This window comes from Lepus europaeus, chromosome 6 (assembly GCF_033115175.1).
Source record: "Lepus europaeus isolate LE1 chromosome 6, mLepTim1.pri, whole genome shotgun sequence".
NCBI lineage: Eukaryota > Metazoa > Chordata > Mammalia > Lagomorpha > Leporidae > Lepus > Lepus europaeus.
The window spans coordinates 113,621,350-113,765,528 of record NC_084832.1 but is presented as its reverse complement, the minus strand read 5'-3'; the positions used below and the strand labels follow the sequence as shown (position 1 = coordinate 113,765,528).

Here is a 144,179-nt window from a genome sequence, read left to right as displayed (position 1 = left end):
CTGGTCCATGGTTTCATTCTCCCAAGATGGAAATGGCTAGAGACAGACAAAGTGGGTCCTGAGATGGGCAAGAAACTTTCATTATGGGGGAAGGAGCTCACAGGAAAACTCAGACACAGAAATGGGCCAAAAATAGGCATTCAGAATTCTAAGCCTAGGGACTGAGTGTGGAAGAAGCCCCCTGTGGCACTCCCCTGAGCAGACCGTTGGAGAGAATGCTGGGTCCTCGGGGGATGCCCCTCAAACCAAGAACAAAATAAAGCAAAAATAGATTAAGTATTTGTTTTGTATGGCCTAAAGACCCGATTCATGAATCCTCAGTCTTTTGGCCCAAGTTAGGCTCACAGGAAGATTGGACTTATCAGGCTCTATGTTTCTAAAAGATGCTAAGAGGTTAATTTTGTAATTAAGAGCTGGCCTGCGACCATGAAGAAATTACAAAAGATTGATGGGTGGAATGCAAAATAAATTGAGGAACTATTAAGGGAAGCACAGAAAGTTTTCGTGAGAAGGAAGAGTAAAAACAAATAGCAAAAAGCATGATTTTCGCTGTAGAAGTGGTTAAAAAGAGATTTGGTGAAAATCTCCCTTGCAAAAATGGGGAAAGCCCAAATTTCAACAAATGGCTAGGAGGGAAATACAGAGGGGAGTTCCTAAAACTGTAAGTGGATGTTACAGGTGTGGAAATATAGAATATTTCAAGAGAGAAGGCCCCCAGCGGAAGAATATACCCAAGGCAGGAACTAATGTCCTGGTTCGAAACCCGATTGTGAGATTACATTTAGGATTAGGAGTAGGCTGGCACCATGGCTCACTAGGCTAATCCTCCGCCTGCGGCGCCGTCACCCCAGGTTCTAGTCCCGGTCGGGGCGCCGGATTCTGTCCCGGTCACTCCTCTTCCAGTCCAGCTCTCTGCTGTAACCCGGGAAGGCAGTGGAGGATGGGCCAAGTCCTTGGGCCCTGCACCACATGGGAGACCAGGAGAAGCACCTGGCTCCTGGCTTTGGATCGGCGTAGTACACCAGCCGTAGCAGCCATTGGGGGGTGAACCAACAGAAGGAAGACCTTTCTCTCTCTCTCTCTCACTGTCTAACTCTGCCTGTCCAAAAAAGAGAACTGCATTCCCAGGGCACGGTTCAGAAGTCTGCAGGGGAATCCTACAAAAGGAAGAGCGACACCATGGAGCAGAGGAGTCAGTGCAACCACACAGCAGCATGCCAGCTACTGCTATAACCCCTGCCGCTGGTGCCAGGAGGGGATGCCATCTTTTTTGGAGCAAGGCATCTGGCAACAAGCAGGGAAGAAACTCTATCTTAATAAGGCATGTAGAGACTGCTGCAGCCCTGCGTGACCAGGGGGTTTGATTGGAGGGGTAAATCTGCAGTCCTCACTGATTTTGAATCCAACCTGGAGGGTTGGTGTGGGGCAGGGAACATAGGCTCTTGAAGCACTCCTCTCCCCTCACTCTATCAGGCCACCCAGACTCCACTTGTCAAGGCAGACCACCAGCCAACCTGTGTTAGTTAGGCAGATGGCTCTGGGAACACCATGGCTCTGTCCATGGACGGGGGAGGCTTGTGAAGCTGAGAATAGATCCCCTGCCCCCTGTGACTATGGGAAACCTGTACCCTGCGTCTGTGGGAATTCTGTGACTATGAAATAGGGCATGCAATAGGGTGTGTCTGGGTCTTCGGGCAATCACTGTCTGTGGCTTTGGAGGCTCAGGATCCCATGCTCACACTGAGAAGTGCACAGTTCCTTTGTGCCATTTATACACCTGCATGGGTGAGGTGCCCAGGCACTGTGGGCTCACCCTGGGTGGTTCACCCTGGCAGAGAGGAGCTAAGGCTGGGAACACACCAATCAATGTGATCATATCCTCCACACTGCTGATGATAGAGAAAATCTACCATGCTCCACAGGGGTGTCACTCTGGACATTTGTCCCACCCTCAAGCACTGGTAAGAACTCCGTGGTCCCACCCAGCATACACCTGTGGATATCCATAGAAGGAACAGACACTCCACTAAGCCACAGAGGCATATTTCAAAGATAAAAGCCAACAGAAGAAAAACCCGAGGAGTGTTTCCACAAATGCCTAAAAATAAACATAGAAATAGAAGAAACATGGACAAGGAAAACAACACTTCCCCAAAAGGAACACAACACTTCAATATTAGAATGTGGAGATGAAGAGGTTGATGAGATGCCTGAAAAAGAATTCAATAGAATGATAATGAAATTAATCAAAAACACAGAAAAACAAATACATGAGTTAAAGAGATCCATACTCAGGGCCTGCATCGTGGTATAATAGGTAAAGCTACTGCCTGCCATTCTGGCAGCACCAGCCCTTATGAGCACCAGCTCATATCCTAGCTGCTCCATTTCCAATCCAGTTCCCTAGAAAAGGCCTGGAAAACCAGCAGAAGATGTCCCAGGTACTTGGGCCCCTGCTACCCATATGGGAGACCCAGAAGCAGCTCTAGGCTCCTGGCTTCAGCCTGGCGCAGCCCTGCTTGCTGTAGTCATCTGCACAGTAAACCAGGAGATGGAAGATATGTCTATGTCTTTCCATCTCTGTATAACTCTAACTTTCAAATAAGTACAAAATAAACAAACAAATCTTTCAGAATATAAAGAGGCCGGCACCGCGGCTCAATAGGCTAATCCTCCGCCTTGTGGCGCCGGCACACCAGGTTCTAGTCCTGGGCGGGGCGCCGGATTCTGTCTCGGTTGCTCCTCTTCCAGGCCAGCTCTCTGCTATGGCCCGGGAGTTCAGTGGAGCATGGCCCAAGTGCTTGGGCCCTGCACCCCATGGGAGACCAGGAGAAGCACCTGGCTCTTGCCATCGGATCAGCGCAGTGCGCCAGCCGCAGCGCGCCAGCCACAGCGCGCCAGCCACAGCGGCCATTGGAGGGTGAACCAACGGCAAAGGAAGACCTTTCTCTCTCTCACTGTCCACTCTGCCTGTCAAAAAAAAAAAAAAAGAATATAAAAAAATCCACACAAGACATGGATGAAAAATTCCACTGGGAGATACTGAAGACAAATCAAACCAAAATATTAGAAATGAAAAATTCAACGTGTCAAATAAAAAATTCAGTGGAAAGCCTTAACAACAACCTTGGTGAAGCAGAAGAAAGAATATCTGAGTTAGAAGACAAATCTTTGGAAATATCTCAGACAAAAAAATAAAAAAATAGAAAAACCAAAAATAGTGTTTGAGATTCATAGGATACTAGCAAAAAACCAAAGATATGTCTGTTAGGAGTCCTTGAAGATGTGGAAATAGAGAATGGAAGATCTATTCAGTGAAATAATGGCAGAAAAGTTCCCTAATTTGGAGAAACATACGGACATCCTAGAACAGGAAGCACAAGAACTCCTAATAGACATGACCAGAAAAGATCTTCACTATAACACATTGTAGTCCAACCCTTAAAAGTAAAAAAACATAAAGAAAAGATTCTAAAATGTGCGTGGGAGAAACCCCAGATTAACTTCGAAGGATCTCTAATTAAACTGGCAGATGATATATCATCAAAAACCCTACAGGCTCAGAGAGAATAAAGACATAGTCCAAGTCCTAAAAGAAAAAAATTCAACCCAGAATGCTGTATTTCATTTATAAATGAAGGTGAAATAAACACCTTCCAAAACAAACAGAAATTGAAAGAATTTCTCGCTACTCATCCAGCCTTGTACATGATACTTAAGGAAGTGCAACACAGAGAAACGGAGAGATAGTATCATGAAAGAATGTGTGGCTATCATTCATGTAAATGGTCATCAAAGGGGAAATTCTATGGAAGTTACAGGAAACAGACTTGCAGACGTAGCTGCTAAGCAGCCTCCCTAGAAGAAAGAATTAAATTATTCTGTCTAATTTCACATATCCTTAGAGCAAGGTCCTGAGGTCCCAGTTTATTAAAGAGGAAAGAGAGGAACTACAAATAGGAGCCACTCAAACTGAAGATGGATAATGGGTGTTCCCCTGATGGGAGAGAAATGAGAAGCAAATCCATGAATATGGAATTAATATTCATATTATATAAAGGGAGCCACCCCAAGGTAGGTTTGATGCAACACTTGGAGACTATGAGTATGTGGGAATCTATACCATTGCTAAGCAGGTATGTGGAGGTTGTATAACATGTCAGAGGACAAATGAAGTTACTGGAAAACAAACTACAGGAGAATAGACCTCCTGGGTTAAGGCCATTTCAAGGTATTCAGGTAGACTTTACAGAAATGCCTAAGGTGGGTAGACTAGACTACTTGCTAATGACAGTGGATCATATTTCCAGCTGATGGAAGTTTTCTCTTTTACAACGGCCATTACTGGAAATGTCATCAAAATAATATTAGAACAAATTGCACCTAGATTTGGCCATGTAGAGAAAACTGATTCAAACAACAGGAGTTATTTTATATCAACCATACTGAAGGAGTTATGGAAAGCTTCGGTATCAAATGGGACTACCACACTCCCTGACACCTCACCTTTCAGGAAACTTAGAAAGGATGAATTCAACCCTTCAAAAGCAGATCACTAAATTAATCTTGGAGACTAAACTGTCTTGGACCAAACACCTCTAGGAGCACTCTTTTTATTTTTATTTATTTTTTATTTTATAGAAAGCTTTTATTTAATAAATATAAATTCCATAGGTACAACTTTTGGATTATAGCAGTTCTTCCCCCCATACCTGCCCTCCCACCCCCAAACCATCCTTTCTCCTACTCCCTCTCCCATCCCACTCTTCATTAAGATTCATTTTTAATTATCTTTAGATACAGAAGATTAACTCTATACTAAGTAAATATTTCAACAGTTTGCACCCACACAGACACACAATATATAAAATACTGTTTGAAAACTAGTTTTACTATTAATTCTCATAGTACAACTCATTAAGGACAGAGGCCCTACATGGGGAGCAAGTACACAGTGACTCCTGTTATTGATTTAACAATTAACACTCTTTATTTATGTCAGTGATCACCCGAGGCTCTTGCCATGAGCAGCCAAGGCTATGGAAGCCCCTTGAGTCCACAAATGACATTATTTAGACAAGGCCATTATCAAAAGTGGAAGTCCTCTCCTCCCTTCAGAGAAAGCTACCTCCTTCTTTGATGGCTCGTTCTTTCCACCGGGATCTCACTCACAGAGATCTTTCATGTAGGTCATTTTTTTGCCACAGTGTCTTGGCTTTCCATGCCTGAAACAGGAGCACTCTTGGGATTAGAACAGCTCCGAGTAGGGAGGTGGGATTGTCCCTCTATGAACTGCTACGTGGGCTCCCTTACTTCAGCAGACTACAGACCTCCCTACTGCGGAAACCCAAGATCGGTTTCTAAGGAACTATGTGTCAGCCATTTCCTCTACTTTATCATCCCTAAGATTTAAAGGATTCCTTGCCCAGACTCTGCCTCTCAGTTCATCACGTTCAACCTGGTGACTTAGTGTTGAATGCGATCCGAAGGGAAGAGAGGCTCCAAGCATGCTGGGAGGGCCCATACAAAGTGCTCCGGACTACTCAGACAGTCGTACAAACAGCAGAGGAAGCATGGACTCACTATACTCTGGTTAAAGGACTGGTCAGCAAGACCCAAAGATGGGTAAAAGACCAGCAGGGAGTGTATAGATCAACTGAAGAGCCCTTAAATGTGACTCTGAGAAAAGTTTAACTTTGGTTGGCTACATTAAGTAAAGAACTGTGGGAGGGAGGAGAGCAGCTGGGACATCTGTACTATAAGCACAGAGATAGGATGGGTCAAGTTTTCAGTACAAGCCCTTGCCTCAGGCACAGGTAGCTCCATTTCCCCTAAGACGGATACTGATGCTGATATGTGCTGGCTCCAGGTCAGGACGAGGAGACAAGGGGAAACAAGACTTGCAAGAGCCTGTTGTTGGTTCTCCCGGCACTGCCAAGGTCAGATTCCAGGACATTGCCCTCTTTCTCCATAGGGAATGTCAACTATTCCTCTTGCCCCTCTAGGCAGGGCACTGAGTTCAAGAAACCCCTGGGAGGACTGTCAACTTGTACATGCATCTTGAATGCTGCCGGTGAGCCTGACAGTGCTAATTACCCAGCCCTCCTTGTACCTTGTGGTGGTATTGTGGAAAGAGGACCCTCCACATCCTGTTACTGTCCAGGACTTGTGCTTTAGTTCAATTGGCCACTCCCTTCACCCTGGCATTCCACAAAACACCTGAAGGTAAACAAAGGTCATGAAATAAAAATGAAAATGAGGCCAAATTTTTTAAAAGAAAAAAAACAAGGGATTGTGAGAAGTACACATTTGGTTCATTTTCAAAGTAAGATGTGTAGCTGTGAGTAGACAACTAGCTAGCATAACAATTAGGTACATGCACCTGAAAGTTTGTAGGCAATTCTTATGCCATGCAGAAGAAGACCCTGGAACAAAACAGCAGGAGACACTATCGTGTAGCTGCTGGAGGTGTCACACCACTCCAGACAGCCTTCTCACCCTGCACACGTGCAGACCCTGCAGCCTATGGTGCCCTGGAACCAATAAGAGGAGCCTTTCCATTCCTGGGGTTAAGATTTCAGGAATTTTAGGCCAAGGACTATTAGCCCTTTCTTGCAGTTATATTACTGGGTGAGATAGTTTTGCTTCTCTCGGATCTTTTTATTTGCTTGGCTAGTTAGCTAAGGAAGCAGGAAGTAGGACTCAAATCTGCCTCCCTGATGTGGGGACTGGAGAAAGTGCTGTAGATCAAGCAGGAAAAGATGAGGAGGCAGGTTCCGGCTGGAGGAGCCTGGAATCAGGCCATCCATGGCGAAGTCTAGTAGAGTGGATGTCAGTGCCCGATTTCCTCATTCAACGGACCTCTCCTTTCTGAAACCCTCCGACATCTAAGCTCTGTGTGCGCTCCTGTCTCTTTAGTTCTGCAGGTAGGTTTTCCCTTCTGCCTTCTGCATGCGCTGGGTTGTATGACTTGCAGTTTCCAGCTCTGTGACCCCTCTGAGTCCGCGTGACTAAGGCTTAAACGGTTCTCCTCAGAAACCCTGGACTGTCAAATATATGATCATTGTCATGGTTGAAACCTAATGTGAAAGCACAGGGTGGGGTAGAAACAAAACAGCAGAGGATTTGCGCTTGGCAGGGAGGGAAGGGGTGGGGGACAGGGCAAGAGGAAACTTGATTAAGGGGCAGTCGGGTGTGTTATAAGGCATATCCTGCACGCACTTTATCTAACTTCAGCTGCGCAACAATCCACAGCTATTGTCATATCTATTTTAAAGATGACAAAGTGCACATTATGTGCTCACCAAGACACAGCATGTACAGCGGAAGCCCGGATTCAAAGCCAAGTGCTCTGAATGACAGCACTCTCTTGTGGTCCTCACTCTTACTGCCTCCTGTATTTGCTTATCACCATGACCAAAACGCTTGGCATTGAACTCTGTGTGCCTTCTTAAAGGGGTGGGGTCAAGGAGGAAGACCAGGGAGCCAGAGGTAAGCTGTGGGACTCCTGATAAGTTTGGAGCAGTCTTCAGAATGTGTACTTTGCAAACTGTATCAAAGTCACTTGAAAATTTGGGGCTGGTGCTGTGGCACAGCATGCCATGCCACTGCTGGCGTCTTGGCTTCCAATCCAGTACCATGTTAATGCACCCTGGAAAGGAGCTGAAGATGGCCCAATTGTTTGGGGCCCCACCAGGCTCCTGGATTCAGTCCGACCCAGCCCTGGGGTTTGCAGCCATTTGCAAACAAGCAGATGGAAGATTGTGTATGTGTATATGTGTGTATGTGTGTATGTGTGTATGTGAGTGTGTTCGTCTCTTCTCTCTGTTACTCTAAATTTCATATAAATAAAATAAATCTTAAAAAAGAAAATGTATGTAAAAATATGCAGATGCTCCAACTGTACCCCAATACCCACTGAATCATAATCTTTCTCTGTAGAATGTTTGAAGAATATTGGTTTTCAAGAGTGACACTAATACTTACAGCATTTAAAATATTCCAGCACTATTTTCTAAAATATTGACTGCAGTATGGTTTAAAAGTAAATTCCAAATCTTCCAAATGCCACTAACTACACAATACCATGAATGTCGGCTTGCATCTCACCATTCTGAAGTACACACTTTTTTTTCTTTTTTTAAAATTTTTTGACAGGCAGAGTGGACAGTGAGAGAGAGAGACAGAGAGAAAGGTCTTCCTTTTGCCGTTGGTTCACCCTTCAATGGCCGCAGTGACTGGCAGGCTGCGGCCGGCGCACCGCGCTGTTCCGAAGCCAGGAGCCAGGTGCTTCTCCTAGTCTCCCATGGGGTGCAGGGCCCAAGGACTTGGGCCATCCTCCACTGCACTCCCTGGCCACAGCAGAGAGCTGGCCTGGAAGAGGGGCAACCGGGACAGGATCGGTGCCCCGACCGGGACTAGAACCTGGTGTGCCGGCGCCGCTAGGCGGAGGATTAGCCTGTTGAGCCACGGTGCCAGCGAACACACTTATTTTTTTTTTTAAGATTTATTTATTAATTTGAAAGGCAGAGTTACAGAGAGGCAAAGAGAGATCGTCCATCTGCTGGATCACTCCCCAGTTGTCTGCAATGGCCAGAGCTGGGCTGATCCAAAGCCAGGAGCCAGGAGCTTCTTTCGGGTCTCCCACGTGGGTGCAGGGGCCCAAAGACTTGGACCATCTTTCACTGCTTTCCCAGACCATAGCAGAGAGCTGGATGGGAAGTAGAGCACCTGGGACTCGAACTGGTCCCATATGGGATGCCAGCACTGCCGGTGGTGGCTTTACCCACTGTACCACAGCATTGGCTCCTGAAGTACACACTTTAATTGAAGAATGGGAAATGGAGATGCATCCTCGATGCTCAATTATGAAAAGAGGATCTGGGATAGGGTTAAAGAATACAGACATAAAAAAACAGAAAGCAAACTGGTTATTCCAAAGTTAAATTTTCCTTGTAAGGTAGGAACAAGGAAACAGAGCAATAGAAAAAGAACTAATTAGTTAACATCAGGCTACTTCAGGTTATGTTAAAAAAAAAAAAAAAACACAAGATTTATTTATTTATTTGAAAGTCAGAGAGAGAGAGAGTCTTCCATCCGATGGTTCACTTCCATCCAATGGTTCACTACTGGCCGCAACGGCTGGAGCTGCACCGACCTGAAGCCAGGAGCCAGGAGCTTCTTCCAGGTCTGGCCCAAGGACTTAGGCCATCTTCCACTGCTTTCCTTGGCCACAGCAGAGATCTGGTTGGGAAGTGGAGCAGCTGGATCTCGAACCAATGCCCATATGGGATGCCGACACTTCAGGCCAGGGTGTTAACCCACTGCACCACAGTGGCAGCCCCTCGGGTTATCTTTTACTATAAGCATCAAAGTGAAGGGAACTTTATTATCATGCTAGTTGAAGCTGATCTGTTTGAGAAACTTGTTTGTTATCTCTTTAATCTTGATTTCTCAGAAGGTCAAATAACAACTCACTTTAGGTTTGGTAATGTGGAGATAAAAGAACCCAGTCCAAAAACAATGGCTTCCTATAATTTTTATTTGATAGGCACCACAAAATGAGGGTACTTCAAAAAGTTCTTGGGAAGGGGCTGGTACTATGGCATAGTGGGTGAGTCCCAGCGTCGCCACTTTGGATCCAGCTCCCTGCTAACGTGCCTGAGAAAGCAGTGGAGGACAGCCCAAATGCTTGGGCCCTACAGTCATGTGGGAGACCCAGGAGAAGCTTCCAGCTCCTGGCTTTAGATAGACCCACATACGGCCATTGTGGCTGTTTGCGGAGTGAACCAGCAGATGAAAAATCTCTCTGTCTCTCTCAAATAAGTTAATGAATCTTAAAAAAAAAAAAAAATACACTTTCCATGAACTCTTTGAAGGCTTTTCATAGAATAAATGAGACCAGACTTGACAAAGTAAACAACTAGAAAACTAAATAAGATAGAACAACAGCTTTTAGACATTGGAAAACAGAAACAAGACTGTGATCCTTGAATTGTGGGACAGAAGAGCCTCAGAGTTCACTTGATTTGGGATAGGCATTTGGCATAGCAGGTAAATCATCACTTGGGTACCCACATCCCGTACTGGTGTGCCTGGGTTCAAGTCCTGGCTGTGTTCCTGATTCTAGCTCCATGCTAAGGTGCCAGAGAGGCAGCAGGTGATGGCTCAAGTACCTGGGTCCCTGCCACCCATGTGGGAGACTCAGACAGAGTTCCTGGTTCCTGGCTGCATCCTGGCCTACTCTCAGCTGTTGCAGGCATTTGGGGGAGTGAATCAACAGACTGGAAGATCTCCCTCCATCTTTCTCTTCCTCCCTCCCTCCCTCCCTCTCTGTCTCTCTCTCTCTCTCTCTCTCCATTTAAAATAAATAAAATAATTGCCTTTCTTCCTGGAAGCACCTGTTGAGGCATGTTGCAGGTGTGAGCTCAGGCAGAGCAATCCAGTCTGAGTGACTGAGTTAGAAGTTTAGAGTGGAGTGCAGGCAAATTCAGGCAGCTGGAATGTGTGGGTTGCACATAAAATATGAGGAGCTGTAAAATGAATGATTTTCAGAACTCAGATTGCATTTGGAGATATTCGGATTGCATCAGCCAATGTGTAGAAATCTGTTAAAGACCCGGGGCTTCAGTAAATACCCTGGCAATGTAACACTGCGGTAATAGGCGGAAACTAGTTAGAGAGTAAGACCACGCTAACCTGCTCTAGCAGCTGAATGTCAAGCTTCATTAGGATCAGGTTGATCTACAAGCAACTCGAATGCTTGCCAAGCAAAATTCAACACTACGGAATGCAGCAACACCCGGATACTTCACATTCAGAAAACATATACATATATTTTCCCACCTCACTTTATAGGACCAGCATTAGCCTGATAGAAAAAAATCACCAGAGGCAGGTGCCGTGGTTCAACAGGCTAATCCTCCGCCTAGCGGCGCCGGCACACCAGGTTCTAGTCCTGGTCGGGGTGCCGGATTCTGTCCCGGTTGCCCCTCTTGCAGACCAGCTCTCTGCTATGGCTCGGGAGTGCAGTGGAGGATGGCCCAAGTGCTTGGGCCCTGCACCCCATGGGAGACCAGGAGAAGCACCTGGCTCCTGGCTTCAGATCAGCGCGGTGCGCCGGCCACAGCGTGCCGGCCACAGCGGCCATTGGAGGGTGAACCAACGGCAAAGGAAGACCTTTCTCTCGCTCTCTCTCTCACTGTCCACTCTGCCTGTCAAAAATTAAAAAAAAAAAAAAATCACCAGAGAAGGTACAAGAAAACTATAGACAAACATGTTAAAGACCTAACATGCAAAAATTCTCAACAAAATGTTAACAAATGAAATTTAACAATAGAGTAAAAAGATACTGCCACATGACCAAGAATTTATCCCAAGAATGCAAAGTTATTTTAATCGTGGAAGATAAATCAATGTAATAAAGGATAATCATCTTAACATGTGCAGATAAAACATTTCCCAAATTCAAGGTGGGTGTTTGGTGCAGTAGTTCAGGAGCTGGTGGGGACTTTTACATCTCCTATCAGAGTGCCCAGCTTTGAGTCCCAGCTACTCCACTTCTAAAACAGTTTCCTGCTAATGCACATCCTACAGGCAGCAGGTGATGGGTCAAGAATGCCAATTCAAGTCCCAGCTGCTCCACTTCCTATCCAGCTCCCTGCTAATGGCCTGGAAAAAGCAGTGGCAGATGTCCCAATGACTTGAGCTTCTGGATGAAGCTTCTGGCTCCTGGCTTTGACCTGGAGCCATCTGGGGAGTGAATCAGTAGATGAAAGGTCTCTCTCTGCCCCTCTGTTTCTTCCTCTCTCTGAATTTCAAATAAATTAATTAATCTCTTTTTAAAAAAAACTTAGTGCTTTCCCTCTAAAATTGGAAACAAGAGATAGAAGTCTACTTTCCTTACTTATGCTCAATAAAATGACAGAACAACAAAACAAAACACATGTTTAAAAGGCATTAAAACAAGTCAGATTTTTGAAGTTACACCTGGAGTCACATAGGACTATATGACGGTACAAGTGAAAAATGGACTTGGGCTCCAAAGAGCAAGTCCAGATCCACATAGGTGGGGGAAAGGTGAGAGATTTCCGTCAACCCCCAAGAGACTACATCTCCATGTGCAACTGTCCTCTTGTGATGGCTAATTTCAGGTGTCAAGTTGATGAGATTAAAGAATACCTAGAAATGTGGCAGAGCATTAGGTCGTGTGTCCGAGAGTCTGAGTGGACCAGGTGGGGAGGCCTGCTCTCAGTGTGGGTGCACCATTCAATCAGCCGGGGCCAGGAGAGAACAAAACAGAGAGAAAGCAAGTGGTTTCTATTTATCCCCCGGAACTAAGATACACCCTTCCTCTCCTGTCCCTGGACAGCAGAACCCTAGGCTGCCTGGCTTTGTACTCCAAGGCTTACACCTTTGGCCTGAGACTAAGAGTTACATCATCAGTTTTTGGGCCCTGAGGCTTTAGAACTTGCACTGAGCCACATTCCTGGCATCTGGGGATCTCCAGCTTGCAGATGGCCTGTTATACTCTCCTTAATCAGGTGAACCCATTCCCCTAATAAATCCTCTCTCTCTCTCTCTCTCTCTCACACACACACATACACACACACATCCTAGTGGCTCTGTCTTTGGAGAATTCTGTGTAATACACCTCTAAAAACAACTGAGAGGCTGGCGCCGTGGCTCACTTGGCTAATCCTCCACCTGCAGCGCCAGCACTCTGGGTTCTAGTCCCGGTCGGGGTGCCGGATTCTGTCCCGGTTGCTCCTCTTCCAGTCCAGCTCTCTGCTGTGGCCCGGGACAGCAGTGAAGGATGGCCCAAGTGCTCGGGCCCCTGCACTTGCATGGGAGACCAGGAGGAAGCACCCGGCTCCTAGCTTCAGACCAGCACAGCGCCGGCCGTAGCGTTCATTAAGGGAGTGAACAAACGGAAGGAAGACTTTTCTCTGTCTCTCTCTCACTCTCTATAACTCTCTCTCTATCTCTCTCTCTCGCACTGTCTAACTCTGCCTATCATAAAATAAAAAATAAAAATAAAATTTAAAAAATAAAAACAACTGAGAGAGGGAAGGGTGACTGGCCTAGCAGCTGAGACACCATGTTCCACATGCCCTAGGTTCAGATCCCAGTTCCGCGTCCTGAGGCCATCTTCCTGCTAAGGCAGACCCTGGGAGACAGTGGGAATAGCTCAGGAGTGGGGTTTCTGCCACTCACATGAGAGACCTGGGTGGAGTTCCCTGCTCCTGGATTCAGCTCCAGCATAGCCCTGCTCATTGCAGATATTTGGGGAGAGAACAACTGAATGGGAGCTTCTATCTCTCTGCCTCTTAAATAATTACATAAAAAATTTCAAGAAAAAAATTTAATGGGACTGGAAATAAGGACCTCTGAGGACCAGCTTAGACGGGGGAGGAGCAGAACAATACCATTTGATGCTGGCTCTGGGGCTCTTTGTCTTTTAATTAAATTTGTTTCTGACAGGATTCAAGGTTGGTAGATGCCTCCCCAAGGTCAGAAGAGAAAGGGAGGCATCCGCCCTGGGAGTGAAACGTGGCTGTTGTCTGCTTGCCTGTGAATGCTTCAGCTGTAGTTACTATCTGCTTCTGCATAACCACTTCAGGTTCTGCTTGCTAGTACGGAGCAGTGGTGTTAACCCTTGACAGACAGCTTACAGCTCAGTACGTGCATGGAAAAAAAAAAATCATCAGTAACTATGTACGCATGCCCAGTATTGGATCAATTCCTCTGGCCACCATGTAACATTAGACTATACAATCAAAAGTATACATGTAGCCAAACAAAGGAGACAAAGAAGCTCTATCTGTCAAAAAAATTAAAAATAAATAAATTAATTAATTTAAAAAAAGAAGCTAAAGCCATACATAAGGGGACAAAAAGCTCAGGCTTTGGGATAAGAAATTCCATGCAGGCCTTATGCCGGGGTAAGTAACAAAAGACTACTTCCTGTTAAAAGGCCTGGGTGTCTCTGTACACGAATTCCGCTACCCAACAGAGGGGCTTGCACCTTGCAGCACAGCGCGGCTGTCATGCGGACTATCCACGTTTCCTGTAAAGCAAGTAGCCCAAGAAGAGCCAGCTCGGCCCAGGGGAAGACAGGACCCACGAAGGAATGAAGCCGTGGCCTGCAGTCCTGTCACCAGGAGACACTGAGCAGCAGCCAGGACAGACTCGCAGCGGGCTGTGGACCTCACCCAGCGGCTGCCCGCATCGCCGACATGTCTCTACGGAGCTGATGGCTATTGACACTGAGCCTTGAACGGCACCGTGACTTCAGAAGCTAATGAAAGCTGAAACTTTCCAGCCACCGGATATAATTCCTCACGGTCCACTTACAGATACCAAAGAGACAAAAGAGGGTTTTCTCTTCTGCTGTTTTCTTGGCAAAAGACAGCAGAATGGGAAAGGAAACAACTAGGAAAGTTATGAAACAAAATTCAACTTTATTAGTTAAGATTAACAATAAAGTAGATTTTTTAAAAATACGAGGTAGAAATCCCTTAGTCCTGGGAGCAAGACTGATTTCTAGGTTCTTGCCAGTTTGTGTGTCTGTGTGTGTTGACCATATCCTTTCAGTGACAACCCATTACCTTCTGTATAGCACGGTGGTTAAGAGTTCTGCTTCTGACCGGCGCCGTGGCTTAACAGGCTAATCCTCTGCCTTGCAGCGCTGGCACACTGGGTTCTAGTCCCGGTCGGGGCGCCGGATTCTGTCCCGGATGCCCCTCTTCCAGGCCAGGTCTCTGCTATGGCCCGGGAAGGCAGTGGAGGATGGCCCAAGTCCTTGGGGCCTGCACCCGCATGGGAGACCAGGAGAAGCACCTGGCTCTTGGCTTCAGATCAGCTTCCTTTTTGCCGCTGGTTCACCCTCCAATGGCCGCTGCGGCCGGCGCATCTCGCTGATCCGAAGCCAGGAGCCAGGTGCTTCTCCTGGTCTCCCATGGGGTGCAGGGCCCAAGCACTTGGGCCATCCTCCACTGCCTTCCCGGGCCACAGCAGAGAGCTGGCCTGGAAGAGGGGCAACCGGGACAGAATCCGGCGCCCCAACCGGGACTAGAACGCGGTGTGCCGGCGCTGCAAGGGGGAGGATTAGCCTCTTAAGCCACGGCGCTGCCTAGAAAATATAATTTGATGAAAGCAAAACAATGGGCCGGCGCCGCGGCTCACTAGGCTAATCCTCCGCCTTGCAGCGCCAGCACACCGGGTTCTAGTCCCGGTCGGGGCACTGATCCTGTCCCGGTTGCCCCTCTTCCAGGGCAGCTCTCTGCTGTGGCCAGGGAGTGCAGTGGAGGATGGCCCAAGTGCTTGGGCCCTGTACCCCATGGGAGACCAGGAGAAGCACCTGGCTCCTAGCTTCAGATCAGCGTGGTATGCCAGCCGCAGCGGCCATTGGAGGGTGAACCAACAGCAAAGGAAGACCTTTCTCTCTGTCTCTCTCTCTCACTGTCCACTCTGCCTGTCAAAAATTTAAAAAAAAGAAAGAAAGAAAGCAAAACAATGATTAGTTGTTTATATTAATCATAAGTAATTTACCTCTAAAGAAGGATTTATTAAGATCTTATTGTTCAGCTACAAAAAGTCACCTATATCATTTAAGATATTGGAGACAGAACACACATTAAAATGTGAATGATGGGGCTGATGTGGTGCAGCCACTACCTGCAATGCTCGATCCCAAATGAGTCCCAGCTGCTCCATTTCTGACTCAGCACCTGAGAAAGAAAGGGAAGATGGCCTGTGTGCTTGGGCCCCAGCCACCCACTTGAGAGATACAGATGAAGTTCTGTCTCCATAACTCTGCTTTTCAAATAAATAAATAAATCTAAAAATGTGAATGGTGGGGTAGACACTTGGCAAAGTGGTTAAGATGTGGCTTAGAACAACATTATCCCATATTGGAGTGCTTGGGTTCAGCTCCTGGGTCTGCTCCCCATTCCAGTTTCCTGTTGCTGTGTACCCTAGGAGTCAGTGTGTGGTAGCTTAAGTAGCTGAGTCCTTGCCACACACTCAGGAGATGCAGATTGAATTCCTGACTTCTTACCCTGTCGTGGCTATTGCAAGCGTTTGGAGAGGGAGCTAGGTGATGGGAGCCCTTGATCTTTCAAATAAAAATAAATAATGTTAATGGCAATTACCTCTAGGAAACAGGACTGAGGTATAGGGAAATCAAAGATTCGACTTTTATACATTTCCGTATCTTTTCAATTATTTTTTTTAATTTATTTTTTATATATATATATTTTTGACAGGCAGAGTGGACAGTGAGAGAGAGACAGAGAGAAAGGTCTTCCTTTTGCCGTTGGTTCACCCTCCAATGGCCGCCGCGGTAGGTGCGCTGCGGCCGGCACACCGCGCTGATCCGATGGCAGGAGCCAGGTGCTTCTCCTGGTCTCCCATGGGGTGCAGGGCCCAAGCACTTGGGCCATCCTCCACTGCACTCCCTGGCCACAGCAGAGAGCTGGCCTGGAAGAGGGGCAACCGGGACAGGATCGGTGCCCCGACCGGGACTAGAACCCAGTGTGCCGGCGCCGCAAGGCGGAGGATTAGCCTAGTGAGCCACAGCGCCGGCCCTATCTTTTCAATTATTTATAAAAATCATGGATTAGACTATTTATAGAATAACATTAAGAGAGTTAAAAGGAAATGACAAGACAGTACCATTTCATTAGCCAGAAATTGGTTCATGTTGTCTTCTGCCTCTGGTTTTACAATGCTTCTGTGACCTCATTAGGTTGTCACCTTTAGTCCTTAAACATTGCTAGATGACCGACTCAAGGTCAACAGCATGAGTACAATATTGACTGTGCAGCCAAGATTATAGTGAGTTATCTAAAGTACCTGGCATGGGACCTCGCACATAGCAGTTGTCAATGAATGCTAGCTTCTTCAGGCCTACTCCACGGGGGCACCCACTTTTCATTTAATGAGCACCCTCAGGATTCTGGATAGTGGGTGTTTCTTTCAGTTCACATCTATGTTTTTCTAGCAGATTTATTTTCTCGGTTTACTTTTATTTCTTTGTTTAATTTTGCTATTGGCTAAGATCAGAAAAAACCAAAGGAGGCACTCATGGAAGGGCTTGTTTAGGTTTAAATGTAGGTGCCTACAGTACTGCTGATGGCTTTGCTCAGGAAGTATTGATGGGCCTTTGGAGAGCAGAGTAAACACAGCTGGCAGAAATTGGCTCTTAGCAACTGGTTAAGCTGTCTGATGGCTACCACGGGTGATGGCAGCAGGAAATGCCTTTGTGGCGCATAAGAACGCTGCCAAAGTTACATTTTAACTGTCCTAAACAAGGAGCAAGACACAATGAGGAACTGAAACACAGCACACAACCCACCACCAACGCGCGAGCCTGAGGCAAATGTTCTCTGCACGGAAAGTCCGCAGACACTGTCTAAAAACCTGGGCAGTGCTTGACACAGTTTTTAAGTATTTTTCATATTTTCTAAGTGAACAAATAATTTGTACACAGTTTCTTCAATACGAGGAAATATGTATTTTTAAAAACCACACAACTGTATATAAAAACTGGTGAAATCCAATAAGGTCCTTAGGTTATCTTAGTTGTGTTCCAAGGTCAACTTTCTGATAGCAGTAAGCACAGAACCCAAGTTGTTCCTCTTGAGGGAAGCTGGGTGGTGTGTACATGGGAATTCTCCAAATAACATTTGCAACTTATAGAGTCTGAAATTTTTGTAAGAATTTTTAAATTTCCCTTACCTTTATAATTTAGGTCTGCTGAAACAATAATGAGATAATAATTAAAATATAGGCAAAAGAACACATCATCCAGGGCCCCTTCTGTGGTCAGTGATTTGCTTACGTGAAAAAGCCCAGAAATGAGGCTGGCTCAGGTTTGTCTGGGTGCAGGGGCTCAAAGGCCATCACCCTGCTTCTCTCTTACTGTCTCTTGATTCTTATCTCCTGTGGTTGGCTCCAGTTTCAGACAGCTTTTTCCCTCAAGAAGTTCCAATGCACTTAAGAAGAGGAAAGGGTGAGAGACAAAGAGAAGAATTCATGGCTTTCAGAAAGAAGACCAGTGGTCACTAAGTAAAGAAAACATTGTACACCCTATTAGGTGAGCAGCAAAGGACAAGTCTCAAAAAAAAAAAAAAAAAAGATAAGAAAAGCAAATGTAAAGGTATCTTAAGTAGACATTACCAGTACACAAAATTTAGAACAAAATACCAACTTCAACTGACAAATTCACAAGAATAAAACATTAATGGGACCCAGCATTGTGGCACAGCAAATTAAGTCCCCACTTGCAACACCAGTATCCCATATCAGAATGCCAGAGGCTAAGTCACCACTCACAATGCCAGTATCCCATATCACAGAGCCAACTTGAGCTCTGGCTTCTCTACTTCTGATCCAGCTTCCTGCTCAGACACCCTGGGAGGCAGAAGATGATGACTCAAGTGCTTGGGCCCCTGCTACCCATATTGGAGACTTTGATGCCATTCCTTGCTCCTGGCTTCAACTAGGCCCAGCCTTGGCTATTGCAGCCATTTGGAAAGAGTTCATGGATGGAAGATTGCCCTCTGTCTCTCTGACTTTCAAGCAAATAAATATGTACATCCTAAAAAAACTTTAAAAGTACTCAATATGATGAGAATGTAGTAAGACAGATGTGGCCAGGGAAGCATAAGAGATGATTCTAGAAAATGTACTCATAGCTTTTGACTCATGTTTCTGTGAACATGAAATAGATGGTATCAGAGGACTCCACACAATGGAGACCTTTGCAATGCCCAGAAAGCATGTGACATGGACACTGCTGTTCCCAGAAGCAGTACCTGGGCCACGTCAGCACAGCTGCTCACGTAGCAGTGGTTCTGCCTTCCAAGTGGCTCGGCTGAGCTCACCTGTCTGGAAGTTCAGTTTCACACTGGAACTAGGAACTAGTATAATTCACTCTGTAGGAATGTTTTCTTCCTGGGAGGGTGCACCCTGACTATGCCAATGCTGCCTGAAGTGCGCGGTGACTGTTCCTCGCCACCGCCGGAGAATTAGGCAGGCTGCCTGCAGCTTGCCTTGACGGAGGAGGGGAAGTGCGCCACCCACCACCCCAAACCCGGGGGACAATCAGGTGCTGTGCGGAGCCCAGTCGAAGCAGGGTCTCACTTTATTGTAAAAGGGAGGTGTATATATAGCTGAGGTACATTAGCTGATGAGTGAATGCGGGCAAGGGGTGGGGTGTTGTGATGCAAAAGGGTCTTAGCCACTCCTGTTATACCACCTTAATGATCCTTAGGCAGAAGCGCCCTGGGGCTGGGGTGTTTGCCACCAGGGATTTGAAACTTAAAGACAGGTTTTCAAATTCAAGGCAGGCTCAGGAAGTTTCCTCTAGGCCTCTCTGGATTCAGCCTCCCCCACAGAAGTGTATTTAATTAATTTACTGTTTCACTTATTTCAAAGATAGAGACTTTCCATATGATGGTTAATTCCTCAAATGCCTGCGATAGCCAGTGCTTGGCCAACCCAAAGCTAGGAGTTTAGAACTCAATCCAGGTCTCCTAAGTGGCTGGCAGGAACCCAAGTACTTGAGCCATTCCCTGCTGCATCCAAGGGTGCACATTAGCAAGAAGCTGGATGGGGAGTGGAGGCAAGACTCGAACTCAGGCACTCTTATATGGAATGTGGGTATCCCAAGGGGAGCCTCAACCATGGCTCCAAATGCCCAATCCTGGGGTGTGTTTTAAAGACTCATCATCTTCCCCAAAAAGAGACAGTAAGAAGACATTGTTTTTCCCATGGGAAATACTTGGGGGAATATTTATCCACTCATGTTTTCTCAGACAGTCCTAAAACCACCTTATAAGAACAAAAGCAATAAAAATCCATGCACATTAATTGCATTAAGCCCAAGAATCTGTTGCCAACAACATAACTTGTACAGGTCTCTGATTTGTGCACATCAGGGGCTTGATGCTGCTTAGCACAGACTAGCCTGTATCCAATAAGACATCACTGTGAGCAAATCCAAAAATACTACATGTGCCCATAGATGGCACTCCGTATCACAACTATCCAATGAATAACTAGACAACCAAAATCCAATTATTTTGCTTTTTTGATTTATCACGTCTTTCACTCTCACCTTTCCTCACTGGTACTGGTGTATTATTTGTTTTCTGATACCAAAACAAAATACCTGAGGCTGGATAAGGTATAAACAAAAGGGGTTTGTTTATCTCAAAGCTGTGGAAGCTGAGAGTTCACCCAGCATGGTGCTGACTTTTGCTTGACTATATCACATCACAGCAGATACCATCAAAGTAGAGGTGTGTGAAAGACAGAGAGATCACAGGGTGAGTCCAGAAGTCAGAAAGAGACAGGTATCCCAGGAGAACTGCATCAATCCCTTCTGAAGGTGCCCCGCCCATGGAGTTAAAGATCTCCTGCTAGTACCCCTTACCTCTTAAATGTACCCCCACCTGTTAGTACCATGTTAGTTAATACATGAGCTCTTGGCAGACACACTGAGAGAACAGGCAAACCATAGCATTTGGTTTCTCTCCCTGGCCCCCATTTCTCCCTATATTTAGAGAAACCCACCAAGGTTCTTCAATCACAAGCATCTATTGCTGTTACAGTAACACCTCACTTAGCTACAACTCAGTTTCCAGGAAGCCAACTCTCCCAAATAGTCCCAAGTACTGGAAATAAGGAAACTAGCAAAGAGAAATGGTATAAAAGAAGCTATGAACCAATAGATGTTTCTCAAATCCTAGAGAGGGTTCATTTGCTCATGCTGGGTCTCAAGAGTTAATAAGTATCTACTGGGAGACACAAAAATAACTTCTCAGTGATACAATGTTACTTGAAGAAGGAGGTTGAATAAAATCCCTTCAAGGAATTTGTAGTTCTGATTACATTGGCTGCTCCGCCTGTTTGTCCACAGATGGTTAAAAGCAACAAAATAGAAAGAGGAAAACAATCCCTCACACACAGAGAGATCAAAGCTATCTTTGGTTCCCTTCCTAACTCATGGAGTAACCTGAGGCCAGCCATTGAGTATTCATTTGGATTAGGTTATCTGCAAAGGCCTCACTCCCTTCTGCAATTCAGTGACTGGTCCTCCAACAGCAAGACCCAACATTTCTGAGGGCACCAGAGGTGAACAGAACACAGCACACAGCAGTCATTCACCATGGAAGCCAACCAGTGCACCCCTGCAGTAGACTATACAAAAGCACATCTTAACTACAGTTCACGGACACAGTAATTATATGTTATTACCCTTACCTTCCTCATCCTGTCGTTTTTGGCTCATTAGTTTGCTTACTATCTATAATCCTCTGCTACAATGTGTACTCCACATTGACAGGATCCCTCAAACTGTGCCTGTCACACAGGAAAGTTCTCAAATATTTTTAAGAGAAATATCTTGATAAATATTGATATTTGCATTTAGTTTTATATCTAATCTCCTGGGAGTTATTTGCTTTCTCTTAAAGTTTACTGGTTCAACCCTCACAGCCTGAAATTTTCTAGCATAAATTTCCTTTTAATTGGATTCATCATATTCTTTCTTTTTCAATGAGTTGGGACATGGCTTCCTAACGATTTCTTAAAGACTGGAGTCATATGGGAAGTATACTGTCTGAATCACTGTATATATAAAATTGACTTTCATATTTGAAAGATAAATTGCCTGGTGTATACCTCTCAAAAATGCTTGGAGGCAGGGCTGGTACTGGCGCAGCAGTTACGTCCCCCGCATTCCATACTGAACCCCTCGGATTCCCACCTGCCTCTCGTTCCTGTGAGAGACCCAGATGGAGTTCTCTGCTCCTGGCTTCTGCCTAGCCCAGCCTAGCCCGAGATGTGAGCATATGGGGCCTGAACCATAGGATGGAAGATTTCTCTCTCTCTCTCTGCCTATCAGATAAAATCAGCGCTGTATTCAGGTAGCAGGCACTGGGCTGGGAGGTGAAGACACAGAGTTGAATGACATCATCATCCGCTCTGGAAATAACAGAGAAACCGCATCTCACTTTGTGGCCCCATCATGTCCCCTTGAGGGCAAGGCTTGACCTTGAGCCCATGGTGATTTCTAGAGGAACTTGAATGAGCAGGAACAAACCTCCCTGGATTTACCAGGCAACTAAATAATAATAATAATAATCTGTCATTAATTGAATTAAGGTTAAAAAAAAAAAAACCTAGTCATTGCTTCATCACGTGAACTTTAGAACGGAGGTGACCAAAATCCAGTTGCCTTTTAAAGAACCGTTCAGAAGCATCCGGCACCGCTCCATGGAAACAGGCACTTCAGCAACATCACAGCTGAGAAGGGCGGCCCTGCACCGGAAACCGGGATGCAAAACAGAAACGCACTCCTATCCAGACATCGCTGAACGCCCCAAGAGCCGGCGACGGGCCAGGTCTCAGAAATACCCGGGCCTCGGCGGCGTCGGAGAAGCGAGCAGAGCGGGGACGCAGGCAGAAGGTGACTCCGCGGGGAGCGGGGGAGGGCAGGGCGCGCACACTGGAGCCCTTGTCCTTGAAGGCGATTGAGCGAGCCGGGGGGAGGGACTCGCGTTTCCAATCACAATAGAGAAACCTAAGAGGCTGCGGGCCGCGCGGCCCCGCCTCCGCCTCCCTGGCTGCGGCTCTGCGCCCGGGACGCACGCCGCAGACATTGTCTCCTCCGCCCGACCGTGCGCGCCTCGCAGCTCCCGCGCCCGCCCGCCCGCCCGGTAGGTTTCAGCTCTGCACCCGGAGCCCCGGCGCCCCCCAGGCCAGCCGAGTAGGGATCTCGGGGAGTCACGGAGTGGCAGCCTGGGGGATAGGACCGAGAAGCACATCCGCCCTCTGGGGCCTTAGCCGCGAGCATCCGGCCCCGGTTCTGGCTCGGCCTCGCCGTCTCTAGGGGAGTGGGGCGCCCCAGGTCGCCGGGCCGGGAGCCCCTGGCTGCCTCCACGCCGCCGCAGGGCCCCAGGCCGGGTCCTACCAGGGCAGGGACTTGTTGCATGTGCCCCCAGAGCTGCGCTCCGCGTGCCCTGGATGGCTTCGTGGCTGCCACATCTCCCTCCCCGGCGCTGCAGGCGGGAGCTGGGACACGTGCCCGGGGAGTTAGGGGAGGGAGAAGGCACCGGGGCCCTGAGAAGACCGGAAAGTCTTGAACCTGGGTGTCGCGGCGCTGGTTAGAGGTGCCCCTGTGTCCCCCGGGACGAGGGCTTTGGGAGCCCGGGCCACTCCCGGGAGTTCCGCGCCGCTGCTCGCCGGCCTCTCTTCTTGACTGATGCTCATGTGCTTTGCTTACTGTGCCAGCTTTGGGTGTTGGGAGTAGAGCAAGGGCCAGGCGTGCCCTTAGAGCCCAGGTCCGCGGAGATCTGCGGCGCTGGCGCCCGGAGGAAGAGGTGGCTGTGGGCGGCCATGCGGGCCCGGGTAGTGGGGGAGGGGGAGCTGGCCCCAGCTATGGGCTATGGGGCGGAACTGGGGGCAAACCTGGATTTTTAGAAGGTTCATCTCTCTCCTAGAGCCACAGGGTTGGGGCCCGCTTTTACCCCGTTTGTGGTTTTGCTTGGCCCAGGGCTGCCTATGAAGCAAACCATTTTCTTCTCATTGCTTACGTAACTCCAATAAGTGAAAGAAAAAGTCCTTTTCTTATGAAAGATCTGAGAGAAATCTACAGTGGTTGGAGCCTCTCCACTGAAGTTTTTTAAACTCCCAAAAATAAAACTTAAGGCCCATCAGAGCCTTATACAGCAGCTGTACCAGGAATTCTGCTGGGACCCCTAGGTCCCTAAGGAATCTTTAGACGAGCTAAGAAAAGTAAGCTTAAAATGGAGGAAAACAGTGTGTGTGTGTCTGAGCTCATCAAGGTAGCAGCATTCCTGTGATGCCGCTCCAGCCCGGGACATGCCCCAATCTCGTGTTATGGAGGCATTTGCAAACCCTGCACCTGCCTTTGCTCTTTAGCACCCGCTGGGAATCTGTACATGTGGTCGCTAAAGGCAGAACCGTCCCTCCGTTTAATTCTTTCATCTTAGGGGGAATAGTTTTTGTTTTAGGAAACCTTGACCATTTTGCTTAAATATGGACTAATACTAGATCCAAGCTTAGTTGACATAGCTAGACCTAAGTTCTTTATAGGTGCAATGGAAACACATCAGCTAGCTTGGGACTTTTACCTAGCAAATGAACAGTTAACACAATGGTTAAAACTTGTGAAGTACTCAGATCAAGAAAAGAATCCTGATTCCGGTGGGCTTCATGGAGTTCTTGCCTGGTTAAATCCTCCATTAAGGGATCACAGGACTTTTGAAGAATATGTTCTGTGCTCTAGGACATCATTGGGTTGGTTTTAAATTGTGTTTCTGTTCAAAATTGCAACAGTGACACGTTAAGGATGGCTGCCCTCATTTTCCACGTGTGACCGTATGTATGTGTGGATTTTTTCCTTGCAGTGCACAATGGCAACCCTTAAGGAGAAACTCATTGCGCCAGTCGCAGACAACGAGGCAGCAGTCCCCAACAATAAGATCACTGTAGTGGGTGTTGGACAAGTCGGGATGGCCTGCGCTATTAGCATTCTGGGAAAGGTATGTTTTAAGAACAACAGACGTGATAGACAATTTCAGGGGTGAGCATTTCGGGCAACAGTTACAACATCACTTCATACACGCGCATACCATAGAGTGTCCACTGTGCTTCCAGTCCAGCCTCCTGCTACCACCCTGGGTGGCAGCAGATGGAGTTCCGGGTTCCTGCCATGCAGGCATCTTTAAAAGACTTTTTTTTCCCCCTAAACAATTTGAAGTAAGTTGCAGACATCATGACACTTGAGCTGGCATCTCCCATGAGAATTATAATCTCCCTGGGTGACCACAGCAGAACCACTATGAGTAGGGAACCTAACGTTGTTGTTGTACTGTTCTATAATATATAGTGTGTATACTGAAAATTCTCCACGTGGTCAATGAGTGCCTTTTGATGGCTGTTTTCACTGCTAAGATCATAGAGTGTGTGCACCTGGCCTATCTCCTTACTCATCTTTAATCTGGAGCTGTTACTCAACTTTTCCTTGTCTCTCATATTACTGATATTTTTGCAGTTTCTAGGTCAGTGTGGTTGGCTGTCCCTCACTTCACATGTGTCAGCTGTTTCTGTGTAATTAAGCTGAGGTTGAATTTTTGGGGGTGGGTCAGGACTGGGTCCTTGGTGCATCTCGCCAGGAGGTCTGGGATGTTCAGTTTGCCTGGTTACTGAGGGTGCTGAATGTAACCCCCTGACTACAGTGGTGACTGCAGGAGTTGTGTACTGCCATGGTCCCAGGGCCCCTTTCCTTTTAATAACTATTGTGGGCAGTGCTTTTTGAGATTGTAGTATCTTATTATCCATCTTGAACCTTCATCCAGTAGTTTCATTTTGAAATAATTTCAAACTCTGAGACAATTTGCAAGATTAGTAAAAAAAAAAAAAAATTTGAATTTCATATACAAGGGTAGTTCAGAAAGTTTGTTTAAAAATGGAATTAAAAGAGATGTTTACTTTGCTGCCAAAACTTTTTTTGAAATCCATGCCTGGCTTTTTCATAGTATACATTTTGCACAAACTTTTTAAAGACCTTATATGTGAGGATTTCAAAAATTTCTTGCACCAAAATATACCCATCTTTTAATTCTAATTCCAAGAACCTTCTGAGATACTCTTGTATACTCCTCCCAGATTTGGCAGTTTGCAACATTTTGTTATACTCTCCCATCCCTACATACGTATGACTTTTCTGAACCATCCGAGAAGCTGCAGACAGACTGCTTTTCACTCTGCGCTCTTCAGAGTACATTCTCTGCATGTAAGCCATCTTCCTAAAAGATCAGTGCAGTTATCAGCTCAGGAGCCATGACACCTGATACCACACACGGTCAGTTTTGACTGATTGCCCTGGGTGGCTCTGCGCACTTCTGCCTTGCCTCGCACCATCTCCTTGTAGTTCACGCTTAGTTAGCTGACCCTAGTTCCCAAGGACTTTTGAGGAAAGAAGCCCTTCTCCTGTTTACCTTAATGAGTCAGTCCCTTGCAACACATGGTCTCCTTATATTCTGGCTAAAAGCTGTCTGAAGAACTCCTGGACAAGCATAGTTCTGTTCGTAATGCAAAGACTTCTCAGCCTTTATGGAGAAAGTTATCAAAGAAAGCAATTAAGTGTGCACATCAGTGAAAATGTTACTCTTTTGCATTTTTTCCCGGCGCCGCAAGGCGGAGGATTAGCCTAGTGAGCCGCGGCGCCGGCCCATTTTTTCAAGATAGTTTTAATAGTGGTTTAGGAGAGCTGCTTCCCCAGTGATAGGAAATTTATTTTATTTTATTTTTTTGTTCATTATTTAGAGAATACTTTATTAGTTCTGTAATCAAACCCACGTAGATAAGACCTTACATATTTAATATACAGTGCGTTACCCCTGTACAAATGGAAAAAAAAAATTAAGTTTAACGTTTCTAGACCAATATGGCTGTTAATTTCTGTACAATGCCAACTCAACACGGTAAACTGGGATACTTTTCTCAAAGTTGACAGCACAGCTAAAGTTTCCAAAAATTCAATTATATATATATGTGTATATATATATATTTATATAAAAAGACCAGTAATAGCAGTATGTTATGTGTGATAGGAAATTTAATCACAGTGTAGTGTTCACTGTTTCTGCCATAAAAGCAAAAGTATTGCAGCTTAATGTTTCTTTTTTAAAAAATACATATTAAGTACCATATTAAGTAAAATGCTTCATTTTAGACAACCATAAAAACTACCGGGCTGGACATTCAGCCTGGTGAAAGATGCCTACATCCCACTTCAGAGTGTGAAGTTCAACACCTTGCTGCAGCTCCCGCCTCCAGCTTCCTGCTAATGCAGACCGCTGGGCTCCTGCCACCCATACGGGAGACCTGGACTATGTGCCCAGCTTCCAGCTTTGATGGGGGCCAGTCCTGCCACTGTGTGCATGTGGGGAGTCCACTGAGAAAGGGGAGCACTCTCTGGATTCCTCTCCCTCCCTGCCTCCCTGTCTCTCTGCTCTCAAAGTTTTTAGAAAAGAGACAGATGGAAATTATTCATGTCTGTTTTTAAACAGGGTAACTGAGGCTAGAGAGATTAAGGAGCTATACATGTATTAATGAAATATTGGAGATTTTTCTCCTGTTTATTCCAACATTTGGACTTTTTAAGAAACTGAATTTGCACTGCCGTGAATCTGCAAAAATATCTTGATGGTTGTTTTAATCATGATTAAAATGATCTTCAGTGTCCTATACAGCACTCTGGCCTCAGAATCATCCCTTAAGGCATTCAGATCTGTCTAAAAAGCCCGTGAGAGTTTCGCAGGCAGGGAAAGCCAAGACACTATGGCAAAAAAAAAAAAAAAAAATTTCCTAAATGAAAGATCTCTGTGAGCAAGATCCCAGCGGAAAGAACAGGCCATCAAAGAAGGAGGTACCTTTCTCTGAAGGGAGGAGAAAACTTCCACTTTGTGGTCTTGTTGACTGTGGTCTTGTCTAAATAAGATTGGAGTTGGTGAACTCAAGAGGCTTCCATAGCCTTGGCAGCTCATGACAAGAGCCTTGGATGATTACTGATGTCATAAATAAGAGTGTCAATTGTTAAATAAACGACAGGAGTCACTGTGCACTTACTCCCCATGTAGGATCTCAGTCCTTAATGTGTTGTACTATGTGAATTAACAGTAAAACTACTACTCAAACAGTACTCTATACATTGTGTGTCTGTGTGGGTGTAGTCTATTGAAATCTTAGTATATACTAAGTGGATCTTCTGTATATAATTGAAAATGAATCTTGATGAAGAATGAGATGGGAGAGGGAGTGGGAGATGGGATGGTTGTGGGTGGGAGGGAGGTTATGGGGGGGAAAAGCCGCTATAATCCCAAAGTTGTACTTTGGAAATTTATATTTATCAAATAAAAGTTGAAAAAAAAGAAAAAGAAAAAAAATGATCTTCAGGAATAATTTAATTAGGACTGTCTGGAGTTACATAAGACCTTAGATGAACTCGGCTGCTTGAGAGAGGCCTCTGCTGCTGACGCAGGTGGAATCTTCCTCTCTAGCTGCCATGATTCTATTTTTTGATCAAATGTTCCTTTCTCTCTATCTTTTACCAAGTAGAATGCAGTGTTCCAGAAATATTTTGGAGATTGTTTAAATAGTTTTGAGCTTTTGTTTTTTGCTTGCTTGTTTTTCTTCCTTTTTTTTTTTTTTTTTTTTTTTTTTTGACAGGCAGAGTGGACAGTGAGAGAGAGAGAGAAAGGTCTTCCCTTTGCCGTTGGTTCACCCTCCAATGGCCATTGTGGTAGGCGTGCTGCGGCCGGCGCACCGTGCTAATCCGATGGCAGGAGCCAGGTGCTTCTCCTGGTCTTCCATGGGGTGCAGGGCCCAAGCACTTGGGCCATCCTCCACTGCACTCCCTGGCCACAGCAGAGAGCTGGCCTGGAAGAGGGGCAACCGGGACTAACTAGAACCTGGTGTGCCGGCACCGCAAGGCGGAGGATTAGCCTAGTGAGCTGTGGCACTGGCCTTGTTTTTCAATTTATTTGAGAAGCAGTGAGAGACAGACACAGACAGACAGAGCTCCTGTCTGGTGGTCCATTCCCCAGGTGCCTGCTTCAGACAGGGTTGGGCCTGGGGACAGAGCCAGGAGCCCGGAACCCAACTCAGGTCTCCCGGCTGGGTGGCAGGAAGGAGCCGAGTTTTGAGCCTTCACTTGTTGCCTCCCAGTGTCTGCGTTAGTAGGAAGCTGGACTCAGGAAGCAGGGCTGGGATCAAACCCAGATCTTCTCTGTGGGATGTGGGCATCTTAACTGGCTTCCTAACTGCTTGGCCAAATGCCCTTCTGAAGAATATTTTTGGAAGTGTAAATACAGAGTAAGAAAGACTGCCTGCTGAAAGAACATTTACTAATTTGAAAGGGTTACAGTCTTAACGTTTATGGGCAAACACTAAATGATTCCCAAAGTCTTAGTGTTTGGCAAGGATTAGAAAACCCAGTAGTTTTGCAGACCTAGGCACATATTGTGCCCTCTCTGTCATTCATCCCTCCCCCAAACCTGCTGGGACACTGTCATCTATATAGCACCCCGGGGCAGGGCGGGTGGGACTCCTAACAGCCATGCAGCTTGGTTCTGAGCCAGAGCTGCTGCATTTTACACAGGTCTTGCCCCCCGGAGGGGCGTGAAATGACAGCATCAGAGCCGGAGGGGGCTGGGGATGTGCACTGCTTTGCCACACTCAGGAAGGCAACTGAGGCTCCGCAGGACAACCCCCATGGTGCTGACAGCTCAGTGTCCTCTGCCCTGCCCACTCTGCCCACCCCCGCTGCCTACAGTGGCCAGCGTTCATTAAAGCGGTGCCTCTCCCACCTACAACTTCCCAGTGTTCTCACAGCGCACATACACTGGACGCATTTAAGGGCGCTTCACAGAGTGTGTGGGACAAGCTTATTTGGGTACAAAACAGTCCGAAGTGGAGCAGTGAGGACTTGCGTCCAGCAGTATCATAGGGATACAGACTTCCCAAGTGGTGTCTTAACTGCTGCACCACAAGCCTGCCTTGCAAATAGTGTTTCATAGTAGGGTAGAAGTGCTCCCCTACTTTTAAAAGTATATTCTATTTATTTACTTGAAAGGCAGAGTGACAGAAAGGGACAGAGAGAGAGAGAGAAAGACTCTGGTTCACTCCTTAAATGGCCACAACAGCCAGGTCTGGGCCAGGATAAAGCCAGGAGCCTTGAACTGCATCTAGGTCTGCCACATGGCTGGCTTGGACCCAAGTACTAGAGCCATGACATGCTGCCTCCCAAGGTGCACATCAGCAGGAATCTGGATCAGAAGCAGAGCAGCCAGGGCTTGAACTGACACCGTTGAAATGGGATACTGGTGTTGCAAGCAGTGACTTAACCTGCTGTGCCGCATACGGACCTCAGAAGTGGCACATTAGAGGGTGGAAAAAAGCAAATTATTAAATAAGTAGTGTTTGGCCATTTGTTAATTAGTTGGAAACTTGTTACACCTTTTCCTCCCCCAAATTGCACCTATCAAATATTAAGGTGTTGGCAACAGTGGTTTGCTGGCTAAGAGGAACAAAAGGGAGAACATGTGGTTGCAGTTGGTCCACGTAAGGCTTTCAGTTGAAAGACATTTTTGTGATGTATTCAACAAGATTGCACCAGTGGCATTCTTGGCTTCTAGCTGACCTTCCTCCTAAATGACATCACCGTTGTTACTGTTATTCTAAACCTTGCTGTTTCAAACTACTTTAAATCTACTTACAGCTGAAGTCGAATACAGAGATGGTCAATTGATAAGGTAATAAAGAATGTAAATACAGAGGGAGATTTTTTTTTTAAGTAAACAACAGTATTGCTTAGTCACATGACTGCTGTTTGCCTGCCTCTCACCTTGGAGTACATTCAGTTGTGCAGATCCAGCTAAATTCAGCACCACAATTATTTTGTGGTAAGCGTTGGATCTCTTCCTTCCTCATCAGCTGGGTATGCACATCTCAGCCACTTCCCTACGCCCACCGAAACAGAGACAGGATCTGAGACCCTGTGACATCCGCTTCTATTTAAGCGCTAAATTGTTTCACCCCGTTGACTTCAGAGGCACACATGTGAGGTTACTAAAATAAGAACGCTGTTCCTCGTGGCCAGTGCCTTGACGGAATGATGCAGCTATTATTAAGGGATACTGTGTTCCTTGAGGACTTACGAATGAGGATTTTGTGTGGTTTGTCAGAGGCCACAGTGAACAAAATAGTTTCAAAAGTATTGAAACATGTTGAACTAAAACTGGATAAAAATTAATGCTAGTATTTGATGTAATAATTTGGTACCCATAGAGCATTCGTTTCAGGATTCCTGCAGATACCAACATCCACAGATGCTCAAGCTTATATAGCATTGCGTGGTATTAGCATATGACCTACACAGTCCTCTCCTATAGTGTTCTTTTTTTTTTTTTTTTTTTTTTTTTTGGACAGGCAGAGTGGATAGTGAGAGAGAGAGACAGAGAGAAAGGTCTTCCTTTTTGCCGTTGGTTCACCCTCCAATGGCCACTGCGGCCGGCTCATTGCGCTGATCCGAAGCCAGGAGCCAGGTGCTTCTCCTGGTCTCCCATGCGGGTGCAGGGCCCAAGCACTTGGGCCATCCTCCACTGCACTCCCGGGCCATAGCAGAGAGTTGGCCTGGAAGAGGGGCAACCAGGACAGAATCCAGTGCCCCAACCGGGACTAGAACCCGGTGTGCCAGCGCCGCTAGGTGGAGGATTAGCCTGTTAAGCCACGGCGCCGGCTTCCTATAGTGTACTTAAAGAAAAAAAAAAAAAAAAAAAGGTCATCTGAGAGAGAGAAAAGCACTCATCTGATTCATGCCCCAAATGCCTGCAATGGCCAGGACTGGGCTCGTGCTCCATCCTGGAACTGGGAATTCAATCCAGGTCTCCCACGTAGGCGGCAGGAACACAACAAAGTCATCACCTGCTGCCTCCCAGGTTGATGAGGAGCATAGCCAGACTCTAATGCAGGCAACGTGTATGCTGTAGATCATCTCTAGATTACAATGTCAATGCTATGTAAGTTGTTGTGCCATATCGTTTAGGGAAGAATGACAGCATAAGCAGTATTTTTTGCTTGAGTATTTTTTTTATCTGAGATTATTTGTATTCATGGATGTGGAACACAAAGTTCCGAAAGACTTACTGTACCTGGGAATGAGAAAATATTTTCTAAGTAATCCCCCAACTCACAATGTGGACACTTCACAAGTTTGCAAGTGTTGTATGTAATTCGGTTGCTTGGAACTACGAACACCTTGCATCATAAAGAGGCTTCAGTCCAGAGACCCTCACAGGCAAGCCTGGGTAACCCATTTCTTGAGGCCAGCCAGCTGCTCAGATCCTAAGAGCAGGGGCCAGGCTCATTCACAGTCCTACAGCGGGCGGGCTGCTTTCTCTTCAAGCTAAGTAGGTCAAGTTTTTCTTATTAGCTGTCTCACCTCCCAGCTGCTTCTCCCTCTGCTGGCCTGTTCCTTCTGTACCTTAAACATTGAACTGTTTCCTGAACCCCAAGTACCTACCTCTTCCCCATCAACACCTGTGCAACTGAGCAGATATTTGTATCTTTGAAAGGGATTGATACATCCATTTCAGCTGATTATTGTGCTAAAACCAGTAAAGGTTCATGACCACATAAATAGTTTATGAGTTAGGAGTTCCCCTAACATATGGAATTTCAAGCTAAAAGACTGTTTAGACGCCTCTAGAATGACTGCTCCCTGCCTCGATTTTACAAGATCAAGAACTCAATAATGAATATACATGATTACTGAAAGGGCAAATCTTTCCTTTTTTCACTTGTTTTTTTCTTCCCATTATTTATGTAGAGATTCAGAGAAAATATAATTATAATACCAGATCAAGATTAAATACAAGGCTACTTCAAAAGGTTCATGGACAATGTGCTTTTATCTTTTCATTTCCTCACGAACTTCAAAGTACCCTCACGGCATATTGATTGATTTAGAGTTTGTTTTGGATGAGGGGGCGGAGAGTGACAGTTGAAACAGAAAACAATAGAATGCTGAGACTGGGCACTTCGGAAGTGCAAGTTCAGCTTGATCATTCATAGGAAAATCTACCAAACCGGAGCTTCCTCCCACGAGACCCTCTTCCTTTCCTCACCAAGACATCGGAGTTGAGCAGAGCTTACCTGAGGACTCCAAGTTTCAACCAGGTCTTCAGGTCTAAAGTGCACTTGCATTCTTGGAGATCTAAACCAAATCTGCTCTCCCAAATCCCCTCCCGATTGGGAGTAACCTCAGGGGTGGCCACACTGCCCAGGGTTGTCTCTGGGTCTCGGGCAGCTCTTTGGCCACCCCCAGCCCTTCATGTGAAGACTTGTGTGCTCTGGGGCCTATCCTTGAGCTATGAGAGTTTCTAAGGGATCTTCAAATCTGCATCTTATTACAGCAGAGATTATTATTATTATAGGTTTATTTTTTTGAAAGGCATAGTGACAGATCAATTTTCCATTCACTGGTTCAGTCCCCAAATGGTCACAACAGCCACAGCTGGGCCAGACCAATTGCAGGAGCCTGGAACTCCAGCCAGGTCTCCCATGTGGCTGGCGGGGACCCCAGTACATGTGCCATCTTCCACTGAGACGCAGTAGCAGGGAGTGGGATTGAAAGTGGAGCAGCTGGGACTCGAAAGGGTGTTCATAAGGGAAGCTGGCATCGCAAGTGGTAGCATATCCTGCTGAGTCACAACTTGAAGGCCCCTTAAAGCACCATCTGGGCGGTGCTAACTGCATCCTAGGTGAGTGTCTAATCCATAGTAACGTTCGTGAGTTCTTTAGACTCTGGTGTGTGGCTGTTTAAATGATCTGTTTAGGTTTGATGGTGAGCTAAGACGTGCCAGGTTGGCTTCGGGTGCTAATCTCTGGGTTTTTTTTTTCCTGTTTGTAGTCTCTGGCTGATGAGCTTGCTCTTGTGGATGTCCTGGAAGATAAACTCAAAGGAGAGATGATGGATCTGCAGCATGGGAGTCTGTTTCTCCAGACACCCAAAATTGTTGCAGATAAAGGTACTGGATCTCATACCCCAAGGGAGCTAATAATCAGTTGATTTGTGTTTTCATGGCAAAAAAACAAAACTCTCCATTTCAAATGCTCCTTATAGTATAATAGATTTATCTTTTAATTAGGCAAAGTTGAAGTCTTAGAATGGTTACTATAGTAATTGTTAATAAAATATTCGTGATTTGGTTCTGAGTTTTTTTTTTCAAATACTGCAGAGTTTTCATCTAGTTGTAAAAAAAAAAATTTCCCTTTTCTCTTTGTTAATGTTGCATTCCCTTGCTAATGGACAGTCAAAAGGAGAGGATAATCACTGATACATCATGAAGAGAAAAGAGCAAGTTGTATTTACAGCTTGTTTGCCTAGTTGTACCACTTTTCTCCTGTGAGAATTTCTTGACACAGATTTTCAGATCATTCTGCTGAGATATGCGCCCAGAAATTGACATTTTCTCTCTGGCAGTAAATGTAGGACATGAGCAGGTATTCCATGCTCCCCACTGCCATGTTAGTTATCTTAATTCTTAAATTGTTCTTTGAATGAAAGTTTGAATATATTCCTATCTTTAAAAGATTTCTGTTTATACACCTTGGCCTGTGTGCCAGGCCTACACAGATCACAGTTCAAACCTGGCCTCCGTTTCCGGCCATCAAGATTTCCTCCACTGCTTCATTCCTTGAAGTGAAACCAGTCCTCCCATCCTGGTGCATCTCCTGTGCCCCCAGTACATCTTTAGGACAAACTCAGTTGCCACTTCCCTTAACTTTTTCCCACCCACCTACCCGTAGCTGATTCATAATAACTTTTTAGGATATTGTATCATATTACCTTGTTCCTGTGTGTCTGAGAATACAACTGTTTCAGACAGCCCCCTATGTTTTCTACAAAGTAACTTCAGTGCCTTAAAGAAGCTACTAGACATTGCTTACTAAATTAGCAGTATTCCAGGTACAGTGGGAAGCATTTTCCTTGTAGGATCTCATCTTCATTTCCACATCAACCCTAAAATATGCAAGTACTTTTATTACTTCCACCATCTGGGAGAGGAGCATGACGAAGTGTTCATTACTGTGAGAGGCACGTTTCAACACAGTTGGATTATGTGGCTCATCCACAGCTGCTGAGTCTAATGGTCACCTCCAGATTGTAGCTTCTAAATGTTTTCAAAAAGATTACACTTTGAAAAACAAATGAACATCTCTAGAGAAAGTTGCACTGCTTAAGCGTGAATAAGGCTCTTAAAAATATCAAATATTGGGCATCCAAGTGTTAATTTCTAGCCCAAAACACACACTTTGGTGCCTCCCTTCCCTGTCATAGATTTCGTTAACATGAAATGCCTCAGAGCAACTTCTGGTTGGTTTGATGTTGTTGGGAGTCCACCTGTTGAACTTTGGGCTCACTGTTCCTGCTTCATGTTGTTAATGACAGCCCATGGAGCTTGTTAGTCTGAAACATAAGTCAGGATAGCCTTTATGTCCTTGGTGGACTTTACCATTGAATTGCTCCAGTGTAGCTCCAGGAGGAAAAAAGGAGCCACAGAAACACTGTACTTCCAAACCACATGATACCAAATTCTCGTTCTCATGTGAGTGCGCAAAGGTTCTGTGGGGCCAGGCTCCAGAGCAGGCCGTATGGGCATCCTAGTGAAAGCACCTGTTCCCCACGCTGCCTCTCTTTCCAGACTACTCCGTGACGGCCAATTCTAAGATTGTGGTGGTGACCGCGGGAGTCCGACAGCAGGAGGGGGAGAGCCGTCTCAACCTGGTGCAGAGAAACGTGAATGTCTTCAAGTTCATTATTCCCCAGATTGTCAAGTACAGTCCCGACTGCATCATCATCGTGGTTTCCAACCCAGGTACCATCCTGTTTTGTCTCAGTTCCAAGTTCAATGTTTTGGAGTTTCTGTTGCTCTGGACTTGAAATCTGTTCTGGTATTCACTAACAGAAGCAGTTTGTGTGTCTTCTGTTGTTAGCTTCAACAGGGTGCTGTTTGCAAAACAAGTGGCACCGTCCCAGACCAAATGTTCAAAAATGTGAGAAGCGTTTTATATGGTGCAATTTCTTCTCTTGTGCTTTATCTGGGTTTGTCATGGAGTCGAAAGTCTTTTGAAGTTTTTTAAAAAGATTATTCTAGAAAAGAAGGACATGAAGGCAATGAAATGTTTCCAGGTTGTTTCAGTGTGTAAGAAACATTTGAATCTATCTGACCTTGTATTTTCTGGGGGTCTTTTCTGGTGTCATCTCCAGATTCTTCAGGATTAAATCAGATTGAATGTGAAGAGTTTAAGGAAAAAAAAAAAAAAAAAAAAAAACAGAAATGTTCTTAACTTGTTAAGTCCCAAGTTTTCAATTCTGTGACTACTTTAATGATTTAATATTTCAAAATTACCGTACGTGATATGTTTATTGCGCAATTTAAATTTCACAGGTGTCTTAGCCTGATGCGACATAATGGGTTAGATCAGTTCTGCTGTGAAGATCAACTGTATTAATGGACAAGTACTTGTTAGCACCAAATATTGTGACTTAAAAACTGCTTTTCTTGTAAAATAAACATCAGAACTTCTAACTAGAAATAATGCTACTGTTTTAGCCTTTTTAAATAAAAACTGGGGTGGGCACTGCAGGTTAAGCCCAGCTGGGACCCCACATCCCGATTCAGAGTGCTACTCTGCTTTGGATCCAGCTTCCTGCTAATGACCTGGAAAGCAGCTACTGATGGCCAGAGTACTTGAGTCCCTGCTACCCACTTGGAAGATGCAGGTGAAATTCCTGGCTCATGGCTTCTGCCTGGACTAGACCTGGCAACTGAAGCTATTTGGGAAGTGAAACAGTGGATAAAATCTTCTTGTCACTCTGCCTTTCAAATTAATAATTATTTTTTTAAAAATAAAAATATGAGGTCGTTGCTTTGAACTAACCTGCATGGAGGTTAATAGTCACAGTGAAGGCTAGTAGGCACAGTGAAGTCACTCCTGCTAATGTTTACATCACCCCAAAACTGAGTTCTGACCTTCAGAGAAGTCAGGATTAGAGAGATAACAGCCAATTTCCCAAACAGGCCAGTTTCCAGTTTCCCTCTGCTTTAATCCTTACACAAAAGAAGTCACCTGATGTTCCTCAGTTTTCTGTTGTTTTTTTCCCACTTGTAAGGGAAGGAACTTGGAAATCGCCAGTCTCATTTTGTTCTTTTGTTTCTGCTTCCTTCAGCTTTTCTCCGTGTAGGAAGCCAGCATTTTCAGCTCAGCGCATTAGAACGTTTATTCTATTTTTTTCTACTGTTTTCTGAATTTTCAATGTTTGAAAAGCAGACACACAGATGCACACAGTTTTCCATCTGCTGATATCACTCCTCAGATGCCCTCAAAGCCAGTGCTGAGCCAGGCCAGAGCCAGGAGCCCAAAGCCCAAAATGAGTCTTCCACTTGGGTGGCAGAGACCCGACCGCTTGAGCCGCCACTGCTGCCTCCCAGGGTACACGCTAGCAAGAAGCTGGAATCAGGGGCAGAGCCAGTAGTTGAAATCAGACACCCTAAGCGGGATGTGGGCATCCAGATGGCCTCTTTACATCTAGCTTTTATGCCCTTCTCCACTGATTCTATTAGATGGAATAAACTGTTGCTTGCTTGGTTCTAGAATCGAAAATACAGCCAATTTGGATCTCATAATTTCATAGTGTTCTCCTTTGACTGCCTAAACAGTTAAAATTCACTCTGTCCCACATTGCTTTTGACTTATATTTTGTCATCAAACTTAGTGCATGTTGGTGAGCATGGTATGTCTGTGGATAAAATAAGAAAATCGGTTCTCATACTGCATGGACAGCCTGTGACTAGGAGCCAGGCGAATCCTGCCAGCTCTGAGTATTGACAGTTCAGAGCAGGAAGGAAGAAATTATTTCAGTCAAATTCCTGATGAACCTAGACTGGTGTGTCCTAAATACTCCAATCTCCTATATGAAGCTTCTCCCATCTGTTGCAGGTAGATCTAGGACAGGATTACCACCTAGTATGCACAAGGGTGCTGCATCGGTTCCTCAGGCACTTATCACTAACGATACAGCTTTCTTGATATAGCATCAAAGTCTAACTCTCCAGCAAGTCTTCTTCTACTGAATCCAAAACATTCTGAAAATACCACAGAGAATGTGCAGGTGGAGGCTGCCGGATTTCCTCCCGCTCCTGTTCTTCCTTGTCTGCCCCTTTTCCTGCTTTTTACAGCTTAGCCGGTACTGGCTGTGCTCCTGTCTGAACCCGCACAAGTTTTGCCTCTGTGAGGTTTTGATGCTGTTTTACACAGGAACAAAGGTTCCGTTATGGATGCCCTTTGATTAAATAGAGCATTTTAAAGCCAGCTGTTAATCATTATTTTGGGATCATTTCTTATGCCCAGGGAAGCCCATCAGTAGCCTTTTGGTTTACGACAACTTTCATTAGAATCATGGGATATTAGGTTTGGTAGAATCTTAAAAGATGGTGTGATTTAACCTCTTTTTCTATGAATGTCAAGTTAATGAATCTGTAAGGTTCATATGTATTCTTTCAAGTAACAATGTAAATATAAATGAGGATTCATGGTATATTTCATGTTTTACATTCTCTGTATACCTAAGGCTTAAAAGCTTGTTCTTTTCTCACACTTGTCACCTCTATGAAAAATGGAAGTATTTACATCTTTTTGGAGTTATCTCATTAGTGGAATGGGGAAGTATGATAAGGGGAAGCCAGGGTGCCCACCCTGTTAATTGGTATGGCAGTTGAAGTCAGCTTTGGTTTACTCACTTCCGTTTTTCCTTTAAAATGTTTAGTGGACATTCTTACATACGTGACCTGGAAACTAAGTGGACTGCCCAAGCACCGTGTGATTGGAAGTGGGTGCAATCTGGATTCTGCTAGATTTCGCTATCTCATGGCTGAAAAACTTGGCATTCATCCCAGCAGCTGCCATGGATGGATTCTGGGAGAACACGGAGACTCAAGTGGTAAGAAACATAGAACCTACTGTGGAGTGTGGCATTGGTCTTGCCAGTACAATATACTTGGATATACTTCCAAAAAGTTACAGTAATAGTATAGTTAGTTCTCATATTGTATTCCCATTTGCTCTCTTTCTCTTATCTGTCATCTAACTTCATCCTGATACATTAAGCAGAAATCATAGTCATCTTGCCCATTTTCTCCATTTAGTGTGTATTTCCTAAAAAACAAAGTTTTTTGGTGTAGCCACAGCACAGTTACCACTAAGTCAGGGACTAACCCTGATACCATATTAGCTAATCCAGAGTCCATAGGCACAGATCTCCCTCATGTCATGTCCTCTGAAGCTTTTCCTGATTCAGGATCCATTATGGAACTATGTATCACTTCCGGTTGTATCTCCTGTAGTCTACAACAGCTCCTCAGGCCTGTTGTCATTTCTGTAATCAGCTGAGTGACATGGTAGACTGGCCATTAGTTTGGATTTGTCTGGGTACTTCCCAGCGATCAGTTTGAGACAATACACATTTAGAACACGTGCCACAGATGGAACTCTTGTGGCATTGAATCAGGAGACGCATCACAGCCCAACTCCTACCCAGCGATTACTTTCTCCTTCCTGTACTCTTTTCCCTACAACATCTGCATTTTTTTCTGTTCCCATATTGAGCTGGGCTATCTATGCAGATTTCACGGTTTGCATCAAAGACTTGGCAGGAGTTGTGGCCTAAACAGGGGTCCTCTTTGGCCATGAACAGCTTTGCCTTTCAGAAGTGTTTTAGTCACACTGCACTTTGTCCCTGCTCTTGCTTACATTTCCTGAGTCTGTAATGCTCTCTAAAAGTCCATAAAACACACATAACTTAGGCGTCAAGGTCTAGCTCAAATGACTGTTGTTTGTTGCTCTTTCTCATGTTCTTTATTACATTTGTCAGACTGTATTTGGGTATAATTATAGCATGTTCGGGCCTTATTCCAGGATTTGACTTTTTCTTCATTATAGAAAAAAGGTCTTATGTTACAAACAATGATCAGAGGCCAGTGTTGTGGTGCAGTGCCTTAAGACACTTCCTGCAATACATATCAGAGTGCCAATTCATGTCCCAGGTGCTCTGCTTCCAATTCAGCTCCCTGTTACTGTACTTGGGAAAGCAGTGGACGATGGCCCAAGTGCATGGGCCCCAGCCACCCACATGAGAGACCAGGATGGAATTTCTGGCTCCCAGGTTCAGCCTGGCCCAGCCCTGGCTGTTTCGGGCATTCAAAGCAAATGTTTAGGATAGTCCCAAAGTAACCCCTTGTGATTTCACAAACCTAGAGAGAAGTAAAGAATTCTCAGTAACTATGTCTCAACACTTCTGTTTTGCACTAAAATTGTTGGGAGTGAAGAGGTCAGATGTATCGCTCTTTGAAGGCAATGTCAGCCTTTTGGGAACTCTCTGGAAGTTACCAGTCATTGGAGTGGTTCCAGTTTGTATTCAGTAACTTGTGTCTGATATGAAATCTGAACAGAGAGATTGATTTTTTTAAGGAGTAGTTTTAGAAATATCTAGTATGTTTGTCATTTTTTTTTTTTCCAGTGGCTGTCTGGAGTGGAGTGAATGTGGCAGGTGTTTCTCTCCAGGAACTGAATCCAGAGATGGGAACGGACAACGATAGTGAAAACTGGAAGGAGGTGCACAAGATGGTGGTGGAAAGGTGAGTGGGCTCAGATGATCAGTCCATCTCTCCTTAGATCAGCATCATAAGTGGTTTCCATTGCTGCCTGCTGTTATCTTTGGAGACGGGAAGGACTCATTCAGACTAGTCAAACCCGCCGTGCCAGTCCTCCCGGGGAAAGCAAATGTTTTCTCTCTAGAGCAAGTCTAGGGTAAAGGTAACGGGAGCAAAACATGAAGTGAACAAATGAGAAGGACCTTCACACTGGGCCCTAAACAAATAAAGTGGAGTCTCTCGGAAAGGTAAACCCAGACCCTGGTAAATACGTCCTTGCTGACCTGCTGCTCACAGTGTTTGGGCTGCTCTGTAATGACCTTTCCACAGTCAACTGAGAATGTCTCTCTTCCCCTCCCTGTCAGTTTTTTGAAACTGTCTGGTCACCAGCTATTGTCTCCTATGACCTTCGTGTTTATCTGAGTGAAATGTCATTTTGGACTGGAGTAAAGAAAATGGATTTGGATTCAGATGATGCTCCTGCGTCGTCTTCGACAAGTCATGTAACCCTTAAGATGAATCTCAGTTTTCTTCTCTGTATAGTATTATGGCCCTAAACTTAGATTAAAGCCTGCACACATCACACATGTATCACTGATAAGCATTTAGTAAGTGTTAGAACACTTTTGTAGGCAGGCACCGTGGCTCAACAGGCTAATCCTCCGCCTAGCGGTGCCGGCACACCGGGTTCTAGTCCCGGTTGGGACACTGGATTCTATCCCGGTTGCCCCTCTTCCAGGCCAGCTCTCTGCTGTGGCCTGGGAGTGCAGTGGAGGATGGCCCAAGTCCTTGGGCCCTGCACCCCATGGGAGACCAGGAGAAGCACCTGGCTCCTGGCTTCGGATCAGCGCAGTGCGCCGGCCGCACGCGTGCCGGCTGTGGTGGCCATTGCAGGGTGAACCAACAGCAAAGGAAGACCTTTCTTTCTGTCTCTCTCTCTCACTGTCCACTCTTCCTGTCAAAAAAAATAAAATAAAAAAGAACACTTTTGTAGTAAGACAGGTGTCTTAAATATGGAACTATTTTGTCTCTTCAACTTTCTTGATTTTTTTCAGGATTTGACCTTTGTGTGTATGTGTGTGTGTGTGTGTGTGTAATTTGAAAGAGCAACAGAGACAGATCTTCCCACCACTAGTTCACTCTCCAAATGGCCACAGCTGCTAGGTCTGGACCAGGCCAAACAAAGCCAGGAGCCAGGAACTTCATCTTGATTGATGAACAATCCTGCTGGAACACAACACCAGCCCCAAGAAAAAGCAGCTTTAAAAATTGAAAGAGGGGCCAGCATTGTGGTACAATGGGCTCAGCCACCACCTGCAATACCTTTCTGGGCACCAGTTCGAGTCCTTGCTGCTCCACTCCCTGCTAATACGTCTTGGAAAGCAGCGGAAGGTGGCTTAAATGCTTAGGCTTGGCCCATCCCCAGCTGTTGGGGCCATCTGAGGAGTGAACTAATGGATGGAAGATCTCTTTTTTTTTTTTTTTTATGCATTTCAAAGGTAAACAAGAAAAGTTTAAAGTATCCTTAGAGTTTCAGTTAACATTATCCCTGTGCTCACCCAGACTATTCCTTGCCCATAGTCTTCTGGTCAATGCTATAGGGTATTAATTCCTCATTATTTCCTGGTACTCAGTGAGTTATTCAAGCTACTTCTCAAGTACCAGTGCCTCTCTGGGGTTTCAGGTATACAATTTGTGCCCAGAAAACCACCAGTATTGTCATCACCACTGTTAAATTAATTGATATTTTAGGTGACAATGGCAAGTGAGACTTCACAATCAAGGTGTGTTTTGTTATTTGTTGACTTTGTAATATCAGTACGGCTACAAATAAATCATGTTTTATGATTAAGTTGCATTGATGGGAAAATGTGCGTTTTTAGCAGTCTACCTTTATAAATATTCATTTCTAGAATAAGGTATTTATTTACCTTATCAAACATTTATCAAAACATTTAGCTAAGACTGATGTCAGTGATCTGTTATGACTGTTTTTTTCCTCAGTGCCTATGAAGTCATCAAGCTAAAAGGGTACACTAACTGGGCTATTGGATTAAGTGTGGCTGATCTCATTGAATCCATGCTGAAAAATCTCTCCAGGATTCACCCAGTGTCCACAATGGTGAAGGTAAGACAAACTAGCACAAAATAGAAGTTGATTTCTTGCAGATTAATGGAAAAGGATAAGACAGGGTCCCAGTCCAAAGTTATTTGTGTATTTCAGAGTTTTATGTAAGCGTTTTTCCTTTTCCTCAGAAATCTAGCACAGTAAGAGCATAAAACCTGTAGACGCTAAGACATCTAATAATTTTTTACAATTCTCCCTTGCTTGATATGGCAAATTTAATTCTAGCTCTGAATCTTTGAGCACATTTTAAAAATCTGTGCCCATTTGAATAAATACAAGACTTTCATTTAAAACTGATGTATTAAACTATAGATTGCCTTTCACATAGCACTTGCTGCCTAAGCATATTTAATTAAAAGATATGGAGCCCACACACAAAATATTTAAATAGAAATTATTTTTAAGCAAAAAAATCTTATTAAAGCCCTGCGTAAGACAGCTGACTCATTTTTTTAAAGTCAATGTCAGGGGAGAAGAAGTAAGTGGGAAAAGAAACATGTGGATATATTTAGGAAGTATTGGGAGATAAAAGAAGGTACAGATATTTGTATTAGAATATTGTAAAAAAATCTAGAAGTATGGCAAAAATTAAGTAATTGCTGAGTTTTAAGGTACATATTCAGGAATTTATTTTATTTATGTATGAACAAAAATTTTCAGAGTTGACAAGTTTTAAATATATTAAATATGTTATGCAGTGGATTAATTTGCTGCTTGCAACACTGTAACTCCTATCAGAGTGCCAATATAAAAGGAACTTGCGAGGCCAGTGCTGTGGTACATCAGGTTAAGCCGCCATCTGCAGTGTCAGCATCCCATATTGCCACTAGTTCATGTCCTGGAAGGACCACTTTGAATCCAGCTCCCTGCTAATGTGCCTGGGATAGCAGCAGAAGGTGGCCCAAGTCCTTTGCCCCCTGCACCCATATGGAAGACACAGTGGAAGTTCGTGGCTTTGGCCTGGCCCAGCCCCAGCTGTTGCAGCCATTTGGGGAGAGAACTAGCACATGGAAGATCTCTATCTCTCATTCTCTCTGTAGCTAGCTCTGCCTTTCAAATAAATAAGTCTTTTTTTTTTTTTTAAGTAACTTGCTTAATGTAATGAAGTAATCTGACTGACTATATATTTAAAATAACTGGGAATAAGTTATGCTATACAAACCAGTCAAGTATCTTTGAGATTATACTATTTTTTCAGCAACACAGGTGTTGTAGGAATCTTACCCCCAGTATCTGGAACTTTGTAGGTTAGCTACCACCTGAAGTTTTTTCCTTAACTTAAAAATCTCTAAGAAACTTTGGGTTTTGTGAAAAGTAGTCCATTGAGAGCCACAACTGAAGGCAATTTAATATGAAGACATGAGTTTATGAGGTTTTATTAAAGTATCTAAGACAAGAGCAATGTTCAGTAAAACACACTGAATCAAATTCAGTAGTGTACTTCTCACTTCCTTCTAAGTATCTAGTATTGTCATGTGTGCTTACATAGTTTATGTATTAAATCAACACATAAATAGTGGGAAAATGTGGACCTTATAAATTCTGAAAGTTAGAGAATGAGTTAGTGTGTATCAGATATGCTATGCTCCGTTCACAGGGAGGACCTTCGATGGTTCTTGTCTGGGGATTAGTGTCTAACGCTCTGTGTTTGCTGCTCCTGCAGGGCATGTACGGCATTGAGAACGAAGTCTTCCTGAGCCTTCCGTGCATCCTCAATGCCCGGGGATTAACCAGCGTCATCAACCAGAAGCTCAAGGACGACGAGGTTGCCCAGCTCAAGAAAAGTGCAGACACCTTGTGGGACATCCAGAAGGACCTCAAAGACCTGTGACTCGCGGGTGCTAAGCTGTAGAAACCAAAGCTCTAATGGGATTAGTCCTGAGCCCATAGCTCTCATCCCCGGGTGTGGGGCACAGTTTGCTTTTCCTCCTCCTTACTAGGTGAATTTTGGGCTCAGACTCCAAGCACAGCCTCGCTTAATGCTTGCAAAAATGAGCTCTTGAACAAATAAAATTAACTATTGTAGTGTGCCTCTATTTCACTAGAGATTTCATCATTTTCCTCCTTGCGTATCATGAAGCATCACTAATTGCCACACCAGCCACATTCCACCTTCTGGACGCCTCCCTCAAGGCCGTTCATGTCACTGTTGTAACCTGTGCTGTGATTTTGTTGTCCCAAGATGACAACTGCAGAACTTGTAATCAATGTCAACGTGTATGACGAGGAGGTCCATTTTAATTCTCTAAAAGGAAGAGCTTTTGATAGAGCTTTCTAAAATTGAGATTAACTTTGTAAAACTTAGTTCTACTTCATAGTGAAAGGTAAAAAGTAAGTGTAGGCTGAATTATCCAGACCTAAACTACTAGGAGTCAGTGTAATATAGGAATCTGGAGGAGGGCTTAAGGCAGACATCCTTTAATGCACAATTTCCAATGTACATGTAGTATCTAGCAGTTAATTTATGAAGTGTTAAAAACATGGATATTGGTGTCTCACAAGCCTGGGTTTGAGATCTTCTCTATTATCCATCACCCAACTGTGTTTTTGTCAAATAGCGACTTAACCACTCCTAAGCTTCAATTTCCTCACCTGCCAATGGTACCTCATATATATGGGTTAAGTAAATGAGGAAGTTACATAAGACACTTAGCACAAAGTTCAAGCATACTAGTCGTGAACATTTAAGTAGTCTTACTCTTCCAAATGCTCAAGTAATCTCAACTAGACCATAAAGTAGTATTGCTTAACCTTGGCAGCTTTGACACTTTGGACCAGATGATTCTGTGTTGGGGATTGCACTGTGCACCACATATTGTGTCATAACCTCTGTGACACCAACACAATAGATGGCTGTCACACACCCCTCCCAAGTGTGATATCAAAAAATGCCTGCAGGGCCAGCACCGTGGCTCACTAGGCTAATCCTTCGCCTGTGGCGCCGGCACACTGGGTTCTAGTCCCAGTCGCTCCTCTTCCAGTCTAGCTCTCTGCTGTGGCCTGGGAGTGCAGTGGAGGATGACCCAAGTGCTTGGGCCCTGCACCCGCGTGGGAGACCAGGAGAAGCACCTGGCTCCTGGCTTTGAATCAGCTCAGTGCACTGGCCGCAGCGTGCCAGCAGCAGAGGCCATTGGGGGTTGAGCGAACAGGAAAGGAAGACCTTTCTCTGTCAAAAAAAAAAAAAATAAAATAAAAATAAAAAATGCCTGCAGATATTTCTGTAGGTCCCCTGGGAAGTAAAATCCACCCAGACTGAGAACCACTGCCCCAAGTATTTGAATCCTTATCTCACAGATGTGGAGACAGACCTAAGAGATGCCTAACGGTCACAGGCACTAATAACCCAAGCACGGCAGCTTCTAAAACCTCGCTCTTCAGCACAGGGCACAAAATTGCAGCAAACGTTAGTGACTGCCACACTTCCATAGCTTTTTTGCAAGTAACATCAACTGTTCATTAAATGCAAATCTAGAGTCTTTATAGATCAGACTTATTAATTAGATGGCAGGAAAAAAAAAAAAAACTTTCTTGCCTGGAAAAAGTCAGAAGACCTAACAAACTGGTGGTAAAATATAAACTTGTATATCAAGTGCCAATCTCTATCAGATTCTGTGAAGAATGGTATATAAGAACAGCAAAGCATTGCTATAGAAATACATGTTATAGTACACTGGGCACATTCAAAGAGGATGAGCTAGGGGGATGAAGATCCTCTTATTGTGAAACAATCATTGGCCTTGATCATTTATAACCTGAAAGACATTAGACTGAGGTTGAACAAATGTCTTTATTCAAACACTGCATAAGGGTACAATGGCCCCTGCAAGGTTGTGGTTCCGGCACAGTGGCTGTCAGGCAATCCAGCAGGAAAAGCCTTCCGTCAACCTTGCAGTGTTATTTTTGGTTGGGATTGACGCAATGACTCTATTTTGATTCTGCTTTCACATTCCCTTCATGCAAATGATGAATGTTCCTGCTTCATGAGGAATTCTTAGAAATTGCTTTTGAAAATGCCATAGAAAATACAATCAAAGAGAGATAGTTTATGAAAGCAAAGCAGATTGAGACAAGCATTGTTAAGCTGCCACACTGAGATGCCTGCATCCCCTATTAGGGTGCAAATCTCACCTCTGCACCCAATTCAGCTTCCTGCTAATGTGCACCCTTGGGGGCAGCAGATGATGACTCAAGCACTTGAGTCCTTTTCCGGCATCTGGGTTTGACCTGGCCCAGCCCTGGCTGTCACAGGCATTTCTGGAATGATTCAGCAACTGAAAGAGCTCTCATTCAAGAAAATAAACAAAATCAAAGCAAGTTGCTATTAAATATGTGAAAAAATCATAAGAAAGGCAAATTCAAAATATACAACTATACCATCTTTAATTCAGGACAATGTTTGAAAATCCAAATGTTTGATAATACATTCTATTAACTGCAATTATTAACTGAATTAGCATAACTCTTATGAACAGAAGTTTTGCAGTATCTGTCAAATTGCAAAGACATAAGCCTCTTGACTCGGAAGTTCCATTTGTGGGAAGGATGTTTCACTTTAGTCAGGCCATGTGGCCTATCACAGCAAAAGATAGTGCAGAGCTGAAATGTCTGTCAATAGGACAGTGTTACATAGAGCATCTCTACACATTCAATGGAATACTGTTCCATTGTGTAACAAGAGTAAGCAGGCTCTCTACCTAATGATACAGAAAACTATCAGTGAAAACAGTGTAGGAGTATGAAGGAAGAAAAGGCCATTTTCTATGTGCTTACATGCCCGGGGAGAAACTAGAGGCTACACAGCAGCCCATGTAGATGTCAGGGTCAGTGGACGGTGGTTCAAGGAAAGGACAATGCGGAGGTTAAGTGGGTGAAAGGAAGCACGTTAAGGTCTAATTTCTGTGTTTTATGGCTTTGAAACAGGTGGACAGATTACTAAATTGCTGCATAAATGTTTCAAATTCCTCTCAAAGCATGAGGGCAATGACATTCAAATTGTCTGAAATTCTAATATTGCCTTTTTGTTTCATGTTTTTTTAGCTTCCTTTGCTTTAAAAAAAAAAAAAAAATGACATTCTGGGGCCGTCGCTGTGGTGCACTAGGTTAATCCTTCGCCTGCGGCACCCGTATCCTATATAGGTGCCGGGTTCTAGTTCTGGTTGCTCCTCTTCCAGTCCAGCTCTCTGCTGTGACCCAGGAGTGCAGTGGAGGATGGCCCAAGTGCTTGGGCCCTGCACCCGCATGGGAGACCGGGAGGAAGCACCTGGCTCCTGGCTTCAGATCGGCACAGCGCCGGCTATAGTGGCCATTTGGGGGGTGAACCAATGGAAGGAAGACCTTTCTCTCTGTCTCTCTCACTGTCTGTAACTCTACCTGTCAAATAAAGAAATTAAATATTTTTTTAAAAAAGACATTCTTTTATGAAGTGTACCTCCCATTGTGGATGATCTAGTGCTGAGTTTTTCCTCCCAGTATTCCTGTTCATATCACAAAGTGAAGTAATCTGTACCGATCTAGCTAACCAGGATTAATCAGCTCCAGGTTGCCAAGGAGAATGCAAGGAACTGGGAACTCAAGAGGCAGAATCTGGGCAAGGCGTTCTTTTAGCTGGAGGGATGATCAGCCTTCCCACACTAGGCATCTACACAACCTCCACACCCCCTGAGTGATGAGACAGATTCCCACACACCCGTAGTCCCTAAGGATTGCATCCCACATCACTTGGGGGCCCCAATGGCTCACTTATATGCACATTAATAATCAGTGCAACATAAATTTGGCATCATTTTCAAAATATACGAAACCTTTATCTAGGGTAGTTACAAACATGGAAAAAATGTACATTGGCATGTGATAGCAGCAACATGGAACAAAGAGGTGAACAGTCAGGTAATCCTGCTATGTGGACTTTGAAGATGCAACCTAATCTCACACAGCCTTGAACTTCCACAGACCTTCTATGACATTCCTTCAGTTTCTCTTTGCATCTTCACCTTTTTCACCAAGAACACAATCATGCGCTTATAGCTTTCTTACTAAAAAGTTTAAATCCTACAAGTATCAGCATAACCTTTAAGCACGGAAGACAAAGCATTTAAGTATCCCCTTTAGTAAACGGGCCTTCAAGCTACTTTCCTCTACTGTTTAGAAGGCTCCTCTCTGTCCAGATTTTGTTAATTTTGAAGCTGGATTGACAGCATACAATCCACAGGTTTATCAATTGCTAGGAAATCTTCCGCCTTCACATTAGAATCCAGCAACGCATTTCCTCGATCACTGGTTATAAACACTTTTCCCCTTACCTTTATTTGCTCCTTTTCTACTCCTAATCCTAAACCTAATCTCATAATCAGATCCCAGCCCAGGAGATTAACTCTTACTGCAGGTGCCTATAAAAATGACCCCTCAATCTGTCCTGGTTCTAGTCTGATTAGCGTTTTGTTTTTTAAATATTCTACTCCTAACACGGTCCATTTTTTCCCTGGAGAATTCTATACCTTTTAGTTACTGTGTCAGGGAAGAATGGGCCACTCCAAGTATCAGCCAAAAAGGTTATCTGTTCCTCTTCAGAACCCAAGAATTGGGCTGATTGGCCAAACCCAGCGAGAATTCCAGAGGTAGCTTCATTTTAAATTTTGACTTCAGTACTTAAAAGGGGAACATTGCCAAAGCCAGTTTCTCCCTGCCACCTTGGCACTTTGTGAAGCAGGTATACACACAACAGGGAAGCTCTCTAAATCCCTTTTCTTGGTAGTTTTGCATGTAAACTTGCAAGTGCTGTGGGGTCAGCCCCTCTGCATTCTTTAGGCCCCGACTCCTCTTTCCAGGCCCCTTCCTGATGCATTTAAAGTAGAGGCAGTCACCATCATTTTCCTCCACTTTTAAGAAACTGGGAGTGGGAGTCAACAGGATGGGACTTTGGGTTTTTCAGCTGGTGGAGAGAATCGTCTCTGGGAAGATAAGGCTCCACCATGTACAACTCCACCTGCCATCCCCAGTCCTCATCTGAGCCAGACGTAGGCCAGAACACTGAGGGCTTTAAAATTGGATGTTTGGAGGCCGCCTCCTATAATGCCGGCATCCCATAAGGGTACCAGTTTGAGTCCTGGCTGCTCTACTTCCCATCTAGCTCTCTGCTATGGCCTGGGAAAGCAGTAGAGATGGCACAAGTTCTTGGGCCCCTGTACCCACGTGGGAGACCTGAAGAAGCTCCTGGCTTCAGATTGGTGAAGCTCTGGCCATTGCGGCCACCTGGGAAGTGAACCAGCAGGTGGAAGATCTCTCTCTTTCTCTCTGCCTCTGCCTCTCTGTAACTCTGCCTTTCAAATAAATAAAACAAAATTGGATGTTTTGGGCCACATGAAATACACACTTCATACAGAAAAACACAAACATGTATGCAACCCTGACACAGGCAAACCAATATAACACCCAGACACAGACATATGCACATGCCAACATCATGGGGTGCCCCCCCGAACCCCAGCATTCTCCCCCAAAGGACTTTCCAGGGGCAGAGAGTGTTTTTTTTCTTTTAATACTTGAAAGGCAGAGTTACACAAAGATCTTCCTTCTGCTAGTTCACTCCCCAATGTCTGCAACAACTGGGGCAGGACCAGGCAGAAGCCAGGAGCCTCATCTGGTTTTCCCACATGGGTGTAGGGGCCCAAGCACTTGGGCCATCTTCCACAGCTTTTCCCAGGCTATCAGCAGGGAATTGGATCAGATGTGGAGCAGCTGGGACTTGAACCTGCACCCTTAAGGGATGCCGTCACTGCAGGCTGCAGCTTTAACCCACTGTGCCACAGTGTAGCCTACACAGAGGGCTTTTTGAGCTTCCTCCTCCCTAGGCCTAGAAATTTCCCATTTTCAGCTACACACACTCAACCATCCTAATGTTGATTTGCCGGAGGACAGAAGTATGGATTGAGACTGTGCATGCTTTGTAGCATGGCTACTTCTCAGCCACACACATTTTGACCCCTGAAAACACCCACCACCAAGGCAGTACTTCTACTCCAGTTGTTTCCTACCTTGGCTCATGTATGAGGCTGCCAGGTTGCCACAATCCCTGCTTTTTCTTTTCTCTGTCGCTTCTGCTGTCTTCCACATAACAGTCTTGGCTTTTCTGTGGCTTCTGCAGTGAGAGGAGGCACCCAGAGAGAGCAGGGCTGAAACTGGGTGGTATGCATCTCCCCTCGACCTGAGCTCCCACTCCACACAGGCACGAAGATCCCAGATGAGCTTCCAAGTGGTGAAAAACAGCCTCACTTGACCACCTAAAGATGGAGTGCAGCAAAAATGAGACTCTATTCACGGTCTTGCAAGATCTGTGCCTGGGGGGCCAGCACACCTGGGGCAGCTTGCAGCAAAGTGTTTATTTCCTAGCACACAGATTCCTCACTCACTGAGTAACTACCAGTTTACAGTCTTCCCAGCATTTGCTTCAGCTGGGTTTTTTTTTTTTTTTTTTTTTTTTTTTTTTTTTTTTTTTTTAAGGATTTGTTTGAAAGGCAGAGTTACAGGAAGGCAGAGGCAAAGAGAGACAGAGAGAGAGAGGTCTTCCATCCACTGGTTCCCTCCCCAGATGGCCGCAATGGCTGCAGCTGCGCTGATCCGAAGCCAGCTGTCAGCAGTTTCTTCTGGGTCTCCCATGTGGGTTCAGGGGCCCAATGCGTTGTGCCGTCCTCTGCTGCTTTCCCAGGCCATAGCAGAGAGCTGGATTGGAATTGGAGCAGCCAGGACTGGAACCGGCGCCCATATGGGATGCTGGCTCTGCAGGTGGCGGCTTTACCTGCTACGTACAGAGTTGGCTGCGGCTTCAGCTGTTTTGGCTGCTGACTTGCTGTTTGCCTAAGAACTTTCAGGTGCATTTAGCCTGCTAGCTAGTTGTCTACTCACAGCAACACATCTTTGAAGATGAATCTAATGTTTACTTCCCAGAGCTGGAATATGACTTAGGTCTAACAATTCTGTTTCCCTTTTCAAGCCGGTGGAACAGCATCTGAATAGACACTGTGTGTGTTTCAGGGAAATGTGAGTCTAGCTTTGAGACCTGCATTTTTTAAGGTTTTATTTTTATTTATTTGAAAGGCAGTATGACAGAGAGAAGAGAAAAAGAGAAAAACATCTTCCTCTGCTAGTTCACCCCACAATGGGCACAATGGCAGAGGTTGGACCAGGCTAAAGCAGGAGCCTGGAACTCCAAGGGCTCCCTGCATGGGTTGCAGAGGCCCAAGTATTTGAATCGTCCTCTGCTACCTTCCCAGGTGCATTAGCAACAGGCTGGATCCGAAGTGGAGCAGCCAGGACGCCAAGTAGCATTCTGATATGGGATGCCGGCATCACAGGCAGCAGCTTAGCTCACTGTGCCACAACACTGGCCCCAACCTATGTTGGCTTATTTCAAGATTATTACTTGAAGTTAGTGATGGAAGAACCATCATTATTCTCTTTAAGTATCCTGCATGAATTTATCAGTGCTCAGATAACAGCAGACAGACGTTACAAACTCAAAACTGATAGATTTAGCTGCAAGTCCTATGGAGGAAAAATGAACTCTTGCATCCCTAGAAGACATCCTCTCAAGTGATACGGAGGCAAAACACATCCTTTAGTCAATCTTATTTTGAGAAAACTAAGACATTGAAATACTAGGCATTAGAGAAGAATAGACATATAGATGAAGTGGGTAAAAAGAACTAGATAGGAAATGTAGGAATCCTGAAGCTCAAAAGGGTTAACTAATACAGGAAGTTTTTCTCCCAAGGGAAGCAGAAATAGTCAGAAGGTGATGACAACCAAATTCCCAAGGCAGCTCTTGTTTGCTCTACTGGCATAGTATCTGGTCGCCCACATTACAATACTCTAACGCTTGCCAGGCTCATCCTCCCAGCAGTGAGGAAGCCGAGCGAGCGCCTGGGAGCTGTCACTCCCACCTGACACCAGGCAGCTGGTGCTTTCAATTCACACTGAACTCTTGAAGGTTCATTGCTAATCAGCTACCTAACTCTAGGAACAATGCATTGGGTATTTTTAACAGCAGACAAAAATAACACACATACAAGGGTATTTCAAAAAGTTTGTGGAAAAACAGAACTAAAGGATAACTTTGGGGTGTACATTTGGTGCAGCAGTTAAGCCAACATTTGGGATGCCTACCTGTCTCATCAGAGTGCCTGGGTTCGAGTCCTGATTCCAGCTTCTTGTGACTGCTGCCCTGGGAGGCAACAGATAATGGCTCAAGTACTTGGGTTCCTGCCACCCGTGAGGGAGATCTAGGTTAAGATTCCAGCCTTTAGCTTCAGCCTGGCCCAGCTATGGCTGTTAGCTCGCTCGCTCGCTCTCTCTCTCCCTCTCTCTCCCTCTCTGTCTCCCTCTCTCTCTCTCTCATTCTGCCATTTAAATAAAAATAGAAGTAGGGAACTGAAAGAAAGGCAGATAACATAAAGAAAGGCTGTGGCAGCAAACAACCCTGTGTTCTGCAGATCCTCTAAATCAGGTGAAAGGTTTTAGGCTTAGGATTTTCAGCCTAGGAGAGTTTGGAGGCAGCTGAGTATTTTAAACACCTGAGTCGGATGGAATCGCAAGTACATGTTTCTGGCAGCACTCTTGTCCTCAAGTGGCAAGAGGGGAACCATGGAACCCTTGCCAGGGTCAGGCAAGTAACCATGACTCAGACCAGCTGCTTTCTGGAGATCCAAGGTTAACTTAATGAGACCTGAGTGAACTAAGAAGTGATTAGGCTACAGTGGTTACAAGTGTTTTCAAATGTGGCTGAAGTTAGCTTAGAATGACTCGTAAGGGCATCCACTTGTCACGCTGCAGGATGGTGACAGTCAGCAGGAAGGGACTGTGTTCTCGCCCAGTGGGAAAAGCGTTTCTCAGGTCAGACCTCAGTGAGAAAATCACTCCCACTCCAAAAAATTATTAAAAACAAAAGAATACCAAATTCTGCAAAACACCAAAGGGCAAAATCCCATGTAGCCACTCACACACCACAGAGCGCTACTTTTTAAAATTGTTTCACTGATTATTTGAGAGAGAGGGACAGAGTGAGAGAGTGCTCTCATTGTGTGGCTCACTTCTCAAATGTCTGCAACAGCTGGAACCAAAGCCAGGAACTCCATCCAGGTCTCCCACGTGGGTGCAGGAACCCGATTACTGAGCCATCACTGCTGCCTCCTGGAGTCTGCATTGGCAGGAAACAGGAGTCAGCAGCCAGAGCTGGGAATTGAACCCAGGCACTCTGATGTGGGAATGCAAGCCTCAAAAACACCAGGCCAACTGCCCACTAAGCACCAATTTTTTTTTTTTTTTTTTTGACAGGCAGAGTGGATAGTGAGAGAGAGAGAGACAGAGAGAAAGGTCTTCCTTTTTGCCATTGGTTCACCCTCCAATGGCCGCTGCGGCCGGCGCATCATGCTGATCCGAAGCCAGGAGCCAGGTGCTTCTCCTGGTCTCCCATACGGGTGCAGGGTCCAAGCACTTGGGCCATCCTCCACTGCCCTCCCGGGCCACAGCAGAGAGCTGGCCTGGAAGAGGGGCAACCGGGACAGAATCCAGCGCCCCAACCGGGACTAGAACCCGGTGTGCCGGCGCCGCAAGGCGGAGGATTAGCTTGTTAAGCCACGGCACCGGCCTAAGCACCAATATTAAAGCACCATATGAACCTACCTGTGAACAGCACGAAATTGTCAACAACCCTTTTGGGATGCTATTGAGACACACTCATTCATCCATTCTTTCAGCAGATATTTGTGGATTGCTGATCATTTGTCAATTTTCTAGGTGGAGGGATACCAGGTGACCAAGACAGCTAGAATTCCTACTCCCTGGGGCCAATGCTGTGGCTCAGTAGGTTAAAGCTTCAGCCTGATGTGCTGGCATTCCATATGGACACTGGTTCGAGTCCTGGATGCTCCACTTCCTATCCAGCTCCCTGCTAATGCTCCTAGGAAAGCAGTGGAGGATGACCCAAGTTCTTAGGCCCCTGCCACCCATATAGGAGATCCAGAAGAAGCTCCTGGCTTTGTCTTGGCCCATTCCTGGCTATTGCCAGCAGTTAGAAGATCTCTCTTTCTCTCTCTCTCCCTTCCTCCCTTCCTCCCTCCCTCCCCCTGTCTCTTTTTTCTGTTTCAACTTCTTTCTCCCTCTATAATCCTGCCTTTCAAATAAATAAACAAATCTTTTTTAAAAAAGAATTCCTACCTCCTAAGTATTCATATGGAAGATTGATGTTTAAAAGGAAAGGGGAAAAAGAGGAAACCTTGGACAGGTATTGGTTCAGGAGCTGAAGTCACTACTTTATGCCTGGCATCTCGTATTGGCACGCCTAGTGTGAGTCCCTGGTCCTCAGCTTCCTATTCAGTTTCCTGCTAATGCACATCCCAGGAGGCAGCAAGTGACGGCTCAAGTACCCAGGTGGAGTTCCCAGTTCCTGGCTTGCTTCCTGGCCCAGTCCTGGCTGTATAGGGCGTTTGGAGAGTGGACCATTGGGTAGAAGGTCTCTCTCTCTCTCTCTTCTCTCTCTCTCTCTTTCTTTTTCTCTTTTTTCTATCTTTCAAGTTAAATGAAAAAGAAAAAGAAAAAGAAAACCCAAGGAAATATTTAAGAAAATATTTTACATCTGAAATTAACACATTGTAAGAATAAAAATAATTACTGGAATAACAAATAAGAGAAAAGTAAGAAAAACTACCAGACATGATAATGGGTAAATTTCAGAGGCCAATGGCCTGTATTAAATATAAGAATATTTATACTAAAGATAGTCCCGTTAATGTCAGAGAAATTATGATGTTCCTCTTTATTATTTGGCAATGTTTGCCACACTCTGGTTATGCAATCAAACAAAAATAAAATGTACTATAAGCACCAAGAAAAAGTTACTATTTTGAGATGATGACCTACCTACAAATCCAAGAAATGCCATTAAAAATCTATCAGTATTAGAGAGACTGAAACAGCTTTCCATTTACAGTGAGAACCTCAAAACTGAAAGATAAAACCATCTCATTTCTGTGGGGCATGAGCGCGGCCAGGCCAGGCCAGGCCCAGGGGCTCCGCATGCGCAGCTGCTCCAGGGTGCCCCTGCCCGAGCTGCGCGGAACGAAGCCACACGGAGCCAAGTAAGATGGCGCCCAGAGGAAGTAAGATGGGTGGAATCCAAAGTTGTTTACCACTAAAACTAATTGGCTGCGCAACATCAGGGGAGGTAACAAAACTAGTAACAAGTGTATAGACATAGAGCTAGTCCTATAGAAATCCCCCCGTAAGGTGATTTTTTTAAGTGATTGGTTGGCCCTTAGCCCTGCCCCAATGACTCTGCAGTTTTGTGTTATAAAAGGTACTATTATGCAAAAGGTGACTGAGTCCTTGCTAGACTTGGCTCCCCGCTGCTGCGTCTGATTGTCTCCGGGACCGGGAGGCTGGGGAACGGGCGAGCGGCGCACTTACCTTTCCTTGGACCCAGTCCATCCTTGTACGGGTGGACTAAGACCCAGCACATTTCATGTAAAACATTAATGGAAAAGACTCTGAAATGTGTATAATAAAATAGGAAAGATAAGGAAGTTGTGGGCTGGTGTTGTGGCTCCCATATAGGAGCACTGGTTTGAGCCCAGGCTGCTCTGCTTCTGATCTAGCTCCCTGCTAATGTACCTGGGAAAGCAGTGGGAAAGGCCCAAGTACTTGGGTCCCTGCACCCATGTGAGAGACTCGGATGGAGTTCCAGATCCCTATCTTCTGCCTGGCCCAACACCTCCTGTTGGAGCCATTGGGGAGTGAACAAGCAGATGGAAGATCTCTTTCTGTCTCTGATTCTTCCTGCTGAATGTCACTCGTTCAAATAAATAAATCCTTTATTAGAAAAAAGTTAAGTGAAATATGAAGAAAACAAATATTTTGTATTCTTATATAAAGCATAGATGGTTTATATTGGGCATTACTTATATGTATACTTGAGTTGCATAGCAGGGTCTGAAAAATTGATGTTTGATTTATGTTTTTGTGGGGTGGGAGGACTGCTTGTTCTGGTGGTGCTGAATGTTTCCAAGTACAGCAGAATAGATGAGGCGCTACGTACAATAGCAACATCATCAGTTTTCTCTTAAAATGACTACTGTGGCAGGTGGGTGGAAAATGAATGGTGTATTGTGTGTATGCGTGTATGTGTGTGGGTGGGCAAAGAGAGTGCGGGAAGGCTACTGAGGAGAGGTAAGAAGTCCATGCTGATATGTCACAGGTGACCTCAGAGGTGATGGTGGCTTGGACCACAGCGGTGGCAGAGGGGAAATGGGGTCCTTTAAGATATATGAAAACTTAAGAAAAAAAGTGATAAAACTGAGGGCTTGTGGTAAACTCTGACCATTTCCAGATGCAGAATAGAAAATTGGGAGGTACTAGTAAAAGTCTGTGACACGAGTTAACTGTGCCCAGGAGGGTGTGGCACGAGACAGGTTGCCCGAAAAGCCTTGGGAAAAGCATCAATAAAACCTTGGCATCTCATAAACAGGGGTGATTTTTTTTTTTTTGACAGGCAGAGTGGACAGTGAGAGAGAGAGAGAGAGAGAGAGAGAGACAGGTCTTCCTTTTCCGTCGGTTCATTCCTCAATGGCTGCCGTGGCCGGTGCACCGCGCTGATCCAAAGCCGGGAGCCAGGTGCTTCTCCTGGTCTACCATGCAGGTGCAGGGCCCAAGGACTTGGGCCATCCTCCACTGCCTTCCCAGGCCACAGCAGAGAGCTGGACAGGAAGAGGAGCAACCGGGACAGAATCCTGCGCCCTGACTGGGGCTAGAACCCTGGGTGCCAGCGCCGCAGGCAGAGGATTAGCCTATTGAGCCGCAGTGCCTGCCAACAAGGGTGATCTTGCAATCATGAGAGGGAAGATTTTCTCCCTGTCCTTTCTCAGTAAGGGCTTTCAGCAGTTCCTTGTAAAGAAGAACCTAAAAATTAACAATGGAACCATCACTTGTGCTTTGCTGCGTGGATTATGCCCCAGTTGGCTATTGAGAGACTTTCATGTTATTCATGGTGCAATGTGAATTCAGTCATTCTTCCCTAACCAGTCTTCCCCCACTGACCTTGCTGTGTTGAGAAAGTCTTAAATTAATGAGCCTTCCAGAGCTGACCACACATCCAACATCTCAACAGGGCTCTGAGGGACGTGTTGACAAGAGTCACTCCCTTCCTACCTGAGTGCCCAGGCAGGCTTAAGGAGGCCAGTTCTCCACAAGGATGCTTCCCACACATGTCACTTTGACAAACAATTACCATCGCCAAGAAGAGTAAATGTCTGGCTATTGCAACCTTCTGAAACTCTCCCCAACACCCAAGAAGAAAGAGAAAGGCACAGATGTTTAGAACAGATAATAACTTCCCCTTCCTGTTATTTTGCAAACTGCCAAAGGAGGTGAAAATTTTGCTTTGGGTGATGTTATTTGAGTGAAAGTGAGTTTCTAGTATTTTACACAAATAAAACAGAATTCCTAGCGCCATGCACATTTTCACAAACTGGCACACACACCACTGTGTGCCTATGAGGCACACAGTGTGAGGAATTGTGATAGGTCTTCAACTACTACGTTTTAAAAACCCAAAAAGCTATTCTTTGTTATTTGTAGCACTCACCCCATTTCCAACTAGGTTTTCTCTCTCTCTCTCTCTCTCTCTTTTTTTTTTTTTGGACAGGCAGAGTGGACAGTGAGAGAGAGAGGGAGACAGAGAGAAAGGTCTTCCTTTTTGCCGTTGGTTCACCTCCAATGGCTTCCGCGGCCGGCGCACTGAGGCCAGTGCACCATGCTGATCCTAAGGCAGGAGCCAGGTGCTTCTCCTAGTCTCCCATGAGGGTGCAGGGCCCAAGCACCTGGGCCATCCTCCACTGCACTCCCTGGCCACAGCAGAGAGCTGGACTGGAAGAGCGGCAACCAGGACAGAATCCAGCACCCCAACCGGGACTAGAACCCGGTGTGCCAGCGCCGCAGGTGGGAGGATTAGCCTATTGAGAGTATCTGGATATTGAAAAAATTCTTAACTAAAGTAGTTTGAGATCAAGTAAACATGAAAAACTACATGGGAGGCCTTACGTTTTTCCACAAGTGATCTTGCAGACCTGGATAGTCACTTCCTCAACCAAGGCCTGATTAGAACCAAAGCAAAACTGATAGCAGGACTGCCTTGCAGACACTCCGTATCCTTGGACTTGAATCTGGAATTTAAAGACTCACGCATCAGTTTTAATGGTGCAGCTCTAACCTTCTGTCTTGGTGTGTTCACTCGTCTTTCCCCTGAAGGCGAGAACTTCCAGGCCAATTGCTCCAGACTCATTTTTTGTTGTTTAACTTGTGCATCTTATCTATGCTTATATCCAAGTCTGTATCTATATATTCAATGGTTACATTGATTTTCTTAACAATTTACTGGAAAATTGGAGAGACTTACGTTGACATCACAGAACCAAATAAGTATCAAGGAAACCCAAAATGTGGTTGTCTTCAGCTGGATGGCTTGCTCCCTCTAGGCAGATACCATTCCTCTGCCTTCTATCTTCCCCAAAATCTCATTCTTTCACCTCTTTACTCACAGTCTTGTATACTCTACTTAGCAAAAGAAGAATTTAAAATAAAACCAAAGCTGCTCATGAAAAAAAAAAAAGTCTATTCCAAAAAGCAAGTTCTGAGTGTCCGAGTGAGATTCAACTGATGTTGTCACTAAAATAATCTGCTCAAGTCAAACCCCCTCTCAACGTTCTCACGATAATCGGTGGGCATCCTCAGCTTGGGGTGCGGGTGTCACGGAAGATTCACTCTTCTGCCTTTGGCCACTTCCTGATCAGCAACTCCCGTGAAAACAAAACAAACACCAGGATCCTGAGAGCCCTGCGTTTCTAGAGATCTGGCAGTGACGGCAAATGAAGTCTCTCCGTGAAGACTGGGAGGGCTGCGGTGAAATCCAAAGGACAGATGTCACCCGGTTCTGCTGTTGGTTGCCCGGAAGGCACACAAATGCAATCTAAAGTGGCCAGATCTTCGGGTTTCTCAAGAAAAAATAGAAATCTAAAGTTCCATGTGATATTTCACTTCTGTGCAAAACAATTACACCTTTTGTGGCAGCACTGTGAATACCAAGCAAAACACAGGGCACCAAATCATAGTGTCCATCTTTTTTTTTTTTTTTTTTTTTTTAAAGGTACAGGGAATTCTGGGCCTGGACTTTTTTTTTTTTTTTTTTTTTTTTTTGACAGGCAGAGTGGATAGTGAGAGAGAGAGAGAGACAGAGAGAAAGGTCTTCCTTTTTGCCGTTGGTTCACCCTCCAATGGCCACTGCGGCCAGTGCATCGCGCTGATCTGAAGCCAGGAGCCAGGTGCTTCTCCTGATCTCCCATACGGGTGCAGGGCCCAAGCACTTGGGCCATCCTCCACTGTCTTCCCGGCCATAGCAGAGAGCTGGCCTGGAAGAGGGGCAACTGGGACAGAATCCGGCGCCCCAACCGGGACTAGAACGTGGTGTGCCGGTGCCGCAGGTGGAGGATTAGCCTGTTAAGCCACGGCGCCGGCCATAGTGTCCATCTTGAAGGCTGAACTCTCTGAAGCTCTGCTTCATGTTGTCTACCCTACATACCTTCATTACTCTTCCTGAAATCTCTTCCCTTCCATGCCTTCTGTTTCTGACCAGGTCCCAGATCTCTTGCCCGAGGTTCTGAGTAGGCAGGACATGTAACTTCCTACTGGGCTATAGCTGATACCTCAGATTCACCATGTCTAAAACTGAGATCATTATCTAATCTCTCAAACAAATCCATCCTGGCTCCAGTATGCACAGCAAGACCACCACTTAGTACACTCTGTGGCTATCCACTTAGTACATTACATGGCTACTGCTCAGTGCACGGCATGCCCATCTACTCTGTATATTGTTTGGTCATCTACTCCATTATCCAAACTAGAAACCTGGACATTCACCCTGACTTCTCCATGACCAGTCAAGTGCACATCCTGTCAACACTTGAATCTATCCCATTACCCACTTCTCTCTACTCCCATTGTCACCATCTCTGACTTAGACACATGGGAGTCATTTTTCCTGTTGCTGGGCCCTATAGACAACAGCCAAGGCAGAAATTCTTGCACAAATGTACGTGCCAACCCTTGAACACATCAAGCCCAGTGAGGAGTCACACTCTGAGAGCAACTGTAGGCAAGTAAGACTTCTAGCTCCTCCTCCTTCTGGGCCATCCTTTCTCCTCATTAAGCAGATTAATCTTGGGCTGTGCAAGTTCTCTTTCAGTCTTTTTTCTTTTTGTCTCACAGATAAAATCCACTTTTCAGAAGTTAAAAATTTATATAACATCTCCAAAGAGTTACCAATGCACCATCTTACATTTCATCCCTCCCTAATTCACTCTCTACGGCTCGGTGAGACAGGTCTTCAGAGAAACACCAATCCTTAGAATGAGTCACCGTTTGAAATATAGCACATCACATAATGAACTCTCTGAAAGACCTTTTTGAACAATTCAGTCCGGTATGGGTAGTTCCAGATTTTTTCTGTCACACAACGGTGTCTATTTTGTAGTTATTCACTGGCTTATCATTTCTGCAGTTTGCATGTGCCACGTGAGCATTAAGGCATGTAAAAATAACATAATGCAAATATTATCATGACTTACCCTTGTTATTAGGATAAATTTAAGTTCAAACATCACTTATCACTTCCATGTCTCTGGATCTCAGCATACAAATCTTTCAAACCACTGACTTTGCCACATGTCCATCAGCTTTGCATGAGCTAGTTTCTCTGCCTTCACTCCTTTATGCTCCTCCCTTATTTTTATCTTTGATATCAATTTCAGTATCCTTGTTTCAGAGAGGTTGTTGTGAGCATTCTAGATTGGGTTAATTCTATTGCCACACAGTGTGTATCTCATGCATCCTTTCAAAGCTCTTTCATTACCTGTTGGACACCTGCTTTCATGTTAGAATGTAAACTTCATGAGGACAAGGGTCCTGACCACAGAACCTGACATATTGCATTTAATTCTCCACTTTAATACAGTTTCTGTAGTCACAACGACACATAAATAATAAACCAGAAGCAATGTTGGCAGGTGAGAACAGATTAATGAAATATAAAGGTACTTTTAAAAGTTTGTGGAAAAAATGAAATTGAGGTAAGTTGGTTTGGCACAAAATTTTTTTGAAAACTATCCATCCTTTTTTCATAATACACATTTTACATTAACTTTTTGAGGACCTCTTGTATGGATGGATTTCAAAGAATTTTGGCACCAAAATCAACATTTTTTTTTTTTTGGACAGGCAGAGTGGACAGTAGAGGGAGACAGAGAGAAAGGTCTTCCTTTTTGCCGTTGGGTCACCCTCCAATGGCCGCCGAGGTAGGCGCACTGCGGCCGGCGCACCGCGCTGATCCGAAGCCAGGAGCCAGGTGCTTCTCCTGGTCTCCCATGGGGTGCAGGGCCCAAACACTTGGGCCATCCTCCTCTGCACTCCTGGGTCACAGCAGAGAGCTGGCCTGGAAGAGGGGCAACCGGGACAGGATTGGTGCCCCGACCGGGACTAGAACCCGGTGTGTCGGCGCTGCAAGGCGGAGGATTAGCCTAGTGAGCCGCGGCGCCGGCTTCAAAATCAACATTTTAAAATTCAATTTTCCATGAACGTTTTTGAAGTACCCTCATGTTTAAGGATGCCGCATTGGGAAGCAAAGGAATTCTCCCTAACCTTGACAAGAAAAGGCTGAATGTTGAATAACTCACTTTCATTCCTGCTTCTACAACATTGAGAAGAAAACAGGCTATCCACATAAGAGAAAAAGTTTTCTTTTTCTTTCTTTTTTTTTTTTTTTAACAGGCAGAGTGGATAGTGAGAGATAGAGACAGAGAGAAAGGTCTTCCTTTTTGCCGTTGATTCACCCTCCAATGGCCGCTACGGCCGGCACATCTTGCTGATCCGAAGCCAGGAGCCAGGTGCTTCTCCTGGTCTCCCATGCGGGTGCAGGGCCCAAGGACCTGGGCCATCCTCCACTGCCTTCCCGGGCCATAGCAGAGAGCTGGCCTGGAGAGGGGCAACCGGGATAGAATCCGGTGCCCCAACCAGGACTAGAACCCGGGGTGCCGGCGCTGCAAGGCGGAGGATTAGCCTGTTAAGCCACGGCGCTGGCCTAGAGAAAAAGTTTTCTATGCTAGAATGTGCAACTGAGATGCAGGCTCTATCACCATAGTTTCCAAGCTTCCTCTCTTGCCTTTGTAATATTTCATTTTTGTAGAGCTAACTCCCTTGCTTCTTCCAGTGACTTTCATTATAATCAAAATGAAATTCAAATTCTCAACCAAATTCTCTGCAGGCTGTTCCCTGACTTCCTCTAACCTCATTCCCCAAGATGTGCCCTCATTCATTGTCCTCAGAGCTCCTGGCACATTGGTCTTCTTTCCGACCCTGTAAGGATCAGAGGTTTTGCTCTAGCTTCTCCCAGACTTTACCATGTTACCACTTTCTCATTACGGATGTCTAAATTAGCATGTTATTTCATCAAAGGTTTTTTTTTTTTTTTTTTTTTGAGAGGCAGAGAGGGAAAGGTCTTCCTTTTGTTGGTTCACTCCCCAAATGGCTGCTACGGCTGGCGTGCTGTGCCGATCCAAAGCCAGCAGCCAAGTGTTTCCTCCTGGTCTCCCACGGGGGTGCAGGGCCCAAGCACTTGGACCATCCTCCACTGCACTCCCTCCCGGGCCACAGCAGAGAGCTGGACTGGAAGAGGAGCAACCAGGACAGAACCGGCGCCCCAACTGGGACTAGAACTCCGGGTGCTGGCGCCACAGGCGGAGGATTAGTCTAGTGAGCCACAGCGCCAGCCTGGAGTTTTGTTTTTTTTTTAAGATTTATTTTACTTATTTTGAAAGGCAGAGCGAGAAAGAGAGAGCAAGAGCGAGAGCGAGAGAGAGAGAGAGATATGCACAGAGAGGTCTTCTATTCACTGGTTCACTCCCCAAATGGTGGCAATGGGCCAGGCCACAGCCTGGAGCTGGGATTCAGGGGCCCCAACACTTGGGCCATCTTCTGTGGCCTTCTCAGGCACATTAGCAGAGAGCTGGATTAAAGTGGAGCAGCTGGGACTCGAACTGGTGCCTATATGGGATGCTGGCACTGCAGGTGGCCATTCAACCTGCTATGTTAGAGTGCGGCCCCAATAGGGGGTCTTTATTGACCTCCCCAGCCAAAACACTCTCTTCTTCTTCTCCTCCTCCTTCTTCTCCTTCTTCTTCTTCTTTTTTTTTTTTTTTTTTTGGACAGGCAGTTAGACAGTGAGAGAGAGAGAGATAGAGAGAAAGGTCTTCCTTTTTCCGTTGGTTCACCCCCGCAATGGCCGCCACGGCTCTTGCGCTACACCGAGGAGCCAGGAGCCAGGTGCTTCCTCCTGGTCTCCCATGCAGGTGCAGGGCCCAAGCACTTGGGCCATCCTCCACTGCCTTCCCAGGCCACAGCAGAGAGCTGGACTGGAAGAGGAGCAACCGGGACAGAACCGGCGCCCCAACCAGGACTAGAATCTGGTGTGCCAGCGCCACAGGCGGAGGATTAGCCTAGTGAGCCATGGTGCCAGCCCCAAACACTCACTTCTATCTCATGACACTCTAATCTTTCTTAAAGACTTCCAAGAAGATTCCAAATGCCACAGTGAATGTGTGATATTCTAAATGTATCTAGTGACCTCTGCTGGAATATTTACTAAGGAAATCAAACACAAGTCTTCATTCTGTTTAATTACATTCTCATCTCTGTTCATTCAATGACATAATATTAGTGTGAGTCTGAAGTTAGGGGCCAGAGACTTTTGAGAGCGTCTCTCTCACCTTGAAGAAACCCCGAACTCTGGATGGCTACCCCCTTTCTGCTCCCAGCTCTTCGATTTATGCTTATCAGTGGAACGAAAGAGTACTTCAGTAAGTCTGTGGGGAACTGAAATTAAGAGCTGAGTTTAACACAAATGTAAGAGGGGGGAATTTAGAGATTTCAGAAGCAGAGAAGTGCTCCTGACCTTTCTCTAAATCTTGTTGTGCAAATGACTGCTTTTCTCTGTATATCTATCTGAGAGGAGGGAATAACCTGGATGGATGGCGATGCATTCCATGAACATACTTCATATAGTTCCATTTATTTCACTTCTCTTGACTCAAGGAGCAATTTTGAAAATGACCTTCGCCACTAAAAGGCAAATATTGGCCAATAATGTCCTCATGTTGAGAATGAAGGGATCAAGAGTTACCACTGCCTGCTACATGGTGCCACCAGGAGGTTCTGGGCTGCACTGGGAGTGCTGGCTCTTGATACACAAACACCAAATGGGAACCAAAGACAAGGCATTTATTTCACAGAAATCAAAATAGGGGCTGGCATCATGGTGTAGCTGGCAAAGCTGCCTCCTGCAACCCCATCCCATATGGGCACTGGTTTGTGTCCCGGCTGCTCCATTATTTTTAAAAGATTTTATTTACTTGAAATGAAGAGTTACAGAGGAAGAGAGGTGGGAGGGAAGGGGAGGGAAGGGGAGGAGAGGAGAGGGGAGGGGAGGGGAGGGGGGGAGGGGAGGGGAGGAGAGGAGAGGGATCTTCCAATTTTCCATCCTCTGGTTCACTATCCAAATGTTTGCAATGGCTGGGGCTGGGCCAGGACAAAGCCAGGAGCCAGGAGCTTCATCTGGGTCTCCCATGTGTGTGCAGGAGCTCAATCACTTTGGCCACCTTCTGCTGCTTTCTTGGGTGCCTTAGGACTTGAATTGGTGCCCATAAGGGTTTCAGATGGCGGCTTAACCCCTTAAGCCACAACACCAGTCCTGCTGCTCCACTTACGATACAGCTACTTGCTAATGACCAGGGAAAAGCAGCCAAGGATGGCCCAAGACTCTGGAGCCTTGCACCTAAGTGTTGGCCTGGCTCAACCCTGACCATTGTGGCCATTTGGGCAGTTAAACAGAGGATGAAGAGCTCTCTCTGGCTCTCCCTCTCTCTTTGTAACTCTTTTAAATAAATCTTTAAAAAAATCAAATAACAAGAATGGGAATGTGTGAGACAATCATGTTGTAAACTGCTTCACTCAGCTTTAAGGTTGCACAGCTGTCTACTGACCACTTGGACTTAACTCACCACCACATACTTGGTACCTGGCACATAGTGTACATGAGTAAATCCGCATTAGAGTGTAAGTCGAGTAACGAGAATCACCTGTTATGTGGCCTCCTGTTCAGCACTGGAAGAATAGATCTCAGGGTTGGTGATACTGCACGCTGCGAATCTTCAAAGCTCTGTCATCTTCCTGTCATCCCACTCTCACTTCTTGTCAACATGTCCTTCTGTTTTGTTTCATTGGAATTTGTGTTTGCAGGACCTGCCAAGGTTATGTCAACAAGCAAATAATTTTGTAAAGGCATTGAGATTCGTCACTCTGCTACTTTAGTACTTGTTTTTATTTTTGATTAACTATATCACTTTTTCCTCACAACTCAAATGAAGGAATAATAAACTGGGTACTTAAATTTATGTTTTAGACATAGAAAAGAATCATACATGTCAGTGAATCAGGGAAGATATGTTTAGTGTATTTAATTCACATAGATTTATTAATATAACATAATTAATTATTATTTTATCTGTCTTAAGTAATTAAGATAGGCTCAAGTCGATAGCACCAGCCATATAGAAAATAGCTCACGATGAAATAAAAGGTTCTGAAAGAGTATTAACAAGTAACAAACCATTCCATGACAATTCTGCTTATAACTATAATGTGAAGAACATTTTGTGTGTTTCAATTCTGTTGCTATATAGTACACTAATGTAAAAATATTGGTTGTTGGCTAAATCTGCATAGTAAGATGGTTCAAAATTAAGCATGTTTGTGAATGTCCTTACTCCTCTTAGGAATAATATTGTGTGTGTGTTTGTGTGTGTGTGCGTGTGTGCGTAAATACATTGGTGAATTTTATGGTACTTCCAAAAGTTTATGGAAAGTGGAATTAAAAGCTAAGTTTATTTTGGTGCAAAAATAATTCAGTCCATTCGTAAAAGCAGTCCTCAGAAAGTTCATGAAAAGTGTGTATTATAACAAAACTACAATGGATTTCAATTCGTTTTCACCAAAATAAACTTACCTCTTTTTTCACATTGTGTTTTTATTTACTTGGAAGGCAGAGTGACAGAGAGAAGGAGAGGTCTTCCATCCACTGGTTCACTCTCCAAATGGCCGCAATGGCTGGGACAGGGACAGGCTAAATCCAAGAGCCAGGAACTCTAAGTCTCTCAGGTGGCTGGCAGAGACCCAAGTATTTGAATTATGCTCAGCTGATTTCCCAGGTGCATTAGCAAGCGAGCCTGATGGAAAACAGCGCAGCTGCTGTCAGGTTCTCCCATATGGAATGCTGGCATTACAGGCGGCAGCTCAACGCACTGTACCACACTACCAGCCCCAATAAATTTATCTTTTAATTCTATTTTTTCCATGAACTCTTTGAAGAACCCTTTCACATAATTGCCTACATACAAATGCATGGAAAAGCAAATCTAGGTTTCATTTATTGTTCATATGATCCTGGTGATCTTTCAGAACCTAATTTCTGTTGTCAATTTCTTCCCATATTTGAACTCTTTCACATCCGTTGAATTATTCTTTATCAAGTTGATCATATTGGAGGTCAATGTGTAAACATGACTAAAAAGACAGTAAGAGTTATGCTTTTTCAGTGGGGAAAACTTAGAAAAGTAATTGAAAGAAGAGAACTCGATATCCACAGCTATCATCAAAATTCAATTTCAAATTTAGGAAAGTAAATAGGATTTCTTTTTAAGCTCTAACATGGGGAATCAAAAGGAAGAAAAGAAATCTAAATGGATTTAAAACTAGAGAGGTAGCCCAGGCAATTGTACACGTGAGTCTAATCTGGAGTAGCGTGCAGCCTTTATGAGGGGAATTGCTAATTCTGGATCACTTTGGAAATGATGAAATAAGCGCTGGTGCGTCTGGGAGTTTGGTCGGAAGGACAAGGGCTAAAGGGCTGAACTCATATCACGCTTAGTCCACCCTGGAGGCTGTAGGTTTGTGCTCATGCAAGGTTGCTCAGGAGCAGTCATCAAGTGTATTGTGCCCACCTGTGCTGAGCCACCGCCAAGCAGAGCCGAGAATTCCTCTTCTGTCTTCGAGTTCCCCAGGAAGCACAGCAGATTTCATTCTGCTGGTTTATCTCTACAAGAAGCTGCCAAAGCCTGATCCTGCCAGCTCTGATCCTCTGCTAGGATTGCAATTCACCGACACAGAGATTGAAGCAAGTTCCCAAGAACAGGAGGAAAAATGCTCCGGGGCCGCTCCCTCTCTGTGACGTCCCTGGGTGGGCTGCCTCAGTGGGAAGTTGAAGAACTGCCCGTGGACGATTTACTGCTCTTTGAAGTTTCTTGGGAGGTGACCAATAAAGGTTTGTACTGCGCCTGAAGGTGACCCTTTGCCAACTGCTGAAGCCATAGACTAGGATTTCACAGGTGAACGCATAGGAATGTGGAATTTCCAGGGAGAGAGGAGAGCCTTCAGGTGTTTCGATTGCACTTAGCTTTGTTTGTTTTCACAGGCAATGCAAACTCAGACTTGAGGATCTATGGTAGAGGGAGCAAGTTGAAAATATGAGTTATTGCCAGGCAATGTGAGTTTGAATTAAAATTTAAATCTATGTTACAGCGAAGTAAAAATAAAAGATTAATATTTACTTCTGTATTTTATTATTTTTCTCAGTTAAAAAAGGCATGATTAACTGCTTTATTTTTTCTTGTCAAAAGATCAGGGCCAGTTATAAACCTAAATTCTATATACATTAGTGATTATATGAAATATTGAATAATGTTTCTAATAATTCAAGAGTAGCTTGGAATTAAAATTTTTTTTTTGGAATCTGCTCAGAATAGATAGTATTGCTCCTTTCTCTTTCTTCAATGCCAGATATAGAAAGATACTATAAGAAGGGAAATCAAATCAGTCAAGTTGAAATAATTTCTTAATTATTTCCATTATAAGGATAAAAGCTCATATGCGCTGGATTGGAAAGAGCCAAGTAGGGAACTGTAAACTAAATGTCTGTAAATGCATAAAACAGTTCCTGTGGACTGGCATTCTCTAGCTTAAGTGTCATGACTGATGAGGGAATTTTAACCAAGAAAAAGACCATGAAGGACCAGGCCAAGAAATTATGGGTAAATGGCTGTGATCGCCTGTGAGATGTGATAGCATGAATGTGAGGCATCACTTCTTTTTGGAAGCAGAAACTGAATGGTAGAGAAATTGTTTGGCATCCGTTCTGATATTCACCCGTGCCAGCTGCTCCAGGTTCTCGGTTGTATGCATTCATAAAATTCGTACTGAAAATCCACTGTGCCTTTTTGGATGTGCACAGAAGCATGTCTTCTCTGTAGTTGAGGAAGAAGAAGCAATGAGGAAAGAAATGTTAGTGTAGAGAGAAGTATTTTGCAAGTAGCTGTTCTGAATGGCCTTTTTCCAGTCACACATTTTTCCAATGTAAAAATGTGCCCAGAGTTCGTGGGATTAGAACCACCTCAGCCATAGTGTGCCTTGAAAGCAAGGCTTTCTCTACAGAGCGGGCAGGAACGCAAGGACAGGGCTTATTGGTGGAACAACTTGGGGTGGGGACATCTCTTTAGTACTGGGCGTCCGTCTAGAAGGCATCTGCATGGGTTCCCCAACTTGGGCAGAGCCCCTTCTCCCTGCCTTTCTCTCCACTTAGCAAACACTGATGAGTATTGTCTGCTGGGAGTTGAGAATACACTCATGAAAACAGAAATGCCCTACAGACTTTATATCCCAGTGATGTGTGCACTGAGCCCAGGGCCTGGAACAGGGCCAATGCCAGTGCCAGGCACGCATACATGCTCAATCATTTTCTTTCCTAAGGAAGCAATAAACACATTTATTTTTCAATCTCTGAGCCACCATTGACACTTATTTTCTATTATTTACCTTGCAAAGGACGGGAATTTCTTTTTAAAATATTTATTTATTTATTTTAGTAGAGCGGGGAAGAGTGTGTGTGTGTGTGTGTGTATGTAGAGGTCTCCCATTTGCTGGTTCCCTCCCCCCAAAACCTGCAAAAGCCAGTCGTGTGGACCTCAGTACTGGTCTCCCACATGAGTGGCAGGGACTCAGCCACCTCCCACAGTCTGTATTAGCAGGGAGTTGGGGACAGCAGCTGGAGCCAGGACTGGAGCCCAGGCACTCAGACGTATGACAAAGGTTTATCTAGCTTAAATGCCAGCCCCGGGCATTTCTTTTGTGGAGAGGAATCTACACCATGATTTACCCAAGTTGACATCATCTGCAATGTATCTTGATTTTAATAATGGCCTCAGTCCAATTTTGTTAGAGAGTTTTATGTAGATGGGCAATTAGTGTACTCAGCCCCGTAATACGTTTCCACTGCAGTTTCTTTTTCAGATTTCTTTTGAACTCATCCTTCTCTGTAGTTCATTGCAGTGTTAGGAGGCACCTTAGTGACCATGAAGGGAACTTCCCTGTTTTATAGATAAAATAGACATGTAAAGGCATTAAAAAACCCAGCACACGTCACTGAGGATTAGGACTGGTTCTCCAAGTCCAATTCTCGTTTCTACTAAATTATAAGAATTATATGTTAGAACTTTCATTGTCTCAGAAAATGTCCTATGGATGGAAGAACTTTAACTTGGAATGAAATATCAGGGATTTCTGAAACTATGAGGAAAAACCCCTTAAACTATTTGGATATCAGTTCCCTCCTGGTGTTTGTGACAAACAAGGAAATGTATTCATATCCTAGAAAACAATATTTCTTAGAGAAAAAAAAATCCCTCACTACCAGAATGTGCCAATTAATAATGGAAATATGTAAAATTTTAATAAATGGGGGAGCCACAGTGAAATTATTATGTTCATTGTCATACCTCAAAATCATCTTTTCCAGGGTTCATATTAACTTTGAAATCTATTTCTTCTAATCATTCATCCATTTCTTATTCAATAGATTCATTAAGTGACTCTAAGGTGCCAGGCCCTGGGAGACAAGGGAGATAGAGTTTAACTCTATGTTTCTGATTTCTAGTCTTCAAGAGCATACAGACTGGCAGAAAGACAGATGGTGGGCGTGCAAGTACTGTCAAATTGCTTTCTTCACTGTCTTGTTTGTTTCCTTTTTTGTGCAGAAGCGTTTTATCTTGGTGTTATCCCATTTGTCTATTTTTGCTTTTGTTTTTTTAAATTTTATCCATCTTGTCCAGTTCAACGTCATGAAGTGATTTGCTTATGTTTCCTTCTAGTAGGTTCACAGTTTTATGGTCTTACATTTAAGTCTAATCCATTTTGAGTTGATTTTTGTATGACAGAAAGGTGGTTAGTTTCATTCTCTTGCTTGTGGATATTCAAATTTCCCAAAGCCATTTATTGAAGAAACTGTCCTTTCTCTAAAGTTTATGGCCCCTTTGTCAAAAAGTAATCGGCTACAGGTCCATGAGACTGTTTCTGAGCTCTTTGCTCTGCGCCACTCGTCTGTACGTTCGTTTTTATGCCAGTACCATGCTTTTGCATTACTGTAGCTTTGTAGTATATTTTGACATCAAGAAATGTAATGTCTCCTGCCTCATTCTTTTTTGTTCAAGATTGCTTTGTTTGTTCAGGGTTTGGGTGTGTGTTGAGGGGGGACATATAAATTTTAGCTGTGTCTTCTCTAGTTCTACGAAGAATGTCATTGCTATTTTGATAAGGATTTCATTGAATCTGTTTACCAGCTTCTGTAGCATGAATATTTTTTAAAAATCTTTTTTATTTTTTTATTTTTGACAGGCAGAGTGGATAGTGAGAGAGAGAGAGAGACAGAAAGAAAGGTCTTCCTTTGCCGTTGGTTCACCCTCCAATGGCCACCGTGGCTGGCGCACTGCGGCCAGTGCACCATGCTGATCCGAAGCCAGGAGCCAGGTGCTTCTCCTGGTCTCCCATGGGGTGCAGGGCCCAAGGACTTGGGCCATCCTCCACTGCACTCCCGGGCCATAGCAGAGAGCTGGCCTGGAAGAGGGGCAACCGGGACAGAATCCGGTGCCCCGACCGGGACTAGAACCCGGTGTGCCGGCGCCGCAAGGCGGAGGATTAGCCTGTTGAGCCACGGTGCCGGCCTGTAGCATGAATATTTTAACAATATTGATACTTCCAATCCTTAAGCTTGGGATATTTTCCTTTCTATTTCTTTGTTCCCTGTTCAGTTTGTTTCATTGAGATTTTACAGTTTTCATTGTAGAGAGCTTTCACTTCTTTGATTAAATTTATTCCTAGGTATTTGGGCTTTTTGTAGCTGTTAATGGAATTGCTTTCTTTCTTTATTTTTCTGAAAATTAGCTATTTGTGCGTAGAAACACTGCTGTTTTTCATGTAGTTTTTTTTTTTTTTTTACCCTGCAACTACTGAACTTACTAACTCCAATAGATTTTTTGTAGAGTCTTTAGAGTTTTCTGTATGAGAGGTCTTCAAAAGTTTCTGGAAAATGTATATAATGAAAAAAACTAGGTGTAGATTCCAAATTCTTTTCACTAAAATAAACATTTTAATCTCATTTTTCCACTTGAAGTATCCTTGTATATAAGATAATACTGTCTACAAGTGGTAGCAATGTGATTTCATTCTTTCCAATTTGGATCCCTTTTATTTTTTTGTCTCACCTGGCTAGGACTTCCAGGACTGTGTTGAGTAAAAGTGCTGAAAGTGGGCACCGTTTCCTTGCTCCAGATCTTAGAGAGAAAGTCTTCAACTTCTCTCCCTTTAGTATGATGTTATCTGTGGTCATGCTGGTGTTGATTTGGACCCTATGCAATGAATATATATATTGAACATTGCATGATACCTCATAAATATGTACATATTTGTGTGGCTATTAAAACATTTCAAAATGAAAAATGAAGAACCTGATTCTAAAGGTCACTAAGCCACTGAGTTCCTTTGTCAACCCAGAGGTATCTAGAACCAAATAAAAAAAAAGCTATTTTTCTAGATTTCCATTTGTTTTCCCAATGGTTTTTGGGGATTCCACCCTCTCCAAGACCTAATGATGCTTATCTTTTTTATGTTACTGCTCATTTTCACGCTCCTTCCCTTTCACTCACCACTTTTAAAAATCCATCCATTTGTTGCTCCCGCCACATGTTTTCTTGAAATCTTGCTGTTGATAGCGTGAGGTTTCTAGGGTTAGACTGCCTGAGCTGGGATCCCGATCCCACCCTTATCTGTGTGACCTGTTTTCCCACCTATAAAATAATGATGATGCTTTCATCCACCTGTAATGGTGCCATGAAAATGAACAGAAATACAGCTATAAATCACTCAAGTACTGCTTCCCATCTAACAGTGATTCTATAGGTATTGGCTTATGATTTCTTCATAAATTTTATCATAAAATGAAGAAGTTGGGTCATCTATTATCATACTAAGTTTCACTTTGATTCTATGATATTTATTTTTTTTAAACACAAGAGCAGAAAGAGGGAAAAAGATCTAGATCAAGGTTACTTCATTCCTGGAGACACAGTGATTAAGGCTTGACATTTTTCTCTCTGGGGTGGTTATGCAGTGGCCATGTCCATGGCATCCAAAGCCACACCGCATGAAGCACGCACTCTATAGAAATCGGACACGGCACACACATAGATGGACAAACGCTAGTCTCCCCCATTGCTGTTCACCCAGGTTGCCATGTCTCTCATAGAGAATGCTTGGAGCTGTCATTTGTAGGTATTATCAGAGTGGGTGGTTTGTGATTTTGCTCAACATCTGAGGATCACCTCCTACTGTAGTGCTTTGATTCGAACCACAAACCAAGTGAAGTTCTAAGAATACGAATATTTATTGACCATTGTCACAAATGGCAATTAGAATCTCTTTCCGCCAGACCTGCTGCCGCCATGTAATGATGATCTCCATTCCTGAAACCCTGTCTCTGGACAGAGGGCAAGATGAGTAACCATCCTTCCTGAAATGGCCAAAGACTCTGAAAGTCTCTAACTTTTAAGCATTTAGAAAATTATAAAGCTTCCCTCAATTTTATTAACATTAATATACATGTATATACTAAGGCCTTTCAAAGAGTTCATGGAAAATGCATGTTATGAAAAAAACTATGCATGGATTTCAATTTCTTTTATCTCCAAACAAGCTTAACTTCTTTCATCCCATTTCCCATGAACTTTTTGAAATAACTGTGTGTGTGTGTGAGTGTGTGTGTGTATGTGTTGAGGGAGTGTGTTAGGGAAATTTTGCAGTGTGTCCATTCTGTACTGCTTTGGAACTTTGGAATAGTGATTTTGGTAAAATTAGAAGTATTTCTAGATGACAGCTTTAGGCTTTTACCATTTAATTGCTATATAATCCACAGAAGCTCATCTGTTCTTTTCTATAAAAGACCTGATACTTTGTCCTCACTCTAACGATAGCTCCCATGTTGTTGCGGGAAAATGTAGATCAATAAAATACAAAGTACTTGTTTGAAAGTGAAGGTTAAGTTCAAATTCAATGACCTACCCTTTGTAAAACACTAAATTCATTAATGATATTGAGTGTGTGTGTTTTTTAAATATAAGAATAAACTTGTATTTATTGGTGATTAAAATACATGTGTTGTCGAACCTCCAAATTTGAGCATAGAAATGAAGCTGTCTCTATTTTATTGAACTCAATTATATGCTACCCTGCTAAGTGAGAAGTCTGGGGCAAAGTATCAAAAGCAGAGTGAAAATCAGGGGAATGTAATTGGCCAATAAATATGGGAGGAGATGGAAGGGTTAATATGATGCTTGAGTCAGTGAAACAGGGGCAAGGAGGACCTCCCAGCAGAGCTACCGTTCAGGGAAGCAGATGTCTGGGAGGAGATTTATTTTCAGTCAGGTCTGAACTGATGAGCGATAGACTGTTTTTTTTTCATTTTAGTTCATGTTTTTATTCCACCTTTTATGTCTAATTCTCAAACGGCAATTTTCCAGAATATACTAGTGTATGTGGAGTAGCTCAGACTTAGAAAAAAATACATAGTTGGCAACTCTACACTTTGGACATTAGTTGTGACTGCTGGTAAGATTTATTTCTTAAAGCCTATGTTGCTGAAATGAGAAATTTGAGATGTGCAGTAGGTATAAAAACCTATATTTTGATGACTCGGAATACCTTTAGAAATATAGCACTAAAAAACTGAGAAGAAACTGTTGTTGTTTTGTTTTTTTAGTATGGAACCACAGGTAATCATCCTTTGCAATTGAGCTGGAAATTGGCACCAGCATCACATTAGTTCCAGGATTTTACAGAGGATTTCCCTTTTTTAAACATTTATTTTATTTATTTGAAAATCAGAGTTATGGAAAGACAGACAGATTTTCCATCCTCTGGTTCACTCTCCAAATGGTCACAACAGCCCGGGCTAGGCCAGTCCAAAGCAAGAAAGCAGGAGCTTCATCTGGGTCTCCCATGTGGGTGCAGGGGCCCAAGTACCTGGGCCATCTTTTGATACTCTCCCAGGTGCATTAGCAGGAAGCTAAATAGGAAATGGAGCAGCTGGGACTCAAACTGGCACCCATAGGCAATGCTGGTGTTGCTCGCAGTGGCTTAACTCATAGCTCTACAATTCTGTCCCTGAGGATTTCTTCAGTTATTTTTTGTTTAAAGCTCATGGAAAAATTATTGTTCAAGAAATCGACCCACTGTTTTCATAATCTCATACATGATTACTGCTTAGGACTCGTACAGAGCACTTCCTACCTAAGCGAAATGGAGGTCTTCTTCCCTTTCCCCGCCCATGCCTACCACGTAGTTCTTGGACCTCAAATCCTCCTTTTCTTTTTTTTAAAATTTTTTTAATTTTTAAAAATTTTTTGACAGGCAGAGTAGACAGTGAGAGAGAGAGATAGAGAGAAAGGTCTTCCATTTAAATCCTCCTTTTCAATGCCCAGTATGCTCCCCTTGCTCACTCTGCTCTCAAGTTATAGCCTTAACGCTAACCATCACCTCTGCTTAAAAATTCTCCCCCACAATAATTTCTTCACTCGTTTAAATGACTATTTAGTTGATAGTTCACTTGCTCAAATATCTTTTCATTGAAGTCTTATTTCTAGTACTGCTGCCTCAACCTAAATTTTCCTCCAAGCTGAATACTATTTTATCTCTAGTTAATGGATGAGCTAATTTAACCTTATATCAGTTAGTGAGTTCACTAGTTGGATCCAAATTGTTTCCAGTATTTTTTTTTTTTTTGCAATTATCGTCCTTCAATGCATGTCCTCGTATACATGTCTTTGTGCACTCTTTATTTTTCCCTCAGGACAATTTTCTAGGGGTGAATGTGTTGGGTCCAAGTGTGTGCATGGTTCCTGGCTCTGTGTTTTAATAGTGGTTTCAGCAATGCCAGAGGACAAGAGGAAACAGTGACTCAGGAAGGCAGATGGGGCTTATGAGTGTGGAAATTTGCAATAGGGTTGGGCAGAGCATCTTCCATCAAATCCTATCAGCTGTTTTCCTTTGTTAAAAGGTACTTGCTTGATGCTTTAAAGGGTGAGTTTCTCTTTAGTTTGGAAGATTTGCTTGCAATTGCAAGCAAAGGAGGTGTTCTTGGAATCCCCTTAGCCCTATTTGTGGACCACTGTAGGAGAGGAGGGAAAAGGTGATTACTGCTGCAGGGGGCACATGTCGTGACAAAGGCTATATGGATGCCCTTTGACACTTTAATGTACAGGGAGCTATAAGCTTTACCTCAATCCTTTCTTCAAAGTACCTTGAGATGTTGGAACCTCCCTGCTGCTCCCAGACAGCTGCTCTCTCACATGCACCCAGAAGAGACTTTAAAATATTCCCATGGCTGAGGCAGCAGATGATGGCCCAAGTACTTGGGCCCCTGCCACCCAGGTGGGAGACCCAGATGGAGTACCTGGCTCCTGGCATCAGCCTGGACCAGCCCTGGCTATTGTGGCCATTTGGGGAGTAACCCTCTCTCTCCCTCCTCATCCCTGTCACTCTGCCTTTCAAATAAGTAAATAAACTTTAAAAGAAAGTACCCAGAATTGAGTCAAATAGTAACTATGTCTTCGTGTCCTTCATCAACAAGTTAAACACTACCTTTTGTTAGAAAGTTAACCAGACCCTTAGACTTGGTAGATGGTAAATAGCAACCGAAAAATTAGAATTTCCATTCCTTCATCACTTAAAATGAATTATTAACCCAAATGATAATAGCACTTGTGTTTTTTTTTTTTCCTTTTTAACAGTTGGAGGCATCTGTACTGTGATTCAGACAAAGGCAAAAATAACAGCAAATGAATGGGGAGACAATTATTTTCTGATAGGCCCGTATTTTGAGCACAACATGAAGACTCAGGTGGAACAGTGTGAGCCTACAAACGATGCTGTGAGAAGAGCAGTGGACACAATGAATAAGCATGGCTGCCAGGTAAAGGATGTTGACTGACACTTCACCTGCATCTCTCATTCAGCTGTGTGGGAAAACAGACCACAAGGTACAGGAGCTCACAAGACAAGACTCCACCTACTTAGGGAAGAAGAGCAGGTTTGTGAGACAGATGACAAACTTTTTTTTTTTTTAAGATTTATTTTATTTATTTGAAAGACAGAGTTACAGAGCAGAGAGAGGTAGAAAGAGAGAGAGAGTTCTTTCTTCTGCTGATTCATTCCCCAGATGGCTGCAACAGCCAGAGCTGTGCTGACCTGAAGCCAGGAATGAGGAACTTCTTCCAGGTCTCCCACATGGGTGCAGGGGCCCAAGGACTTGGGCCATCTTCTACTGCTTTCCCAGGTCACAGCAGAGAACTGGATTGGAAGAGGAGCAGCCGGGACTAGAACTGGCGCCCATATGGGATGCCGGCGCTTTAGGCCAAGACTTTAACTCACTGCGCCAAAGTGCCAGCCCCTAAACTTGGTTTTTAGTAGATGAGATTTGAGACATGTTGTGAAAGCCAGGGGAAAATGTCTGGGGGGCTAACGAGTTTAGAGCTCAACAGAAGGTTTAGGATGGAGATGTTTTGAGAGTCATTTGCCTTTAAATTGTAGTTGAAGTCATGCGTATTGATAACGTTTCCAATATTGATACCAATTTATAGACTAAGAGCAAAAGCTTTGAGCTGCCCTTTGGGAAATGTCACCATGTCAGAGCATCTACATTAGAAGGAGCCAAAGGTCACAACTTTAGAAGCAAAGCTAGTGATGCAGAACCGAAGACATCCAAGTCCTGATCCCCATGTTACTTAGGAATAGCAACAGGAGATTTGTAGTTGTGATTAAGGATTTTGAGATAGGAAGATAACCCTGAATCATCTGGATAGAGGCAATGTGAACACAAGAACTCACCCAGGAGGGAGGCAGTGGAATAAGAATGTGAGAGGAGTGACAGTGGAAGTGGAGGTTGGAATGATGTCCTTTGAAGACAGAGGAAGAAGCCACAAGAAATGCAGGTGGCATCTAGAAGAAGGAAAAAGTGATAAAACAGATAATTGTTGAGACATCATGGATGGGATACAGCTCTGCCAAGATGTAAATTTTAGCTTGCGAGTCCATTTTGAATGACTGAGTTCCATATCTGTAAGGTAATAAATTTATGTAGTTTTAAGTCACCAGATTTGTGCCAATTTGTTTCAAGAATAGATGAAAGATTAAGTCATCAAAGGACTGAACTGGGCTCAGTGGGTTTGATAATATTAAGGCTATTTGCAACAATACTAAGTGGAGTTTCAGAAGAGAAACAGAGGTTAAATCAGGTTGCAGTGGATTAAGAAATGGATGAGTGATGAGCGAAAGGGTGCAAAATTTGTGGCATGAGATTTTTTCATGAAGAGGAGAACAACGTAGCTACATAGAAATATGATTTTAAGAATGGGGGCCTTAAATATGGGTAAGACCTGAACATATTTATATACCAAGAGCAAATACAATAGTACCCCCTTATCTATCATTTTTTTTTTCCTGTGCTTTCAATTACATGTAGTCAACTGAAAATATCAAATGGAGGCCGGCGCCGTGGCTCAGTAGGCTAATCCTCTGCCTTGCGGCGCCGGCACACCGGGTTCTAGTCCCAGTCGGGGCACCGATCCTGTCCCGGTTGCCCCTCTTCCAGGCCAGCTCTCTGCTGTGGCCAGGGAGTGCAGTGGAGGATGGCCCAAGTGCTTGGGCCCTGCACCCCATGGGAGACCAGGAGAAGCACCTGGCTCCTGCCATCGGATCAGCGCAGTGCGCCGGCCGCAGCGCACCAGCCGTGGCAGCCATTGGAGGGTGACCCAACGGCAAAAAGGAAGACCTTTCTCTCTGTCTCCCTCTACTGTCCACTCTGCCTGTCAAAAAAAAAAAAAAAAAAGAAAGAAAGAAAATAGCAAATGGGAAATTCCAGAGGCAAACAATTCATAAGTTTTAAATTGTAAATCATTCTGAGTAGCATGATGGAATATCAAACCATCATTTAAATAATCTGTCCAGATGTCCATGCTGTATATACTACCTGTTCGTTGGTCAGTTAGTAGTCTTGTAGGTTATCAGCTGGACAGTCTCATTATTAAAGGAACTGTGTTCTAGTATCCCTTACATAGTAGTCTAATACTATGTTAAGATGTCTATATCATTAACCTCACTTCATCTCATCTCCTAGGCATTGTATCATCTCACACCATCACAAGAAGGAAGAGTACAGTACAATGATATATTTTGAGAGACTACATTCATATAATATTGTTACATTTTATTATTGTTGTTGTTAATTTCTTATTTATACATCTAGCTTTATCATAGGTTTGCATGCATAGGAAAAAATAGTATATGTAGGATCTGGTTTATGTAGTATATCTGGTATATGTAGGATCCGGTTTCAGGCATCTGCTGGGGTCTTATCTCATAGATAAGGGGAAAATGACTGTATCTAGCAGACAGGAAGAAGTTGAAGGTTCAAAATAGGTTGATAATTAAAGAAGATAAAGTCAGTGAGAGTGAGGAAAGCAACACAATCTAACATAATATTAAAACAATCACTCTTCACCCCTTTCCCTCAAACAGGACATAAAAGAATGGATGAAAACATCTGACAATAAATTTAGGATGGTCTCATTTTCTGACGTTTTTGAAGATTGTACTACAGTAGTACTCAAAGATCATCTCCTAAGAGTTAGGAGGCAAGTGCAGAAATAGAGAATTTGAAGAAAGCTTCTGAGAAAGTGCTCAGAGAATATGCAGAAGTATTTCTGGGCATCAGGACTTTTTAGTGGGACAAATATTTACAACTGTGACTCTCAGCATCTATCAGCAGTCTGAGGAAACATGTAGGAAGCTGACTAGACAGAGATCCAGCATTGTTTAATTTCCACATTGGTACAATTGAGCAAGGTGCCACAAGGACGGGAGGTAATATAGAGGGTGTTTGAAATAATGATGGAATGGATGAACCACTGGGTTTAAAATGGATTGCCTGATAGGAAGTAATAATGTAGGAGAACATGGGGCTTCAGGAACTGGAGTTCTTAGAGAGGAAAAAGAGAGTACAAACATGTGTTGTGAGAAATGCATTCTTGGGGGATTTCATCATTGTCCCAATATCACAAAGTATATTTACACAAACCTAGATAGTATAGGTCAGTCACTCAATGTGCCTTTTGGTGCAGTCAAGAGACAGTAAACATGAGAAGTCTGAGGCCATGGCCAGTGCAGACTTACCTACTGTTTCACTGGCTCCTTTTTTGTAGGTAGAAGGAGTACACGTTAAAAAATATAGAAAATGTGGGGTAGTAAACACATAAGCCATAACATGGTTATTTATTATCATTCTCAAGTATTATATGTAATGGTGTATGCCATACTTCACACAAGCAGCGCTGCAGTAAGTTTGTTTACACCGGTATCACCACCAACATGTGAGGAATGTGTCGTGCTATGACATTATCACAGCTGTGATGTCACTAAGCCTTAAGACTTTTCAACTCCGTTTTAATCATAGGGGACCACTGTATGTACATGGCTTGTCATTGATTGGAACATCATTATGTACTAGACAATGGCACAAGTACATATACTGGGAGAAAACAGTGAAATAACTGGAAGTATAGACTTTGTGATCAGGTAACGGAACTCTTTTTTTTTTTTTGAAAGATAGAGTTAGACAATGAGAGAGACAGAGAAAGGTCTTCCTTCTGTTGGTTCACCCCTGAAGTGGCTGCTACGGCCGGAGCTGCACCGATCTGAAGCCAGGAGCCATGTGCTTCCTCCTGGTCTCCCATGCAGGTGCAGGCGCCCAAGCACTTGGGCCATCCTCCACTGCCCTCCCGGGCCACAGCAGAGAGCTGGCCTGGAAGAGGAGCAACCGGGACTAGAACCTGGTGCCCATACGGGATGCTGGCTCCACAGGCAGAGGATTAACCAAGTGAGCCATGGCACCGGAATTCTAAAGTGGCATATTTCAGAGTTGGAACAATTTGGGTTTTGACAAGGTGAAGAATGCAACCATGAGCTTGGAGCAGCTGAAATCTGGTGGACATGAAACTCACTGATGTCAATAAGGTCAAAGAACTGTTAGATAAGTGTGTAGAATAAAATATCTGGACTTCTATTTGCCTAGTATGGGGTCCAAAAATAACCAGGTGACTGAGTAGAATAAGGAGAGGTAATGCATTTAGACACCATAGATTTCAAATATGTCTTAATTCATGAATAGAGAGCAAGACTTTAAAAGTTCCTATGGAAATTTATCAAGGAGTAACTTTCCCTTGCGCTCACTGAGAACAGGAGATACCTCATTGGGATATCTGTGTGAGTAGTGGTGTCCAGAGGGAGCAAGCAAGGCTGATGGAGCAGGACATGTCACAGAGAGCACCAGGGAAACCTTTCATAGTGAAGACAGCATAGAGATTGTTAGGAGAGTGACAGATGGGTGCATGTTGTACCATTGGGTTGGAAGTACCTGAGATGTTAGGAGGGGCTTGTATTTAAAGATTCCAGGTGCTGCTAAACTCTTTGTGCTTGTCCAACCTGCTGCCTTTGTTCTTAGTGGCCTCCAAGAAATTAGGGTGTCATTCGTGTTCTTGTCTTAAGAGAAGCGGGCTAGAAGCCAGTCTCTTGGAATGCAGCTGGAGGGGCTGGGATGTCACATGCATGTTCCGGTTTCTTTTCTTGGATTTCTAGTGGAAGGATGTTTCCATAACACAGGCAGGAAAGGACCGGAAGTCAAGACAAGGTAGCTTATGTTCCTAGTTTGTAGTGTCAACACTTCTCTAGCATCCCAGCTTGCTGTAACATATATCATATAGTGGGCATCCAGTGGCATTTGTTGAATAAATTCATTTGTTGAATTCATTTATTTGTTGAATAAATTCATGAATCAATGAATATCCCAAAGAGAGAATTATTGGCAACTTACCTGAAGCTCAGGAAAATTCAATCTGAAAAGGAAAGCCCAGCAAGATGAGGACTAAATAATGCTGGCAGCAGCTGACTTGCAATGGTTTCAGGGTTGGCCAAGGCCTGGGAAGGGGAAGGACATCACCACAAGTGCTTGAGTCCCAGGGAGGAAGCGATGATTCAGTTGAGATTTCAAGCTATGCAAAATTCAGCCTTGGGTTGGGTCATAAGGGTCAAGATTCAAGCCATGTAGACATCGTTTTCCAGAGAAGCCTGGAAACACAATGAGAGAGATTCAGCCCCTGCTGAATTCCAGAGAGGTGTCGAAGTAGTTAATGAGGTTGCATATATCACAGGGGGATAAACACAACATAGAAAGACAAATGAACAAGTAAATTCCACAGAAATACAGACAAAAGGGGAATTTAAAACAAATACACAGGTGATTATATAATTAAGATTTTTATATAGAATTTAGATTAAAAAAATTGAGGTAGACAATGCATGAAAATTTGTAAATGGTAAAATATTTAACAATCAAAGATGTCAATTTGAGTAATATAATAGGATTACTTTTTGAAAAAATATTTATTTTGAATGTCAGAGTTATATGTATATATAGAGAGAGACAGATAGAGAGGTCTCTTCCATCTACTGGTTCACTCCCCAAATAGCCACAATGGCCAGTGCTGGGCCAGGCCAAAGCCAGGAGCCAGGAGCTTCCTCTGGGTCTCCTATATAGGTGGCAGAGGCCTAAGCACTTGGGCCATCTTCTGCTTTTCCCAAGCCATTAGCAGGGAGGTAGATCAGAGGTAGAACAGTTAGGATGTGAACCAGTGCCCATATGAGATGATGGCGTCTCAGGTGGTGGCTTTACCCACTATGCCACAACACCAGCCCCAGGATTTTTTCAAAAAATTTTTTTTGAAAAAAATTATTTATTTATTTGAAAGACAGAGAGACAGAAGAAGAGACAGAGAGAGAGATCTTCCATCTGCTGGTTCACTCACCAAATGGCTACAATGGCTAGAGCTGGGCCAGGCCCATGCCAGGAGCCAGGAGCTTCATCCAGGTACTTGGGCCATCTTCTGCCAATTTCCTAGGCACATTAGCAGGGAGGTGGATCAGAAGAGGAGCATGCAGGACATGAACCAGCATCCATATCAGATGCTAGCATTGCAGGTGGTAGCTTAATACACTGTGTCACATGCTGGCCCCTTGTAATAGCATTAGACTTGGAGCTGCTGGATTAAAGGGATAATGTATTATGGGCAACACACTGGGAAATATATTGTGTTACATTTTTATGGGAATAGTAACATAAATCATGCACGTTTGCCTCCTGAAACAGCCTCTTCTCTAGCAGAAAATGTTGTCAAGTCCTATTGCATAAAGAAAAGTGACTCCATAGATACTATACCTACCTACAGATCACCAAAGATACAAAGCATTTAATCTTAGGAGTTTATCTTAACAGCATAGACTGTAATGTTAATCTCCATCTCCGTAAGCTCAGGTTCACAGTGGAGTACCAAGGGACAGAAGAGATTCCATGATCTCAATGTATTGTCATTGAGGACCAAATTTAATGAAGAGCAGTAACTACACAAATGGATGCAAGTCCATTCCAGCTTCCAGATCAAACATTAGTTGTTTTGTGTTCTCACTACCCTTGGTAGGTAGTTTGCTTAATCTGCTGTTGGTTTCTGATTAAAGCTCATATCCTCTGGGTCTAGATACATTTTTGTCTCTGGCAATACTGGTGATTACCCTATGGTTTGTGTTCTCTGTATGACAGGTGCATTTTGGGCGATGGCTGATCGAAGGGAGTCCTTATGTGGTGCTCTTTGACATAGGCTACTCAGCCTGGAACCTGGACAGGTGGAAGGGTGACTTCTGGGAAGCGTGCAGCGTTGGCATTCCGTATGATGACCGAGAAGCCAATGATATGCTGATATTTGGATCTTTAACTGCCTGGTTCCTAAAAGAGGTACTGTCTACTGTAAATTAATACAACAGAGGAGCGGTACAAATGAATTCAGTACCCCCGATATCTCTGTCTCTGTTTCTGTTTGCCTTTAAAATTCTAATCAGTCCATCAATAGATAGGTCATTTTTTTAAAAAAATAATGACATCATCTAAAATTTGCTTCACCTAAAGTTTGTGGGTCATTTTTTTTCCTGAGGGTGGTCTCAGGAAAGTCCCATGTATGTCAGGAGTGTGGTCCCTTAAACAGTCTTTCTTACTGGTGACGTCATAATTCAAGAGCCTCCATGGGTTGTCTTGAAGAGAAGGGGAAGATGGACAGCAGTCCTCATTGCTTTCTATTTGAGACAGAACAAGGCAAGAAAGTGAGACCATTGGCAGAACTGGCCTAGTGGCAGATACAGAGCTGTTTACCACCTGTGGAGCTAACCCTTCTTCATTGAGCATGGCTCCGAGGCTGAGGCCAACCACCACACTGTGTGAGTGTGTGTCCTGCCGTCCTCCTTTCTGTGAGTGGGAGATACAGGGGGAGAAGCAAGAAATGAGTGCCCAAGTTTTCTCTGAAATAAAACAGTTCCAGAAATGATTTTCTTTGCTTTAATGAATGGGGATGTTAGAAAGAAATCCAAGTGCTCATCTCTCCATTATTAAAGTTGCCACCTTATAAAGGGAGTGGAGTGGGAAGGTTAACTTTTCCTAAGAGTGCAACAAGGTAGCTATTAGAGACAGGTGCCCCACCCCCTCACCACTCCAGCTGGATGGAGTGGAACTAAACCTGGGTCCTCAGTGTGTTACCAATGCTATGTGATTCTATGCAAGTGATTAACCTCTTTCTCCTCAGTTCCCCATTCCTAAAATAATTGTATATCAGTTAAACTGCTCCTGGCTCGAAGGAACAGAAAGCCCAAATAGAATGCTCATAAAACATGAAGTCATTTGTGAAGTATTTTAAAAGAAGCTTATAAGGGGTAGTCTCAGTTGATTAAACTGTTTAGTGATATCTTCAAGAGTGTTATTATCACCATAATCCATTCATACAATCAATGAATATTCATTGAGTGCCAACTGTGCATTCATTCCATTTACTTATTGATGTTTACTATGAATATTAGTATTTATTCTTCCATGGATACAAAAATTGTGACCCATCATGGAAAGGATGGATGAAGGCGTCAAATACATGCATTTTAGGAATGTGCCATTGAAACCCATGAAAGCCGGCTCCACGGCTCAACAGGCTAATCCTCCACCTGCAGCGCCGGCACACCGAGTTCTAGTCCCGGTCGGGGCCCCGGATTCTGTCCCGGTTGCCCCTCTTCCAGGCCAGCTCTCTGCTGTGGCCCGGGAGGGCAGTGGAGGATGGCCCAAGTGCTTGGGCCCTGCACCCTGGGAGACCAGGAGAAGCACCTGCCTCCTGCCTTTGGTTCAGCATGATGTGCCGGCCGCAGCGGCCATTGGAGGGTGAACCAACGACAAAAGGAAGACCTGACCTTTCTCTCTGTCTCTCTCTCACACTGTCCACTCAGCCTGTCAAAAAAAAAAAAAAAAAAAAAACCCATGGAAGATTTATTGTTGCCAAATCTGCGTGCTTCCTGTGCAGACCCCTTTAGGTTGTGACGGACAAGATCTGGCTTCACCAACAGCTTTTCTGAACACTGTTCTCTGACACAGGTGACAGATCACGCAGCCGGTAAGCATGTCATTGCCCACTTCCACGAATGGCAGGCAGGGACCGGACTGATCCTTTCTCGAGCCCGCAAACTTCCCATTGCCACGATGTTTACCACGCACGCCACATTGCTTGGTCGCTATCTCTGTGCAGCAAATATTGATTTCTACAACCAGCTTGATAAGGTAACTAGTCTTTCTTCCTTCCCTGACCCACCCCTTTTTTCAGATGGCGGAAGATGGAGGGGGAGAAGTATTGATCTTGACATTTCATCTGCCAACCAGACAGCAGAAATGCCCTTTTAGGTGATCAATATTCAGGACAGAGCATGCCCCAGGGTGGCCGACAGCTCACACAGTCTCATGCTGTGCAGAGTGCAGTACCATGTAGTGGTGCGGGGCCTGGTTTCTGTCCAACTTTGGAACAGTAGATCCAGAGGAGCATGATGGGAGTCAGGCACTGTGTGGGCAAAAGGTTGGGCTCTAGTTCTGCCCTGCAGTTTGGGACAAGATGGGAAGATCCTGGATCCACACATAGCCCCGGGTGGCAGGCAGTAAGCAGGGATTCTAGGTGTACAAAGCTGCTTTATCTACTCCATCCTCCAAGTGAATGATCACTTACAGATCATGAGGGCAGATTTTTCCTCTGGCTCTCAATGCATAGGGGGAGTTTTCACAGGCTCCAGTGAAACAGAAATTATTGAAAAGAGGTGATTATTTAGTTTGGTGGTTTCTGGAGAAAACCTGACTCTGACCCAACATCATTCAGGTTTAAATTCTTTACCTCTTTTCTATCAGTAAAATGGGATTAATAACAGTATATCTCTTGTCATCAGGGTAAAAATAGTAAAACATATGAGTATCAGAAATTCAGGGGTTCTTCAGATCTGTCATCTATAGTACCAATCAAGTTTATTCAGTATTTTAGAATTCAATTTCACTATCAGGAGAATTAGGAAGTTGTAAAGTTGATATCTAAAGACTTTGCCAGTTTAAAAAAAAAGTTTGTGTATGTGGTTGGGGGGGGAGAGAAAGAGAGATGTATGAATAATACTCAGACAATAGTACTGGAAAGCTACATTACCATCTCAAAGACATTCTGAGTGCCCCAAGGTTCTTTTTGAAGAATTTTAGCGTTTGTAAAGCAATATTCCTGTCCTAATTAGAGCTTTCCTATTAAAGGTTAGCCTACCCTAAAGGTCAAATTATAGACATAAGATCTACATTTAAAATGAAGTCACCAAGGGATTTAGAACCCCAGGAGATGAGGGAAATTTCCTCCTGGTGTATGACAGTAGAGTAATAAGGGCAAACCAGTGATCTGTGATAAAGTCAACAACCATGCCTCCCATCATTTTCACAAAAGACTGGCACATTGGGTGTGAATGCTGAAGAATATTGTATGGTAACAGATAATAAAAGATAAGTGCCCAAGCATATTGGATATTTATATATATTTATAAGGAATAAGTGTGTTATCATATTTAAATATTATGACTTTATTCTTTCTATGTTTATTTGTACTGTCTTCAAATACAATTCTGCATCTCCCCAGTGTACAGACCCTCACTGATTCAGATGTATAAGCTTAGTTACCGCTTGCTCATCTTTCTAGCAAATTGTCTTAGCCAGCAACTAATAGACAACAGGCAGTCAAGAACTATGTTTTGAATTTAATTTGTAATATTTTTTTTACAGTAGAAACCCCCCCCCCCCCACTGTTCATACTAGTTTTAGAATTTGGGTGGTATATAAGAACACCATATCATAGGTATGAAAGGTTCTTGAAGTTCAACATAAGGAATGAATCATAATTTAGTGCCCAGGATAAAAAACATGAGAACAAGAATGGAATAATCTAAATTTTGTAAAAGCAGGAATATTAGAACTAGTGTACTCAAATAATACTGCTAACTGAAAGCATTTTTCTGTTAATACCAAATCCACAAGCATTCTGATGCTGGCTTCAGTTTTTTAGTATCATTCATTAGCAAAAATGTAACTTCAACCATTTTCCAGTCAGCTTATGGATTTTCAGAGAACCTCCAAGATGTTTCCAAACAACCAATGGTCAATTAACCCCTTGACTATATGGCCAAATAATTGTTTTTTAAAAGCCTTTAGCCTTCTTATACCTTGGCCTTTTTTCTTTTCTTAATAGCAGTACAATTTCCTGCCTGGAAATCTGAGAATAGCGCCACCTAGGAACAGAAAACAGAGGAGGGTTAGAACTAGACCTCACAGCAGAGCCAACTTGGTCTCCGAGTATCTGCACTCAATGCCCACCTGCAGCTCCCCACTCACACTTCCTGCCTATGCAGATCCTGGGAGGCAGTCTTAATGGTTCAAGTAATTGGGTTCCTGACACTTACATGTGGGATCTGGATTCAACCTGTAGATAATTGTTTTAACTCCTCTGAATCAGTTTTGAGCTGGTCAGCTTCACTTACAGGGTTCCTCTCCCCTGTTTCTGGACTGTGTTTTATAGACTACTATAAGACAGTATGTTCAGGAGTTCATGGGAAGATAGAATTAGCAGTTGATTCTTCAGCAAAAAAAAAAAAAAAATCTAAATCCATGCAGTTTTTTTAAATACTGCACATTTGCATGAGCTTTTTGAAGATTCTATGTATGCCTAGATTTTAATTATTTTTTGCAGTAAAATAGGCATTTCTCATCCCATTTTCCATGAACTTTTTTGAAGTCCCCTCGTATACTTTGCCTCTTTTTTGTTTTTTATATACATGATGCAAAATCGATAAAAAGTTAGGCGACATGAAAATATAAGTAACATCTATTGTCAACAAAACCATTCCAGACTGTGTGCTACATGTTGGAATTTTCAGAGATGCTTTTAAAATTATTTATTTATTTATATTTATTTGAAAACAAAGAGGCAGAGACAGAGAAGTCCCTTTCTCTGGTTCATTCCCCAGATGGCTGCACTAGCTAGGGCTGGCCAAGCTAAAGCCAGGAGCCAGGAATGCTCTCTGGGTCATGGGTGGCCAAGTACTGGTGTCATCACCTTCTGTCCCTTTCCCCAGCATATGCAATATCATTGGCCCAGGTGGAGAATTTAATCATTATCATAAATATGTGGAAAAGTGGACAACATGGTTAAAGAGATAAGGGTTCTGTGAAGCAACAAGCACCACAGACCTCAAAGAAGAGTCCCCTGGGGGCAGGAAGGCAGAAGCTGTCAATGTTCCTGACATCACAGATGTTTCTCATGAACACCAGGCTGTCCTGCTGTCCTGTTTCTGTATATTCGAATTACTCATTTAGAAAACTTGTCTTCCAACCTTTGAAGGTTCAAGTGTTAAATACTAGTTCATCTGTGAAATAGTGTTTATAACAACAACAATTAGAAATAATAACACTTTCTGTGTGCTGATCTTTCTAAATACAAGGGTATATCAAGCAGTTCATAGGAAATGGATTTAAAAGATAAGTTTATTTTGGTGCAAAAACTTTCAAGTATTCTTTTTAAGTGTTTTTTTATTTGTTTTCTTCTACTTGGAAGTCAGAATGAGAGCAATAGCGAGAGATTGTTTTCATTAGTTGGTTCACTCCCCAAATGCCTGCAGCAGCCAGGGCTGGGCCAGGTTGAAGCCAGGAACCCAGAACCTCAACTAGGTCTCCCATGTGGGTGGCAAGAGTCCCAATACTTGAGTCATAATCTGCTGCCTCCCAGGATGCATTAACAGGAAGATGGATCAGAAGTGGAGTAGCCAAGACTTGAAACTGGCTCTCCAATAGGGGATGTAGGTGTCCCAAATGGCAGCTTAACTTGTTGTGCCACAACACTTGCCCCTGGTACAAAAAAAATTGAAATCCATGCCTATGAGGAAGTTCATGGAAAATGTATATTATTAAAAAAAAACTATGGATTTCAAGATTTTTATTTTTCTCAAAATTTTTATATCCTACTGGCCTTTTACATGCTACACCCAAGGTTATAATCATATCAGATATTCTGCTATTTTTTTCTTTTTCTTTTTTGACAGGCACAGTGGACAGTGAGAGAGAGAGACAGAGAGAAAGGTCTTCCTTTACCGTTGGTTCACCCTCCAATGGGTACTGCAGCTGGTGCGCTGCGGCCAGCACACTGTGCTGATCTGAAGCCAGGAGCCAGGTGCTTCTCCTGGTCTCCCATGTGGGTGCAGGGCCCAAGCCCTTGGGCCATCCTCCACTGCCCTCCCGGGCCACAGCAGAGAGCTGGACAGGAAGAGGGGCTACCAGGACAGAATCCGGTGCCCCGACCGGGACTAGAACCCGGTGTGCCGGCACCGCAGGCAGAGGATTAGCCTATTGAGCCACGGCGCTGGTCGTTTTGTTTTGTTTTGTTTTTATGTTCTGCTATTTTATGCCAATGCCTTCATACTTTTTGTTCTTGTCCTTTGGGAAGCTAGTTTTTCAACCCAAAATAACTTCCCCCAATTTTAACTTTCATGTCCCAGTTCAAAAGCCATTTTATTCATGAAGCCAATTTGGAGATACAAAGATGAATAACTTTTGGCCCCTGCTCTTGCAAATCTTTCATTCCCGAGGTGATCCTGACAGTATGAACACTAACTACGTAGCATGAGGCATGTTCCTCCAGACCCAACCAGAGCGAGCCAACCCTGCTCTGATCCTACACCTTACTCAGGCATGTATTCATTTCTGCTTGATTTTTGCCTGTTTGCTCATCAATTTATAAATTCCTTGAAAGCAACAGATGCACAAAGATTACTTAACAAATGTTTGGGTGATAGATTTTGTTGCTGGAATGGGCCTTATACAGCTTTTATGAATCTTCTGCTAAGCATACAGTAGGAATCCTCGATTCAAATATTTTCAGAGATGGTTGCAAATGGCCATGAAAGAATGTCCTACTGTTTTCCTTGTCTAATTGTTAGAATCATCAAATGAGTCTTCTTTTTAGTACTTTCCTCTCTGTGAGGTAGTAGTTGTTGGAATTGACTCATTGATAGAGCAGGAGTCTATATGATATAAAAGCAGGCCAGAGTGCACGCTTTGGAGTCAGATTGGTGATCAATTTAGGGTTCTGCTGGAATACATATGTAATAGGAATTTGACTATGGTCCAGTTTCTTGTGTGCTAAATGGTTCACTTTCCCCCTCTGTGGAAAAAAAAAAAATCACGTCTCAGTAGCTTATGAGGATCAAGTAGGGTATCCTGCTAAGAAGAGCCCCTGACATGGCGTGATGAAAAACTACTATAGTCTTCTTTAAGAATAACACCCTGCTGGGACTGGCATTGTGGTGAAGTGGTGTAAGCTACTGTGTGCAATACAGGCAACCCCTATGGGGACCAGCTGCCCTACTTCCAATCCTGCTCCCTGTTAATGTGCCTGGGAAAGCAGCCAAAGATGACCCAAGTAGTTGGACCCCTGCACTCATGTGGGAGACCTGGGTGTAGCTCCTGGCTCCTGGCTTCTGCCTGGCCCAGCGCTTGTGGTTAAGGCCATCTGGGGAGTAAACAAGTGGATGGAAGATCTCTCTGTCTCTTCCTCTCTCTGTAACTTTGCCTTTCAAATAAATAGATCTTAGAGAGAGAAAAGCACCCTGCCTATACAGCACCAGCGACTTTATCTACTCTTTTCTTTTAGACGTCACTACTTTCTTTTTTTTTTTTTATTTTTTTTAACTTTTATTTAATGAATATAAATTTCCAGTGTACAGCTTATGGATTACAATGGATTCCCCTTCCCATAACTTCCTTCCCACCCGCAACCCTCCCCCCTCCCGCTCCCTCTCCACTTCCATTTGCATCAAGATTCATTTTCAATTCTCTTTATATACAGAAGATCAATTTAGTATAAAGATTTCAACAGTTTGCACCCACATAGAAACACAAAGTGAAACATACTGTTTGAGTACTAGTTATAGCATTAAATCACAATGTACAGCACATTAAGGACAGAGATCCCACATGAGGAGCAAGTGCACAGTGACTCCTGTTGTTGACCCAACAAATTGACACTCTAGTTTATGGCGCCAGTAACCATCCTAGGCTGTCGTCATGAGTTGCCAAGGCTATGGAAGCCTTCCAAGTTTGCCGACTCTGATCATATTTAGACAAGGTCATAAAAGACAGAGTGAGGATAGTAACCAATGATCCTAAGAGTGGCATTTACCAGGTTTGAACAATTATACAGCATTAAGTGGGGAAGAGGACCATCAGTACACCCAGGTTGGGAGTAGAGCCATTGGTGGTAGAGTAGAGGTTATGATTACAAAGGAATGAGGCCCAAGTGTGCTAGACAGGGTCTAGAACAAAGGACAGAGTCATTATTAGAGGAGCTAAGAAAGGTGCTGTCTAAGCTACAAGTAATGTTTCTGATTGAGAGGCAAATAGAACCTGATAGAAGGGGCTTGATAATAATCTGTTGGGCTTTAGGCCTTGTAAGTGAAGAGGCCCAGGCCTACCTATCTCTTCACATGGGGTATATCCTAAGGGAGGTGTGAACCTCCTAGGGGAAGGCACTCTGTTGACTTTCATTACTTGGCTGGGCTGGGAGGAGAGCTGGCCAGGTAAAGGCAGGTGGCATCTCTAACAAGAAATTTACAGTTCTGCCTGCAATGTTGCTGACCCTACTTGACCATCCCCTCAGCTGCAGTGGTCCCTTTGGAAGTTGGGCTGAGTGAAGGGCTTTTCAGCTTAGAGCCAATAAGATCTGTGGCTCTGACCTGGGCATCCTTCGACTCCAGGGCAGGTCCATTTCCAGTGATCCAACTCTTGGCAGAGCTGCCAGGGCTCTTCACAAGCTGACTTCTGCTGAAGCCCAGGCTTACCACATTGAAAGCCACTGCAGTGGATTGGCCTGTTGGGTCTCCTTGAGGGCAGATCACTGTACAGATCAGCCATTAACAGGCCTGCCACCCATTGCTTCTGATGCCGAGCTTTCTTTTCCTCCTGGTTTGTGTTAAAGCAGACCAGAGGATGCAAGTCAAGGGAGTGCCCGTTTCCCATCTCTAATCTTCGGTGGCCTGAACTACAAGTCTATAGTCACAGGCATGTTCTGTAGTAGTTTTTCTAAGGTAGACAATGCCCATGAGGAAAATTATATTCTCACTTTAAAACTTTCTTTCCCTTTGGTCTGAAAGGGAGGTTTTTTCTACTTACTGTATACTTCACTGATGGCGAAGTGAATCTAGCTATGAGATTATTATTTGAGTTCTTATTTTGGCTATGCTATTGCAGAAAAATGTTAGCCATCTCTTTTATAAGGTCTAAAGATTAAATTGTGCATCCTACAGATTCCTTCATAATAGAATTAGTTTCCTACCTTGAAGAGAATAGAGAAATGAAAGAACAAGTTGGGCTTAGAATAGAGAAATGAGGGAGTAAGTCCTAGATCGCTTGCTGACAATAGCAATATCACATGAATACTTAGCAAACCGTTTCAATCATTAGATAACAACTTAAGAAGACATTTACCAGAAGGTCCAATGCCTTCTATAAATTTTAAGAATCATGTATTTGAAAACACCTCTTAAATATCTAACATGGTGTAGTTTGTTTAGCCAGTAAACTTAAGCACAACCATCTAAAATGTTTTTAGTTTCTTTCTACCAACAAGTCTAAAACATATGATACACAGATTCAGGTCCCACAAATTAAAATGTATCTTTGGTTGATTTTAGCAGCTTAAATTTATGGACAATCTTATCTATAAGCCATTTAAAATAAAACTCTTAATAAAATTTCCCCATGTGGACATACAATATGTACACACATATAATATAGCATAATAGACCAATATATCAATTTTAATAATAGCTTTTAAAATCTTTAACTCTTTTTGTAGATTGCCAATTGATTTGAATTGCTTTTTCTTTTTAGTAACCTCAGTTAACCATACTTTCTCTCAGTTGGTACTGTTAATACATTATTGGCTTCATCTGTTTACAGAGCCATCCCAAAGTACTGAATACAATAAAAGTGGCTGGAAAAAGTCCATAGGAACCTATAGGAGGACAGCTAAACACAGAACCAACAACGCTTTAGTTTTATGAGCAGCAGATCATATATAACTGTGGATGACAAAAGACTTTAAGTCGCCATGTTTAAAATTATAAACTCATCAACCAACAAGAGGCACTTGCTTACTTCACAGTATTTTTGAAAGCACCTGTAGGATTTTACAAGTATTTAACCCTTTAAGCCTCTGGGGCTTTCTCATTAAGATAACTATCATGTCTAGTAACACAAGATCATTAGACTTTTTAATTCTCAAACATTTGTATTAATAGCATTTTCCATTATAGAAAGTTGAAGTCTGGTACCACATCACATCTTGACAGTACTTCTAATATACTCCAAATAGACTGATTAGTTGGTGTCTCTATAAGATGAGAGACATAGGTCCTTCGATTCTTTCAGTTGGGCCCAAACTGGAAAAACCAAAGTCCAGGATTTACTGGAAATTTTAGAGACCAGATTGTTTGAAACTTTGATTTTTTGAATGCCTGTCAAGAATGTCAAGAAGGCTCAAAATCCAAAATATCTGGTTGAAATAAGATTTCTTAAAATCATGACATAACATAGACCAAATTTGATCATTGTTACAAGGTGATTATTCAAATTTTTGAAAAAAGCACATATTTAAATAACCCATAGCTCTTAATAAAAATTCAGCTGTTTTTGAACAATTAGAATTTAACAGATATCAAGAGAACATAATAGATTACTTTAACACATTGCTTTAACAGAGCATCAGAGTTTAATTCTATGTCAAAGAGAAATTGAGCTTCCTGTGATCTTTTGCTGTGAGGTTTCCTTCCTTTACCTTCTTTCATATTGGTGACCATGTTTCTGTGTTTCTGTGTGTAACACATCTTTAAGCATCTTTTGCAGGGCAGGATGAGTGGCAACAAATTCTTTCAGTTTCTGTTTGCTATGAAAAGTCTTAATTTCACCTTCATTCACAAATGAGAGCTTTGCAGGATATAGTATTCTGGGCTGGCAGTTTTTCTCTCTTAGTACCTGGGCTATGTCTCGCCATTCCCTTCTAGCTTGTAGGGTTTCTGATGAGAAGTCTGCTGTGAGTCTAATTGGAGATCCCCTAAGAGTGATCTGACGTTTCTCTCTTGCACCTTTTAGGATCTTTTCTTTATGTTTCACTGTGGTGAGTTTGATTACAACATGTCGTGGTGAGGATCTCTTTTGGTCATGTTTATTAGGGGTTCTATAAGCTTCCTGTACTAAGATGCCTCTGTCCTTCTCCAAACCTGGGAAATTTTCTGCTAGTATCTCACTGAAAATGCCTTCTAATCCTTTCTCCCTCTCCATGCCTTCAGGAACTCCTAGAACCCGAATGTTGGGTTTTTTAATAGTATCCTGTAGATTCCCGACAATATTTTTTAGATTTCTAATTTCTTCTTCTTTTTTTTGGTTTGCCTGTTTCCTTTCCTGTTCTCTGTCTTCTAAGTCTGATATTCTCTCTTCTGCTTCGCCCATTCTGTTTTTAAGGCTCTCTAATGTGTTTGTCATTTGATCTATTGAACTCTTCATTTCATTATGATTTCTAGTCACTATCAGAGTTTCTTGTTCCACTAGTTGTTTCATTTCATTTTGATTCCTCCTTAATATTTCACTTTCACGAGAGAGATTTTCTATCTTGTCCATGAAGGATTTCTGTAGTTCAAGAATTTGTTTTTGAGAACTTCTTAATGTTCTTATCAATTTTTTGAGATCCGCTTCTTGCATTTCTTCGATCTCATCATCTTCATAGTCTTGAATTGGGGTGTCTTTTTCATTTGGGGGCGTCATAGTTTCTTCCTTGTTCTTGTTAGCTTGGTTTTTGCGTTTGTTGTTTGGCATGTTGGAGATATTTGGTTTCTTCACTGTGGTGTTTTTTCTTGTTACACTATGGCTCTATATTAAGTGGACTGTCTGCTTTCAGTGGAGCCTTAGAGGCTTGAGATGAGTGTGGACTGAGAGCTGGGTTTGGTTCCTCAGGGTTGAGGGTGTGTCAAGGATGACACTCCCAGGTTAGGTGTGGTAAATCTCTCTTTCTTTTTTTGATTCAAAAGGGAAGTAATTCCGCACAGCTGAACGTAATTGGAGGTAGTTAGCAGGCAAATGATATACCCACAGGAGCCAGAGATTGGAAGCTCTTTCCCAAGGACCACACAGGGAATCTCTGCTGCCCTCAGTGTGGGCTCCAACTCTCCCGCAGTCTCCCACTGGGTTGCCAAGTTAGATGCCAATCTCCTGTTATTTCACCCCTCCCCACAGAGTCAGGTCTTTCTGCTAGGCTCAGGGCTGGTGCAGACCCGAGGCCGCCCCGCCCATGACGCATGTCCAAAATGGCGCCCGCTCCGTCCCGCTCGCCTGTGAGAGGCGAGTGGAGAGAGAGAAACCCGTGTCCGCATCAGTCACCTTTCTAACTCTTTTTTCTCTCTCTTCTAGTTAGCCTGGCGAACCCCTCCCCACGGAGTTTCAAGCCCCGTTCCCCCCAGCCCCCTCCCTCCGCCCGCCCGCTGGTATCTCGGGCCACGGAGGTTCGGCTCACCTCGCGCTCCAGCGCCGGCGCGCCGAGTCTGCCGCTGGTGTCCCGAACTTGGGCTCCCACGCTCTCCACGCAGGTCCACTGTGAATCACTAGTTCCAGAAGAGTTTCCTCTGCTGTTTCATCCCCTACTCTTCCTTGACCCTGCAGTATCTCCACTTATATTAAACTTTCTTTCCCCCCGGACTAAGTGTGCTTCCTGCCTATTCCGCCATCTTGCCGCCTCCTCCTACTTTCACATGTAGCTGTGTGTCATATAACATCCTGTAACTGAGTGAAAGGCCAATCGCCTCAACTATGGCCAATTATTTATGAGATGGTTGGGGATTTTTCTTTATTTTTTAAAAAAGTTTTTCTTTTAAGTTACAATGCCCAGAATGCAGGTGATTGTACAACTTACCGTACTATCTAATCAGAGTAGCTGCACACTCTGCAATTATAAAGTCGAAGGAGTTATATAACCATGGACAAATGTTTGTCTTTCTTGTTTTTTAGGTTCCCTTTCAGTAGATTAAGGTTGATCACAATTATCCTTATTTTCAGTGTCAAGTTGAATGTCAACTTTGTTTCACTGCTTCTGAGAAAAATATGATGAGAACCTTGGGGAGAGAAATTAGCTCTTTTGAAAATGCAGGCTAAGTAAAACAAAATGCTGTAAATTCAAGAATTATATTTGATTGCAGCAAAGTGGAAATGCCATTTATTTAGGATATTAAATAGCAGGAAAAGTGAAATAAACATGCTTTTCATAGCATAATAGTTATGTATTTTAGTAATGGGCTTAATAAAAACGTATTTACTGTCATTACAGCCTTGAGGAAAAACAATTTGTGAAATATGTGATTTTGTTTTGTTTGTATGGAAAGATTCATGTAAGCAAATGTGTGATTGTTTTTAACAGTTTAACATAGACAAAGAGGCAGGGGAGAGGCAGATCTACCACAGGTACTGCATGGAGCGAGCCGCTGTCCATTGCGCACACGCGTTCACCACGGTGTCTGAAATAACAGCAATCGAAGCGGAACATATGCTCAAGAGGAAGCCTGGTAATTATCCCCTGAGTTTGTCACCTGTTGTTCAGTTCTGAAGACAGTCGAGTGTGAAGATTTTCTTCTTCTGGTAAACAGTGGCAGTTAGAAGAAACGTTGCACTCACTCATTGCTCAAACCTTTACACTTAGGTTCATTCTAGATTCCAGCATGTTTGCAGTGAAACCAATGCTGGGTTTCTTCTGGGACATTCAGTGTTTAATCTGTGCTTACTGAGTGGCTGAGCTAGGCTTGATGTGCCCGAGGTGTGAACTCTCTTGTCCTAATGACATTGGTACGTGGGAGCAAGCTGAACTAAAGCTGCTCCTTGAACAAAATCAAAGCCAAAAACACAGAATGTGGGTAAGACTGTCCCAGGCCCACATCTTATATCATTGCTTCAAGGCTCTGTTTGGTAGAAGGCTGTTATTTTATCTCTACCCAGACCTCCTTGCAAGTTTTTCTAGGAACCATCCCCAGACCCAACCAGAATTTGCAAAGTTCTTTAACAGGATCTGGCCATAGCTGATTGGTGCAAAGAAGACAAGTGACATAAGCCAGGCCAACTGAGATGCTCCCACAGGAGGAGACTGAGCAGAGGTGTCTGTTTGAATGCTCTTTTGTATAACGGAAATGTCAGCTCTGAGGCTCTTGAAAGTGTCTATCTGTTGCACTGGAGACAGGCAGGTTAAACCGCAATGCAGTGCCCTAGGAGGCAGAAGCTGACAGAGGAAGGACTCTGGGTTCTCTGCAGTGATTTAGATCATAGTTGAAAATCAGTCCTGAGGTTCAGCTAAACGTTTGCCGTGACACACTCCAGCATCCTGTTAAGACATTCCTCAGTACACTTGTTCTTTTTTTTTGTTTGTTTGTTTTTTAATTTGACTGATAGAGTTAGCAGTGACAGAGAGAGACAGAGAGAAAGGTCTTCCTTCTGTTGGTTCACCCCCCAAATGGCCGCCACGGCCAATGCTGCGCCGATCTGAAGCCAGGAGCCAGGTGCCTCCTCCTGGTATCCCATGCGGGTGCAGGGCCCAAGAACTTGGGCCATCCTCCACTGCCTTCCCGGGCCACAGCAGAGAGCTGGACTGGAAGAGGGGCAACTGGGACTAGAACTGTTGCCCATATGGAATGCTGGCGCCGCAGGTGGAGGATTAACCAAGTGAGCGCCAGTACACTTATTTTTTTTTTAAACTTTTATTTAATGAATATAAATTTCCAAAGTACAGCTTATGGATTACAATGGCTTCCCCCCAGTCCACTTATTTTAAAAAGACTTATTTATTTCTTTGAAAGATGGAGTAACAGAAAGGACACACACACACACACACACAGGGGGAGAGAGAGGGAGAGGGAAAGGGAGAGGCAGAGGAAGAGGGAGAGAAAGTCTTCCATCCAGCAATCCACTCCCTAAATAGCCGCAAAAGCCACTTTGTGCCAGGCCAAAGCCAGGAGCCAGGAAGTCCATCGTGGTCTTTGATGTGGGCATCAAGGGCCCAAGAACTTGAGCCATCATCGATGATTGCCTTCCCAGGGGCCTTAGCAGGGAGCTGAATTGGAAGCAGAGTAGCTGGGACTGGAACCAGCACTGTGATATGGGATGCAGGCTGCACAAGGGGCAGCTTAATTTGCTGTGCCACAACCCTGACCCCTTTTACTGCACTTAAGCCAGTGCTAGTTAGCAAGTTTCTATACTTGCAGCCAAACAGCTCTATTTAATTTGAGGGTGCTTCTGAAAATCTGTAGGAAATGGAATTTAAAAATAAGTTTATTTTGGTGCAAAAAATAAAATCCATATGTATGAAGGAATTTCTGAAAAAAATAGTGGAAACATATATTATATGAAAAACTGCATGGATTGCAAAAATTTTTGTACCAAAACAAACTTATCTTTTGCTTTCATTTTCCATGAACTTTATGAAATATCCTCATTTACCATTTTCTTACATTTTCATTTTCTTAGGGATCTGAATGGAAAGTAGTGGTGAAAAGCAAGGCCTTTGTGCCAGACTGCACATATGTTCCTCGCTGTGTGACATTGTGATGGTTACTTCAGTACTCTGTGCCTTGTTTACACAATGTGGGTGATAATTCTCTCTTGTCTAGAATTGTTGCGTTGATACAAAGCGTTAACATATAGGAAGGACCGAGCTCCATGCCTGGTCTGTTGCAAAGGCTCAGAAAAAGCAGCAATTATCGATTTGTGTGGGTCACTGTCTAGATTTTCCCAAGTTCTCGTCTGGGCTTCTGGTTGCCCACAGTTGGCTTCACCTGGAATTTCCACAATATCATCTAATCCATTTAGGCCAGTGATAGAATCATGTGATGCTTCTAGAATTGTGAAATCTCTGAACGCTTTGTGGCTTAAGGTCAATGGATTTTTAGTAGATCATTAAACATACAACATTTTGGAAGAGTGTTTATAAAAAGGTATCATGTAGGCCGGCGCCGTGGCTTAACAGGCTAATCCTCCGCCTTGCGGCGCCAGCACACCGGGTTCTAGTCCCAGTTGGGGCACCGGATTCTATCCCGGTTGCCCCTCTTCCAAGCCAGCTCTCTGCTATGGCCCGGGAGTGCAGTGGAGGATGGCCTAAGTGCTTGGGCCCTGCACCCGCATGGGAGACCAGGAGAAGCACCTGGCTCCTGGCTTCGGATCAGCGTGATGCGCCGGCCGCTGCAGCCATTGGAGGGTGAACCAATGGCAAAAAGGAAGACCTTTCTCTCTGTCTCTCTCTCTCTCACTATCCACTCTGCCTGTCAAAAAAAAAAAAAAAAAAAAAAAAAAAAAAAAAGAAATAGCTTCTCCTGCCCCCACCCGGTAAGGCAGTGACCTGTGCTCTCCCTCTCCTAGGAATCCCCATGCCCTTCTAAAAAAAAAAAAAAAAAGGTATCATGTAGCATAACTATGATTGTATTTTCTGGTTTTTCTTTAAGTCTCCCCCAATCAATAATATAACCCGAACTAGGATGCTGAGGGCACCGTGTCAGAGCAAAAAAGCTGATGTTGGCTGGATCAAAAACTTACATGGGACAAGATATTTTAAGAATGTCACCATATACTATTTAGCAAGGGCCTATTTATTCCTGTATTATTATACTTTTACCATAACTCTAATTCAAAATAATTTTTTAAACATATATTTATTTATTTGAAATGCAGAGTAAAAGAGAGAAGGAGAGCCACCGAGATCTTCCATCCACTGATTCACTCCCCAAATAGCCACAATGGCCAGGTCTGGGCCAGGCCAAAGCCAGGAACCAGGAGCTTCATCTGGATCTCCCATATAGGTAGCAGGGGCATAAGCACTTGGGCCATCTGCTGCTGCTTTCCCAGATGTGTTAGCATGGAGTTGAATGGGAAGTGGAGCGGGCAGGACAATAACCACTGCCTATGTGGGATGTGGCTTCACAGGCAGTGACTTAACCCACTACACACCAGCACCAGCACCCAAAATAATGTCTGAGATGGAGAAGATGTTATTTTATTTAAAGTATTGGAAACAAGGCAAAATTGTACATTTTCTGATTACTAGTACACAATTGAATACCACATATACAATCAGTACCATATATTGCTTTATTTCAGTCTGTCATTTGCCTTTTAATAGAGTTATTAATAACCTTACAAATACTGATTTTCAGGCCTATATTAATAGCTTATTGTGAACTTTCGATACCTTTTTTTTTTCACTTGCGTTAGCATTGCCTAAATTTAGAAAGGTGGATGACGCTGGTGTTGCTTTCTATTTGGGAACTATAACAAGAAATTTAAAACCAGTATTGCTTCCAGGAAGAGGAAGTAATTGAAGGACTGAAGTGGGAGACTTTCCAAGGCATATATATTTTAGATTTAAATGAGGGGCTGGGGCCACCACCGTGGCATAATGGGTAAAGCCACCACTTGCAGCGCCAGCATCCCATATGGGCTCTGGTTCAAATCCCGGCTACCCCACTTCCGATCCAGCTCTCTGCTATGGCCTGGGAAAACAGTACAAGATGATCCAAGTGCTTGGGTCCCTGCACTCACGTGGGAGACCTAGAAAAACTCCTGGCTTCGGATGGGCACAGCTCCTCCCGTTGCAGCCATCTAGAGAGTGAACCAGCAGATGGAAGACCTCTCTCTTTGCCTCTGCCTCTCTGTAACTCTGCCTTTCAAATAAATAAATAAATCTTTAAAAACAATAAATGATGGGCTGGCATTGTGGTGTAGCAGGTTAAGCTACCACCTGCAACACTGGCATCCCATATGGATGCTTATTTAAGTCCCCACTGTTCCATTTCCAATCCAGCTCCCTGCTAGTGTGCCTGGGAAAGCAGCACAAGATGTCTCAAGTGCTTGGGCCCCAGCACTTATGTAGGATACGTGTATGAATCTCCTGGCTCATGGCTTTGGCCTGGCTCAAAGAGAGGCAGAGAGATTTTCTAAATACTGATTCACCCCATAAATGGCCTCAAAAGCCAGAACTGGGTCGGGCTGAAGCCAGGAGCCTGGAAATCCATCTGGGCCTCTCACATGGATGGCAGCAGCCCAAGCACTTGGATTCTCATCTCCTGCCTTCCCAGGCACATTAGCAAGAAAACTGTGTCAGAAGTGGAATAGCTGGGACTTGGACCAGCCTTCTGATATGGGATGCTGGCATTGCAAGCAACAGTTTAACCTGCTATGCTGCAACACTGGCCCTTAAAAATAAGTTTATTTTGGTGCAAAAAGCTTTTTAAATGCTTATATAAAGGAGACTTCAGAAAGTTTGTTGCTAATATTCCACTGTGACTATGTGCTACATGTTCTGTATCCATTGAGATGCATGGGTTGATTTCTTATCTGGGCTAATGAGACTAGCCTGCAATGAATATGGAGGAGCAGGTATCTCTTTGATGCGCTGCATGCATTCCACTCTGTTATACACAGAAATGGGATTACTGAGTCACGTGGCAGATCTATGTTTAGTTTTTTTTTTTTCTTGGAAACTACATGCTATTCTCTGTAATGGTTGTACTAATTTGCCTTCTGATCAACAGCATGTAAGTGTTCCCTTTTCTCCACAGCCTTGCCAGCATTTGTTATCTTTTATCTTTTTGATAACAGCCACATAATGAGACAAACTTCATTATGCTTTTGATTTGCATTTCCCAGAGGCAATGATATTGATCATTTCCCCATATATTTCTTAGCACAAGGAATACTATTCAGCCATTAAAAAGAATAAAATCCTGGCATTTACAGCAGAATAGGTGAAATTGGAGGTATTCATATTAAGTGAAATAAATCAGACACAAAAAGACGAATACTGAATATTTTTTCTCATATGTGGAAGGTAGGGGAGGAAAAGTTATTCTGAATTTGGAATAACAATTACCAGGGATTGGAAAGGATGAGGGTGAAAACTGGGAGGTAGGATAGGCATCAAAGCTCAGTCAGAAAGGAGTCCAGCAGTTCTCGTGTTCCTTAGTGCAGTGAGGCAGCTGTAGTCCACAGCAGTGCGTCGTGTGCTATGTAAGGAAAGGAAAGAACTGCTCTGAGTGCAGCTCTGAGTGCTCTCTGAACACCGAGAGAAGGTGGGAACATGGGGGTGCTGATGGCCCAGGCTGCTCAGTGGACACTGTGTGTATCTTTTGAAATTCTGCGCTGTGTGCCATCAGTGTATACAAGTTATTACTTGTTAGTCAAAATTTTTCAAATATCAAATAAAGGGGGAAAGCTCATGAAAAATGAATATTGTAAAAAAAATTATGCATGGATTTCAAAAAATTTAGCACTCATATAAACATCCTTTGGTTCCATTTTCCATGCACTTTTCAAAGTCCCTTTGTGTGTGTGTATGTGTGTGTGTGCATCTTTTTTTCTTTAAAGATTTATTTACTTATTTGAAAGGCAGACTTACAGAAAGGCAGGAGCAGAGAGAAAGAGGAGAAATCTTCCATCCACTGGTTCACTCCCCAAATGGCCACAATGGCCAGAGTTGGGCCAATCCAAAGCCAGGTGCCAGGAGCTTCTTCCAGGTCTCCCATGTGGGTGCAGGGGCCCAAGGGCTTGGGCCATCTTCTGCTGTTTTCCTAGGCTATTGCAGAGAGCTGGATTGGAAGTAGAGCAGTTGGGACTCAAACCAGCACCCATATGGGATGCTGGCACTGCAGGTGGCAGCTTTACTCACTGCGCCACAGTGCTGGCCCCGTGTGTGTATCTTTTGTATTGTTTAAATCCTATGGTATTAATGGCATATGAAGCCCTACGAAGGACCATGAAGGGTAAAGGCATTTTGAGAGGTAATTGTCATCCTATCCTAATCACATTGTATAGTTGAACATCTGGGGATTGTTCACACGAAAAGTTTCGCTGGAAATCGTGGCGGCCTAAATTTAACTTTGCTGTGGCAGTGTGTAAAGGAATATATGCAGCCTTCCATCTTCATTGATTCTGGCCAGCACTGTGGCTTAATAGGCTAATCCTCCACCTTGCGGCACCGACACACCGGGTTCTAGTCCCGGTCGGGGTGCCGGATTCTATCCCGGTTGCCCCTCTTCCAGGCCAGCTCTCTGCTATGGCCCGGGAAGGCAGTGGAGGATGTCCCAAGTCCTTGGGCCCTGCACCCGTATGGGAGACCAGGAGAAGCACCTGGCTCCTGGCTTCGGATCAGTGCGGTACACCGGCCGCAGCAGCCATTGGAGGGTGAACCAGCGGCAAAAGGAAGACCTTTCTCTCTGTCTCTCTCTCACTATCCACTCTGCCTGTCAAAAAAAAAAAAAAAAAATCTTCATTGATTCTGCATCACTGATTAAAAACCTATATTGAAAATATTCTAGGGCCGGCATAGCAGCATAGCGGGTAAAGCCACTGCCTGCTGTGCCGGCATCCCATATGGGCACTGGTTCGAGTCCCAGCTGCTCCGCTTCTGATCCAGCTCTCTGTTATGGCCTGGGAAAGCAGTAGAAGGTGGCCCAAGTGCTTGGTTCCTTGTACCCACGTGGGAGGCCCAGAAGAAGCTCCTGGCTCTGGGCTTCAGATCAGTGCATCCCCAGCTGTTGTGGCCACCTGGGGAGTGAACCAGCAGATGGAAAGACCTCTCTCTCTCTCTGCCTCTCTGTAACTCTGCCTTCCAAATAAAATAAATAAATCTTTAAAAAAAAGAAAATATTCTAAAAAAATTATATCTGTACTGAACATGTATGGCTTTTCATCTTTGTCATTATCCCCTAAAAAATACACTAGAGCAACTATTCACATGATATTTGCCTTGAATTAGGCACTATAAGTAGTCTAGAGATGAGTTAGAGTACATGGGAGGATGTGCATATGCTATATGAAGACACCATGCCATTTTATACTTGTATAAGGAATGTGAGCATCCTCAGATCTTGTTATCTATGGGGTTGGGGTGGGGGGTCCTGTATCCAATCCCCGGTGGATCCTGGGAAGTAATTGTATAGCAAATGCCTGATTACTTAATAAAAATTCATAAGCATATTTTTTTCTTAAGAAGTGACCAAGAAACCTGTGTTAATTTTCTGAAACCATTTCAAGAGAATGCCCATTAACTAAAAGCACCTTCAAACTGATGTGACGTGATTATAATTGTAGCTCACATCTCCACTGCCACCTGCTAACTTCTTTGACATCACTTCTTTTTCCTTGCCTTTTTTTTTTTTTTTTGACAGGCAGAGTGGACAGTGAGAGAGAGAGAGAGAGAAAGGTCTTCCTTTTGCTGTTGGTTCACCCTCCAATGGCCACCGCGGTAGGCGCGCTGCGGCCGGCGCACCGCGCTGATCCGATGGGAGGAGCCAGGTGCTTATCCTGGTCTCCCATGGGGTGCAGGGCCCAAGGACCTGGGCCATCCTCTACTGCACTCCAAGGCCACAGCAGAGAGCTGGCCTGGAAGAGGGGCAACCGGGACAGGATCGGTGCCCCGACCGGGACTAGAACCCGGTGTGCCGGCGCTGCAAGGCAGAGGATTAGCCTAGTGAGCCACGGTGCCGGCCTCCTTGCCTTTTTTTTAAAACTGCTATTAAATGTGTTCAACTTGGTAGGTGGTTCTCATCCCATTATCTGAATACTCTTTCTTTCATGTCATAAAGACGTATTCTGGAAACCCAAGAATATCCACGTATCCAAGCAATCAAATCTCCTGAGAAGAACATATCAGTTATATTAGAATAAAAAAAATAGAAATTAGAGGGGTGGACATTTGGCCTGGTGGTCAAGACAGAGCTTGAGACTCCCCCATGCCAAGTCAGAGTACCTGGGTTCCATCACAGCTCTGCTTCCAATCCCAGCTTCGTTCTCATACACATGATAGGAGGTAGCAGTAATGGCTGAGGTAGTTGGGTTGCTGCCATCCACATGGGAGACCTGGATTGAGTTCCTAGCTCCTGGCTTTGATCTGGCTCAGCCCCAGCCATTGCAGACACTTGGGGGGTAAACCAGTGGATGGGAGATGTCTCTGTCTCTCTGCCTTTGAAATAAATAAAAATAAATTAATTTTAAAATGTAATACTCTAAAGAATTGAAATCAGAAATAAGGGACTGTTTTTCCGTTTTCCCAAAGGATTTCCCACGCGCTTGGCCAAACCAAGATGGCAAGAGGTACCATAATACAGTGATTAGGAACACAGTACTTGAGGAAGACTCTCTTTTTTTAAAATTATTATTTTTATTTGACATATAGAGTTAGACAGTGAAAGAGAGAGACAGAGAGAAAGGTCTTCCTTCCATTGGTTCACTCCCCAAATGGCCGCTACAGCCAGCGCTGCGCCGATCCGAAGCCAGGAGCCAGGTGCCTCCTCCTGGTCTCCCATGCAGGTGCAGGGGCCCAAGCACTTGGGCCATCCTCCACTGCCTTCCTGGGCCACAGCAGAGAGCTGGCCTGGAAGAGGAGCAACCCAGGACTAGAACCTGGCTCCCATATGGGATGCTGGCGCTGCAGGCGGAAGATCAACCAAGTGAGCCATGGTGCTGGCCCGAGGAAGACTCTCTTGGTTCTGCTTCCACTCACCTGCATGTTCTTGGACACGGTTACTGATACTCTGTGCTTCAGTCTCTGTCCCTGAAAATGCAGGGAAGAGTACCCGTGCTCTGTGTTGTTGCAATGAGTATCTGAGTTGCATGATAAACCCTTGAGAATCGTGGGTGGTGCCCAGTGAGAAATCAATAAATGAATGATATAATAGTATCACTGCTTTGCCTCATGGTACCCATTACTCATTAGTATTGTAGTCAGATTCTCCTGATTTCCTCCCTTAACCAGGAGACTAGGTTCTGAGATTTTATGAATCTTAAATCAAATCGTAGTCAGAAACTAGCAATGTTAGTGGTTGTCTAACTTTATTTATTTAAGTATGTTTTCTTCTGCAATGGTACCCTCTCTCAAAGGGGAATTTTCATGATTTTGTTTTGTTTTCAGATGTAATTACTCCAAATGGATTGAATGTTAAGAAATTTTCAGCAGTACATGAGTTTCAAAATCTCCATGCCATGAACAAAGCTAGGATCCAAGATTTTGTTCGAGGTCATTTCTATGGGTATGGCTTTCTTTTCTTTTTAAAAATTTTGTATGTATGTATGTATTTTCATTTCAAAGGGAGGGGCAGAGAGAAAAGAGAGAGAGAGAGATATTCCATCTGCTGGTTCACTCCCCAAATAGCCACAGCATCCAGGCTGGGCCAGGCTGAAGTCAGGAGCCTATAACTCCATTTGGATCCTCTACATGGGTGGCAGAGACCCAAGTCCTAGCGCCATCATCTGATGGCTCCCAGAGTGTACTTTAGCAGGGAGCTGGAATTGGAATGAAAGTGGAGGCAGAACTTGAAGCCAGGCACTCCAATGTGAGATGACAGCATCCCAAGTTGTATCTTAACCACAGAGCCAAATACCGGCCCATATGCTTTCCTTCACTTCAAAAAAATTAGTAAGTGATTTTTAAGGATCTTTGTAGAAAGAAAACAGGATTGTTAGAATAAGTGTCTGTCTTCCTGGCCTCCTTTTCCCTCAGCAGAATTCATGGATACATTTTGTTACTGTTGATTTATTTCATCCAAGTCGGTTTTGTTTTGTTTTAGTCATCTCGACTTTGACCTTGAAAAGACCTTATTTTTTTTCATCGCTGGAAGGTATGAGTTCTCAAACAAAGGAGCAGACATCTTCCTAGAATCCTTATCCAGGCTAAATTTCCTGCTGCGGGTAAGAAACTTTTATGACATGATATATTGCTATTGTGGGAAAGACTTCCAATGGGAGGTACAGAATTTTCTTGTTTCTCAAATAGTTTTCAAGAGAACATACAACTTTGAAGACTTCAAATGATAACCTTATTCTAAAAATGACTTCAATCCTTCTAGTTCAAATACTGGAGTTATTATTTCCTGCATACATGTATTGGTCTATGTTTTCAAGTATATTTTTCTAACACTCAAGCTTGTCACATTATATGTATCAGGTCTTATGAAGCCATTATAACATTATTTCCCCTTACATGAGTTTGTAACCAATTGAAAGATAAATATCCACAAGTAAATAAAGAGCAAAATATCATCTTTTTAAATCAATGAAGATTGGCTTGGATTTATAACAGCAATAGAGGAAATGGCTTGGGTATATGAAAACAGATGTATTAATGAGGAACCTTGGTGTTACTCAAACTGTCCCATCACAGGCAGCTCTGGTCATAGTTGCCCCCCTCAGTTGAGTAAAGCCTTCAGAGAAGCAGTGGCTCATGATCAAGAACACAACCCCAGCTCTCTGTTGGGCATGGCAGACACAGTCTCGGTTCCTTTCCAACTCCCAGCCCTGCCTCCTCCCCGAGACTGAGCACTCAAAGTGTTCAACTTAGAGATGTCTCACCATATGGAAATACAGACGGGAAAAGGAAATTCTTACTCCCAATGATATGGAATCATTTTTGCTCAGTTTTCCAACTAATTCAGTAATTAGAAACATTTAGCAGTTGAAGTAGCTATAGACAATGATACCATGTTCAAATTATTAGCTGAAATTATTAGCTTATATTCCAATCCCAGTACATAAAAATACAGAATAAATATCTGGAAGATACTCCCAGGAGACCAGTGTAAAATTCTCTTGGTGAGGCCGGCGCCGCGGCTCAGTAGGCTAATCCTCCGCCTTGCGGCGCCGGCACACTGGGTTCTAGTCCCGGTCGGGGCACCGATCCTGTCCCGGTTGCCCCTCTTCCAGGCCAGCTCTCTGCTGTGGCCAGGGAGTGCAGTGGAGGATGGCCCAAGTCCTTGGGCCCTGCACCCCATGGGAGACCAGGATAAGCACCTGGCTCCTGCCATCGGGTCAGCGTGGTGCGCCGGCCGCAGCGCGCCTACCTCGGCGGCCATTGGAGGGTGAACCAACAGCAAAAGGAAGACCTTTCTCTCTGTCTCCCTCTACTGTCCACTCTGCCTGTCCCCAAAAAAAAAAAAAAATTCTCTTGGTGAGATACCAAGATAATCTATATTGTCCTGAGCCCTGTACTATGCTGTGGTTAAATTGTTTCTTGGACTTAGAATCTTTTCCTTAGAGAAGATGTTGTATCAAGTATGTTGAAAGATTTTCTGAAATCTCAATAAGTAAGTTATATGTCAATAAGAACATAAGTCAACAATAGAACTGAAGACTATAAAGATTATTCTGGAATAATGTTTCCTAGTATGCATCTGTTCAACAGACTATGAATGCATTCACAACTATATCCAGTACAGAGTATGTTTAGTGCCATTATTATTAAATGTATCCAGTTACTAAATATTCATTGTGTTTTTAGATGTGAAGAAATAAATTTCTTGCTGTTATATTATACATCAGAGACTATCACCAGTTTGAGAATTGTGGTAGTGAATTAAGGCATCATTTGGCACACTCCCATCCCATATTAAAGGCCAGTGGAGCCCTGGCTCCTCTGCTTCCAATAGAGCTTCCTGCTGCTGCATCCTGGGAGACAGCGGATTATGGCTCAAGTGCTTGGGCCCCTGTCACTCACGTGGGGGACCTGCATGGAGTTCCTAGCTCCCGGCTTTGCCCTGGTCCATCCCTGTCTATTGTGGGCATTTGGAAAAGGAACTAGTGAATGGAAGATCTGTCTCTCTCCACCTCTCTCTGTCACTCTACTTCCAAATAAACAGATCACTTTAAAATATATATATATATATATATGTATGTGTATATATATATATATATATAGAGAGAGAGAGAGAGAGAGAGAGAGTTACCACACTTGGAAAAGCAAGAATGAGATGCTCTCTTTCCACAAAGTACATTTATTCTTTGACAGTGTGTTTTCTACTCTTGGGGTAAAGTTCCTGTTCCACAGCTTCTACAGGAAAAGAAAACACATTTGTGAATTGAAAAACACCAATTAAAATCCCAGCTCTGCCACTAACCTGTTATAGGAACTCAAGGAAAAGTATTTAATCATTCATACCTCTCTTTTGATGTTAATAAAATGAGGATAATGCTATCTATCGTACATGATTGGGTTAAATTATGTATTTAAAGCCTACCAGGGCGGGCACTGTGGCACAGCTGGTAAAGCTGCCACCTGCAGTGCCAGTATCCCATATGCATACTAGTTCTAGTCCTGGCTGCTCCACTTCCAATCCAGCTCTCTGCTATGGCCTGGGAAAGCAGCAGAGGATGGCCCAAGTCTTTGGGCCCCTGCACTCATGTGGGAGACCCAGAAGAAGCTCCTGACTTTGGATTGGTGTAGCTCTAGCCATTGTGGCCATTTAGAGAGTGAACCAGCAGATGGAAGACCTTTTCTCTGTCTCTGTATCTCTCTCTCTCTCTCTCACTCTCTTTCTTTCTCTCTGCCTCTGCCCCTCTGTAACTCTGCCTTTCAAATAAATAAATCTTTTTTTTTTTTAAAAAAAAAAGCATACCAGTACAGTGCCTGCTACACCAAAAGTGCTAGGTATGCGTTTATTCCTTCACTGGGGGCTAACAGCCATACTACCACACTATAAGAGTGGACAAGTAGCAGAAAGCTGTAAATTATCTATTTGTTCACATCAACATGAATGAGCTAAAATAAATGAATACACCATAATTAACTCTTGGTTAAATTTTCAATCTAAAATTTTATTTAGTAGTGATTTTTAAAGATATTCTCTTTTTACTGATGTTCATTTTATTTGAAAGGCAGAGACAGACAGTTGGAGAAAGATCTTCCATCTGCTGGTTCGCTCTCCATATGCCTACAACATTTAGGGCTGGCCAGGCTGAAGCCAGGAACCTGGAGTTCAATCTGTGCCTTTCAAGTGGGTAACAGGGACCCAGGTGTTTAAGCTACCACCTGCTACTTCCCTGGGTGCACATCAGCAGGAAGCTGCAATTAGAGGCAGAGAAGTCAAAATTCAAACCAGGTACTCTAATATGGGTTATGGCTGTCCCAAGTGGTGACTTAACCTCAATGCCAAACAACCATCCCTGAAGTTTTAAAGAACTAATTTTGGCCTTGTAGAAAGCTCACCTGTTAGTTATTTTTTAGCCATGGGAAGGCACCATGATATCAATAGCAATTGTTATATAATTTGGAGGATCAATGCCATGAAAAAGCCTTTTGTCTGAACCTTCAAGCTGTTAATTGATAAATCTTGATTAAAAGCCAGATTTAAATGAACAGTTTTAGAAACATCTCAGGAAGATGAAAATAATTCATCTGTGAACCACCAATAAGTATTCTCTTTTATTTAATGATGTTTTAAAACACTGCTTTTTAAAGCTTTTGGTCCATCTACCACGTGCCTTTTAATCTTTGGTAGTTGACTCTGCTGTTTTCTAATCCCTTGTCAGATGCATAAGAGTGACGTCACGGTGGTGGTGTTTTTCATTATGCCTGCCAAGACAAATAACTTCAATGTGGAAACTCTGAAGGGACAGGCAGTGCGAAAACAGCTATGGTAATCTCACTTCTTGTGAATGTTCCCAAGCATCAAGTGTAAAAACTTTATTTTTTTTATTGTAGTTGACGCATACAATTTGTACATATTTATGGGATGCCACGTGATGTCTTAATACATGTGTACATGTAAATGTATATGGTATAATGTATGATATATATGGTATAATGTATAATATATGGTGTAATGTTTAAATTAGAGTAAACATATCTATATCCTCAAACACATAGCTTTCCTTTATGGTGAAAACATTCAAGATCCTTTCTTTTAGTTTTTAAAAATTTAGAGAGAGAAAGAGCTCTTATGGAAATTTAAAAACATATACCAAAGTAAAGTGATTAGTAAAATGACTCCATATTCCATACTCAGAAATAATCAACTAATTCCCAATCTTGTTACACTTATATCTCCACCCATTTATGTTCCTTACCCTCTACCTCTAGCCTTCCCTGATTATCATCAAGAAATAAATAAAAATTGAAGTTCTCTGAGCTGTCAGGGCATTTTGTTGCCTAATTTTTGGATGTTCTAACCCAAGATAAATTGTCAAATAGGAAAATAATAGAGGAGGTTGTACAGAAGACCTGTAACTTCAAAGAATGTTGATGCAACAACAACACTGTCTTGACAAGCAGAGTAAAAGTTATACCATTTAGATGATTGACCTTTCTATTTCAAACAGGGACACTGTACATTGCATGAAAGAAAAGTTTGGAAAGAAACTCTATAATTCATTATTAAGGTACGTGCTTGGAATAACTGACTCTTCAAACATTCACTAAACTGATCAATTTTGACATTGCAATATAGTTATTTTGTTCTAGATATAAAATGATCAATAGCCCATTCAGATCTGGCATATGCCGTGAGCAATGTTGTGTTCTTCATTTGACAAACACTTGTAAACAGTATGTATGGATGAGAGCACATTTGTGTGCGCAGACAACTTCTAATTTGATGGAGAACTTGTTATGATTAATGTGTCAGTCTGAAGCTGAGGGAGATTTAAAGTCACACAATATATATTAAATAGATGTACTTAAATATGAAACCTATATTACTAATTTGTTTAACGAATAATAAACAAAGTATGTAATCTATATGTCTAGCACTTAGGAAGCCATTAATTAGTGCCAGCTGTTTTCATTTTTATTAGCAACTCTGTTTTCCCCATAGAGGAGAAATTCCTGACATGGCTAATATTTTGGATCGCGATGATCTAACAATTATGAAAAGAGCCATCTTTTCAACACAGGTAATAAAAGGTGACCACCATTTCCTATAATTATCAAAATCCATATAACTCAGTATTTTGATTTATTGGCATGAGCCGATTTGGGAATATTTAGAACTGACAGAAAAGATATTCTTACATAGTCCCTTTGTGGGAGTCACTTTGTGTGTTTTTTCATGAGTGGTCTTAATGACTCCTCAAGTCCTGGAGCACAGCCCCTCTAGAAGAAACCAGTGCAAATTTCAGGACACCTTCACATTCCAAATAAGGCTCACACGCAGTAGGGAAATCCAGGGCTTTCGTATGGTGGCTGCAGGAGGAAAAACAGAAGCTTCACGTGTGCACAGTAAGCCAAAGCTCCGGAACCCATACAGGCACACAGTCATCATCATTAGTGTCATCTCAAAAGCCGAAGGCATACAGGTCAGATGAAATGCCAGTGCTGTGTTGTTGGAAGTGGTATTGCGTTTTTGTGCTTTGCACAATTGATGTTTTCTCCTCGCTCTGACTTCAGAGGCAGTCTTTGCCCCCGGTGACCACTCACAACATGATTGATGACTCCACCGATCCCATCCTCAGCACGATCAGACGGATAGGGCTTTTCAACAACCGCCCAGACAGGGTCAAGGTAAAACTCATCCCTTGTGTGTGCAGGTACCAGAAGCTTCCCTTTGTTGTTTTTAACACCAACCTGAGATACTTGTAAACATTTCCCAAGAAATCTGATTCTGTTTCTTGAGTGCAGTATGAAGAATATTTTGGCATCATCCTTAAAAGCTAACACATATTCATGGTTTTGAGTTAGAATTCTAGCATTTATTTTCATTGTGCAATCATCAATAAGGACAGGGAAATTGCTTAACTTTTAATAATGTAAATATAATCTAAGAATTAATTTAATAGTAGACTATCTAATATTAACATAAATTCTGTTGGCTTTTTCCTGGTTTTTGGCTGATTGATCCCTAGCTGCTAAGGATGTTTGAGGCACGAACCAGCAGATGGGGGGACTCTCTCTCTCTTTCTCTCTCTGTCGTTCAATTTAAGAAGACAATATGAGTCTCCACTTTAAAGACTATGACTAAAAATATTTTTCTGTAGTTTTCTATGGGAGAGTCATTCTTTTGACTCTTGAGTTTCTACAATGACAGGGCCCAGGGTTGGTGGTTACTGAGGGTATTTTTTTTTAAAATATTTATTTATTTGAGAGGCAGAGTTAGAGACAGAGAGAGAGAGAAGGAAAGACGGAGAGAGAGGTCTTCCATCTGATGGGTCACTTCCCAGCTGGGCCAATCCAAAGCCAGGAGCCAGGAGCTTCTTCCAGGTCTCCCTCGTGGGTGCAAGGTCCCAAGTACTTGGGCATCTTCCACTGCTTTCCCAGGCCATTAGCAGAGAGCTGGATCAGAAGTAGTGCAACCAGAACTAGACCCAGCGCCCATATGGGATGCAGGTGCCACAGCCAAAGGCTTAACCTACTACACCATAGTGCTGGCCACTGCTGAGGGTATTTATGTGAATTTAAGACCTGGTTTCTGCCACTGGGGAGCTTTGTGTCTATGAAATCTATGAAGATTGGCTGCATTACAGACATGGTGCTAGGTGTTAGCAACAGTGGTAGGCATGTAAACAGATAATTAACTCTACTCATTCCACGCCACAAGCTTTCATCAAACTTTCCAAAACTTCCTACTTCCACTTCTTTCTTTAACTTTTAGCAGGAGAGTGCCCTGAGAATTCAATGAGTAATGAACCATTTCAGTGTCCAGCCACACTGGTATACAATGTAAATTTTGACCTATTCTTATTTTCCTTTGAGTTCTGAGGCTTTCTTCAATTTCATTGTCTCCTACATTAATAGGGAACTTGCCCTGTTTGCTCTCTCTGATATTGTAGATTTATTCCTTTACTTATAGCTCCTTCCTTTGCTATTTACAAATGTTCCTTACATTTCTCCACATTACAGAGTAAACTTTTCCTTTACTCTTTTTCCCTTGATATGTTAAAATATTTCTTCTTTCTCATTCTTCTCTGCAAAACTTCTCGGAACAGAAAGTTCTATGCTTAAAATTCATTTCTCATCTTCCGTTTACTGCTTGATGTAGGCATAAGTGAACATGGTAAAGGAAGACAAATTAAGAACTTGCTACAACAACACAGATGAGAGATGCTGAGGGCCCCTTAGCAAAGCGATGCCCAAAGTGCAGGAAATGGACAGAACAAAAGGAGAAATGGTTGCTGTGGATATGACCTGACTGAATGACCCACAGATGATGGGAGTGAGGAAGAGGGAGGTGGCAAAGGGAGTAGCCTCCTGGTTTTGCTATCAAACCAGTGTTTTCTACAAGCTTTGGAAAGGCTATAGCAGAAGCTGATTTGAAGACTAGGTCACAAACAGAGTTCAGTTTTGGATAGTTTGAGTTGCAAATGAGATATACAAATTGAGATGGGTAACAGGCAGTTAGAAAACAAAGAGAGAGCCATAGGAACCAATGGCCTCAAATATGAGGCTGAATAAGTGAAGAAGAGTGTGGACCCTGGAAATCCTCACGATTTAAGAGAAAAATACAGAGATAGAAAACGAAAAAAAGAAGTAGAGAATTAGATGAGAAAAAACAGTAGGAAAAAATAGGAGAAATTTTCATAATGGTAGGAAGAGTACATAGTATATAGTACTGAGTTTAAATATAAACAAGTTTATAAAATGTTGTATACCACTTTATCCCATGCATTTCAAATACACACATATGCACAAGTATCCACACATACTCATATATACATTTGTGCCTACACATACACACATGCACAATATGTTGCTGAATGCCGTAGAATTATAAGTGACTATTATTTTCTCATTTGTTTTTGCATTTCTGAAACTTTTTCACCTAGCCCAAATCTTACAGTAAGCAAGCTACATCCTTGTGACTCTAGGGATCTATTTATCACAGATGTAGCAAATACCATCCTTTGTATTTTTCATCTGCATTGGACCCCAGAATGTATCAGAACTAATTTGATCTCAATCTCATGTCGTTTACTGGAAACCTATCCTTCACAATTTTTACCTTTAAAGGTGAAAAGAAATAATAGACATAAGGAAATCCACTTACTTTCCAGTGGTTTTCTGTTTTTTTTTTTTTCTGACATTTACCTGATTGTGTGGGTCATATTCTGTATATCTGCCTGGCATCTATTATTAAATACTGGTGCAAGGGGCAGGCAATTGGCCTAGAGATTAAGATGTTGGTGTCCCAGGCCGGCGCCACGGCTCAATAGGCTAATCCTCCACCTTGAGGCGCAGTACACCGGGTTCTAGTCCTGGTCGGGGCGCCGGATTCTGTCCCGGTTGCCCCTCTTCCAGGCCAGTTCTCTGCTGTGGCCCAGGAGTGCAGTGGAGGATGGCCCAAGTGTTTGGGCCCTGCACCCCATGGGAGACCAGGAGAAGCACCTGGCTCCTGGCTTCAGATCAGCGCGGTGCGCTGGCCGCAGTGCGCCGGCTGCGGGCATTGGAGGGTGAACCAACGGCAAAAGGAAGACCTTTCTCTCTGTCTCTCTCTCTCTTACTGTCCACTCTGCTTGTCAAAAAAAAAAAATGTTGGTGTCCCATGTATGTATATGTATATATATAGTCTTATCCAGCTCCTGCTCCTGACTCCAGCTTCCTGCTAATGCAGACCCTGGGAGGCAGCAGTGAAGTCTCAAGTGGTTGGTTTCCTGGCACCCAGCTTCACCCCCAGCCAGGGCCATGGTAGGCATTTGGAGAGTCAATCAGCAGATGGAAACTGTCAGACTCTGTGCATATTGTATGTTTCAAACACACAAAAATAAAAATAGTTTTTGACAGTACAATCTATAGCTAATACAGATTCCGAATCATTTGATAATGCTTCCTTCCTTAATACAAAGATGTCGATTTGTGTGTGTGTGTGTGTGTGTAACTGGTTACTGTGGACTTATTTTAAATATACTAATGTTACTGTTACTATATACAGCTTTCCACTGCATTTAGCAACATTTCCTCACGTATGCCTTCCATGTACTAAAAACATCTTAGCTGGCAGACAGATGGGTGCCTTATTCTACGAGCAGTTTAGAGTGATGGTTCTAATAGGGATTCCTATTAATAGATGGGGGAATTTGCCAAGCCAGAGGTGCCCATTAATGGGATCACCACTAGAAAGAAATGGGTCAGCACTCACACTCGTCCCTGTACCTGTTCCAGGCCGAGAGCAGCTGAGGTTGTCCATCAAGATCCTTCTGCAAAGATCTTGTGAAGGGAATCTGAGCTCTCTTTCCAAGGCTGCCGCATCTACAAAGAAGGCAGTAGGCTAAGTCCTTAAAGACCATGATCACACTGTCTCGCTTTAAATCCCTGCTACTGATCCAATTTGTGAAAGCACTTAATCTGATTGTCCTCGGTCTTCTCATCTGTAAAACCGTGACAAAATAACTCCCTATGCATAAAAGTGTGAGGATTAAACATGAATAGGTGTTGTATTTAACACAGTCCCTGGCACATAGTAAATGCATAAACTAATCGCATTTATTAATGCTTAGTCCAGTATCAGATGCATGATGAATACTCAATAATTTTCCTTTTTGATTTAAATTTTTTTCAATTTTTTTTTTTTGAGAGAGAGAAGGGAAGGAGGGAGGCAGACCACACACATGCACACACACACACACATACAGAGAGAGAGAGAGAGAGAGAGAGATCCTATCTGCTGACTCACTCTCCAAATGCCCACAACAATCAGGACGTGTAGAAGAGAAGTGGAAGCGATTTTGTGAGAGTAGATGCTCTGAGCTGGGAACCTAATCCAGGTCCCTCATATTAGTGGCAGGAACCCAATCACCTGCTGCCTCACGCATTAGCAGGAAGCTGGAGTCAGAAGCTGGAGCCAGGTGTCAGATCCAGGCACTCTGATAAGAAACACAGGCACTTCACTGGTAGACCAGACACCTGCCCCCTCAGAGTTTCAGAAGAAAGATGTGAACAGAGTTCTCTGAGACTAGAAGAAAGTGCAGTTATCTCTGCCTGCAGGATCTGATGGGATGTTTCATAAAAGAGAGGCCGTGTTAGCTGGATTTGACAGATGAACAGGAGTTCCTTATGCAAATGACATGAGAGCAGTTTGCTAGGCTGAGGGAAAAGTGGATGAAATGGCACAAGGATATACAAGCACTTGGCTGACATAGGCTGAATGGAGATAGAAATGTATCTCACGAAAGTTACATTTCACAGTTGAACTCATGTGAGATATCCAATTCCTAGTGTCATAAGGCAACTACATACACACAGAAGAAATAAAAGGACAGCACGTTCCTGACATTTCATGTACACGCGAGGCATGGCAGGAAACTTGCATCAGTTCAGAGTTTGGTATTTTATTTTATTAACAGAATTATTTGCCTGTGCTAATACGAGTAGCGATTGAATCTCCCGTCTGTTTATACAACTCTAGAGTAGATTGTAATTCTGTCAATGGAGCGGCAGGTTTTGAATATGAATATCAGCATTTGATTCAGCAAATGCTGCAGATCAGTTTGAACTTGGGTGTATTACTCATTTATCCTGCCCTGGCACCATGTATGGTGAGAAATGTTCAGACTACAGATTTCAAGTCTCAGGCTGGTCTGCCCTCTCTTTGAAAGTAAAAGAATTTCTGGGATCTTACTTGCCCTGTGGGATTAAAAAGAAATGGGAAAATGGGCAAATTTTTGTTTTCATTTTGTTTTGTTTTTCCGGTGGATGTAGAGCCTGCTGTCAGCTGAGCCTACGGGATCATGGATCATGTTTCATTCCCTCGCTAATTTTCCCTGGCCTCTAATATCCTTTCCACAGCCCCAAGTTCCTGCAATTGGCTGTTTTAGGGCCCTGAGCAGCTGTTTTCTTATTTTAGTCAGGCTGTTGGACTGTTGGGCTGTCATTCTGTTTGGCTGGGAGCACAGGGAATGAGCCATGGTGTTTTTCTGTTCCAAAATGGGTTTTGGAGAATGCAGCATTTCCTAAGTTTGGAAATGCCAAAGTAGACGCGATGTTTCTAAGTTCTCTGACAACAGGTTGCTGATTTGCAATTGCTCAAATACAGTTTCTCACAATGTCTCTTTCTCTGGTGTGCAGTGCCCTTTACAGAAAAGGAATTCAAAACATGCTCAGTGGAGGAAAATATTTTACCTACTTCCACTTTGCCATTTTGTGATGCTTGTGATTGAATAAACTATTTTTAGAGTCTGGCTTGGGACATTTTTCCATTTTTTTCTTTTAAATTTAACTGATCTTCTATTTGTGGAATATTGAGATATAATTAATGCCTATAACATCCCCATTCCATCAAAACGAAGACTTCAGATTATCTTTTACTTTAATCCTTGGAAGATGATGCAATTGTAAAGTGATAAAATAAATGTAGCATTAATAATTCCATGGCTTTTTATGCCTTAATTTCTTTCTGTCTAAAATCAAGAGATTGTCTATTCTACACATCACACAATGTTGCTATAATTCAGTGAGTTAACATATGTGAAAATTATTTATAGTATATACAAAGCTATGCAAATGTTGTTATGATCATCGTTACATATCCAAGGTAGTGTTTTTCTTCAAAGTAATCTCTTAGGAAGAATGCTTGCTTACTCCAGAAAGGAAAAGTGTAGTATGCTTGCTAAAAACAGTTTTTGTCCTTTCCTTCTTTTGTCTTTTGTTTTCCTTCTAGAGCAACTCCATGTAAAGCTGTTAGCTGAAGCCACAGCAGGTGGTATCTGCAGGAGACTGGGGCGGGTGCACAGAAGGGAAGAGAATCACTTCAGAGCCCTAGCAGGGCCAGAAAGGTCCACTCAGAGGGGGAAGCTGGTGTCAGAGCCAGAGTGCAGTGAAATTTCTGTCCTGGTTGAGTAGGGAAAAATTGACAGATACGACAGGAGTCTTCAGTTAGGGAACCGAATATATCCTTTATTATATATAGATCAAGGCTAGACAGGAAATGGAGTTTAGTATGAGAGCAAAGTTGAGCCGGACAACCCTCCAACCTCCAGTCTGAGACCTGGGACCTGAGCAAAAGTTAGGACTGCATAACAGAAGAGAAAACACCACCCAGCACCCAGGCTTCTCTCTCTCTCTCTCTCTGAATGGAACACAACATTAAAATAGTTAAATTGGGGTAGACATTTGACCTAGTGATTACATTGTTAGTTGAGATGTTTGTGTCCCACTTCTGTGTACCTTGATTTCAATTCCCAGCTCCTGCCTCTCCCTCCAGCTTGGATAATTGAGTTGCTGCCACCCACTTGGGAGACTTGGATTGAGCTCAAGTTCTTGACTCCTGGCTTCAGCCTCAGCAGAGTCCTGGCTGCTGCAGGCATTTTGGGAGTGAACAGGGAATGAGAGTCTCTCTCTCTCTCTCTCTCTCTCTCTCTCTCTCTCTCTCTCTCTCTCCCTCCCTCCCTCCCTTCCTCTCCCTCTCCCTCTCCCTCTCTCTCCCTCTCTCTCTCTCCCTCCCTCTCTCTCCCTCCCCCTCTCTCTCTGTCTCTCCCTCTATCAAACTATCAAGAACATAAATAATTTTTTAAAAGATTTTATTTATTTGTGAGATAGAGTTACAGACATAGGGGGAGAGACAGAGAGAGAGGTCTTCCATCTGCTGGTTCACTCCCCAGATGGCTGCAACGGCCAGAGCTGGGCTGATCTGAAGCCAGGAGCCAGAAGCTTCTTCCTGGTCTCCCACACAGCTGCAGGGGCCCAAGGAATTGGGCCATCTTCTACTGCTTTCCCAGGCCATAGTGGAGAGCTGGATTAAAAGAGTAGCAGCTGATGGCCGGCGCCATGGCTCAATAGACTAATCCTCCACCTGCAGCGCCAGTACACCAGGTTCTAGTCCCGGTCAGGGCACCGGATTCTGTCCCGGTTGCCCCTCTTCCAGGCCAGCTCTCTGCTGTGGCCCGGGAGTGCAGAGGAGGATGGCCCAAGTGCTTGGGCCCTGCACCCTATGGGAGACCAGGAGAAGTACCTGGCTCCTGCCTTCGGATCAGCGTGGTGCACTGGCCGCAGTGCGCCAGCTGCGGCGGCCATTGGAGAGTGAACCAATGGCAAAAGGAAGACCTTTGTCTCTGTCTCTCTCTCGCTCACTGTCTACTCTGCCTGTTAAAAAAGAAGAAGAAGAAGAAGAAGAGTAGTAGCTGGGACTTGAACCGGCACCCATATGGGTATGCCAGCACCTCAGGTGGTGCTACACAACCTACATAAATAATTTTTAAATAACCAAATTGTAGACATTTTTTGGGGTTTGCTTTTTTCTTTTTCTCATTAGAATTTTCCTTTTTGTTATTTCAGGTGATCTTACACCCAGAGTTTCTTTCTTCCACCAGCCCCTTATTACCCATGGATTATGAAGAGTTCGTGCGAGGTTGTCATCTTGGAGTATTCCCATCTTACTATGAACCCTGGGGTTATACCCCAGGTAGGTGACATGTACAAGTTACAAAATAATTTTTATCTTGTTAGTATTTTATTTGAAGTACATGAATATAATATTCAAAGTTGGTAAATAATTCCCACTGAGGTCTTGATTGTTCAGTTTGGAAGAGGATTTTGTTTGCATCTGTCTCAGGGATCTGCTTTCTGCTTTGTAGATCCTGACCTAAGAATCAGGTCACAGAATTGTGAAAGTATACCCTGGCGCTGCTGGGGACACTCATTGTTGAGTTATTGCCTCACATTCCAAAAAGAAAGAATGTTTGTAAAAATGATGTGTGGTTTAGAGATTTATTTATTGGAAAGGCAGAGTGACAGAGATGGAGGGGAGAAATCTTGCACCCACTGGTTCACTCCACAAATGACTACAACAACCAGTTCTGGGCCAGGCCAAAGCCAGAAGACAGGAACTCTATTCTGACCTCCCTTATGGGTATCTGGGACCCAATACTTGCATCACCTCCCATTTCCTTCCCAGGGGAATTAACAGGAATGCTGGATTGAAAGTGGAGCAGCTGGGACTCAAACTGGCACTCTGATCAGGGTTGCCAGCAGCGGCTTAACCAACCAAGTCACAATGCTGGCTCTGACATCAACATAGCTCCTCCCTTCTTCCGTCCCCTCCCCACTCCATTTTAAAGATGTGGATTCTCAGATGCACCATTTCTTTTTCTTACCTTGTCTCTACTAGCATTGTTGCCATGTCCATCAAGAGGATTTGATTCTTTTTCCTATCAAAATGTCAACTTCAGAGTGAAACAGATACTTTAAACACATGTCAATGTAAAAAAATACAATAATGACATTTCCATCTCTATTGGTAAGCAGAGAGTATGTATCTGATTTAGGTACAGTTCTTTGTATAATTTTTTTAAAGAGAAGGCACAGAAAATATTTTACTTACAAATAAGAGAGGAAATTTCACATTCTGCCTCAATGTCATCACTGATTTTTTTGAAGATTTATTTATTTCTTATTTGAAAGGCAGAGTTATAGGAGGCAGAGGCAAAGAGAGAGGCCCTCCATCCACTGGTTCACTCCCCAAATGGCTGCAATGGCCAGAGCTGCTCTGACCCGAAGCCAGGAGCCAGGAGCCTCCTCTAGGTCTCCCATGCAGGCGTAGGTACCCAAGGACGTGGGCCATCTTCCACTAATTTCCCAGGCCATAGCTAGAGTTGGATAGGAGGTGGAGCAGCCAGGACTGGACCTATATGGGATGCTGACACTGCAGGTGGGGGCTTTACCTGCTAAGCCACCACGCCATCCCTGTCATCACTTATTTAAAGCTCATGTGAGGGACAACAGAGGCCAAGGTGGTAAAGAAAAATAGTAGGCTGAATTAGAGAGGAGGAACTTTCTAAACATTTGTGTTATGGTCCTATATTTTAAAAATAGAACTTAAAATTCTATAAAAATGGGATCCCATAGGATTCTTTTCAACAGGAGCAATACTAGGACCGTCCGAAGGTCTGAGTCTTATTTTAGGGTCTTTCAAGAATAATTTTCTCTCAGTCACTACTCAGACCATGACATGGAAAACGTATCTAACTCCTCTAGCCAGCTGCCCTGGCATTTCTAGAACTTGCTACTGACATCAGTCCCACTTGTATGAAAATGGTGCCTTTTTATAAAATGCACACACAAATATCTCAAATTGTTTATGATGCAGTATCTTGTGAGAGAAGGAAAAGACACATTTCACTGCTGAAATTAACACTCTGCTATTGACCCTTGTTTCTGTTATTTCTAATAAAGATTGCAGTTTAATATTGGAAGGGTCACATACAGGGCGGCAGAAATCATGAGTGCATGAGTGACGGAATGAGGGAAGCACTGGGAAAGACGAGTCCTGTAACTAAGCTGACCTCCCACCAAAACAGCCTTCTATAGACAGTTAATCTTTTTTTTTTTTTTTTTTTACAGGCAGTGTGGACAGTGAGAGAGAGAGAGACAGAGAGAAAGGTCTTCCTTTTGCCATTGGTTCACCCTCCAATGGCTGCTGCAGCCGGCGCATCGCGCTGATCCGAAGCCAGGAGCCAGGTGCTTCTCCTGGTCTCCCATGGGGTGCAGGGCCCAAGGACTTGGGCCATCCTCCACTGCTTTCCCGGGCCATAGCAGAGAGCTGGCCTGGAAGAGGGGCAACCAGGACAGAATCCGGCGCCCCGACCGGGACTAGAACCCTGGGTGCCGGCGCCGCAAGGTGGAGGATTAGCCTATTGAGCCGTGGCGCCGGCCAGTTAATCTTAACAACCTAAAATGATAGGGAGATATAGATATAATGTTCTAATATAAAGACCTGAGAAAATGGTACAAGAGATAGAGAAGCAGGCCCTTGCACACTTGTTAAGCCACCACTAGCGATACCATATGCCACATCATAGTGCCTAGGTTAGAGTCTAAATTGTTTCTTATAACTTCCTGCCAATAAGCACCCTGGTAGGTAGGAAGTGATGGCTTAGGTGAAAGACCTGTATTTAGTCCCCAGATCCTGGCACTGGCCTGGCTCAGCCCTGTCTGTTGTGGGCATTTGGGAAATGAAACTGTAGAGAGAAGATCTCAATTTCTCTTTGTCTCTCATCTCTCTTTCTCTTTTGGCTTTTCAGATAAAGTAGATAAAAGGTTTTAGTCAAAGACAATTAATAAATGAGTCATTTGATGTTTGAAATTAACCAAAAGGAATTGGTCACTCCTCACTTAAACCATAGTTACAGAAAGAACAAGATTTCTAGTGGTATAAATTTAGCATTGGCATATCAGCTAGCTCTTCACTATAACAAATCATCTTTCTATATGTGATACTAGGTCTAACTCACCCTGGAAAGCATTCCTTAAAGCTTGTTCTGAGTTTTGAGGAAACTTAATGACTCGGAGTGCAAGCAGTTGTTTCATTAAATTCGTTCAGTGAACACGTACTGAGCTAACATGGGGACCTGGCCTTTTACTACCTTGTGTACTGATAGTGGATGCATATTTAATTTAAAAATAAGGATCTCAATAGGCTAATCCTCCGCCTTGCGGCACCGGCACACCGGGTTCTAGTCCCGGTCGGGGCACCGATCCTGTCCCGGTTGCCCCTCTTCCAGGCCAGCTCTCTGCTGTGGCCAGGGAGTGCAGTGGAGGATGGCCCAAGTGCTTGGGTCCTGCACCCCATGGGAGACCAGGAGAAGCACCTGGCTCCTGCCATCGGATCAGCGTGGTGCGCCGGCCGCAGCGCGCCAACCGCGGCGGCCATTGGAGGGTGAACCAACAGCAAAAAGGAAGACCTTTCTCTCTATCTCTCTCTCTCTCACCGTCCACTCTGTCTGTCAAAAAAAAAAAAAAAATAAGGATCTGTGAGCCTCCCTGGAATTGTGCGCAAAATTCTGTGTGTGCATGCATATGAGTGTATAAGACAGTTTTTCCAGAAATAAGTCCTAGAATTTTCATAATATTCTCAAAAGAGTTGATAATCCCCACCCCAGATTCCTCCCATCTCCCACCTCCAAAACCTCAGAGAAGCACTGTTCTCAAGCTACAGAACTAAAGCCACGAGGAAATGATTGTAGAGCAGGAGGTAAGGCCGCTGTCTAAATTGTATCACTTCACGGAGTGATGGTAGCTTCCTTTCACCAACCGAGAGTCATTCCATAATCAAATATAAATTCCTGATTAAAAATGCAAGTGTCCTGAGAACAATATATATATATATATATATATATATATATATATTTTTTTTTTTTTTCATTCTGAAAGGCAGACAGACAGAGAGAGATCTTCGATGTACTGGTTAGTGCCCCAAATGTCTGCAACAGCTGGGCTGGGCCAGGCCAAAGCCAAGAGCCAGATACTCAGTCTGAGTCTCCTACATGAGTGACAGGAACCCAAGTACTCAAGTCTTCACCTGCTTCCTCTCAACAAATGCACCAACAGGAAGTTGGAACTGGGAGCACGGCTGTGATTCAAACTCAGGATATAGGATAAAGGATATATATAGGCTTCTTCCCCACTGGCATCTTATTTTTTTTAAAGATTTATTTATTTATTTGAAAGTCAGAATTACACAGAGGGAGGAAAGGCAGAGAGAGAGAAAGAGAGGTCTTCCACCTGCTGGTTCACTCTCCAATTGGCCACAACCACCAGAGCTGCGCCGATCCAAAGCCAGGAGCCAGGAGCTTCTTCTGGGTCTCTCACGTGGGTGCAGAGGCCCAAAGACTTGGGACATCTTTCACTGCTTTCCCAGGCCATAGCAGAGAGCTGGATAGGAAGTGGAGCAGCCGGGACTCAAACCAGCACCCATGTGGGATGCTGGCACTGCAGGTAGTGGCTTTACCTGCTATGCCACAGTGCTGTGCTCCCCACCCCCCAAACTGGCATCTTAAGCATTGTGCGAAATCTTGGCCCCAAGAACATCAGGTTTTAACCAAAAGATGAAGGAGGCCTGGGACATCATCAGTTCTCTGAACTCCCAAGAAAGTAGCAGGGATTTGTGCCAAGGGAAATTTCTATGAGCAGAGACGCAGTCATGTTGAAGTCACATCCAGTCGTTCCACAATCTTGCCAGGTGCTTAGAGATACAAAGCTAGAATGGAGCAAAAACCATGTCTAACCACAGTTGGGGTTAGACAGGCAGTAGTGTGGGGTGGTTTGGAGCTGGGCCCCTGGCTTCAAATTTTAGTTCTGTCACATCCTCTGGCTTTGTGAGGTTGGCCAGATTGTTTGACTTTGCTGTGCTTCAGTTTCTTTGCTATTGAGGATGGGATGGTGATTGCCCTATGTCTCAGGCTTGTGGGAAGAGTAAAGGAGCAGAGCACAGATATGGTAGCACAGGTGGCACAAAGTGGACACTGCTGTGAGTGGGATGATAAGGACATTGTTCCTGCTGCATACGCATGAGGCTATAGGCATGGGTCTGAAGCCAAGTCTTTGTTTCCTCCGGCAGCCGAGTGCACCGTGATGGGCATCCCCAGTGTGACCACAAACCTCTCCGGCTTTGGCTGCTTCATGCAGGAGCACGTGGCTGACCCGACTGCTTATGGTGAGGCTTTTCATCACGATCCTTACCCAGGAGACGTGCCCCCCTAACCAAGCAAGGGCTTTGCAGAACCTCCCTCTAAAGCTACCCTGATCACTAAATTCATGTTTATACTTGTTGTTTAATTAAACGTAAATTCGATTATGTGGTTCACAGATAAGAATGCTTTTGATATTCAACATATTGCCCTAAAAACAAGCTGCAAAAGGAGTGAGAAACCTGGGCGACACTTGCTGATCATATTCTTTCCTTTTCTGAACTCTGTTTCCTAGAAGTAATATTACAAAAAACATTGTCTTAGGGTACATATCTTGGTCACTATACTGAACAACACATATGATTATATTTTTTAAAGATTTATTTTATTTATTTGAAAGAGTTACAGAGTGAGTCAGAGGCAGAGAGAGAAGGGAAGACCTTCCATCTGCTGGTTCACTCCCCAGATGGCTGCAACCGCCAGGGCTGAGCTGGCCAGGCTGAAGCCAGGAGCCAGAAGCTTCTTCTGGGTCTCCCACATGGGTGCAGGGGACCAAGGACTTGAGCCATCCTCTGCTGCTTTCCCAGGCACATTAGCAGGGAGCTGGATAGGAAGTGGAGCAGCCGGGACTCAAACCGACACCCATATGGGAGGCCAGCACTGCAGCCTATGATTATTATTTTAAAGGTCATTGTCAAATCAGCATGACTCAGTTAAATTGTGGCCTGGGAATTTACTCATCACCACCAATCTATCAATTAGTCCATCTATCTATCATCTATCTCTATGTATGTATGTATGTATGTATGTATGTATGTATATATCTATCTATCTATCTGTCTATCTATCTATCTTCTATCAGTTTTGTTGTCTGGTAGGGAAGTTAGAATGGGATGGATTCTCTGCCCACACCTTGCCAATCCCGTGGGTCTTTGACAGTTACATAGGAGCTGTTCTCTTTACCCAGGCTAGAGTGGTGGATCTCAGCCCTGGTTACATCCTGGAAACATCAGGGAACACAGAAAAACTGGTACCCAGGTTCCACCCTGCGAATTCTGGAATACAGTTGATTTCACACATCCCTAGATGGTCAGAGTTCTTTTCAGCAAGATTCCCTTTGTTGGCTCTGTGTCGGTAACTGTTGCAAACCATTAATAAGGGATCAATGTTAGAAGGGAAGCGATCAAGTGGAGGCAAAGGCAGAGTCAGGGAGTGGTTGATACAGTTGGTCTCTGATCCAAAGATAGAATAAAGATGGGGAAGAGGGGTTTTAAGGCTAACCTGACTTACCTGTGCTTTGGTTTTGTGCTCGTCAGGTATTTACATCGTGGACAGGAGGTTCCGCTCTCCAGATGACTCGTGCAATCAGCTGACTCAATTTCTCTATGGATTTTGCAAACAGTCACGCCGCCAGAGAATTATCCAGAGGAACCGGACAGAGAGGCTGTCAGATCTTCTGGACTGGAGATACTTAGGCAGGGTAAGTAAGATTTTTATAAACACTTTGAGAGCCACCACTGTAAGAATTCCACTGGGGGCGGGCTTTGGCTTAGAGGTTGAGATACCTGGGTACTACATCTGAATGCCTGGGTTCGATACTTGGCTCTGGCTGCTGACTCCAGCTTCCTGCTGATTCTGACCCTGGATGGCAGCGGCAATGGCTTAAATGGTTAGGTTCTTGCAACCCATGTGTGAGATGCATATTGGCTTCAAGACTCTCGGCTCTGGCTCCCAGCCATTGCAGATATTTGGGTAGTGAATTAACAAATTGGAATTCTTTCTCTCTCTCTAAGAAGTAAATTTTAAAAATTTCATTAGAAGGCTGGTGTTGTTAAGGAGGTGGGTTAAGCTGCTACCTGCAATGCCAGGATCTCGTATGAGTGCCTGTTTGAGTGACTGTTCCACTTCCCATCCAGCTCCCTGCTAACGTACCTGAGACAGAAATAGAAGATGGTCCAAGTACCTGAGCTCCTGTCTCCCATCTGTGGGAACCCAGATGAAGTTTCAGGCTCCTAACTTTGGCTTGGTCCAGCCCTAGCCATTGCTGCCATTTGGGGAATGAATCAGTGGATGCAAGATCTCAATCTCTATCTATCTCTATCTCTATCTCTATCTCTATCTCTATCTCTATCTCTCCATAACTCTGTCTGCCAAGCAAATAAAATACATCTTTAGAAAATTCCATTGGACAAGGAAAGCATTGATTCTAGTCATAATCCATAAAGCCAGTTCAATATAATTGTTAAAATTTCTATGAAAGTTTCATGTACTTTTTAACCTTAATATGAGTTCTTGAAGTCTGAACTCCAAACCTTCACATTGAGTTTGCGTCCTTAATAGCACATCTTTCAGGAAACGGCTAGTCAGTCTATTATCAGAGTGTAGTTTGTATGCAGAACCATTTCATGAAGATGAGGAAAGTGTCGGGAGGAAAGTCCCCACTGTGTTTCATCAGAGAGATAATGTGGCCACGCTCCTCCACTACAACAGAGAGCAGGTATTGCAAACATTTCTCAGAAAATAAAAATGAAAAAGATATCTTTATTTTGGGACAAGTAATTTTGATATTCTTATATAGTTTTGTTCAGAATTTGCATTTTCCACAAACTTTTTAAAGGTCTTTTGTATGGATTACAAAATGATACGTGCAGGAAATACCTCCATCCAATCACGTGATAGGTTTACAAACACCCAGATGTTCACCTGGCTTAGCATTGGATGACTGAATAATTAATAAATTGGCATCTCATGATGTACCTGCTTGTGTGCTGCTGACTCTCCAGGCCAACTGATGCCTGCCGTGACTTGCTCAGCATCTGTCTACACACACTCAGGCCAATGCCCATTGCATCCTGGGTGGCTAATCTTCCTGTCTCTGCTTTACAGTGAAAACAGAAAGATAAGGCTCTTACAGGCGGCCTCTCTCCTAAGTTCTGAGGCAGGATTTCCATGTCCTCTGCCCATCGAGGCCTCGTCTTTTTTCCATGCCGTTCTGCTTCTCTGTGGAACGAAACCCGTGTTTCTAGTCACCCTTGGTGCTCAACTCAGGGCTCAGAATGGCCAGGATCGATGTTTTCCCCTACTTTTTGTGCTATTTCTTGGCCTATGCATTGAAAAATGATTAAAATGAATACTGTCATTTATTTCCTGTCTCTCTCATTCCTGAGGGTGAAAGGATTCTGCCCCTTTAAAAACATGTATATCAGAGGCAGGCGTTTGACACTAGTTAAGAAGCTGCTTGGGATCCCAGCATCGCATACTGCAGTGCCAGGGTTCGAGTCCAGGCTGTGCTTCTGGCTTCCTGTTAATGTACATCCTGAGAGGCAGCAGTGATGGTTCAAATGCTTGGGTCCCTGCCAGCCATGTGGAAGACCTAAATTGAGGCCCAGGCTTCTGTCTTCCTCTTGACCCACCTCTAGCTGTTGCAGGAATTTGGGAGAAAGGACCAGCAGATGGAAGAACTTTCTCTATTTCTGTTTCTCTGTTTCTCTCTGTGTGTCAAATAAAATGAAAGTAAATAAATAAAAATTAAGAAAACCCATTTATGGCCGGCGCCGTGGCTCACTAGGCTAATCCTCCGCCTTGCGGCGCCGGCACACCGGGTTCTAGTCCCAGTCGGGGCACCGATCCTGTCCCGGTTGCATCTCTTCCAGGCCAGCTCTCTGCTATGGCCAGGGAGTGCAGTGGAGGATGGCCCAAGTGCTTGGGTCCTGCACCCCATGGGAGACCAGGATAGGCACCTGACTCCTGCCATCGGATCAGCGCGGTGCTCCGGCCGCAGCGTGCCTACCGCGGCGGCCATTGGAGGGTGAACCAATGGCAAAAGGAAGACCTTTCTCTCTGTCTCTCTCTCTCTCACTGTCCACTCTGCCTGTCCAAAAAAAAAAAAAAAAAAGAAAACCCATTTATTTCATAGCTAGTGTAATAAGGCTTTACAACATGGCTACTGAGATATCTAACTCTTCTTTTGTTTAACTTGTGAATTGGCTTTCTTTCAATAGTATTACCAGCATGCCAGGCACTTGACATTAAGCAGAGCTTTTCCAGATAGATTCCACATGGAACCCACATCACCACCAACTGTGAGTATTTAATGTATTGTCCATGTTTTGAAAGCTAAAATTTTTATTTATGGTGACTTCTAACTATATGTTTTAGTTGCGAAGTAGCCAAATACACAGGTTCTTCTACTTTTTTATAGTTTTGAACCAGAGCAAAGAATAGAGGAACTCACAAATCTGAGTATCTCAAAGCTCTCAATTCAGAATTTGCCTTGTGTACAGGATGAATAGCTAATTCACGTCCTTGGTGATGCACTTCCATATTAAAACTTGACGCCTCAATGCTTAAATTGCCTGTTAGACCTCCATTCTTTTGGGAGTTGTTAACAAAACAAACTGGGCTGCTTTAAAAGGAGATGAATTTATTGCCCAGGAATAAAAATAGGCTGAGTGCCTGGCAAGAGTACATATATTGTTAATTCAAGTTTCTCGGGGTGCTTTGGACCAGATGAGCATTTAAGTCCCTTCAGCAGTGCCCACCAGGGAGCTTCTTGTAAACTTTTACGTTCATGAGATCACCGTAGCCACATGTGTCAACAGACAGGAAATGCAGTGCTGAGCACTGTAGCACAGGTACTTGTCTTTAGTGAGACTGGTCCTTGCAGCAGTCTACACTGCAGTCCAGGAGCTGCACTTCTTTGGCCTCCTTTCCATCAGGTGGCAACTCAGGCACAAGATGGAAAAGCTCAAAACACTGGATTTGAGATTCATCCTCGCTTAGCTTAGGATACTGATGTGATCTTTCAGTGTGTACTACCTACATATTTCAAATATGCCCCTGCAAAGGCCAATGTCTCATGTAAACCTTGACAGGCAAGCTTCCATAGTCCTTGTGAAGTATGCACTCAAATACGAGAGTCATCACATTCAGAGATTTCCAAAAGTTGTGGTTACCAAAATCAAATATTGATAGACCCTTCAAGTTGAGATGTAGTTTACCAATCAGAAGTCACTTCTACCATAAACAGTTTTTCCAGATACTACAATTTGCATTCAATCTATGTCAGGTGTCTGGGGAAAAAACATCTAGGAAGTTATCCCCAGGTGAACTTTGCCCATAGAGAAAGTAAAGGTATTTTCTTAATCTCTCCACCCAGAAATTGCAACTCCTATGCATTCAGTGTTGGCTTCTCAGTTTATTTAGAGGCAGTCACTCCACTTCAGGATAATTCACCTGTATTCATCCATTTTTCTACTGATTCAACTAAGTATTGAACACCTACTCTGAGCCAGGCCCTAAGTGCAGGACTTGGTGTCATTGCTTTTTCTAATATTGCCTTCAAATCAGGTACCTAAAACTTGAAATGCCTGTACCTGAATGATGTATAAAAAGGTGAAATAGAGAGCCACTTGTGCTGTAACACTTTGATGCATTGTCTCCACATTCAAGCCTATGCATTCCTGGAGGGCAGGGATCATGGTTTTCAAGTTACTTCTTTGGTAGCATTGTGGTGTGTTATGTAGTTGGTGTTCAGTACATTAATCAAATGAGTTATCTAAGCAAATCTTAGGTAGAAGTACAATTTGATTAAAGCCTAGTAATATTTGCTCAGTTACTGCAAGAACAGTAATTAGTGGAATTTCAGGGTCAGATAAGTGTCCTAGCTTCTAGGATACCTGCTGAGAGTGGCTGCCCATGGCATGTCCGGGTTGCACATGTCCTGCAACTTTGTTAAGCAAATCTGGAGGATGGCATAGACTATCAGCAGTGAAACACAGTAGTTGGAATTAAAGGACGCAGACTATCAGCAGTGTAACACAGTAGTTGGAATTAAAGCTCTGGTAGAAATCTTTGCTCTACCACGTATGACCTTGACAAATGATCTATGGCCCTGGACAAGTCATTTGGCCATTTGACCTCTCTAATCTTCAGTCTTCCTCTGTGAGTTGGAAGAACAAATGTATTGGAATGTTAGATGATTCAATGAAGTAAAATGTATACAGCATCTGGCATAATTCAATGCTTAAAAAAGGATAGCTGTATATACAATGAATCTCTCTTGAGCTTGGTGGTACTAGAATCAAAATGAATGAAAGTTTAACCACACCCCGCAGACCACAGAAGATATCTCACAACGTCTTTGTTGTATGTGCATGCGAAGTATTGACATTACTGAACACCAAGAAAGCACATCTCATTTTGTGTGGTATTTTCGTCTTTGGCAGACGGAAGGGTTTATGTACCCCAGGCCTTCCTCGGTGCCACCTTCTCCTTTGGGGTCTCAGGCCTCCAGTCCTCAGAGCAGTGATGTGGAAGAAGAGGATGAGGATGAGAGATACAACGAAGAGGAGGAGGCGGAAAGGGACCGGCTGAATATCAAGTCGCCGTTGTCTCTGAGGCACGTTCCTCGTGGGAAGAAAAAGCTGCACGGTGAATACAAGAACTGAGCTCCACACCTGCTGAGCAGAACTGGTTTCCTAAGAACACAGAGGAATGGTTACTGATGAAAATGGATTTGCCAGGGCTTTAATGTCCTTCTAGTACAATGGAATTTCTTCTCTGCCTAAAAAGTGGAGGAGATTCAGCAAATGGCCATTTTACTATTTAGAATAAGAACCAAATTATTTTTCCATCTGTTGTTTTCCCAGTATATTTAGGCATGAAAGAAGGGTGTTAAAGTGGTTAGACTTAAGTAAGTATTTTGTAGATGACTAATTTAAGCAGTAAAATTGTTTTCTTATTGGTGTTTATTTTAAAATTATCACCACCATACTCCTTTGCCTAGCATTTAGTTTCTATACCTTACCAAACAAGTCTCCCCTCTCCCCCTAAAGAATCCTGATTTTGGCCTTGAATGTGTTCTACCTACATATATTAAATAAATAAGTCTTTGCTGACCTCATTCTCACATTATCAAAGTCATCATTTTTTATCTAGCATTGTAGAGAACCAAAATCCCTAAGAAAATACTTATTCTAGTTGCAGATCTTAATGCATATTAGTCTATATTTATATCACTTCTGCAGTCTAGAATTCATGTTCAAATAATGACAGAAAGATGTTATCATCTGAACTATATCATCTACTGCAGTGATTTTCTATTTAAACAATAGATGAAAAATTGATTAGACCCATATAAATATTGGCAATTTAAAAGGTTAAATTTTTATTGATAGTTTCTTTTAAAAAATTGTTTGGCATTAAAATAACGTGTAAAGAACCTGTCAGTTAATAGTGTTTAATGAAAGCGTTTAATGAAACTTTAAAAAATAGTTAGCGGCCGGCGCCGTGGCTTAACAGGCTAATCCTCCACCTTGCGGCACCGGCACACCGGGTTCTAGTCCCGGTTGGGGCGCTGGATTCTTTCCCAGTTGCCCCTCTTCCAGGCCAGCTCTCTACTATGGCCCAGGAAGGCAGTGGAGGATGGCCCAAGTCCTTGGGCCCTGCATCCACATGGGAGACCGGGAGAAGCGCCTGGCTCCTGGCTTTGGATTAGCACGATGCGCTGGCCACAGTGGCCATTGGAGGGTGAACCAATGGCAAAAAGGAAGACCTTTCTCTTTGTTTCTCTCTCACTATCCACTCTGCCTGTCAAAAAAAAAAAAAAAAAGTTAGCAAAAGATAAAAAAAAGAGCATGTACTTAATTATAATGATAATATCTCTACATTCTGTGATGTGCTTACTGAATGATGACTATAATTAAGTAGCTTTACATTTTAAATATAACTATATTTAAATGGCAAAAAATAATAAGTGGGCATTTGGTGCAGCAGTTAAGCTGCTTTGGACACCCACATTCCATTTCTGAGTGTTTGGGTTTGACTTTGGGCACCCACATTCCATTTCCGAGTGTTTGGGTTTGACTTGGACACCCAAATCCCATTTCTGAGTGTTTGGGTTTGACTTCTGGCTACACTCTCCCTTCCAGCTTCCTGCTGATGCACCTGGAAGACAGCAGGTGTTGGCTCAAATACCTGGGCTCCAGCCAACCATGTGGGAGACCTGGATTGAGTTTCCAGCTCCTGGCTTCAGCCCGACCCAGTCCCAGCATTGGAGGATTGAACAAACAGATAGGAGATATTTCTCTCTCTGTCCTTTGAATGCCAATTAAGCTACCATTGACAGAGCAGTTTGAAAATTGCTCTGAAGAGCAAGAAAAAATTCAAGAGTAAGATGGATTTATATAAAGGATCTTCAAAAAGTTCATGGAACATTGACAACTATGCATGGATTTCAAAATATTTTTGCACCAAAGTAAACTCATCCTTTACTTCCATTTTTCATGGACTTTTTGAATTATCTTCATATTATGGACTCATTAGCTGAAATTGCATGAGGATCTCATGATAAAAGAGGATTTCATTGTTTCAACAACCATGGAAATATACCCTTAGTAAAATGTCATAACCCATGTATTCAAATGATACTCTTGATTGGTAATATGTTGGTGTACTGTTACACACAGTAAATACATACTGTTATATACAGTAAAATATTTTTACTATTCAACATAAAACTTTAAAATTTAAGTGCTTCTTGTCCACTGAAAGAATAATGCTATGACTAGAAATGTACATAGGTAATACATACAGAAATTAACTCAGTTGCAAATTCCTGCTTTGGAACAGCATGAGTAGGAATCAGAATTTCATCTGGCTTAGTGATTAAGACACCAATGTTCCATACTGGAGTGCTACATTTCTATACCTAGTTCTGGCTTCAGACCAATACAAGGTCTGGGGAGGCAACACTGATGGCTCAAGTGAGTGGGTCCCTGCCACCCACATGGGAGACCTGGATTGAATCCCCAGCTTCCGGCTTTGTCCCTGGGTGGGGCGGGGGGACCATTTCACACATCTGGGGAGTAAACAGGAGTATGTTCTGTCTCTCTGCCTCTCAAATGAATAAAATAATTAATTTTTTAAAAAGATAGGAAGAGGCCAGTGCCGTGGCTTAACAGGCTAATCCTCCGCCTTGCAGCGCCGGCACCCCGGGTTCTAGTCCTGGTTGGGGCACCGGATTCTGTCCCGGTTGCCCCTCTTCCAGGCCAGCTCTCTGCTATGGCCCGGGAAGGCAGTGGAGGATGGCCCAAGTGCTTGGGCCCTGCACCTGCATGTGAGACCAGGAGAAGCACCTGGCTCCTGGCTTCAGATCAGCACGATGCACTGGCCATTGGAGGGTGAACCAACGGCAAAAAGGAAGACCTTTCTCTCTGTCTCTCTCTCTCACTATCCACTCTGCCTGTCAAAAAAAAAAAGTTTAAAAAGATAGGAAGAGAACCAAAAAAACCCACTAAAAGAGTTGGAAGGTTATAGCAAGCTGAAGAGAGAGGCCTTTGTAATTAATAAGTCCATCTGTATGGTGGAATGTGAGGAATTTGAAAACTTGAAACACTTGTAGCTATGTTTAAATAGCTATAGGTCATTTAGACAGGTTTTTAAAAAAATTTTTTAGACAACTTTTTAAAGCTCTGTCTTGTAAGAAATACTTGAGATTGTTGTGGTTAGTTGTGGAGAGACTTATTCCATATGACAAGTGTTAAAAATGTTCTTAGGACATACAAATTATTTTTAACATTCAAATTTGTGTCTGATGAGTAAATACTTCATGGTGAACTGGACATAAATCCACTGTAAAATGAAGTCCTCAATAATGACTATGATGATGTCACATAGATTGCTTTAATTATTTCATATAGGGCATATATCAATGTCACATTAACTACCATAGAGTTTCATTATCCCACTATGAAACAAGAGACAGACAAGCAGGGTTTTGATTACTTAACATATTGAAATTGCAATTCCAAGTTACAGAGACATTCACATTGAGATTTTCTTTAGCTACTAAATAATAACTATATATTGATGACAATAAGAGTTAATAATACTTTCTATTTATGATATTATCAGTAATGACTCTGAATTGATTAGCTTAAAAATTAACAAGATGGTCACATTGTAATTCCAAATAAATACATCATTACTCATGCTGTAGGGGTGCGTGTGTGTATATGTGTGTTTTCAGATGCTATTGGACCCAAGTTGACTTGGAAAAAGAGTAAATGTGGTGCATCACCATGCACTGCGGTTATCAGGGCACCTTTATGTAATGTTATGCTGTCAAATAAAGCCTGGAGCTCCAGACAGAGTCAGCAGAGACCTGGACTCTGCAGCATCGACTTAGCTGCTGCAAATGGGTCACCTCAAACACCGCTCTGTCCCCTGTATAAAGTAAACGCCCGAGCAGGGTGTGCCTCCACCTGCTTAGTTCCCAGTGATTCTGGGACCCAGGTTTCTAAATGGGGCTAAAGGAGACACAAAGAGCGCATGGGGAGTTCCACATCTTCAGCAAACCTTCTGGGGCCACCTTCCTTTCCCTTCCCTGGACACACACACCCAGGTGCTCTTATCACAGAGCTTGTCCTGGTCACCCTCTTCCACCTCCTTTCTTCATAATGCACTTCTCCTGGAGGCACTGCAAGATGCTGCTCTTCTTTTTCCCATCCCTCCCTCCCTCCCTCCCTCCCTCCCTGCCCTTCTTGGGAAAAAGATAGAATAGCTGCTCAGTGACAACAAAATTCAAGAGAGAACAGAATGAAAAAAGTAAGAATTATGAGATCCACACAGGCACTGGCTGTAACAGATGGAAGAATACTTGAGAATCTTCAGTCTTGGATTTAGACACTAGCTGACCTTAACAGGACAGGAAGCGATGAGAGAAGGCAGCGCTGCTCTGGGAGAAGTCTGCATTTCTGAGGCTTCTGAAGGAATAGACCTGGCTGTGCAAGTTGCTAAGATCACACATGGAGTGCAAAGGGTCCACAGGTTTCAAGGGCATGGTTTGTATTTTCCACCAGGACAGAACTAAGTTTGAATGCAAGCTGGCACATTTTCACCAGTATAGCACACTGTCTTCCAGGAATCTGGCCTGATCAACGTTTTCTTCTCCATCTGTAAAGAAAAGTCACATTAAGGAAACACTCATTCTCTGTTTTGAAGAGGAACAGATAAGACAAAAAAAGAACGTCAGGAAACAAATACATGGCCCACTAAGCTCTGTTAACTCCTGGACTGTGCTGCTGAAAATTTTAAAATAAATGGATTTTGATTTGTTCAGTTTGGAAACTTTCCCCTTAGCTTGGGACTCACTGGGAAATTCACAATTTGCTTCTTACTTGGGAAAGATTATATAGGAACACATTTGCAAATATTTATTTACTACGTAAACTAGAGTCCTGAGGAGGAAATGAGATAAAAAAGAAGGGATCTCTGTTAGCTGGATGGGACTGGAAAACTTTCCATTTGGGGCTGCAAGTAGCTGAGGAGTCAGACAGAAGACTCCTGGGCCTCTATAAATAGGGCAGAACTCAAACCTTCTATAACGGATGGGAAGAAAGTATCTAGAAGCAAAATGCATCTCATAATTTTCTCTTCCATCACCTTTAGATACATTTTCTCCCTTAGTTACAATACAGTTGGAGAATCTGGGTTCCATCTTAACCTGCATTGCTAGCACATTTTGAAATATTGCAGACAATGGGCTGCTTTTTAAAGGGAAGAAGAAGAAAAATCACCTAGAAGGACGTCCCTTTGTCAACTCCGCTGAAATAAAAATTCACTATATCCAGTGCTTCATAAAGTTTGTCAAAAAATAGAATGAAAAGACAGTTTATTTTGATGCAAATCCTTTTGAAGTTCATGTATAGTTTTGTCAAAAATGCATTTCCAGAAACTTTTTGGAAGACCCTTCAAAGAAATACGAGCTTTCCAAATAATATGTAGAGAATTTAAATACATCAAAGGAGACTGTGATCAATATATCATGGGAATCAAAAGCTTGTCCATCAGTTTAGACTAACACAATTTTGTTTCTTCATTTCATGTTCAGAGATAAACCATTCAGAATCTTAATGCCAAGAATTCTGTATTTTTCAGAGAAAATATGTGCTTTGGCTAGCAAACCACATACACACACATATATATATACATATACACATATATATATATATATATATATTTTACACACTTTAAAACAAACTATGGAGACTGGAGTTGTGGCACAGCTGGTTAAGCCACTGTCTGTGTCGCCTGCATCCCATATCAGAGTACTGGTTCAATCCTATCCAGCTTCATGCTAACGAGCTTGAGAAGGCAGCAGAAGATGGCCCAAGTGCTTGGGTCCCTGCCAATCACATGCAGACCTGAATGGAATTCCAGATTCCTGCCATTGGCCTGGCCCAATCCTGGCTATTGTGACCATCTGGGGAGTGAACCAGTGGGTAGGAGATCTCCCTCCCTCTCTTCCTCTCTCTCTCTCTCTCTCTCACACACACACACACACACACACACACAGAGTTATCCTGCCTTTCAAATAAATAAATAAATAAATAAATCTTTAAAAAATAAAACTTAAATTGTGTCATAAACATGGCATCATTGTAATATTTGCAACTCTAGGTTTATTTTTTGAGCAATGATGACTTCTTAATAGTAATAGGAATTCTACCTGTACAGACCCAACACCCAGGTACCACTGCTTTATTGGTTTTGGATAACGATAGTCCCAGGATCACCCAGCTAGTAAAATGCAAAGTAATATCTAAAACTAGGTTTGTTAGATTGTTGTTGTCTCTGAGTGCTCAAAATGTTTTGGATTATTGGGTTTTCCGATTAGGGATGCTCCACTCTAAAGTTGAGGCAAATATTCCAAAATCTAAAGAGCTTGAAATCTGAAATACTTCTAGTCTCAAGCATTTTGGATAAAGGATATTTAATCTGCAGTACCTGTGATGACATGTGGAAAGAGTGCATCTATTTGAGGACTGCATCTAATCCTGGTACAGAACATGCTATAGAACATACTGATGATTACTCAGAACTGGCCCAGCCCATGAACCATATGAAACTACTGTGCTTGTACGGTAAAAAAAAAAAAAAAAAAAAAAAAAAAGTTGACTTTCAGCAGTTTCATGTGGGTTAGCTATTGGATTTATGATTATTTTAATTTTTCTTGGTCTCAGTCTTCTCAACTAAAAAATAATGAAGTTGGGCTCTGAACTCTCAGTACTAAGTTGCAAGAGAAAGATTACAGTAGGATATGGATTGTGAATCTGTACCCAATTCCCAGTCTCACCAGGGAAATGTTTTTATATTCTTGAGACTCATGCTAACGAGAAATCCACTGGTCTTTAAGGCATGACCATCTCTGTGCATTTCTGGAGAGGTGACTACAATCAACACAGAATCACAAAGGTAGGGAACGCTGCTCTGTCCTGCAGCTGTACCTTCCTGTGGTTTCCGCAAGGATGCCAAGAGGAGTGCACCTGCCTCTGGAAGAGTCAGGAGTTGGGCGTTTGGGCTTCGTCTTTCTGGAGAGGGAAACACAACAGATAGGGATTCTATCAGCATTTATAACATTCATGTAGACCAAGCCTATTCTAACATGATATAACACTAGGCAAATCTCTGTAAACATAGACTGTTGATCCCTAGGCAAAGGGCTCCATAAACAGAAGACTGACTTAAAAGTTGAAACATTGTGCCTTTCCCTTGGAGATGGCTTAGGATTGATAATGTTGTGTTTATGTACAGGGTACAGAAGAGAATCCTAAACTATCTACTAAAGAGAATTTTAGGAATGCCAGGAGGATTAGAGAAAAGAGTTTAAAATAGGATGTCTAGGCAGAAGGCATTGCATGTGATTTGCTTGGGAGTCTCTGCTTTCTCCTCTCTAGCTCCTTACAAAGCAGTTTGGGATAAGACGCAACATTCTTGGCCACATATAAGGTAATTATTCCACCGAAGAAAAATCTGTTAAATAGTCAAGGTTGTTTCCAAGATAAGTTGACACATGACAAACCCTCATGATTTAAGAGCAACCATAATTTTTAATTTGTAGGCACCCGAAGTGGAAAAACACAGCCTACCTTCATAAATTAGTTTAATTACACTGTAAGCTGAAGAACCTGAAAAAAATTTGTTAAGCTCTTGCTGTGTGCTCAACACGGTGTTTGATACTTTTCTAGATAAGTTTACTCTTTATTTTTAGCATTTAAATATTCAAAATGTGACCAAAATTAATTGCATTTTTTTAAAAAAAAAATCCAATGGCACTGAAGAGTTTATCATGAAAAACACCTAGACCTGGTTCCATTCCTAGTGGTTCTATACTTCACTGTTTTTGATTTTGGACCTTCGGATGGCTTTTTCAATACAGGCGGAAGCCTGGAGCTCCTAGGTAAGTCTCTATTTCGATAATCATAAGAACAGTGAAGACAAACTGAGTGCAAATCCTGCCATAAACGCGCTGAGTTGCAGAAGCAGCACGTAGCTCCTTCTCCGAGCGCAATCCCAGGCCTTGCCTGATCTGGGATCGCTCAGTCCCGGCGGATCGCGCACACCTGAGCGGGAGGGCGGGCTGCGCAGGTGCATCCCCGCCTCGGCCTCCGCCTCCCGAGCCGCAGGGAGCGCGCGTCCGGCAGTCTCGGACCCTGGCTTCCCCGCTCCGCTCCAGCCGCTGCGACCAACTTGGACATGGCCAGGACTGCTTGCAGGGGGAGACTTCAAACACGTGTGGAAAATGGAATTAAAGGTAAGCTTATTTTGAAATTCAAGTGCAATCGAAGTTTGAAAGCCATGTATAGTGTTTCCAAAATACACATTTTTGGAGAACTTTTTGAAGATCTCTCCTGTGCACGGATTTCAAACCTTTTTTTTTTTTTTTTTTTTTTTTTTTTGCACCAAAAGAGACGTCTTGTAATTCCACTTTCCAGGGACTTATTTAAAGTACTCTCCGCGGGGAGACGCTTTCTCCCGCGCCGGTCTGGAGAGAGCCCTGCCCACCCGGCCAGCTCCACGGGTCCCTCACCTGGAGGCAGCCGATCCGAGAGGTCCTTCCTCCGGCTCTGGTCGGAGATGAAGCGGCGCCCCTCTGCAAAGGGCGAGACGCGGGGTTCAGCGCCGCCCGCCTGGGCCCGGACACCTCGGGGGCGCTTTGCAGCGGGTGGCGCCGACACCTGCCAGGGCGCCGTTTCCCAGGTGCGCCGGGAACCCGCAGCCCGCTGGTTCAGGGTGTGTGTGGGGGGGTGGGTTCTGTACCCTCGAGGAGTCTCCCCGCCCTCGCCGACCCCGTCTCCTTATCTTGGTGATCTGAGACCTGGATGGCCTCGGTCCTTTAAGGGAACAGGGGCGCTCTGGGTCTCCCCGCAGCCCTGCGTCCGCCAGTTCTGGGGCTCATGGACCCTGAAGGATCTTTCGCTGTTGTTGCAGGAAGAGCAAAGCCCTTGGAACTTACGTGCTCCCTTGAGGTAGAGCATGGCTTGTGGCGTCCAGTTCCTTCGCTCCAACAGTCTCTAGGCCCCGGGGGGAGGGGGGGAGAAGAGCAGAGCGGTTACTAAAACTTTGCAGCCCCGTCGTGGGAGAAAGCAAGCGCAGAGTGGGCTCCGGGCATGCGTTCGGAGCCTTGCTCGCCCGGGATTACCTGCGGGGCGCTGCTGGAGTTCCCCAGGAAAGAAAATACGAGGAAAACGGCCAAGGTCGCTGCTGCCAGACTTCCGAGTCCCTACACCAAACAATCAACCAGGCAGGCTCATTTCCCTGCAGACAGGATCTTGCGCTTCCTTCCAGATCGCGGCACAACCACACCCCGCTTCTCCCTGTTCGCTGCTTCACTACTCAGTACCGGGTGGTGTTTCCCCAGGCGACTCTCCGGTCAATCCAGGAAGAGCCCACTTAAACACATTACTTCAAAATACATTGTCAGTACCCCACCCCAATGAAAAACTGGGTAAGTGGATTTCTTTTTCTTAGTAAAAGCAAGTGACGGTTATTTTTAAAAGCACACGAAGTATGCCTGAAAACCGCTGAGTAGGTCAAAATGCTGTCAAGCTTTTTAAAGAAATAGTATTGACAGTCTCAAGTGTTCAAAACCTTTACTTACCTTCATGTTCTGCTCCCTCCCAGAAGGCTGCAACAACTATCAGGCTGCCTGCGACTTTTCTGATCTTGTTCAGAAGTTGAGGCTTTTAACATCTTAGGGCAAGCACCCCTGTGCATCAGCAGTAGAGGTGGGGAGTCCCCAGGGGCGTCCTGTCAGCCTTCAGGAAGGAGAGGACCTGATGATGCCTCCAGGGAGACTGGGTTGCAGGAAGCAGAGGAATGATTGATGAGTGGGCATCATCTGTTTAGGTACCCATGGCATCAGCCAGGAGACCTTTGAATGGCCCAGCATCACTGCCTTTGCTTTTCCCACTAGCTGTCCCCAGACTTTTGTCATTGTTATTAATGAAAATGACCAACAGTCCAAGGCAGAACCAAAAGTAAATGAATAAAGTATGAAATGGTGCCTTGGGTATCTATCAAGTTATCACTGATGGCTAAAGATGAATCACTGGGGTAGAAATGAAAAGGTTAGGGAATCTCCTTGGGATTAAACACGGGTCATTCACCCAATTACCCACCATTCAGTCATTTACCAAATATTTATTGAATGCAGGCTACATGTCAGACAATCTTCTTTTTAGTTCAAGTGATATAGTCAGGTACCACACAGACATGGTCTCTGCTTTGATTGAGCTGACCTTGTAGTAAGGGGAGAATCTAAAATGGCAAACAGTTAAATAAGGCAATTTACAGAATGTGTTGAATTAAAAAGTAAAAGCAAAACGATTAAAAGTAAACTTAATTAGCAAATTAAATAGCAAAAGCAAGATGAATTAAAAAGTAAAAGCAAGGGTATGTGGCAGGCTCCTTTAGGGAAGGCAAGAACTGAAGGGAGTCTTGACAGATAAGGTGGAGTCAGACTTGGAGCTGCGTGGGAATGACTGCTTCAAGCAGTGTCGGCCATAAAGCAAAATCTTGGGACGACAGGGCTTGGTTTCTTGAGGATCACAAGGAGGCCAGTGGGGTGGGTGGTGGGGTTACAGTAGAAAGCACTTTGCAAGGAAGTCGGAGAGGAAGAAATGGGCTGGTTCATATGGAAGTCCAGTCACTAGGGAAAGACGGTGATAGCTCGGAGGAGGGCCATGCTAACAGGAGACAACCTATAAATGGATGTGGAATGCTTGTTGGAAGTAGAAAATGTAGGACCTGTCAATAAATAGGAGAGTAAGAAAAACATAAAGATGATTCTTAGGGGTTTGGTTTTTTTTTTTTTTTTTTAATTTTTGACAGGCAGAGTGGATAGAGAGAGAGAAAGGTCTTCCTTTGCCGTTGGTTCACCCTCTAATGGCCGCCGTGGCTGGCGCGCTGCAGCCGGCGCACTGCGCTGATCCGAAGGCAGGAGCGAGGTACTTCTCCTGGTCTCCCATGGGGTGCAGGGCCCAAGCACTTGGGCCATCCTCCACTGCACTCCCGGGCCATAGCAGAGAGCTGGCCTGGAAGAGGGGCAACCGGGACAGAATCCAGCACCCCGACCGGGACCGCTAGACAGAGGATTAGCCTGTTGTGCCACGGCGCTGGCCAGGGGTTTGGTTTCAATACTGAGTAAATGATGAAGCAGTTTACTAAAATTAGACTTTGAAAGAATTCAGTTAAGAGGAAATTAGGAGTCCTTTTATGGGGAAATTAAAAGGTACATTAGATATTCAAGTTAAAGTTTAAGCTAGGTAGTTGGAAATGCAAAACTCCATTAAGGGGACCGGCGCTGTGATGCAGTGGGTTAAGCTGCCACCTGGGACGGCAGCTTCCCCTGTGGGCACTGGTTCGAATCCTGGCTGCTGCACATCCAATCTAGCTCCCTGCTAATGGCCTGGAAAAGCAGCAGAAGATGGCCCAAGTGCCTGGGCCCCTGTACCCACTTGAAAGACCTAGAAGAAGCTCCTGGCTCCTGGCTTGGCCATTTGAGGAGTGAACCAGAGAATGGAAGATCTCTCTCTCTCTCTCTCTCTGCCTCTGCCTTTCAAAATGAATACAATAAATCTTAAAAAAAAAAAAACCCTCTCTATTAAGCTCAGCAAAGCAGTTACTATCTATGGATTTTTTTTTAAAGGCAGGACTGATCAGCTTTAAGAATTTTAGAGAAGAAAGACTTGGATTGAATGAGGACATTTAAGGAAATAGGGAGAGGCAGGGATAGTGCTATGAAAACAGCCTTCAGAAAAACAGCAGAGGAAGGGCCCAAGAAGGAGGCTAAGGTGGAGAGGTGACACAGGAAGGAGCAACTCCGGAGCACGCTGATGCCCCTGAAGCCGAGAGAATACCCAGTCACATGGAGAGGTCAAGCAAGATGGGACCCAAGTACTATGCAAGGGAGCTGGGAATCTGATGGGTTCTGAGGATAGAGAGAAAGATTGGAGTAGTTTTAATAGTGAATGGGATATGGGGAAATAAAGCCAACTATGGATTACCATTTTCAGAAATGTTATAAAAGTTGGAGGGAAGGAAAAGCAAGAAATTTTTTTAAGAAAATTGAATATGCAGGAAATTCATTACTGGCCTTCTAGGGATATTTGAACCCTTTCTTTTTTTTTTTTAGCACATTCCTAAAATTCTCTAAACTGTCAATTATGAGATTTGGCATCTTGCA

The 144,179-nt window shown here is 43.7% G+C and overlaps 3 protein-coding genes across 4 annotated transcripts; 2 read left to right on the top strand and 1 right to left on the bottom strand.

Annotated features, from left to right (window-relative positions):
* The first annotated feature begins 22,368 nt into the window (after window positions 1-22,368).
* LDHB (lactate dehydrogenase B) lies at window positions 22,369-44,482 on the top strand. 2 transcript variants are annotated; one of them, XM_062194917.1, is made up of 8 exons: window positions 22,369-22,480; window positions 24,444-24,578; window positions 33,512-33,629; window positions 35,307-35,480; window positions 38,432-38,605; window positions 40,181-40,298; window positions 42,318-42,441; window positions 44,105-44,482. In XM_062194917.1, exons 2-8 carry the CDS (start codon window positions 24,450-24,452, stop codon window positions 44,270-44,272), a joined length of 1,005 nt encoding a protein of 334 aa, XP_062050901.1. In that variant the 5' UTR covers window positions 22,369-22,480; window positions 24,444-24,449; the 3' UTR covers window positions 44,273-44,482. The 2 variants fall into 2 exon arrangements, with proteins under 2 accessions (XP_062050901.1, XP_062050902.1); XM_062194918.1 differs by lacking the exon at window positions 22,369-22,480 and adding an exon at window positions 22,674-22,730.
* Window positions 44,483-67,491: 23,009 nt separating this feature from the next.
* On the top strand, window positions 67,492-132,554 carry GYS2 (glycogen synthase 2). The gene is made up of 16 exons (XM_062194915.1): window positions 67,492-67,906; window positions 76,752-76,933; window positions 83,666-83,857; window positions 85,526-85,708; window positions 96,945-97,089; window positions 106,467-106,584; window positions 107,122-107,242; window positions 110,855-110,961; window positions 111,644-111,703; window positions 112,138-112,216; window positions 112,710-112,823; window positions 120,522-120,648; window positions 125,581-125,676; window positions 126,967-127,130; window positions 129,652-129,732; window positions 131,878-132,554. The coding sequence occupies exons 1-16, from the start codon at window positions 67,786-67,788 to the stop codon at window positions 132,097-132,099; spliced, it is 2,112 nt and encodes a 703-aa protein (XP_062050899.1). The 5' UTR covers window positions 67,492-67,785; the 3' UTR covers window positions 132,100-132,554.
* A 3,664-nt stretch (window positions 132,555-136,218) lies between these two features.
* Window positions 136,219-141,599, bottom strand: SPX (spexin hormone). Its single transcript, XM_062195230.1, has 6 exons — window positions 141,594-141,599; window positions 141,135-141,215; window positions 140,949-141,006; window positions 140,523-140,585; window positions 138,940-139,023; window positions 136,219-136,606 (listed from the first exon to the last, which is right to left on the bottom strand). Exons 1-6 carry the CDS (start codon window positions 141,597-141,599, stop codon window positions 136,548-136,550), a joined length of 351 nt encoding a protein of 116 aa, XP_062051214.1. The 3' UTR covers window positions 136,219-136,547.
* Window positions 141,600-144,179: the final 2,580 nt, after the last annotated feature.

What these genes read in the sequence shown, in the direction of transcription:
- SPX (XM_062195230.1), bottom strand. An exon ending in ACTCCAGCAGCGCCCCGCAG is followed by an intron (nt 141,007 to 141,134) that starts GTAATCCCGGGC and finishes CCCGGGGCCTAG; the next exon opens with AGACTGTTGGAGCGAAGGAA. An exon ending in GCTCTACCTCAAGGGAGCAC is followed by an intron (nt 140,586 to 140,948) that starts GTAAGTTCCAAG and finishes CGCCCTTTGCAG; the next exon opens with AGGGGCGCCGCTTCATCTCC.
- LDHB (XM_062194917.1), top strand. Translation starts at nt 24,450, where the DNA reads ATGGCAACCCTTAAGGAGAAACTCATTGCGCCAGTCGCAGACAACGAG. An exon ending in AGAACACGGAGACTCAAGTG is followed by an intron (nt 38,606 to 40,180) that starts GTAAGAAACATA and finishes TTTTTTTTCCAG; the next exon opens with TGGCTGTCTGGAGTGGAGTG. An exon ending in CAGTGTCCACAATGGTGAAG is followed by an intron (nt 42,442 to 44,104) that starts GTAAGACAAACT and finishes CTGCTCCTGCAG; the next exon opens with GGCATGTACGGCATTGAGAA.
- GYS2 (XM_062194915.1), top strand. Translation starts at nt 67,786, where the DNA reads ATGCTCCGGGGCCGCTCCCTCTCTGTGACGTCCCTGGGTGGGCTGCCT. An exon ending in GCAGTGCGAAAACAGCTATG is followed by an intron (nt 110,962 to 111,643) that starts GTAATCTCACTT and finishes TATTTCAAACAG; the next exon opens with GGACACTGTACATTGCATGA. An exon ending in ACCCTGGGGTTATACCCCAG is followed by an intron (nt 120,649 to 125,580) that starts GTAGGTGACATG and finishes TTCCTCCGGCAG; the next exon opens with CCGAGTGCACCGTGATGGGC.